Source organism: Myotis nattereri, assembly GCF_964212035.1.
Source record: "Myotis nattereri genome assembly, chromosome: 8".
Classification (NCBI taxonomy): Eukaryota; Metazoa; Chordata; class Mammalia; order Chiroptera; family Vespertilionidae; genus Myotis; species Myotis nattereri.
In genome coordinates, this window is record NC_138083.1 from 68,993,471 (window position 1) to 69,136,635 (window position 143,165).

A 143,165-nucleotide genomic window follows, 5' to 3' on the forward strand; every position below is an offset into this window, starting at 1 on the left:
TCCTGCCTCCTTCCCTCCAAGGTAGCCCCAGGTCCCCCGGCACTCTGCTTATCTCATCACCCCTCCTTCACACCACCCCAGGCAACCCATCTGGAAGTCTATCATTTATTTATTGTTTATTCAAGCATTTAATGAGCACGCACTCTATGGGCTCTGTGCGGGACACCAGGAAAGCAGTTGAGTATTGGACCTAGTTGCCACCTACAGTCTACTGGGGGAGACAGAGAAATTGACAAGTAGGCAAATACTTAACAACAATGATTTCAGAGTCATCTAAGAAATAGCCACTGAGCAACCAATTATATGCCGAGCACATAAGACAAGCCCCTACACATAGAGCTTCCCTTGAAGGGCAAGGAGGCAGTCATGATAAGGAAGTTTATGATGTATCAGACAGGGATGAGTTCTACGGGGAAGGAGTGAGAGGGTCGGGGGGACTGGCAGATGCAGGAGCTGTTCTATCTCAGGTGGTCAGGGAAAGCCTCACGGGCTCAGTCCTCCAAGGGAAGGGAGAGAGGGAGCCAGGCAGATAACAGGGGCAAGAGGACCAGCAGATGCAAAGGCCCTGAGGTGGGAACATGCTGTTATATTTAGAGAAGAGCTAGAAGCCAGTGTGGCTGGAAGGAGGGGAAGGGGAGGGAGGTAGGAAGAGGTCAGAGAAGTAATGAGAGGCCGGCCATATTGGGTCTTACGAGCCATTTTACTCTAAGTAAGACGAGAAGCTGAAGGAGTTTTGAGAGGAAGCATGTTATGATCTGATTTATGTTTTAGCACCACAACTGAGAACATTCTGTAGGGGGCAAAGGCAGAAGCCGGGAGACCCGTGAGGAGGCTGCTGCAATAACCCAGGTGAGATGACAGTGGCTCGGACCAGGTTGTTAACAATAAAGGTGGTGAGAATGGTCTGGATCTATTTTAAGTCGGGGCTGGCATGATTTGCTGATGGATATGACGTGGGGTGTGAGATAAAGTCAAGAGCGTTTCCAAAGCTTCTGGCAGAAGCAGTTGGGCTAATGGAGTTGCCAGTTACTGAAATGGAGGAAGTGGAAAGAGGAGCAGTTTCAACTTTATTTTATCTCATTGTTATTTGTGTGTGTTGGGAGGGATGCAGAAGTCAGGAGTTCGGTTTGGGACATGATGAGATTGAAGTGCATTTCAGACATCCACGTGGAGATGCTGACAGGCCAGTGGATATAGCCGCTGGGTTGCAGGGAGCGAGCTGAGTTGGACTTACACTCTGAGTGGAATCAGCAAGTGGGTGGGATTGCACGTGGTCACCTAGCGAGTGGGTGTAGACAGAAAAGAGGAGTGACCTGTGACGAGGCTCTGGGACCCTCCGACATACGGAAGGAGCTGAGGTGGAAACAGCAGAGGAGACTGAAGGAGCCGCGAGGTCAGTGAAGTGCGGGTGCTGGGAGGGGCATGGGAAGTTCCCTTGCTCCTGTGTGCGTGTGTGTGCTTTGCAGTCTTTATCATACCTTTTAATAAGTCATGAGTTGATACAGAGAAGTAGATACAGAGAAGAGGGAGAGCCCCGATCTGGGCTCGCCAAGGCAGGCTTCCTATACTGGAGGTGACATTGGAGCCTGGCTTTGAGTGATTAATAAAGGCCCCATCATGCAAGGTCAGGAAGGACATTCCAGGGAGAAGGAACAGCACATACAGAGACTCAGAGCCCTATGACCACGAGGGCATGCAAACTGAGTTCATGGTCTCAGACCCTCTAAATCTGCTACTCCCCCTCTGTTCCCCACATCACCACCTTGGCATCCCCCTCAACAGGTCCCTCTTTCTCACCTCCCCATAGCACTCCACTGTGCCCCAAGGATTCTACCTTCTGCATATCTCTAGGGACAGCCCTCTCCTTCCACCCTCATGCCCCTACCCAGGTCCGGGCCACACTTATCACTCACCTGGACAACAGCCTCTTCTCCCATCTCCTGTTTCTTTCTCAGCCTCCCTCTGGGGGCCCTAGCATAACGAGGGGATCTGTCTGCCTCACACCTACAGTGGCCTGGGTTTAAATATAAAATCAGGTTCATGCCACTCCTCTGCTTCAGAAGCTTGCAACAGCTTCCCATAGCTTTCAGGACAAAATTCAAAATTTAACAAGGCCCACAGGGCCCTGCGTGTGGCCCCCTGCCTGCTCCTCCGGTCTCAGTCCCCCTTCACCTTCACTTCTGACCACCAGCCTCCTGCTACCTTTCAGGTTTCTCAGCTCTGCAACCCATCCAGCCTCGGGGCCTTTACCCATGCTGTTCCCTCCACTTGACATGCTCTTCCCTCCCCCTCCAATTCCGTTAGCGCCCACTCATCCCTCCAGTCTGAGAAAATTGGACTTCCTCAGGGAACCCTTCCCAGAGCCCCAGGTTGGGCCAGTTCAATACTCCCCTGGCTCCCTGGTCCTTTTTTTGTGGTCATTATCATACGTTTTAATGAAGTCATGAGTTAATGATAATAATAGCTAATAGTTATTGACTATTTCATGCTCAATAGTAAGTGAAATAAGTATATTATGTGTTTTTATATATTTTTAGCCATTTAATTCCTCACACAACCCTATGCGCTAGAGACTATTAATATTCCCATTTTACAGAGGAGGAAACTGAGGCCCAGAAGAGGTTAGACCTTGCACACAAGGTTGCACAGATGAAGAGCAAGCTGGGATGTGGACCCGGGCAGCCTGGGTCAGAACCATACTCATCTGTCTTTTCTAGTTGATGTGAAACCCCCATGGAACTAGGGAGTACGTCTGTCTTGTTCACAGCTTCATCCCTGCATCCTTCAGAGGGCTCAGTAAAGAATGAATGAATGAATTGGAGTCTGAGCAGTACAGAGTTGGTGGTGTGGGGGTGCAAGCAAGGAGGCTGGAGCAATAGGATGAGACATGAAGGGCCCTGAATGGCACCAGATGAGTCCAGACTTGGCCCTGGGCCACAGGAACCACAGGGCTTTCTTGAGCAGAGGAGGGTGGAGCTCAGATAAGTGTGTTAGAAAGCTCTGGCTGCTGGCTGCGGTGGAGGAGGGCCAGAGGTGGGCTCCTTCCCTGCCCAGCAGCCAGGCAAGACTGGCACCAGCCCCCTCCCACTTGGCCCTATTAGCATTCCACATGTGACTTGGGCTCCACAATTAACACAAAGGTACAGTCATTCATTCTGACTGGTGGACTCGGGGGATCAGCCTATCGGGGCTGGCTTCGCGGGGCTTCTGCTGGGAAGGCATGTCACAGCACAGCGGCCACCGAAATGAAAAGCTATTAATAATGATCCTGGAACTTCACTCCCATCAGCTGTTTGTTTAAAGGTGTTCCGTACTCGGAGCCGCCTGATTTATGTGGGCAATAATGTGCCCTGGTCGGTCTGCACTTTTTAAAGTAGCGCTAATGGGGTGAGACCAAGACCCCAGGGGATGCTGGGGAATAAGGCATGAAAGCCAGACCTGGTCAGGCTCAGACCTCAACTCCCTTAAAAGGCCCTAGAGACGGCAAAAGGAGGAAGCAGAAAGAGCCAGGGGAGCTGGGTCCATATCCCCGCAGCTCCACTTGACCAACTGAAGCATGTCTCTCCTCATCTGCACTCGGAGTAAAAGCGCACCTGCATTGCAGGTTAATGGGAGGATCCGTGAGGAGTAAATGCTCAGTACGGTCTTAGTTTTCTTCCCTTCTCTTTTCTCAGTGGACAGTCATTCCCACCACCTGCCCAGCCCTCTCCAAAAGAAGCATCCACACCACTCAAATGTTATTGAGGATCTGCAGTTGTAGTTAACATTTACATTTTTCAAGGCCTCACAACAACATGGAGAGAGACATAGTATTGGGCCCATTTGAGAGATGAGAAAACTGAGGCTTGGAGAGAGAGAAAGACAAGTCTGAGGTGACCTAGCTCAAAGTCCACTACACTGAGTTGCAAACGGTCAGAAATTGTGTCTGTTTTGTCCGCTACTGTGTACCCAGCACCTTGCTCCATACCTGGCACATGAGAGGAGCACAATACATGTTTGTTGAATTAAAAACAAAATGTGTCAGAACCTAGAGTCTTGACTTGGAGGCCTAATGCCCTTTTCACTGTTTAGTGCCAAGGGTAGGCACAGTCAGAAGTTAGATAAGTTAAATGGGGACGTTGGATCAAATGACTCCAGGGAGATGACAGTGGCACTACTGACATCTTGGGTTGGATAATTCTCTGTTGGGGGGCCATCCTGAGCACAGTAGGATATTTAGTAGTGTCCCTGGCCTCCACCCACTAGATGCCCAGTTGTGACAAGTAGAAAATATCAAATGTGCTGTGGGGGTAGCAGAATCGCCGCTGGTTGGGAACCACTGTCCTGGGGGCTCTCTCCAAATGTCGCACAAATTCTGCAGCAGAGGTTTCTGTTGTGGTTGGAGGTATGGGGGCATTCAAAACTTGAATGAATGACCTGGCCTGTGACCCCAGGGGAAATGTCATATTGACATTTTCACAAAGTCCCATTTTCCTGCTTGGCTGTTAGAGAGCAGTTCTTCTCCTTGCCAGAGCCAATCACCTGGCAGCTTCTGCTGATGACACTGGCACAGAAGGTCACTGGATATGCAAGGTTAGGATTCCCAGAATGCACTGCATCTAAAAGCAGGGACCACGGGGTCCCTACTGAGTTCAGAGGTGAGAGATCAGAGACTCTTTGGGGTGAAGGCCAGGGCTGAGCAGGGCTGAGCAGGGCTGAGCTCTAGGGATGCTCTGGAGAATTTGAAAAGGAAAGAGAAAGCAAGAGGCAGGTCTGGGGCTGGTGCCACCAGTGCAAAGATGGGGAGGCAGGAGTGGGGGGGAAATGACCTGTGCCTGTTCCAGAAGGACAGCCTCCCATGTTCCCACCTGGGCAGACCCCTTCAGCAGGGGACACAGTTTCTTCCGGCTCCCAGCCATTCCCTTTAAGCCCCCTGCCCTCAGGGACTCATGACACAGAGGCAGCTGGAGGGGCAGAAGTGGTGTATGTTCTGGTGTGGGACGCCATGGGCTCCAGTGCACACTGGAGCTTACGGCCCTGTGGCCTTAGCCGATGCTCAAAATAGTTACCAACCGGCACAGCACAGGCACTGATGGGGCAGAAGAGACGACACCTGAGAACAGCCAGTAGGGCTGGCTGAGCCCGGAGCAGCCCTGCCACCGAGCCTTCATCTCCACGTCTATAAAAGTGGCCACACTCAAATCCACCCCGTAGGGCAAGGGGGTGAAATGGCAGTGAGGTACCCAACACACACCTTGCATACTGCAGGCAACCAACGAACGCTCCTTAACTTCCCCAGAGTGTGCAGAAGGTGCTCAGGTCTGAATTACCTGCAGTGGACCCCGGATCTCAGAAAAGACCTCTCTTTCCAGACGTTGAGGAAAGTTGTCTAACAAGCAGCCTCCCTCTGGCCAGCCTCGAGGAGCACAGAGGCTGATAGAGGTGCACTGGACCCAAATACATCAACTGCACCCCACGTGCATTGAGGAACTACTCTGCAGAGGCCGCCGCCGAGCTCTGGGCCCTGGAGCCTTGCCCCCAGGGGTCGTTGTCCTGCCCAGGGGCCTGAAACTGCCACCCATTCCGGGAGGCCCTGGGTCTGTCCCTCCATCCTGGCTCAGCCAGGCCCCTCTCGGTGTGTTTAGGCATCTTGTCGGTACAAAATCTGTTTTCTTATCTCCTACTATATCTATTGTTCTAATTCTTACTTAACGTGCTCCCCTGAAAATAAGAAAATCATTGGAACAATTTCCCTAAGTGTGGAAGATTAGTCTGAAATCGGCATTAAGGGGACTAATTACCTTCATTCTCCCACCTTTCCGACAGCCGTTTGTTAGCTGAGAGGACTCATTCATCTGCGGCTCAGGAAAGTCAGTTGGCACCAGGCTGCGGTGGATTCCCCGCTCCTGCTTCCACTCACAGGCTGTGTGTGTGTGTGTGTGTGTGTGTGTGTGTGTGTGTGTGTGTGTGTGTGTAGGGATCCAATTCAGAGCCGGGGCCGGGTTGTGCTGGCGTGAGCTTCACTGCACTGACTCACAGAATGACTTTGAGGAGGTCACGTTGTCTCTTTGGGCCTCAGTTTCCCCGTCGGTAAAATGAGGGTGGTTTTTCTTTTTTTTAAAATTTTTTTTTTAATATATTTTATTGATTTTTCACAGAGAGGAAGGGAGAGAGATAGAGAGTTAGAAACATCGATGAAAGAGAAACATCAATCAGCTGCCTCCTGCACATCTCCCACTGGGGATGTGCCTGCAACCCAGGTACATGCCCTTGACCGGAATCGAACCTGGGACCCTTCAGTCCGCAGGTTGACGCTCCATCCACTGAGCCAAACCGGTCTCGGCAGAGGGTGGTTTTTCTAAGTTCTTGTTACTGTGTGCAGTGATGCCTGCTCCCGGGGAGCCCAGGTCCTGCACAGCCGACCCCACCCACTCCTCATCCGCACAGTGGCCCCGAGGGTAGCTATTACCGTTAGCACCGTGTACACAGCAGAAAGCGGAGGATCAGAGAGGTTAGGCGATGTGCTTCCATCACGCAGACAGCGAGTGCCCCAGGATGGCTCTCCCAGTGAACATGGAGTCTGCAGACCTGGGCTCCAACCCCAATTCGAACTCATGCCAGTGGTGTGACTAGAGGCACATCCCAGTATCTCTCTGAGCCTCAATTTTCTCCTCTGTAAATTGGGGACAGTTATCATGCTTCCTGCTATGGGCGGGTGTGGAGAGGCCCACATGTTGGAATGCGTCCTGAACTCGACCTGAAGTGAGGTGGCAAAGAAAGGGTGGCGACGTTGAAGCTCATGTGAGGGAGGAGGACCAGGGAGGGGCAAAGACTTGCACAGAGCATGCTCGGAGTCTGTGGAAGCAGGGACAAGAACCCAGGTATCTGGACCCCCAGCTCCTCTGTACCTGGCTAGCTGTCCCCACTCCCATCCTCAGCACTGAGGGCCTCCTTCCTGAACCAGGCCTTGGGAGGCATGAAGGCTTGTAACAAAGGAGCAAGTTGACAAATAGTGACACCCAGAGTGAGGCCAGGATTACTGGCTCCAGAGCCCAGGCCTGTGAACCTGATGTGGGGGAGGGGCCGTCACCCACCCCCTCCTGGGGGAGAACTCATTGAGGGAGGCGGATAAGCTCCGAGAACATCTTCCATTTTCCATTTAACCACCCAGTATTGAATTATAAATAATTCATACACCTGCCAAACATTTGATTAAAAGAACCCAATTCGCACTGCATTTGTCAAGGGGTAAGAATTGCATTTGGTGTTTTTTATTTTAATCTGTCCTTTAACTCTTTTACGAATATTTATTTATACTTGGCTGTCAGGTTTTATTCTATTTGCCCTGATTTTACTCTGGCTGTAGCTGGCATTTTTTCCTTTCCCTTTTTATTTTGTCACTTCTGCCGGGTAGTCTTGCATCTGAGAGCCCAGAGGTAATAAATAAGGAAGGAAGACTCCGTCTTGGCTCTCTCTCTGTACACTCGTGCCCCACCCCCTTCTCCGCCCACTGTTTATAGACCCCTCACTCCCCAGGCTGCTCCCTACCCACCCAGGCTAGGCTACTCTGGATCTAATCTGCTGAGTCCAGGGTCTCCTGGGCGCACACATCTCTGCCTCCCGACCTCTGCACCTGCTTTTCCCCTTCCATCCTTCTTGTTGCCAACCATAGAGTATGCACTCAGCAATGATCTTGTGAATGAATAAATGAAGAAGCATCATTAAAATCATCAGTGTCAGTGTCTTTGGGGACAAAAGGGAAGTATTGGCATTCATCAAGTCTGGCGATGAGAATAGGTTGTCACAGTGGACCTGAGAGCTAGACAAGCCCTAAGCCCCAGCTCTGCCACTTAGCAGCTGTGTGGATTTGGGTAAGCTACTTCAGCTCCCTAGGTGCGCATTCCCTCGTCTGTAAAAGGCATCTATAAAAACAGCACCCTCGTCAGAGATTAATATAAGAATGAGTGCACGTGCCCAGCACGCAGTAAGTATTCAAAAAATGGCAGCTGTGATTTTTAAGATAAAAACCCCTCTTTCACGCTGCTCAGATTCCCACCTGCCCCTCCTGCTTCTCCCTTGAGTCTGAAGTTTGGGGCACATGGGATAGGATCTTGAATGCCAGGTGTAGGTCAACAGATGGGTCTCTGACCGACCAGAAAAGGAAGAGCTGCCCCCTCCCTTGCGCTGGCTACCTGCTTTCCCAATAATGCCCCGTGTTTGTCAGAGGGCTCACGCGGGTCGGTCTGTGAGTTGACATGAAAACTTGTTTCTGCCAAGTGATTCAGGGAGCTGGGAATTAACTTGAGACCCGTGTCAATCAGTGCTCTCTGCATACAAAGGGGCAGGCAGGGGTGTTGTTGCCCACGAAAAATGTGTATGCGATTTTTTTTTTTTTAGTTTACCCAACACATTATTATATGCCTTGTGTGTTTTATGTCAATCTCCTATAAAATCCTAGCATCTTTCAAAATCCAATCCAGTTTCCTCCAGTTCCCCGGGCATCTCACTAAATTAGAAGAGACCTCAGGGCCCCATGTGCCACCTGAGCTATCCACCACAGCCTCATCACAGGTCTCCCTGCCTCCCTTTCAAAGCCACACTTCACGCAGCATCTTCTGTAGGAGACCTATCTAACCATGTCACTCTCTTGATTAAACCTTCAGTGGCTCCCCACTGCCCTAGAGGTCACGGTCAAGATGGCCCTAGTGAACTAACACATGGGATCAAGAGGACCCTGGCTTGTGAGTGGGGTCTGCCACCCCAGCTAGATTGTGGTGACTTTTCCTGCTCTTATTGATAATTGAACTCCATGGATCATTTAAGCCAAGCCACAGACTTTCCTGGGCACCTACTTTATGTTGGGCACTGTGTCTGGCACAGGTTCTGGGTTGAGTCTGGCCCCTGCTTAGAGTAAAAAAAGCTGTGGGATGAGGAACAAACAGGAACCAACGTTCATGGAGTGGTTACTGTGTACACTTTGCCCACAGCAGCCTGCAAACTAGGTATTATTTTGTAAAACAAGGAAGTGGCTTGCTCAAGGTCACCAGCTGGTATCCAAGGTCTATCCTTAGCAACATACTGCCTCCCAGAAACGAGTGAGTGAGGGTCTCTAGAGAAAGGACAGCCTCCAGACCACGTGGCCGAGGTCTTCAGGGCCAGCCCAAGTGGGGCTGTGGGACGCCTGGCTGGAGACTGAGGGCACCCCCTGCGGAGAGCTCGGAGGCAGGGTGGAGCCCCTAATGACAGCAGTGGCTGGGAAATGGTTTAAAGGAGCCGAAGCAGGAGAAAGAGAGGCCTGGGCTACTGAACCAGACAGGCCCAAGTCTGACTCCCAGCTCTGTGGCCACACACCACATGTGTGACCTGGGAAAAATCGCTTCATGTCTCTGCACCCATTTTCCTTCTCAAATGAACAGAAAATAAAACCCATCCCTCAAAGTCTCATTGAAAGGATGGAGTAAGGTCACGTGGGCAAAAAATGCTGTCAACTAGAAAATGAATTACACATTCTCCATGCACATACTAGTATAATTCAGTCCTCCAAACCAGCAAGGCAGGAATTTTTTAAAGTTGATTTCGTTTAAGAAATTAATTTTAGTTTTGTAAGAAATACATGAATCGGGACACTTTTCAACGAAGCTTGAGCCCCTTTTACCACCCTCTCCAAGCTGGTCTCTTCCCCCTTCTTCAGCAGTCACGTGGCCATGAGCTTCGGTGTGCATGATTGCGTACCATTTTTATACTTGAGCATACATTATATGTACCCACCGAAAATAAAGCAGCATTGTTGTTTTTTAAAAATGTAAATGGATTCATACTAGATGTTTCATCACTCTGCAACTTGCTTTTTTCTCTCCAACAATGTTTTTGAAAGCTATCATGTTGATATATATAGCTCTGGTTCATTCATTTAAGTGCCGTATTCCATCGTATGAGCATACTCCATTTTTATGTGTCCGGTCCCTTCCTAGCAGATGCGGACACTGTTTCCCCTTCCCCCTTAGTGCCAGCAGTGCCGTGGTGATTGCACACATATCTCCTGGGACGCAGGCCGAAGCTTCTCTAGCAGAGATTTCCAGGGCAGGTAATAGATCAGGGTGGGGCTTATTAATGATGATAATAGTTATCATATGCCGAGCTTTGCCCATGTTCTAGTAACATCATCTCATTCAAAGCTCGCAGTAAGACCACGTGGGAGCAGTGATCATGTCCAGTTTTCAGATGAGAAGGCTAAGGCCCAGGGACAGGCAGGACTCACTTGGAGCCACACGGCAGGGTTGGACAGAGTCTGGACCAGGACCTGGCTTTTCTCAGCCCAGCTCACCCCCTGCCCCAACAGCCATCTCTCCCTCTGCTCATGGGGGTTTAGGGCAAGAATATCTGGAAAAACTAACTGGACCATTCTGGACCTAGAGTCCAGAACCCATAACATTCCAAATGGCTTGTGTCTTCTGGGGATAGGAGAGGTGTCCATGTCATCTCCGGGCCAGGGGACTCATCTTGTCAGCTGGGAGGACCACCTCTCTTGAGTTTTTCTTGAGGCAGACATCAGGGGCTGAGGCAGCAGAGGCGGGGACTGGCAGGGGCATTGAACCATGGAATCTTAGGATCCTGAGCTGGCCCACCTACGAGGAGAAACTGAGGCCCAGAGGTAGGGTGGGCGTTGGGAGGCTGTACGGTCAGCCAGGGGATGAGCAGGGTTGGGAGGCTGCCTTGCCCCTGTCCAGGATCCCGAGCAGTTGAGCAAAGGAGCCTGGAAGCCTGGTCCAGAGTTAGTGGCCAACACAAGAAGCAAAGCCAGACACTGCCCCAGAAGGCCACAGCCAGATGGGAAAGGGAAGGAGGGGTGTATCCGGGACCTTCAGCCATCCCCCTGTCCTCACCACCGGTTTTGGCAGAGGAGCCATCCTGGTCCCCTTTCTACCTGGGCTCTAGACCCCTGCTCTCCACTTCGTCACCATGTTCCTGCCGTGCCGGCTCCTCCCCATCAGCACTGAACACAGTCTTCTCTCCTTTAAACAGTCCCTCCCTCACCCCCACATTCCTCTCCAGTAGGCCCCCTCCCCCCTTCCCTTCTCAGCCCAACTTATCAGCTTGTCTCCTTTCATTCCCTCCCACTCACTCCTCAGCCCGCTCCAATCTGGTGTCCACCCCCTTCCCCATTACAACTCTCACAGGCCCCACCATGGCCTGCACTACACCACGATGCTTCTGTTCCTCAACTCTGATCCCTGCATTCTCAGGTCACCACCTTTGGTCTCTTCCAACATCAGAAACCCAGGGGTCACACCATCCTCCAGATCCCTCCTCGCTGATCTCCCTGACCCCTCCCCCGTCTCCTGCTTCCCTTCTGCCTCCCTGATCCGCTCATTCTCCATCGCAGTTGCCATCTCCCCCTCCACCTGTTTAATTTGTTTAAAAACACATTATTAAGTTAAAAAAATACAAAGAGGTATTGAGAGAAAAATAAACACAAATGACTTTCAATTTCACCAACCAGTTATTCCCCCTCTGATATTCTTTAAGAAACAGATGTGGCACGTGTCCCACGTGTGCTCTGGGTACAGAGCCTCCCCGGACCCCCACCCTGCCAGCTGCTCTCCAGAGGTAAACCCTGTTTGTGATTTCCCATAATTCCTTCCAGAATATGTTTTGCTCCTACTCCAGCACATGTGTGTGTGTGTTCTTTTATTTACCCTGAAGGAATCACGCTAACAGCCTTTCTGTAGTCCCCATTCTTGTCTCAAGCCATGGGGTGTTTTTGTGGGCATAACGCCCAAGTCACTGGTTGCCAGCTTGCATTTCTCCTTCGGGTTCCAGACCTACATATTCAACTGCCCGGTTGGCATCTCCACTTGGGTGGCTTCCAGAGCCTCACACTTTTGGGGGGTCTAGTATCTTCCCTCACAAACCGGCTCCATCTCTTACTTCTCCCGGCTCCGCCCACCCCTGTCTCCCCAAAAGGCTCTACCATTCACCCAAGCTAGCAGCCTGAGAGTCACCCCTGAAAGCCTGACGTCACCTGTAGTCTGTCTGAGTCCAGGATGTGCTCCTTAGGTCACAGAGCCCCTGTGCTTCAGATTCCTGGGGAGTTCTTGTGAAGTGATAGTTCCTGCTGGTGGTCAGAGCCCTTTCTGGACATAGTATCTTCTCAGCAAATGCTGGTGTGATTATTATTGTTACCCATGACCCCTCCCTTGCCCAACAACCTATATTCAATCAGTCACCCACAACTGTCCATTCTCTCAGCCTTCTGCCCAGCCTCCCCAATCTCACCAGCCCCTCCGTTCTGTTCTGCTCTTGGTATCTGGCATGATCCTAAATCCACGCTGTCACTCCCCTGACTCAGGGCACAGCAGAGATCCAGCAGGAATGTCCCAGCTCTTTATGACCAGTGTCTTTTCTGATTGGTTAGTGCCCTGCTGAACTGACAGGTCATATTTTTGACGGGCCCAAGGTTCTGTGCAGTCCGCCACCAGCCTCCTCACCAACCCCATCTCTCTTTGGTCCCCTTATGGTTCATGTTTCAACTGGAGCCAACATCTTACATGTCTCCAAACAGGACACACTTTCTCTCTAACCCCTGGGCTTTCACACATACTCTTCCCTGGGCCTGAGGCTCTTCCTTCCCTCCTCCCCACCTGGCTAATTCCTACTTACCTACCCATCAGGTCATGCTCTGAAAAGACCCTTGCTCATCCTGCTCCCATAACAGCCTCTTGTAAAGCTGATCATACTCGCAATTTCTTGGCGAGGGTTTCTCTCCATTTCTGACTTAAAATTCATTCTTGCCTATGGTTTTCCTACCACTCAAATGCAAGCCATCCAGGGGCTAGAGGCCTTTCACCCAGTTTACTGCTGTGTGCTCAGCTCTGGTCCAGAGGAGGGCATGCAGAAAACATTTGTTGATTCACTTACTAATTCAGCCACTCAACAAATACCTGTCAATCACCTTTCTGCGCCAGGTACATCAGTGAATCAAACCATCGTGAATCCTATCCCTGTGAAGCATATATGCAAGCGAACAGAGAGACCAACAATAAGCACACTAAATAAGAAAACTGTGTGTTAGAGAGTGATAAACGCTATGAAAAATCAGGAGATGAGAAGAGGGGGTTGGCGGAGCCTTGGAGAGGGGCTGCAATTTTAGATGGAGTGAGATTTGAACAAAGATATTAAAATGGGCAGGGAGGGAGCTCTGCAGATGCCTAGGGAAGCACATTCCAGGCAGAGGGAACAGCCAAGGCAAAGACTGTCAGGCAGGAGCATGTGGGCTGTGTTCAAGGAAAACCCAAAAGGCCAGTGGGCTGGAGCAGATAGAGGGAGGGGGGGAGTAGGGGGAAGGATGAGGCCACAGAGGCCGGGGGCACAGATCATGTAAGGCCTTGTAGAAATGCTGGCTTTTATTCTCAGAGAAATGAGAGCCATTTCTTTTGACAGCTTTACTGAGATATAATTTACATACTATGAAATTCACTTGTTGTAAGCATACAATTCAATGATTTTTAGTAAATTACAGAGTGGTGCAGCCACCATCACTATCCAGCTTTAATGTTTATTTTACCCCAGAAAGATCTTTTATGCCCATCCACAGTCCGTCTCCATTCCCACTGCCAGCCCCAGCCAACCACTAATCGGTTTTCTATATATATGGTTTTGCCTTTTCTCGACATTTTACATAAACAAAGTCATATAATATGTGCTGTTTTTTTTTCATCTAGCTTTTTTCATTGAGTATAATGGTTTTTGAGATGTGTTCATATTATAGCATATATCAGCAGTGTGTTCCTTTTTATTGCTTAATAGTATTCCGTTGTGTGGACATATGTTTTCATTTCTCTTTGGGAGATACCTAGGAGTGGAATTGCTGGGTCATATGGTAAATTTATGTTTCACTTTTAAAGAACCTACCAAACTGTTTTTCAAATGGGCTGCCATGTGGAGAATAGTCTACAGTGGAGCAGGAATGGAAGCTGAGAGACCAGTTGTTTAATTAACATAATTAATTAAATAAACCCATTGGGCTCAAAGAGAAAGGAGTTGTTAGGATTGTCACCAGGTTGGCACCAAAGACCCTCATGGGGAACCCAGGCCAAGGAACCCCTGCTTGCAAACCCACCCTTCCTAGCTCCCGAAGGCTCGGAAGGCCTGTCTCACCCCCACCTCGCCCTCCGCACCACCCAACCCCCAGACAGCTGCCACGCAGCCGAAGCGTGAAAATCCCCAGTTTGGAGAAGAATCAGCATCAAGCATGACTGTTCGAAGCTACTGAGCCCTCTCCCCTCAGGGAGATGACAAAATTTTCTTTGCAATTAAAATTCCTTTGAAACTGGGACCCAGGAAAATGCAGAGGAGAAAGCTTTTTAAACCAGGGGAAATACTCTTCTTAGCAATTACCATATGTGCATTTCAACAAAAGCAGTTCTCCTCCCCCCTCCTTGGAAACTGCCCCTGCCTGGGTTCTGCCTTTTCATTCACAGAGGGCCCAGGGGCCTCCCTTGGCTTTCAAAACTTTTCCCTGGCCAGTCCTGGCTTCTCTGTCCACTCTTAGCTCTTATATTCGTCATACATTCCAGCCTTCACTTCAGGCGTTTACTTACAATGTGACTTCTTGTGAGTCCTCCCTTCCCAACCCAATGGCTCTTCTGCTAAGATGCAAGTCCATCATTGTGCTCACTCTAGTCCTCTCCACTACCTCTGGCCATTGTCTCTCCCCACCTCACAGGGATCTTTCTGTCCTCTGAGCTCACAGCCCAACCTCTCTGCACAGCTCACTGAACTCTGACCACAGTGCTTTGTTAGAATCTTGGCCTGGGAATCTGATGTTCAATGCATTAGGAAGAGCAGGGATGTTGGAGACCTGGGTTCACTTCATTCATTCAATCAACAAATATTCATTGGGCCATGCATTTGCTAAACCCTAGGGATTAGCAATTTCTATGCTTAGAAATAGGAGGCTAGGTTTTTTGGACCAACACTTCAGTTGAAAAGAGCTAAGACTGCTGGATAAAATAGAAAAAGCATCTTATTAAAGCATCAAAGAGCTGACAAGTAGGCTCTTTGTAAGGAATTACCAGGAATTATTAGGTCAAAACTGAAGGGAAAACAGAAACCCAGAGAAGTTAAAGAACATGGAATCTGCTTTTGTCCTGAGGGTGTTTGCTGATCTTGGAAATTTTGAATTTGTTTTTGATGATCTCACAGAAAAAAGGGAATTAAAATCAAAGTCCATGACCTGAAGAAGGTGTGCAGTCAAGTAGGAGACCCTCAATGAAAGAAGCTGGGACTCCAGAGGGCTTCACCCTTAGGGTAAGGGTGAACCAAAGGTAACCCAGTCTTGAATCATGGATTGGCAGCCTCTTCCACACTACTTGAGTATGTCGGGAAACCTCAAGCTTTGAATTTCTTTTTTCATCTTCAAACTTGAATTTTGTCCAAAACAGTAACCCCACAGCCAAGTGCAAATCCTTGTTAGGAAAAAATACCTTCATCCTGGGCTTGAAATTCTTCCTAAATAAATAAATAAATAAATAATCCAAGAACAATGGCCAACACACAATCAAAGATAACCAGACATTCCAGAAAACAATGAGCTAAGCACTAGAGCTATATTGTAAGCAAACAAATTACATCCCTTGCTTCATGGGGCTTCATGGACCTTGTATCGAGGCCACTAAGAATCCCTGCATTACCCAGCGGAGTCACTTCTCTGCCATTAGTTTACTTGCCTCCCAGCAACTTACAACATGCTGACCTCTAGTTCCGCTCTTGGTTTCCATGACACCACCGTCTCTTGGATGGCCTCCAACTTCTCTGGCAGTTTCCTCTGTCTTTCTGCTCCCTTCTCCTCTATTTCATCTCTGACGTTGGAATGCCCCAAGGATCACTTCTGGGCCTGCCCTCTATCTCTCCCCAAGTGATCTCATTCATTTCCTCGGCATTAAATATCACCTACATGCTGATGAACCTCAGATTTATATCCCTTCTCCTTGGGATTCCAGACTATGGCATCCAACTGCCTGCTACACATCTCTGCTTTCATGTCTTGTGAATGTCTGAGACGTAACATACCTGAAAAGGTATTGTTTCTTCCCCCAACCTTTCCTCCCATAATTCACTCCATAATGGTGTCACACCATCCAGTGTCAAGCCAAAAATCTGAGTCATCCTGAATCCCTGATTTGAATTTGTGTAGTGATAGACATGATGCAGAGTAGTCAACGTAGAGAGTTATTTAAGAATTAAAGTGAACTAGACTTAATAGACTGTCCATTGTGGGGTGTAGGGTTGAGAGCTGTCAAGCATGACTTCCAGCCTCTGGTTGGATCATCTGACAGATATGGTCACTGAGATGGGCACCCTAGAGAACAGGCATGTTTTGAGGAAGAAGAGTATATGTTGGACTTTGGATATGTTGGGTTGGAGGTTTCCCAGAGGCATCTAAGTGGGGGTGTTGAGGGGATAACACCTGAGCTCCAGAAGGGAGGTTGAGACTAAGTTTGGGAGTTATCATAGTATTGATAGTCATTGAAGCCATTGGCATGGCTGAGATTGCCCAGGAAAAGATTGAGGAGTTTGGAGGTAGGATAGGGGAGGATGAGCCTACAAAAGAGCTGCAGAAGGCATTATTACAGCAGTAGAGAAAAAACAACAACAGTTGTCTAGTTGTGTGTTCCAAATGCTGCTGAGAGGTTGAGGAAAAGGAAGAGTGGAGAACATCCATTGAGTGTAGTAAGATGGGGTCATCGGTGACCTCTGTGAGCCATCTTGATGCTGTGTTGGGGATGACAGCCAGGTGGCAGTGGGTGGAGGAGAGAGTGAGTGCAGTCAGTCTTCGGAGAAGTTCTGCTGTGAAGGGAAGGGGCTGGGAGCTGCCAGGAAGGATGTGCTTCTTTTCTGTTTTGTTTTGTGTTTTTAAGACGGAGTCTACTTGAGCACATGCAAATTCTGATGCTCAGGAGCCCATTAGAGAGAGGTGAAGTTCACGCAGAAGGAACAATCTACAGTGTGAGTTATCTCAGATGCCAGAAGGTGTCAGCGGGCTCCTGAGTGCAGATAGGGGACTGACCTCAGACAAGAGGAGGGCCATTTTCTCTGTTGCAAAGGGCGAGAATGGAGGGCGGACACAGATGTGTTTCCTCATCTATAAAATGGGGATAACAGTGCGTGCTTCAGGCGGGGTAGGGATTTGATGAATGGATGCTGATAATGGACTCAGCCCAGGGTGATAATCACAGGTGGTAAAAGCTCTGTAAACATCAGCTGCTGTTATTATCTTTCATTCTCACAGCTCTGATCCACTCTCACTTGTGGGTAATAATAATCAAGCCTCACCTGGTTACAGCACTTGATTCTCTCCAGAGGATTCCTTTCACTTCCGTCGTCTACCGGCGTCTCACAGTAAACCTGGGAAGATTTATTTTCCCCGTTTTATGGACGAGAACACAGGCTCAGAGAGGGCAGCACCTTGACCAAGGTCGCACAGCTGGTAGCAGGAGCGTCGCGGGTCCAGTCCAGGTCCCACTCCCAGGCCCACGCTCTCCCGTGCCTTCTCCATAGAGATGGGTGCAGATTGCAGCCTCCCACCACTGTGCGGCCCCTGCAGTACAGCCCGGTATGTGAACTCCGTTTTCCTCAATAGTTGCAGTGCCCCGTGGATAAAGGGATGCAGAGATCCAAGACTAGAAGCTATAGCTTTAAATTCAGGAAGGAGGGGATGAAGGTTTGCACAAGGTGCTTGCCTTCTTGTTCCAGCCTGAGGCGGGAGATTAGGGAAGAAGATGCCCTACCTGCCAGCTCCATTGCTTGACAGGAGAGAGAATAAAGACCTGCCAGCAGTTGCTGCCTATCTGTCACCCAGACAGGGCCCTGCTCCGTCTTGGGGTACAATTTGGCCAAAGGAGTTTACAGTCTGCATCCCCAGCTGTTCTGACCTAGGGATGTAAGACCCGTGAGAAATATTCTCTCCCTCCATCCTCCTATCTATTCAGGCAAAACTAGGTCATAATGAGTGCTCCCACCTCCAAGTAAGACCTAGCTCCTCCCCAGGGTGCTCAACGTGGCCACGTTACTTTCTACCCTCTCCCCATCTCCCTTGCCCTCCTCACTGCAACCACCTGCACTCTGAATATTTCTTCCTCCAAAACTTAGCTCAAGCAGTTCCCTCAACCTGGCATTCCCTTCCCCCTTCCCTCTATGTGGTGAGCCCCAACGTACTCTTCAAGGAGCAGTTCAAATGGTACCTGCTGCAGGAAGCCCTACTGACTCCCTGAGAGAAAACCAGGCCTTTACTGAGCACCTACTCTGTGTTGGTCCATGGGCTAGGCTCTGGGCATAGATATGCATCAGATCCTGGCCCTGACTCCAGAGGTTCAGGATTGCAATCCAGGAGGAAGAAGTGACAAAGCTGGAGGCCCCTTGGGGATGTGGATGGGAAGCTGCAGACGAAGTGGGTTGTGATAACTCCTGGTGGGCAGGCTTGGGCAGGGCAAGCGCTGACCTCAGGCCCCAGACCCAAAAACACAAGTGGCAGGCAGTTTTCCTGATCACCCTCGTGTCTCCCTAGTATGTGAATGTGTCTTGAGTGTCTTCTGTCTGCGCATCTAAACAAGACGCGTGGGCTGGAGGGAGGCAGCGTGGAGCAGGGGGAGCACTGAGTTAGGAGCATGGCTGTGGTTAATAACAATCAAGCTCCCCGGTTACAGCACTCGATTCTATCCAGGTTGCCTGTGTGACGTTGGGCAAGGCACCTGACCTCTCTGTACCTTATCTCCTCCACAGAATGTTACTAGAACTAAGACCTGCCTCATGTGGGTTGCTCATAAATTAAGTGGACTACACATGTGAGATGCTCAGAATGGTGGTATCAAGCATTCAATAGATGTTAGCTATTTTATTACTATGTATTAATTTACTTGGCAGAAGATTTGGGCCCATTATCAGCTCCCCTGTTCACTAGGAAAATTCATCCCCTCTCAGAGCCTGTCTCCATCAGAAAATGAGGCAAGTAGTAGATTTCCAGCTCTGATATTCAGGGACATGAATGACTGGGGGTGGGCAGTTGTAAGGGGAGGGAGGGATGATATAAGAAAGAACCAATTGGCAAGGATGTGGAGAAAGGGCACCCTGGTGCACGGCTGGTGGGAATGCAGACTGGTATCGCCACTGTGGAAAACAGTATGGAGGTTCTTCAAAAAGTTAAAAATGGGACTGTCGTTTGAACCAGTGATCCCCCTTCTGGGAATATATCCTAAGAAATCAGAAACACCAATTAGAAAGAATATATGCACCCCTACGTTCATTGCAGTGTAATTAATGATAACTAAGATCTGGAAACAATCCAAGTGCCCATCAGTAGATGAGTGGATAAAAAAGCTGTGGTACATTACACAATGGAATACTATGGGGCTGTGAAAAAGAAGGGGCTCTTATCCTTTGAGACAGCATGGAGAGTGTTATGCTAAGTGAAATAAGCCAGTCAGAGAAAGACATGCTCTCACTTATATGTGGAATCTAATGAACAAAATAAAATGACAAACAAAATAGGTCCAGAGGTATGGATGCATGGGACAGAAGAACAGACCTTGGGTGGGGGGACAGGAAGAGATTAACCAAAGAACATATATGCATATATGCATAACCCATGGACACAGACAACAGTATAGGGAAGGCCTGGGGTGGGGCGGGGGTTGGCTGGAGGGGGACAAATAAAGAGAAAATGGGAGACATCTGTAATACTGTCAACAATAAAAAAAAAAAGGGAGGAAGGAAAGAAAGATAGAAAAGAAGAGGGAAGAGACCCAGGGCAGAGCTGGGCATGGAGCCCAGAGGAGACCTCCAAGCAGCCTACAGTGTCCATGAACCTCAAAAGGTCGGTTTGTAGAAAGGACTTAGCAGCTGCATCGTGGAGGACCTTAAATGACAAAACAGTGCTTCTAAGGGATGACAGGGCTTGATCAATTATTTACAGATTGTGTCCAATCATTAGAGAGATAATGGGCCCCTCTGCAGAGGCAGTGATCTCCCCATCACTGGAGGAATTCAAGCAGAGGCTGCGGCCCAAGAGAAAATTCAGACATCAGATGGGTGGGCCAAGGCCTGAAGTGGTTCTCAACCTTCCTAATGCCATGACCCTTTAATACAGTTCCTCATGTGGTGACCCCCAACCATAAAATTATTTTTGTTGCTACTTCATAACTGTAATTTTGCTACTGTTATGAATTGTAATGTAAATATCTGATATGCAGGATGTATTTTCAGGGGTCGCGACCCACAGGTTGAGAACCACTGCGGGGGTCTGAAAGCCTCTAAGAGACTCTAAAACCCTCCAAAAGCAGCAGTTGGGGAGGAAGATGCAGTGGCTTAAGTGGGACTTAAGCGCTCCAGCCCTGAAATCAGCTGCTTCCTCTGTGTGTGACCTTGGTGGTTGACCTTGGCCCCAGTTTGCCCATCTACAACATAGGGCTGATGACAGTGTCTGCTTCATGTTGAGTGTGAGGAATAGATGTGACAGCATCAGCACGCTTGTTCTTGCTGGGGTTACTGTTACCTCTCTGCCTTGGCCTCCGGAAACCCCTCCCACTGTCTTGGCCTCTCCTCTCCCCCATCCTTGGAGGAAGTGGACACACTAGAGTCTGGGGCTCAGGAGGCTTCAGCTCAAAGCCTCCCTAAGGAGCTTGCCATGGTTACCAGCCGCCTGAAAGGAGAGGCCATAAATCCTGAGCCTGGGTGGCGGGAGGGAGCGAACCCGTCTGAGGGGCGGGAAGTGGGGCAGCTAAGTGGAATTGAATCTTATTTAAGGAGGAGGCCCACGCCTTCCCGGGGTCTGTAATTTACTGCGAGGTTGACAATATGAAAGCAGAATTTTCAGTGGCATAATCGCTTGGACCTCAGGGAACCGTGGGAGATGAGCTGCGAGGCAGGCGGTGGCAGCCAGGCTTTCAGCGAGATCCAGGAGCTGATCCCTCTGTGATCACAGCAGGTGGCAGCCAGGGGCACAGGGCTCAGAGCGGGGCCAGGGCCTGGCTGGCTAAGCCCAGGGCTCAGGCCTCGGCTTGTCTGCTGTCGTCTCCAGGGCCAAGGTCAGGCCCGGATTTTTCCAGCAGATTTTATGTAGTGGAACATGCCTCCCAAGACGGCTGTGACAGTGGCTGCTGACAGCCCTCAGCCGACCCCTTCTCAGGGATTGCACTCAGCCAGCGTGAGCTGTCTCACTCAGGCCACGCCCCCTGGATGGGGGGTGGCGGGTAACCTGGTTGGGGAGGGGTCTGGAAGCTGCAGGATTCAAAGGCTGGGCCCCTTGCCTCAAACATGGGGCCTGGAAGCCACAGAGCGCCCCATGGGACCAGCTGAGGCCTCACAGCTCAGCTTCTCCCTCTGCACGGCCCTGTCTCCCTCGCCCCTTCCATGGTGTGGCCCAGACTCTTCTCAGAGGACCTGCGGGAGGCGGATCTCTGTCCAGGAACCTTTTCCAGGGAGCCAGATCAAAGGCCTTCCATCACCAGGAAGCTTTTGTTTTTGTTGTTGTTGTTGTTAATCCTCACTGGAGGATATTTTTCCATTTTTATTTTTTTTAAGAGAGAGTGAATGAGGGAGAGACATACACAGAGAGGAACATCAATGTGAGAGAGACACATTGATTGGTTGCCTCCCTCACGTGCCTGACCAGGGCTGGGGATCGAACCTGCAACTGAGGTACATGCCCTTGACTGGAATCGAACCTGGGACCCTTCCGTCTGCAGCCAATGCTCTATCCACTGAGCCAAGCCGGCTAGGGCAAGAGGCCTGTTTTAAAGCAGCATCTGCGTGTCATGCTGGGTTAGGGTCACAAAGCCTTCTTCCCTGATGGGGAGATTGAGGCCCAGAGAAGGAAGACCCTTATCCAGGAGCTCCTGATATTAGGGGCAGAAGCAGGGATGTCAGACTCCGGCCCACTAGTCCAGCTCCTCCATTTTGCAGATGGGAAGACCAGGCCCAGAGGGTTGGGGAGGGGTATGATTCACCATCTATGACAGGCGCAGGGCAGAGTAGGTAGTGAAGGCAGTGTGCTGGGGTAAAAGCTCACAGCTTTGGAGTTGGGTGCCAGCCACGTGGCCTCGGGTCTCTGTTTTTCATCAGTCACTGGAGAGATTTCCAGTAAAGCCCGTCTCAGGAGGATGGGGTGAGGGCTGCCTAAAATAATGACAATAAGACCTCTCACTGGCTGTGTGTGGAAGGAGCGCTTCACGTACATCTTGATGAATCACCATGAAGACGTATCGCTCATAGCAGGTGCCCAGTGCTTGATCTCCGTTTTACAGCCACCCGGTCTAGGGGCTCCCCGGCCAGCATGGGAGTCTGCGAGGGAGCTCCTCCAGACTTGGGGCCGGCTCCGGGTCAGACTTTCCTAGTTTGAGTCCTGGATTCCCACTTCCTGGCGGTAACGTTGGTTAGTTACTGTACCTCTCTGTGCCCCAGTTTCTTCATCTGTAAAATAAGAATAATAAAACAGACTGTGACACAGACAAAACCTGGTAACTCATGTAAAGTGCTTAGTGCTGTGGTTAATAAGCACAGCCTCTTATTTTGAGCTCATCAAATGCATGAGTCTTGACACAAAGAAGCACCTATAAATGTGCCGATTAGTAGTATCATTGCTACTGAATCAGATGCTCCGGGGACCTGGGGACATGCGTTCTGAACAAGTCCCCCTTGCAATGCTGCCAGCATAACCCCAGTCCTCCGACAAGCCTCAGGAACCACAGTTTGACCTCCCATTGTACAGAAGCCCAGCGAGGGAGGGGTCTTGCCCAAGGTCACCCAGCACGGCTGGATCAGAGCCAAGCTTCAGCCTGTCTCCTTTCCCTCCAGCCTAGAGAGCTTTCTCCTGTACCGCAGAGGGACAGATTCCTAATGTCCTCTGCTCAGGTTTCAATAAAAATTAACTACCCTGAATATGAGCATCATCAACGCAGCTCCAAGAGAAGGGACTAAGGGAGACAAATGAAATGTGTCACACATGCTCCTGGGGTAGCCACACAGGCTCTCGAATGACTCTTTGGAGGGCCCCACCCTCTTAGGACCCCCACCAGCCTGCTGGTGTCCTCTGCTGGGGCCTGGGTGAGACCTGATGCTCAAGATGGGTGCTCCACCAGACTCTGAGCGAGCAGGGCTGAGGGTGGGGCTTGGCCCTTGTCCAGCCCAAGTTCCTGTTTCCCCTCCCCACTCATTTGTGCATCTAACAGGTGGCTGCAGGACCACTGGAATGTTGTGTTTTACTCTCTGGGGTAAGGGTGAGAGGTGAGGCCTTCTCCCCAAGGTTTCTAGGGGCAAAGGGCTCTGCTGATGACCCCCAATCTCTGTCCCCAGGGATCCTCTGCACAGATGAGCTTTAATAGACTCAAGCCTGGGGGACCCTCCCTCTGGTGGGAGCTGTGTATTCCAGGGGCCGGATCAGGGAGGAAGCGACCCAGAGGCGGCATCCAAGAGCTGGAAGTGTGTGTGTGTGTGTGTGTGTGTGTGTGTGTGTGTGTGTGTGTGATGTGAGCAGATGCAGCAGACAGAACAATGGGAGACAGACAACCAAGGAGTCAGAACAGGGGAGAAGAAGATGGAAGGAAAGGAAAAGATTGACTAGAAGGAAAAGCAGGAGACGGGAAAGGAGAGGAAAAAGGAGAACGGATACAATAGATACATAAATTTGGGCACAGTCATGCAATGGAATACAACACAGCAGTGAAAAGGAATGCATGCAAGAACAAATCCGCATCTCAAAAGCATAATGCAAACAAAATGCAACAGAATGTGTGCAATATGGTTCTAGCTGTGTCAAACTCTAACACAGCATGGCTATATTAAAACTGTAGGAATGCATAATCAGGTAGTAAACTATAAAGAAAGGCAGGCAATGGGTAGCATCAAAGCCAGGATGGAGGGAAGCAGTGGGTTATGGTCAAGAAGGGACGTAGTGGGGCGCTTCTGAAGAGGAGCTGATCTTCAGTGTTTTGATCAAAGGGTGAATCCGTGGGGTTCATCTTGTAATTATTTGTTAAACTCTGCATTTATGATTTATGCACTTTTCATTATGAATGTTGAATTTTACCATTTTAACTGATTACAAAAAAAGTCCAGAAAGAGGAGGAAGGGGAGGGGAGGGAGCCGTGAGAGGGAGAAGGGCCTCCTGGGGCTCTGCTTGGCTGGCAACACAGCAGGCCCTGCCCCCCATTCGGCCACGTTTGTAAAATGGAATAAATATTGACACGGCCAGGATGGTATTCAATTTGTCCTGATCACTGGGCTGCGGTGAGTTCTGACAGGGCGCGGTGTAAAACAGCAGCTCGGGATGTAATTTCTACTGTCAACATGATGTACAGCGGGCTCTGCCTGCGGCAACAGCAGGCGGGCAGGGCGGGGGCAGGGCAGGGAGACAGGTACAGGCTGGGGGCACCTGGGGTGCAGGGTGCCAGGCAGGCCACCTCTGGGCAGGTGAGCAGTGGCAGCCAAGGGGTGTGTGTGTGTGTGTGTGTGTGCACGTGCATGCATACGTGTGTGTGTTCATAACTTGTGTGGGAGGTCAGGCCCTGAGGTCAGGCCCAGGAGCAGTGTCAAGAGGTGTTGCAGGAGGGACATGGTTCATGCTCAGAGCCAAGTGCAGGCCGTTCCTTCCCAGCAGCCACTAAGCACCTCTCTGCTTATCCTCATTGCCCTCCTCCTGCCACAGCCTGTGTGAATGTCAGATCCACACCAACTAGCTGTGTGACCTTGGGCAAGTCCTGCAACCTCTCTGAGCCACTGTCCCTCCTTCTGTAACAGAAATTTGAAAAAGAGCTGTCATGAGAATTCAATCAGACCTTTGATATAAAGCGCCTGCATGGAACTAAGTGTTACCTCTTATTATGAGCTAATTGGATGGCACCATGCCTGGCACACGGTAAAGGCTCTATAAATGTTATCTATCTCGCTGACTCAGAATCGGCTCAGTATACGCACCTTGCCTCCCTTTCCTCCTCCTCTATTCCTTTGATCTGCCAAGGCTATTCCCCAAAGGAACAAAGCTCGGGACAGACCCCACTGTGTCCCGTTGCCCCAGCATTCTTAGTTAAGTGAAATGGAGTTGTGACGGGGTGATACTCAATGTACCTTATGGGGCTATAATTGTGAGGCGTAAGCAAGGTAAGGCACAGAGAGTGCTTGAACAGTGCCTGGCTCTGAGTAGGTGATCAGTACATGTCGGCTAAGACCAAAACCCAAACAAGGAGTCATTCTCGATGTCACTCCCCCTCATTCCCTACATCTGATTCATCGCCAAGCCCTGTCCATTTTGCTTCCTAAATATATCAAACCTGTCACCTTTTCTCCTTCCCATGGCTGCCTTCCTGATCTGCGCCTCCACCACTCTCTCCCCCAGACACCGCCCCCACCTCCTCACTGGCCCCTGCTTCCAGTCCTGCGAGTGGCGCCTGTTCTCTAAGCGGCAAGCACAGGTGTGCTCCTTAAAAACACAAATCTGATCACACGTCACTGAAAAACCTTTGCTAAAAAACCCCTCGATGCCTTCCTCCTGTTCTGAAGCCAAAATCTAAATCTCTAAGCCTCTTTGTATCAGCCGCTCCCCCTCACACTCGGAGCTCTGGCCCTCGAACTTTCAGTCCCTTGAGTGTGGCTTTGCACATTCATTACCTGTGTCTCGCATCCCTTTTCTCATGACATTGCCCTCACTGACCACACCCATCCCTCCCCCTGGTACTTTCTCTTTGTGGAACTTGGCTAGTTGGTAATTGTACATTCACTTGTGATATTATTGCATTAATAAATGTATCCCCCCTTGCGTGTGAGTGCATGCACGCGTGTGCACACACACACACACAGAATGGAAGGCCTTGGGGGCAGGGTCTGCTACATCCTCAGCCTCTAGCACAGTGCCGGCATATACCAGTAGTAGGTGTTCAATAAATATTTGATGAATCAATAAATGGAGCAAGCAGGAGGAAGTGATACCAAAGAAAGACATTACAGTTGCAGTAACCAAGCAACTCCATCACCTGTCCTCCATCCATCCATTCACCCATCCTTTGTCCGTTACTCACACATTCAGTAGCACCCACTCTGAGCACGGACGTATGAGCTGAAGGCCGAGAGCAGCATGGAGGTGCTCACAGCCAGCACCTCCACGGTGGGTGCTGAGACCAAGCCCAGGGAGAGCGTGGTTCTGAGCCATGGCTCATGAGTGAGCTCACTGGGGTCACGGGGAGGAGGCAGGGAGACTAATGGAGGAGAGGGCAGTTGGCCTGGGCCCTGAGAGGAGGGTCAGGGTTGGAAGTGGGGCAACAAGGGAGAAGGACATTCATGGCAGAGGGACGAGCAGGAGCAGAGGCCCAGAGGCATGAGAGTAGTAAACAGTCTGTGGTCCCATCTGCCCGGAGAGATGGATACATGAGAAGATGGGGGTGACAATAAGCACAGTGGGCAGGCCCACATCTTGCAGGGCCTTGAGCAGCTGTGTGGGTAGTCGCTAAAAGTACAGGCTTTGGAACTCCACAGCCCAGGATTCAAATCCTGGCTCCACAACATACAACTCGTGTGACCTTGGGCAAGTCACATGAACTCTTTGTGCCTCAGTTTCCTCATCTGAAAAATGAGGGCAAATAACAGTACCCACTCAAAGGACTGTATGTGGAGTCATTGAGCATGAAAAACCCTGTGCTGCTCTGAATGGTAACTAAGGAATGCCAGGTCCAAATCTGGACTCTATCTTGAAGCTGAAAGGGAGTCGGGGAGATTTTAAACAGGAGAACATTACAGATCAAGCTGGGCTTTGTGAAGGCACACCTGGCAGCAGGCTCAGCATAGACGGGGGCAAGACTGGGAGCCTCGGACCAGCCTTTGCAGATGGGATAACCATGTATATGGGGTGTGTATGGCCCCAGGCTGCACATCCCCTCTCCCCTGACCTCCCACCTTTGCCTCCCTGGGTAGTGGTTCGGCTACCAAGCTCATAAGCTTTGGCAGATACATCCTGACCCCACACTCAAACACACTCAGAGATGTAAAGCCCGTATGGAACAGGGCCCCAAGCAGATACTCTACACTTACTGAGCACCTACTGTGTGTAGGGAGTTGTTCTAGGTACTGGGATACAGCACATGTGTGCTTCCCCTAAACACATCTCTAGTGATGCAAATGCACACGTGCTCAGGCGCACACATGCTTGTGCATGTTGAGGCATGCCCAGCTAGTAACTGGGGGCAGGGCAGTGAGAGGAGAGCAGAGACGGGTGCCTCTGCCCAGCATCCCTCCATAGCTCAACAGATCCCGCACTGCACGGGTCCATTCTGGCCTGGAGGGAGAGAGCATTTCCCCAGGGAGAAGGCAGCAGCCAGTGTAGTGAACTCTGGGCTCAGGATCCAGCGGGCACAGTGCCCTTGGGACTCAGATGGGGCAGACAGGAGCCAGACTGGCAGACCTGGGAGCCAGGTGAGCATGGAGACATGACATGCTAGTATGTGTCAAGCTAGTGTGCAGGGAGGGAGTGAATGAACAAATGAATGAACAAATGAATGAACTGCCTCTTCCTGCATCGCCCTCCCCTAAGACATCAGCTCAGCACCAGAGCAGGAGGCAACCACAGGGTAAGCCCTGTACAAGTCTTCACTCTTGCTGGGATGAGGTGCACTCATGGGCCTCATAGCAGCTGTTAAATAAATACATGACTGAATAAATGCATGACTGAGTAGACAAATATCTGTGAACCCCTTTCACCTGGTCAAAATACTTTGCACATAGTATCCAGTAATATTTGGGATCAGAAATAATAATAATACCAAGAATCATTATTATTCCAGCAGCTAACGTTTATTGCCAAAGACCCCTTCACATGCATCATCTCCTTTAGTTCTCACATTGGCCCTAGGAGATGAGCACTATTATTCCCATTTTTCAGGTGAGAAAATTGAGGCTCAGAGAAATGGAGCCAATTACCAAGCTCACACATACAGTCAAACAGTGGAATTTTGACTCAAACCCTGGTCTGACGTTGGACCCCATCCCATGGTCTGAGGTCCCCTGAATGTTAAATTCTGCCCCAGAGACACGGCTACGAAGATTATCAGGAAGTTCGCAGGAGGCAGGGATGAGAAGCTCCAGGCTCCCCATAAAGTCTCTCCTGCCTGGGGGTTCCCGTGCCCAACCCCTCTTCTTGGCCTTGGCAGAGAGAGAGCTGGGAAACCAATGTGGAATGGCTAGGATAAGAAGCCCTTCCTTTGTCCCCAGGGAGACAGCCAGATGACAAAGGGGGGCCTGGAGCCACTGAGCTGGCAGTCGGACAGCCTTGGCAGCAGTGGTACCAAGGCACCAAGAAATCAAGAAAGGACATGCTGGCTATCCAGCCGAGACTCTGGAAGGACACAGTGTGGGCAGTGGCGGTGATGCCCAGAGCCTTGGCGAGGCCACAGCAAATCGGCAAGGTTGGCAGCTTCTCGGTGACAGGGAAGACATGTTGCCCAAGCAGCTCCCCAAATCTGCTGGAGGCAGGACTGTCCTGAGTCCCTCACAGGCCCCAGCTCTGCCAGGTCTGTGCGGGAAGGAGTGGGGAGAGAGGGAAGAAGGAAGAGGCATGGTCTCTGTCCTCCACAAGCTTCTCATCACAGATGACAGGGCTGCCAGAGGAAGACCCAGCCAGGTGGGAGGCCGTTCAGAAGAAAGAGAGGAAGAGTCTGTAGGAAGTGGGGCCTGGGATTCAGTGGTCCAATAGCATCTTCAAGGACACAGATGGTTCCATCTTTGCTTGGTAGGTTCCTTCGGCCTCTTGGAATGGCTCCCTTCACTGTCCCCAAATGGCTGCTGTAGCTCCAGCTGTCACCTCCTCACACATGAGCAAAAACAAAAACAAAAATGTTTCTTCTCAAGACATCTCTTTAAAAAGTAAAAAACTTTCCCAGAAGCTTCCCAACAATTATCTCTTTATATTTTATTGGCCAGAACTGTCACATGATACTTTCTAATCCAATCACTAGTGAGGAGAGGGGAATGGCTCTTATTGGCTTAGATTAATCATTGTTTGCAAGGGAGGGGCTGAGCACATGACCAAGCTTAGGTAGGATGAACTGAAACTAGAAAGGATAGGGGGATGAATTGGCTGTTTGCCAATCTTTTATATTTCCCATCACTCTCTTTTACACACCATGAAAGTCAGGCTGCACTATTCAGTGCTTCTGTTCGTGCCCTGAGGTTTCCTTTGCTCACGCTCCGCTTTCTTCATGTACTTCCCTACCTCATCTCCCCATGTCCAATCCTCCTCACCTTTTAAGAATCACCTCCTGTGCCCCTCTTCCAGGCAGCCCGCCATGTTTACCCAGCTAGACACGAGCTCCTCTGAGTCTTTGTTCATTGTTTTCCTATACTTCCCATGTTTTCATGCTTTATTTTGGTTCGTTTGTTTTTATATATTAGTTTTCCTATTCATCTGTGAGTATGTGCATTTAATTCACAGGGCCTGGCACACAGTAGGTCTTCACTAGATGTTGGTCCACTGGGTAAATGGGTGACTTCAGAGATTTCTCTCATTAGAATCTGGTGACTTTGCCATAGGCCTGTTAAGAACAGGGCAGCAACCTTGGCTTATTAGAACACCAAACCTCCCCACGGCCCAGCACAAGGTTTGGCACACAGTAGGAGCTCAATAAATGTTAATTGAATAGATAAATGAGTAAATGGCACACACCAGGTGTGTAGTAAATCCCAAATGAATGTTGCCACTATCAGGGGTGGGGAACGTCCCAAGAAATCATTTGGTCTGGCCCTGCCAGGGCACTAGGGGTGAGTTAATTAGATGTTTGACCAAATATAGCAGGCTAATTTTTAAGTTGATAATTTTGTATGGCCCGAAAATGATGCTATAAATATCCAAATGGCCCTTGGCAGAAAAAGGGTTCCCCATCCCTGCTGGATGGTGAGCTCCTGGAGGGAGAAATGATGTCTTTCCATCTCTGTCACCCCCAGAGTATCTAACTCTGTGTCTGGCCCAGAGTGGATGCCCTGTAAGGGTTTGTGAAATGAATGCATGTCTCTACCCTAGGCTGTGAGCACCTTGAGAGCAGGGATCACATCTGGCCTGCTTCCGGGCTGTTGAGCAGCACTTATCCGTGGCGCTGCTGCCATGCATACAGAAATATGACATCACTAGCTGCTAAGTAGTTGCCACCCCAATTACCTGAAGTCCATCCAACCCTGGTCATCCTAGGCCAGTAATGGCGAACCTTTTGAGCTCGGCGTGTCAGCATTTTGAAAAACCCTAACTTAACTCTGGTGCCGTGTCACATATAGAAATTTTTTGATATTTGCAACCATAGTAAAACAAAGACTTATATTTTTGGTATTTACTTTATATATTTAAATGCCATTTAACAAAGAAAAATCAACCAAAAAAATGAGTTCGCGTGTCACCTCTGACACGCGTGTCATAGGTTCACCATCACTGTCCTATACCCTGCTGCAGGGACCCCTGGTGGTCCCCAGGTTCCAGCGCCCAAGGGGGTAATCCCTGGCTCAGCAGGGAGCCTCTTAAACCTGCTTCTGCAGCCACGTGGTTGGTGTCCATGCTGTACCGAGTTGTTATATTTCCCATATTGTCCCTGCACACTGTGTACCCACCAGAGCAACATCCTCAGTGGGACCCAGAGCACAGCAGGTAATGGAGCACTTCCTGAAGGCTGACGCTGTAGGAAATTCTCCCTCGGGCTGTGTGGGAGCTGGGCGGCAGGTGAGCACAGCCAAGGTGGGAACTGGGGCTGAGCCCTTCTTCTCAGATCCACTAGCAAAACTCGTAGCTTCAGGCAGCAGCACAGCAGAGCCTCACCTGTTCTTCCTGGGGGCTCAGGGTCCAGTGGTCCTTGGAGGATGGCAGCCCCTGTCACAGCTCCAAGGCAGGAGCGATGAGGAAGGTGGAGGAAGGGGTTCCAAGGTGGTGTCTGCCTGACTCATCCGATGCAGCTGGTAGCATTCCTTGGACACCGATGCATGTCCTGAGCCTCTGTCCTGAGCCCTCCCTGCTGGGTAGGGGTGGGAGCCAGGGAAGCAGGCAAAACAAACCTTGACAAATCCCTAGAGGGCCTGTCACCCACCCACACATAGGTCTCCACCCACTTTCCTCCCAGTCTCTCTTGATCACACTGCAGTCAAAATGGCACACCCACCACTCCACCAAAATAGCTTTCATCAAGGCCACTAACGACCTCTGTGTTGCTAATGCGATGGCCAGTTCAAAGTCCGCATCCGACTTGATGTCTCGGGAGGGTGACCGTATAATTTATCATCCAAGCTGGGACTAAAAGGGGGTGGGACATTCTTAATAGTTATGCCAGGACAACAGATGCAAAGTAGAACCATCACAGGCAAAGCTGGACACCCAGTCCCCCACCTCACAGAGCACTCAGCACAGCTGCTGACGTCCTTCCAGGATAGCTCCTCTCTGCTCCCTCCCCGCCCCTCCTCTCCTATCATTTTCCGTTTCCTTCCCCCTTTCCTCCTCACCTCCCCGATGTCTATAAGCTGAGGTGCTGGGCCTCTTCTTCATCCACGCTCACTCTGTGGTGAGCTCAGCCAGTCTCAGCTCCAGATACCACCCAAATCCCCGAATTCATATCTGCAGCCAGGACCTCCCCTTGAGCTCCTGACGGTCGGTTCCATGGCCTGCTTGGCATCTCCAGTGGGTGTCTAACTGGCATTTGAATGTGGCATGTCCAAAACTTGATTGTAACATGACCAAACGAGTCCCTGGTCTCCTCACATCTGCTCTGCCCACCGTTGTCTTCCGCTGGGCAAAAGGAAACCCTGTCATTCCCATTGCTCAGGCTGCAGGTACGGTCACTTCTGACCCATTAACATTACTTCGGCTCAGCCTCGCTTCCCAGCACGTGCACTGATCCCACTTGGAGCAAGCCACCATTACTTCTCACCTGAATTATTGAAATAACCCCTCACCCCGATCCAGCTCCAGCCTCCCTGTTTTGAACACAATAGCCAGCCAGAGTGATCTTTTGCAACAGAAATCAGATCATGTCACTTCTTTGCTCAAACCCTCTTAGGGGTCCTATGTCACTTGCAGAAAAAAACCAAAGGAGACCCTGCAGGCCCTGATGCCCACCTCCATCTCTCTAACCTCCTCTGCTGCCCCCCTGCACTCACTCCACTTCAGCAGCACTGTGCTCCTTGCCTCCTGCACGCCAAGCATGTGCTGACCTCAGGGCCTTTGCACTTGCGGTTCCCTCAGCTGGGAATGTGCACAGCTCCCTTCTCCCCTCCCTCCAGATCTCTGCTCAAATGTCATCTTAACCATGATGCCTTCCCTGACCACCTTATATAAATCATCACTCACGATAGATGACTGAGAAAGAAAATCCCCCCATGTCAGCATTTCCTGTGCCCCTTACCCGGCTTTGTTCTTCTCCGTATCTCTTAGCATCTACTGACATGTTATTCATTTATTTGTTTGTTGTCTGTGTCCCCCTCTAGACTTGCAAGGTCAAGGACTCTTCCTGTTTCTTTCCACTGTGCCTAGAACAGCACAGAGTAGAAACTCACAAATATCTGTGGAATGAGTGAATGTGCACCAGGCACACACACATGTGCGCGCACACACACACACACACACACACACGCTGACATCGTGATTGCAGGCACACACCAGCATGCACATAGGAACCACATGCAGATACATGGACCTGAGGGCACATGGATTATAGGAGGTGAGGCTGCAGAGTGAGTGGGCAGGGCAAAACCAGCGTTTACTGGTTTGGGCTGGAACTCGGTTTGTAATCCCATTTGGGATTAAACAACAATGTGGTCGGTTGAGACCTGAGGCCCAGAGAAGGCCACCAACATGCCCAGATCTCATGGTGAGGCCCAGCAGAACCAAAAGCAGCCGCAGAGCTCCACAGCTGCGTCCCCTGAACGACCCTGAGCGTCAGGACTGGGTCCTGTCATTGACACACACTCAGGAAAAGCAGCTGGAGCAGGAAAGGGAGGAAGGGAAGGAGAGAGGAGGCCGAAGTGTCTGCGGCAGAGCTGTGCAAAGCGGTGAAGAGTTGGCAAACGGCCAGGAAACCTGGCCAACACGCCCGAGGGAGGACCTGGTGGGCTGCGGCAGGAAAGCCTGAGTGGGAAGGAGAGATGGGGGCTGTGAGGGCCCCGCCCCTCAGACCATAGTGCAGGGTGTTCCCTGTGTAAGGATGCCTGGCCAAGGGGGCAGGTGGGGCTGAGATGCAGTCCCTGTATCCTGCCAAGCGTATCCCCTGGCACTGGGCTGCATTCCCTCCAGAGGGCATCTTTTCCCATTCCCCAAAGGTTCCCTACACCACGGGGAACCCAGGTCCTGGGTTCGAAGTTTTGCTCCATCACCAAGTATGCCATGCAACCTTGGACAACACTCTCGGACTTGACTCCTTTCTAACGTGGGATTTGACCGCAAGCCTTTGCCCCAGGCAGCCCTTCCGCAGAGCACTCCCTCTCCTCCCCAGCACCCCAAATTCCACATGTCCAAATCCTTCCTGTGCCTCCACTTCAAGTGCCACCCTCTCTGTGATGCTGTGTGCTCTGCAACCCTCTGTGCTGTGCTTGTCCCTCAGAAGGTCAGGACCCACATCATGAAATGCCCATTTGGCCATGTACCATTTCAGTCTCCTGTGGTTTTGACTGTACAGAATTCCTCCCAGGGCTTCTCTAAACACTCACAAGAAAATGGAACTGCCTTCCCTCCTCCAGGTCCTGCCTGATCTGCCCCAGACCCCGCTCTCCTGCTTCATCATCAGCCACTCCCATGCTCTATACCAGCTACTCGCTATTCCTCAGCTTGTTCCAGCCTCTGGGTCTTTCCCCAGGCTGTTCCCTCTGTGTGTGGAACTATTTTGTGCTCAGCTCCTTCTCATCCTTTCGGATCTGCTAAATGTCACCTCCTCTGAGAGGCCCTCCCTGATGTCCTATAACATCACACCCACCCCAGCCCTTTCATCATTCTCCTCCTTCCTTTCCCCTGCTTTATGTTCCTTCTTAATACTTATTACTCTGAGAAATTATGTTGTAGATTTCTTTCCTTTATTACCAGAAAAGCAGCTCCATGAGGGCCAGGACTTTATTGTGTTTATTGCTTTGTCCCCAGTGCCCAGCACAGTGGCTGGCATTAGGGAGGTGCTGGTAAATATTTGTAGAAAGAGTAAATGAATAACAAAAGAAATGCATCTCTCTCCTGATGTAAAGCTGATTGCATCTTGCTGTCTTTCACAGAGAAATTATTTTTAAAGTTGAATAAATGAATGAAATGCATTTCTGTCTCCCCAGTTGTAGAATATGATAGTGTTTGATGAATGAATGAATGAATGAATGATTGAGTCTTAGTGTAGTACGTACCCCCTCCCCCTTGTAAAAGGTGTCACCAAGATAAAAGAAAAGAAGGAAGAGAGGGAAGAAGAGAGAACAGCAATGGGTGCCTGCAAACACTGGGAGGTCTCCTCTGGTTTTCACCTCCTGGGCGCCCCCCACCCCACCCCCCGCAGCCCCCTTCCCATCAGCCCCTCCCCTCTGCATCTCTGCAGGGCTGTGATGAGCCCTGGAACTGCCTGACAGAGTCAGGGGAACAGTTCCTGCTGCACGCAGGGAAGTCATAAGCTCCAGGAAATGAAGGCTCCGGAGCAGTGCCTCCTCCTCACCCATAACTCCAGCCTCATTACGGCCAGCCCAGGCCATAATGTGGAGAATCAAAGCCGGATCCCCGGAGGCCCCAGCACAGCCCCCAGGACTGCGACAGGGGCCACCAAGGTGGGGGAGGGTTCGCCAGCATCCCTTGGTTCTGTCATCTCACCCAGTCCCCTCAGAGTTGGCAAAGGGGGGCGGGGGGGGGGGGACAGGGGTGATGGGGATGCTTACAGGAGGGTCTCAGGTGGTCCTGACCTCCATTAGTTCAGGGGCCTGGAGGGAGGAGGGAACAGGCTGCTCAGGACTCCTCCCCTCATCCTTCCCCACGGACTAGACTGTTGGTGTTTTCTCATCATCATTGCCCTGAAATGCAGGTTTAACCCCTGACTTCCAGCAGAACCCCTTCCGTATAGAAAGTCTGGAGCCACTACTGGGAAAGAGCACTGAGTGGTCACACATCCACAAAATGGGTACAAGGCACCACCTCTCAGCTCTGGCTCACATGAGTCAGTGAGTTAAGGTCAAGAGAATTGCCCACGGTGGCGTCCAGTCAAAGGAGGGGATCTGAGTTTCTTCTGTCCCCCCCCCCCCACTTCCTGTGTCCACGGGAGGACCTGGCTGGGGCCAGGTCATTTCCTCCACATCCTCTGCCCAGCCGCACACCTCATAGGCCCAATGTAACTAACTCCTCAAACTAGCCGCACTGCTGCACACCCCTTTGCTGATGCCCATGCCTTTCTTTCCATCTGCTCAGGTGCCCCCTCCTCAAGAGGCAGTCCCGATCCCCTCCCACCCACCTGCCCCTTCCGGACACCTGTGCCCACTCTCTCCCTGAGCCCTGTAAGTCTCAGGTTGCACCCCCTTTGATAGCCCTAATCACTCGCCTCCTGGCATCTAGATTGTTACTGGGGGTCTTGTCTCCCACCCCACTGAGCCGAGCTTCTGTATCTCTGTCCTAGCATCCTGCCCAGATCGGCCACAGTCAAAACTCAAAGGAACTGAGTTGTTGAACTGGCGTGGGGAGAGGAGCTGAACTGGCGTGGGGAGAGGAGCTGAACTGGCGTGGGGAGAGGACGAGGGGAATTGAGCCCCTCACCTCCACTCACTCTTCTCAGTGCCTGAAACTCCTCCGTTAAAGCAGCGTTGCTGTCCCCTGTAAACACCCACATTAAGCTATTATTCATCATTATTGCTTGAGTAGGAGTGAGTCCCTCAGATCCTTTCTTGCCGAAAGCAGGATCTGATGGAGGGAGGGGAGGGGAGAGATGGATTGATCTGGGGCCTGCGTGCTGGTCCGGGAGAGGGGAGGAGGGATTCTGAGGCTCTGGGAAAGGAAGGGTTTCTGGGAGAATGTGGAGACACCAAAGGCAAGTTCAGAGGGGCTGTGACCCCCAAAGTCGCATGAGGTGCCTCGCCCCTGAAGGTGTGCGGAGGGACTGGCATGAGATCCGAGGCTGCCCTGGGCTGTTTTGGAAGGAATGACCTCTCTGTGCTGCCGTGGCGGGGGGGGGGGGGGGGGGCACAGTGGAGGGTGGCAGGCTGTGAGCCGGACTCTCTGCACCCAGGAGCCCGGTCCGGGAGCTCCTGAGGACCCCTGCTAGAAGGGCCTGCTCCTTCTCGGGGTGAGGGTCTTAGGGGTGTGGGCTGGGCCGGAGAGGCTCATAAGGTCCCTGCTCCTGTGGGCCTGGGGCTGGTGGGGGACCCCTGAGAAGGAGCTGGCAGGGGGCTGGAGGAAAGGGTGGGGCTGGGAGCTGGGAGAGGGAGGGGAGGGGAGAGGTGTGTGATGGGAGCTGAAAGGAAGCGTTGGGGCTGGGGTGGGGGAGGAGCAGGACTACCTCAGTGTGGTCCCAAGAAGGCAGGACCCATTATGGGTCTCTGCTGTGCAGTGCTTGTCCCCCCTGGGCAGTGCCAGGCACACAGTAGGTGTGTAATTAGTACCTGCGGACAAAATGTAGGCTCAACCTGCCCTGCCCTCACAGAGAACCTCCTCTGATGGTCTCGTTTCTCTTGTAGGCTCTTGAACCCGAAGGCCTCTCGTCCTCTAAGGATCCTCGGATCTGTGGGCCCCAGCCAGCACCCCTCTGCGCAAGGAGCATGGCGCACCCCAGACTCGCTGCCTGGTGACCCCACCTCAGAGGCTCCAGGGGGGCGCGGGCGGGACCCTGGGGACCGTCCATGCCCAGGGTGCGGCCGCGCCCCCTCCCCCTCCAGCCAGGCGCCCCGCTGCTGGGTGGCGTTCAGGGGTGCCGGCCAGTCCGGGTGCCTCGCTGAGGCCACCATGTGATGTGGGCCCGCTTGGTGGTGCCACCCGAGCTGCGTGCCTCTGGTCGTCCATGCTCCTGGGCCCCCACGCAGGCCAAGCATGAGGCCGCGTCCCGATCGGGCACTGGCGGGAGCTGCGCCGTCGCCCGCGCTGCTGCTGTTGCTGCTCCTGCTGCCACCGCCGCCACCGCTGCTGGGACGCCTGTGGGCGGCGGGCACGCCAACGCCAGCGCCAGCCGCGCCTGGGGCTCCGCAGGAAGGTGCACTGGGCACTGGCCGCGTGAAGCGCGGCTGGGTTTGGAACCAGTTCTTCGTGGTGGAGGAGTACACGGGCACGGAGCCCCTCTATGTGGGCAAGGTAAAGTGGGACCCTGCACTGCTCTCTGGGGCCCAGGACCCTGGAGACACCTACTGGTAGATGCAAGGGACCCCAGTTCCCCTATCCGCTAACTGCCTGGTCTCAACTGCCTTATGGGCGGGGCGGGGGGGCGGGGCGTGGGACGACGACATGGGAAGGAGGGAGTGAGGGGGGGAGACGACGACGTGGGAAGGAGGGAGTGAAGGGGGGGGGGACGACGACGTGGGAAGGAGGGAGTGAAAGGGGGGGGCGGGGAGGCAGACAGCAGGGTCCCGCACTCTCCCTTTTCTTCTCCGCCCCACGCCCTTCTCTAGTCCCTCTTCCTTGGGGTCTTGGAGCACAGAGTGCTAGGAGGTAAGCCAGTCCATCTTGTAGCTAGATGCATCTAGATTGTAGAAACACGTTTGCCAATCTGAACATCTCACACATACTCTCCCAACTCCGCTTAAAATGCTTCAAGAGCTTCCCATGCACTTGGGGACAAACCCAAATCCCACCCCACTGCCTACAAAGGTCGGCTCCCCTCTCTGAGATTCAGCCCAGGGCCCTGGGGCCCCAAGCACTCCTGACACCCCCACCCCATTCCTGGGTTGCCTCCCCTGAACTGCACCCCCTGCTGCTCCTATGATTACTGTGTACTCACACTCAGCTCTCCGCTCAATGGCCACTTCCTCAGAGAGGCCGCCCCTCCCACACCAGCGAGGAGAGGTCCCTGTATGTGACCATCCCTCTCTGTGCCGTGCCCTCCCACGTGAAGTACCTTTCCTTCATGACACTTCATTATGCAAGTGTTTGTTTGATTGTGCATTTACTGTGTGTCGCTCCTCTTAGACTGTGTTTGTTCTGCTCCCCATGAAATCCCCAGTGCTTAATGCAGACATTGCTCACAAACTGTTGAATGAATGAATGAATGAATGAATGAATGAAAGCTATTTTCTCAAACTCTGATGGTTAATGTGGCTGAAGATCTGTGCCCAAGGAGTATAAGGAGCTCAGGTCTTTGTTCACCTGTTCAATGCCTAAGCCTCTCATACTTGTGATGCTGGAGAGGCAGAGGCAGGTACTAGTAAGATCCCGCCTCTGCCATCTGGGGGCTCCCCAGAGTGGCAGAGACAGCCTGGTGCATAAAAACTTCACAGGGCAGCACCTGGCACTGAGTAGGCATTCAATAAATAGTATCTGTTGGCTGGCTTTCTAGAGGAGAAAGCACCTGAGCTGGGTTTTGATGTGAGGCAGGAGTTCATCAGCCCGGGAAAGAGGCCATAACCTATGCAAAGCCTTGGAGTCCTGCAGGAGCCCAGCTTATTAGTCCTCTCAGGTGTTAAGGTGGAGGGTGCTTATAGGGCATGAAAAGCAGAGTGGTACCCAGGGAGAGTTCTCTGGCCTCTGCTAAGGCCAATCAGCTTTCCAGGAAGTTTTGATCAGCAGAGATGGGGGAGACCAACTCTGAAGTTTCCTGTGTGTTGAGATATGGGTCTGAGAATTGGGAGACTGACCAGGCCACTCAGTTTGGGGCTCAGGGATCAGGACCCTAGACAAGGACGGGAGGAAAGCCTTGATAGTAATCTTTCCATTTGCCGGGCAGGAGACCCAGGTTTTCTCTCATCTTGACAGTCATCCCTGGTCCTTGGTTACTTTCCCCCTCCATACATGTGGCTGGAGTTGATCCGCGCAACTCAGCAAATGAGGATTTGACAGATAGAGCTCGGAGAGGCTCATGTCCTTGCTCAAGCCAACTAGTGGCAGAACCAACAGCTCCTGACTCCTAGCCAGGGCAGTGACATGGTGGGTCTGGTAGAATGGGGTGAAGGGATGGGGAAAGAGGAACCGGTGCCAGCTAGACAGTCGCTGATGGTGAGGCAGCCAAGAATACGGGCTTTGGAGCAGACACGCCTGGCTCCGAGGCCTGGCTCTGCCAACCCATGAACCACATTACCTTAATCAAGTCACTTCACTTCCTGGACCTCAGCCTCTTCATCTCTAAGAGGGGCTAAGAGACCTGGCTTCCTAGGCTTGTTGAAAGGATTAAAGGACACTGAGGCATAACGTCTGTTGCCTGCAGCCTGGTTGCTTGTTTATTGTTCCTTTATCTTTCCTATCTGAAGCACTTAACTCTTGAACTGCAAGATAGAAGTCACTGTTCCCTTACGTAGGCAAGGAAACCGAGGCTCAGAGAGGGCAGAGTCCTAGAGGGGCCAAGTGGCTCGGCCAGGATTCGAACGTGTGTGGAGAGGCCAGTCCCAGCTGGATTCTCCAACCCTCTCTGAACCCTCCAGGCCTGGGAGAAGGGCTTTGGGGAACCCCAGAGAGAAAGGGGAGGAGTCTGACATATCTGCCTAAATGTCAGTGGGGGTGGTCTCAGGCACCCCAGCCCTGTTGTCTGCCCTGGGGCTCTGAGAAGGCCTCCGCAGCCCAGCTGCCCACAGCCTGAAAAGATCAGAGAAACCGCTGACTCACCGCTGCACCCATCCAGCCATACCATCATCTCAGTGGCATGGGCCAAACCCCACCCATCTCTTGGAACCACAGTCTGTCAGCGATGGGAGGGCCCTAGTCAGTTCCTTCATTATAAGGGGGGGAAACAGGCCAGAGGCAGGGAGTATCATGCCAAGGCCACAGCAACACAGTGACAGAATCAAGCCATTGACCAGATCTCTGACACCAGCTCCCGGCCCCAGGGGGTTTAACTGTTCTGTATGAACGTCTATTAAGATGCAAGCATTGTGCCCAGCCAGGGGTGTTCGTCTCACAGCCACCTCTCCCAGCATCCCCGCTGCTGTCATAACTATTCCATCCAACCCCTTCGTCATCTGCACCCAGAGCCCCTCCTCTCTTGCTTTCAAGGCCACCTCCAGAAAAGCACCCTGTGCAAGGAGGAAAGAGAACGGCCATCTGTTTGCAAACATTTGCCCGAAGCACACTTTCTGTGGAAGGTGGTACAGTGTGTGGTTCCGGGGGCCAGTGGGAGCCAGACTGCCAGAACTCAAACCCATGCTCTCCCGCTCAGAGTCTGACCGTGGGCACGTTGTTTAACATATCTGTGCCTCCGTTTGCTTATCTGTTGAGTGAGGGCCCACCTCCTCAAATGGCTGTGATGAGGGTTCAAGTGAGTCAGCATATGTCAAGATCCTGGCATGTGCTCAGTATGCGCTTTTACTATCAGAGGGCTCACCCGATATTTCCACCACATTGAGAAAACCATCTACACGGACACTATACACCCTGCTCTAAACGCTGAAAGCCTCTTCGCCACCTGATGTTCTGGTTTCTCACCAGAGCGGGGGCAGGTGGTCTCTAGCTCACTCCTCACTCAGGGAATATGAGCTTGGGCTTTTAAAAACCCACCTGTCCCCTTTCTAGTCGAATCCTGTGCTTGTACAAGTGGTTGTGTGCATGCGTGCGCACACACCCTCACACACGCACACACTCACACACACACGTTCACACACACACACACTCACGCTATGCTCTCTTGCTCTTCGGGGAGAAAGGACTTCTCCACAATTTCAGTTAATTCACTGCTTCCAGGTCCCCTGCCCCAGGGAGCCACTGGGAGCATCTGTCCTTGTCGAATTCCAAAGGTAGCTTAGCAACAGCACCATCTCCAGTGAACCCTGGCCCCCACGGTAACCTATTTTACAACCGCCTCCTCCATCACTCACCGCCAGGCTCCTGTCAGCACCCGCAGGAAGCACTGGGCTCCGAGGTTGTCACCAAAGCCCCATGCAGGCAGCTCCCTTCGCTGTCCTGTCCCCTCGGCAGCCTAGCCCACCTCTTCCACTCACCTTCTCACAAGACCCACCCTTAAAGCAACCTCCCAACATTTCCATACAATCTGGGTACGTTGAACTAATCCCTTTCCCAAACTGTAATTTCCCCGGAGGCCTCTGTCAGTTGGATGTGGATTTTGTAGGGTTTTTAATTCTTTTTTTAAAAAGCTAGAATTATGGGGTCAGCCCTTATGACCAGCTCCTGTGGGCAGTGAGATCTATTTTAGATATACAGCAGGATTAAAGTGGGAAAGAGAGCAGATTTAATTAAGTTGCTAATATTTAAAGAAAATTGATGAACTCCTGGTTTACGAGTAGCACAGGCGTGAACAGACCCCTTATTCTGGGAGAGGCTTTTTATTTGATTTGCTTTCCGTTTAAATCCTGGACTCGTTTTATTTGCGTAGCTGCACTGTCCATTTAATTGTCTTTAATAAGGAAAACGTACCTCTGCTCGCATTTAATTTTGATTTAATTAGGAGGAAGTAATTAATGGCCTCGTAAATCCTGCTTTTCAGCCCCCCCGGGTGAGAAGCACTCACTCTTGTGTTTGTGTGTTGTTTATGATCTGAGGCTGGGATTGGGGAGAGGCAGTCTCCTCCTGGGCTCTCCACACTCGATGCAATGGAAAGAACCCAGGATGGGGAGTCGGACAGGCCTTGGGGCTGCCTCTTGTTAGCTGTGACCTTAGGCCCTCTCTGGGCGTCAGTTTGCCAATCTATACAACGGGGAGAGAGTAATCTCTAATTCACAAGATCACTATGAGATATCAATGAGGTCATGGTCAAGGGTCTGGAAGTGTGCCCTGTGACTCCCCTCCCTAGTCCAGCTCGTGTGTACCTGCGATTTAACAGTGATTGGACCTTGCAGAAAGCCTAGAAGACATTGGGGAAATCTAATGACAGCTGTTTATTTCATTATTCATTTATTCAGTGTGTTTGGTGCTGTGCCCTGTGCCGGATGCCGGGGAGCTGGAAACAAAGCCATATGTTTGACCCTCAGGGAGCTCAAAATCTCACTCTCATGTGCATACACACAGACACATTCCACTTTCCCATCTATCTGTATTTTCTCTGCAGGCATTGTCAGGGCACTAGTGTGTGCCAGGCCTGGGGAGTTCAGACAGAGAGTAACCAGTTAGTCCATGCCCCTGAGGCCCATGACAGCTGGGGAGACCGATATGCAGCATTGAGGTGTTACAGAGGAGTGTGCATGGGACAGGGGGACAAGGCAGGGTGAGGGTTCTGCAACCAAATTGGAGGGCATCTGAGAGGACCAACTGAAGGAGGAAACAAGCTGAGTTTAAAAGACTCCAAGCAAATATTGCATGATGGCCCCTATATCTCCAGTGGGTCAGGATTTGAGCGACCCTCAAATCCTCCTGAGACTAGGGTGGGAAAGGGAAAGGAAGTAACTTTGCATTGAGCACCTACTATGTGCCAGGAGCTTCCACATGTGATCTTAGGAATCTTTGAAATCTATGGAAAGATTAAATCAGCCCAGTGTACAGATGGGCAAACGGAGGCTCAGAGAAGGATTGCCTCTTAACCCAGGGTTATGCATCAGGTCAGTGACAAAACTGAAGCTGGCACCCAACAAATCCTGAAGCCAAAGCTTGTCACCTTTCCTGACTTGTGATTCGAAGTCCTTTTCCAAATGATGAAATAGAGGCTCAGACTGAAGAGGCTGCCAATGACTGTGGCCTGCTGAGTACAGGGCAAAAAGACGGGCGTCCGGGCCTCCCCGAAAGCCGTGCAGCCCAGCGACTGCCCTGCAGCCCACTCCCTCCTCCTCTGTCCCTCTTCCTCAGCCAGAAGCATTGTAAGTGGACTCACCAGATCCCCAGAGGCTGCAGGGGAACCAACCTGTGCTTAGGAGTCAAACAGATCAGGGCCCATCTCCGTCTCTTCACCTGGAAAACAGAGTGCATTTATGTACCCCATAAAGTTAAATCCATTACTGCGGAGGCCTGCAACACCAACACATGTCTGACATGTAGCAGGTGATCGATAAATGAGAGCGCGAGCCTCCAGCCTCCACTCACAGCTGGAAGTCTTGAGAAATGTCCTCCTCAGGTGGGGCCACAGGCACTCCCTCCCTCCCCACTGCAGAGCAGGGCCGGGCAAGCAGGGCAGGCAGCCCCAGACCAGCCCGAATCCTCAGCTCCTAGCTCCTGCCCGGGCTGACCAGCCCTGTCTGACTCTGCAGTCCCCAGAGGGTAGCCACTGGGCCCCAGCGTGAACTCTGTGTCATTCTTCATGGAAAAACATTGATGACATCACCCCTGAGTTCCACTGATCCCTGTCCGGGGTCTGAGTGAAAATGTCAAGGGCTGCAGGGACATGAGGAAGACCCAGGAGAAAGAAAGAAAGAAAGAAAGAGAGAGAGAGAGAAAGAGAGAGAGAGAGAGAGAGAGAGAGAGAGAGAGAGAGAGAGAGAGAGAGAGAAGGAAAGAAAGAAAGAAAGAAAACAGCCATTTTTAGTGTTTGGGTCATTACATGTTCTCCTTTAAGCCTCATCACACCTGCACCAGGTAGGGCTGGATCTGATTTCTCAGGGGAGGGCGGAACGGGCTCAGAGAGGTAAAATTAACAAGCCCGTGGTCACAAGTCATGGGATCAGGGGCTGGCTCCCCCTGTCTGTGCCTCAGTTTTTCTATCTGAGAAATGGAAGAATAATAGTGTTCCATGTGGCAGTGATGAAAACGAGTAAGATTATAGCTGTTAAGCATCCCCCCAAATGGTAGGGAACTGTAGGCACGCCTTGTTTTATTGAACTTCGCTTCACAGATGCTGGTGTTGGTGGGTTTGTTGTTGTTGTTGTTGTTGTTTTACAAATTGAAGGCAAGACCCTTCACCAGCAAAAATATATGATTTGCTTTATTGCAATACTCACTTCATTGTGGTGTCTGGAACCGAACCCACAATGTCTCCGAGGTATGCCTGTATTCTGCTCACTGCTCAGGAACGTTTGCTGATGAAGTAAGCAGATGCCAGGTCTGATTGGAAAGTGGGTGCAGGCACTCTAAGATGGAACAGGTCCCCCCTCTCCTGTGGCCATGTCCCCTGGGCAGATGTGGAGGAAAAGCATAAACAGCAACAGGAGAGACAGGTCGCCTCATCCCAGCACTGCCAATGATTCAGGGCCGCCGTTCTGAGATAATTTTATGGGGGGCATTAAACTGAGTTATGAGGTTTTTACAATCCAGCCACTTATGAGAAATCTATTAACAGTAACTGGACAGGAAGAAGGCTTCTTGGTGGAGCCCAGGACAGGCATTAATTGGGGCAATCTATAACAGGATGGGGACCCAGAAAGGTTCCACCCGCCGCCTCCATTTACTCCCCGCAATTTCTGCTGAGAATCAGCAGACTCGCCAAAAAGAGAGAGATGCCCATTAATCGGCTAATGAAATATGAAAATGTTTATGGGCCATTCAATCTTCCAAATGGCACTTCTATAATCCACCTTTCAGACACAAAGTTCCACCAGCAGAATTTATTCCCCAACTCCTCCTGAATGGCCAGGGCTGGGCTTTCGTCCCCCTTGGTGATGACTTCATTTGGCACCTGTTATCCCACTGAGTGGGCTGAGGGGCACGGGGTCCTGGCCAGACAAGGGACTTGGGGGTTCTCTCCTTCACCCCCCCATCTCTGTGGAAGCTCAGTGAGGAGTGGAGACCACCCAAGGTCACCCGCTTCATTGGATGCATTTGCCTCTGCTCAGAGCTGCCTCGGGGATTGGAGCATTAGAGGATAAGGACTTCGGTGTTTCTCTTTAGGAGAACAGTCTGCTGGCTGGTTGCTTGCCCACAAGATCTCTGTGCAGAGGAAAGAGGCCGGGATCTGGAGCCTAAGAGGGCCTGGACTAAATCCCAGTTATATATGGCCAACATTTTGTAATAACATAATAATACGATAGCGACCATTTACTGGACACTTATTATGTCTCAGTCAGGGCTGATTTTCAGTTCGCACATGCCCGTGTGGTTGTGCCGGCTGTTGAGATAGTGACAAAGCTCCCTGCCTGCGACAAACAGCCTCTCTCCTCTCCCTCGCCCCAGCTCCCTCGGCCCCTTGAACCTCTCTGTGATCTAGCAACCTCACGGCTCCTGCCTGGCCCCGCAGGGCCCTCCTGTGGTACCACTCCTTGGACAGTGTCCCTGCCATGCTGGCTGTTAAATACTGTGTCATGTGGTGCCAGGCAGGTGCTAAGGGCCTTGTGTGATTTCAACTCAACTATCCCCCAACACCTCTAGGAGAGGGGTGCTATTAGATCCCATGTTACAGAGGAGGCACCTGAGACCCAGAGAGGGGCAGTGGCCACACAGGGAGCTGCTGCTGCAGCCAAGGCCAGGCTGTAATGCCGCTTCCCCCGCCCGGGCTCCTCCCTGGGGGCTTGAGGACGGAGTGAGGCCAGGCTGTGGACCAGTCCGGTTCCTCCAAGGAGCAGATCATCCCATTTCTTCAATTCTCCATGGGAAACTACAAAAAATAAGAAAATAAAATCTATAATATCTGTAGCAAAACCTACTCAAGTACTATTTTTTTCTATAAAGAACCCTGAACTAGATAAATATGTAAATTGCTTAGCATGGTGCCTGGCACATAGTAAGTGCTCCTTCAGTTTGCATCCCCTTTTTTCCCTCTCTCCCTTCATGCCCTGTCCCGCTCATGTGCCACGCCCTGAGGCTGGCTTTCCAGATGTGAGCAAGAGGAGTAAGATACCAGCCCTGACCTCTGGGGGCTCAGAGCCTCAGGAGATTGGACAGCAGCTTGGAATCCTATTAGAAATGCTAACTGAGGCCCCACTCCCAGACCTACTAAGTCAGAATCTGCATTTTAACAAGATCCTCAGGTGATTTGCATGCACATGAGGCTGGAGAAACACTGGCTACAGCCATCCCACAAGCTGAACATGATAATGATGGCTGATGTACTGAACTGCAGAGGTCGTGGAGGGAATGGGGACGGGGATCCAGAAAAGCTTGGGGAAGAGGCGGCATTGAACGGAGCTGCGGGAGGAGCAGAGTTTAAGTAAGCAGAGAAGTGAGGACAAAGTGCTCAAAGAGGAGCCCGTTGGTGTGGAAGTGGCTCTGGGCTGCTTTGTAAAGGCAACGGGGAGCCATGGGAGAGCTACAAGCAGGGAAGGGAGTGTTCAGATCTGCCTCCAAGGCTGAGCTGTCCAGCTGCAGAGCAAAAGGTAGATTATGGGAGCAGGGCTGGAGCAGGGAGAGCTGTGGAGGGCTGGTGAGGCCCAGGCAGGGGTGAGGCATGGCTCCCCAGGCCTGTGTTTTTATTGAAGGATGGGTGTGTTAAGGAAGGGACATGCTTAGGAACAGGCCTCTGTGGGATTCCCAGGGGGAGGCCGAGAGGAGCTTCCTCCCCCACCTCCACCCTGTCTTCCTCCCTGCCTCTCCAGATCCACTCGGACTCCGACGAGGGTGACGGGGCCATCAAGTACACCATCTCGGGTGAGGGCGCAGGCACCATCTTCCTGATCGATGAGCTGACAGGTGACATCCATGCCATGGAGCGGTTGGACCGTGAGCAGAAAACCTTCTATACGCTGCGGGCCCAGGCTCGGGACCGCGCCACCAACCGCCTGCTGGAGCCCGAGTCGGAGTTCATCATCAAGGTGCAGGACATCAACGACAGCGAGCCCCGCTTCCTGCATGGCCCCTACATTGGCAGTGTGGCCGAGCTGTCCCCGACAGGTGGGCTGCGGGACCTTGGGGGGCCGGGGTAGGGCAGGGTGAGGGGGAAGGGGAGCTGCCAGGTTCTGGGTGGGAGCCCGCCGTGGGGGGAGTGGCTGATACTGTGGGGAGGGGCAGGAGTGACAGGATCTGCTACCCCAGGGCAAAGGGTGCTGGTGTGAGCCAGGTGACCACAGGCTCGGGCATAGACCTGGACACAGTCACAGAGGCATGCATGTGACCTCAGGCACATACATGGACATAGTCCCCACATGAACATAGATCGCCATGTGGACTCAGACACACACTCGGACATGGTCTTACACCCACACATAGACCCAGCCTCACATACCAGCTCAGCTGTCCACCGTACCCAGTCCTTCACCAGAGTTGAACTCCACACACACCGTACAGCCCTTGGTCACAATCCCACCCAGACGCAGGTACAGCAGGACACAGGTACACCTACAGCCAAAGACAACCAGAGTGGGACACAGCCAAAACGGTCCAAGCACACAACCAGACACAGCCAAACACCCAACATAGCCACATACAACCCCACCCAGGAAACAGCCCTTTGCACAGATGGAGCTTATGCACAGACACAGTCACCTACACAAACACAAGAAATAGCCACACTGAGTGTTACCATCCTGGGCCCACTGCGCCTGAGGATGGCCGTGGACAGGCCCGGGCACAGCCAGGTGCAGCAGCATTCAGACGGCTCCCTTCACTGCCCTCAGGAGGCCCCAGCGCACCAACATGCAGCCCCCTGGGGACACAGTTCACAGAGACGCTGAGCCCCCAACACAGGCTCAGGTGCATGTGCCTGGCTGGCTGCAAACACCCAGGGCACTGGGTACATGTGGAAAAGGGAGCACACACATCACAAGTCCCATCTGCAAGAAGACCTCAGACTTGGCCACACCAAAAACACTTTTGCCCAGCAGGGAGCACTGAAGCTAAAGGTTGGATGGATCTGCCCTCTCCTTCCATGGGGCCCACATGCAGGTGGCTGACCACCAAGGCTCCACTTGTCCTAGGGCTCCTCGTAAAGCCAGTAGCTGCCATCTATGCCCCCCCCCACACACACACACCCCGTGTTAACCTAAGCACCTGCCAGCCAGGCCGGACCTGGAACAGCGACCCTGGTCCTAGACCATGCTCCATCACTGAGCACTGTGGGCTCCATGCTGCTGCTCTCTGGGCCTTCCAGCTCCACGGCTGCATGTCAGATGCCAGGGGTATTTGAGTTCTTGGAGGAAAGTGCAGTCAACCCCAGCTTCCCCAGATGGAGCTAAACTGGCAGATTGGCAGATAATGAGCAGGCAGGCAGGAACTGAAGAGGAGGAAGTGAACCAGAGAAATTGATGGGCACAAAGGGGTGGTGGAAGAACAGGGAACAGTGAGGGTGTGAATGTGGGTGCCAGCAGGGATGCACACACACAGTAGGTCCACATGTGTGCCTGATGTGCACATCCATGGCTGGTCAAATGGCACTTTAAGGCCTGTGCATCCATGTGACATGCTGTGTGTCTATTTGGGTGTCTCCTTTCATTCATTTAAGAAATATGTGTGAGGATCTACTATGTGCCAGGCATTGGGGACACAGCAATGAAAAGGCAGTCAAGCCTCCCTGCTCTCAGTAAGCAAATAAGCCAGTAAACAAACAGATCTCTGATCTGGGAAGGCATCTCTGAGGAGATGACATTGAGGCAGAGACCTGATGGATGTGAAAGCCTGGGCCCTGGGGGAAGAGCATTCCAGGCAGAGGGGACTGTACATGCAAAATCCCCGAGGAGAAGTGGAGCGGCAGCCAGGTCTTGCAGCCATGTAGACCATAGCCAGGGCTTTGCCTTTATGCTGAACAAGCTGAGAAGTCAGCAGATGGGCTTGTTCAGAAGAGTGACATGATCCCAGTTTTAATAGGATCCCCTGGCTGTTCTGTGATGCTTAGGTGGTGGGGGCGAGGGGGGGGCGGGCAGAGGCAGAGTGCCCATTGAGGAGAATATTGCAATTACCTAGACAGGAAATGATGGTGGCATGGAACAAGGTGGTACCAGTGAGGGTATTGAAAAGAGGTCGACTTATGGATAGATTTTGAAAGTAGAGCTGAAAGCATTTGCTAATGGATCGGATGTGGGGTGTGAGAGAAAGAAAATTCAAGGATGTCTACTGAGATTTTGACCTGGGCAATTAAATAGATGGCATTTCCACTTACCGAGATGGAAGGGGCAGATTTGGAGGGTGGAGGGAAGTCGGGAGTTTGGTTTCAGACGTGCAAAATTGGAAGTATTCATTAGCTAACCAAGTGGAGATCTTGGAAAAGGCAGTTCAATATACAGGCTCAGTGAGAGGTCTGGGCTGCAGAGATAAATTTGGAAGTTGTCAGTAGCAAAGACCCCCCTGGACTGTCAGAGCCCAATGAGTACTTAGAAATCAATTTTGCAAATGGGGGAAACTGAGGCTCCGAGGGGCAGTAACGTGTCCAAGGTCATACAGCAAGTCACAGGTGGCTCAAGCCCCTGACTTCCCAGGTCCAGCAGCTCCTACTACTGGATTCAAACTCTGGCCTAAGAAGATATGGCCCTGTCTCTCTTCACCCAGAACTGACCTGCTCGTTCCCACATGGACAAGACCATAGAGGAGGCTGGAGAAGGAAGCAGGAGCCATATCCCAGGACCTGAGGGAAGCACGGAGCCTGGGAAGGCTTAAGCAAGGAAGGAGCATGAGCAGACTTGCATTCTAGACAGCTCCCCAGCTGCCGTATGGAGAATGGATGGGGATGGTGGGGTGGGGGCTCCGGAGGGAGGCCCAGCCCCATATCCACCCCATATCCACCGGGATGGCTTGTCTGTCATTACGTCACTCTCTCTTCAACTCAAAGAGGTGGCAGGACTGGTGGTAGCATCCCCATCAAACAAATTGGAACTCCGAGGCTCAGAGAGGAGAAAATGTGCTCACTGGCACATAGCAAGGCAGTGACCGAGCAAGTCGCTGAGCCTGGCTCCCAGACCGTTGGGAGTGGCCAGGGTCCTTGTGTCACACGTGGGGAAACTGAGACCTAGAGAAGGGCAAGGACTCGTTCAAGGTCGCCCAGCCAGTAGGAGGCAGAGCCAGCCCCCAGCTTCACAAGCAGCACCCTAAGGAGCCCCAGCCCTGCCTCACCTCCCTCTCCCAGCCCCCTCACTCTGACATTCCACTCAGGAAAAAGTCAGGCAGGGGACTCAGCAAGCCAGGAAGCCCAGGAGGGGGAGGGAAGAGGCAGAAATTAAATGCGTTTATTTCATTTGAGCAACTTTTTGAAGGAGAAGCGAATTCGACACCGGGTGCGTGCGGAAACTCCAGGCAGCTTTGAAAATCAGTCACAATTACTGAGCCTCGTGTTCTGGGCCAACGGGGGCGGGGCGGACACGCGGCACTGGGTCTGGGCAGCTTCGGAGATCAGAAGGAGCAGGGACGCAGCTTGGGACATGAAAGGCAGCAGAGCTCGCAAATTAAACCGCTCCCAGCTTAAAAGGGAAGGAAAGTGAGCCGGGGGCCTCCCACAAGCCGCCACGCTTCCGCTTCTGAGGAGAGGCACGCCAGCCAAGCTGAGCCCCCGAAACAGGTCCTGCAGCTGAGTCAGGAGGCCTGGCTTCCCTCAAGACCTTGGCCAAGTCCCTGCCCCTCTCTGGGCCCCATGTTTTCTTCTGAGCATTCAGGGATTTCATTCATGCAACAGATATTTATTGAGTGCCTGCTATGTGCCAGGCACTGTTCCAGGCACTGGAGACTCTTAGGAAACCTGTGTATAGAGCAGGAAGAGAGACAGGAAATAAATAAACAAGCCAATATATTATATACCCAGTGGTGTAAGTGCTGTAAAGAATAGGGGATTGGGAATTACACAGGGTGGGACAAAAGTAGATTTAATTAATACATGAGAAAACAAGAATAAATTCTGTGTCTCAAGTACTCACAACTGTAACCCTACTTGTGCCCCACTCTGATTTGAGAGAGTGCTATTTTAGAGAGAGGAGTTAGGGAAGGCCTTTATATCTATATCGATATAGATTTAGATATAGATATAGATATAGATATTTCAAAGAAGAAGGAAGAGGGAGAGATAGAAACATCAATGATGAGAGAGAATCATTGATCGGCTGCCTCCTGCATGTCCCACACTGGGGATCGAGCCTGCAACCAGGGCATGTGCCTTGGACCGGAATTGAACCCAGGACCCTTCAGTCCGCAGGCCGACACTCTATCCACTGATCCAAACTGACTAAGGCAGCCCTTCTTTTTATAAGATGACATTTGAACAAAGATCTGAAGGAACCAAGGGAGTGAGCCAAGGAGCCATGTGAAACAGTAGTTTTCATACTATATTGTGCATCTATATTGCCTGAAGGACAAAACACAGATGGCTGCCTTCCCCCAGGCTTTCTGATTCAGTAGGACTGAGCTGCTAGGAATGTTCCCATTTTTTAAAACAAATTCCAAGGTGATGCTGATGCTGCTGGTTTAGAGACCACACTTAGAGAAACACTACACTGGAGGAAGAATGTTCCAGACAGTGAACAGCAAGTGCAAAGGTCCTGAGGCATAGTGTGTTTGTCATGTTTGAGGAATAGCAAAAAGGTCAGTGTGGGTGAAGAGGAATAAGTGAGGTCAGAAAAGGTACCAGGGCAGGGTCTCTTAGGACTTTGCAGCCATTGAAAGGTTTTCAGTTGCACTCTGAGAGAGCTAGGGAGTAGAGCAGTGACATGACCCAACTTATATATTTAAACTATGAGTGTTGCCCACCATGTTGAAAATAGACTGTAGGGAGCAAGGTTGGAAGTAGGAAGATTAGGGAGGGGGTAATCGCAGTCCTGTGGGCAAGAGGTGATGGTGACTTGGACCAGTGTAGGTGGTGAGAAGATACGGGTTTATGGATGGATGTTGAAGGTAGAGCCAACAGGGTTTATGAGGGATTAGATGTGGGGAGTGAGAGATGAGACAAGGATGATGCTAACGTTTTTGGTCTGGAGTCTCTGGATGGATGCAGCTGCTTTGCTGGGATTGGGAATGATCCAGGAAAGAGCAAGTTTCCATCACAAAATTAAGAACTTGTTATTGAACAGGTTAGGATGGAGACGCTTACTAGGAATCCGAGCGGAGTTGTCAAGGGGACAGTTGGATCTCTGAGTCTGAAGGTCAGGAGCGAGATCGGGGCTAGAGATATGATGTTGGAAGTCATCCACACACAGAGGAAATGTAAGGCTTCAGGCTGGATGAGATCAACAAGTATGTCTGATGAGAAGAGTTGGACAGATAATCTCTTGATATAGGGACACCAGACCCCTTCCCCTGGGTGTCAGACCTGACCAGTGGGCAGCAAGAATCAGTCGCGGGAGCCCAGTTCAACTCCACCCACTTATTCATGCCAACTATGCATAAGACAATATACTTGGCACTGTTGAGGATGCAGAAATGGGAAGTTCAATCCAACACACATCTATTAGCTACTACTTTATTCTGGGCACTGCGGGGGATGTAAAGATAAGTAATTGAATTAAGTCCACAAATGTGTATTAGCACCCATTATATACAAGGACCCCCATGTACTTGGCCCTATAGGGGTTGCAAATATGAGTCACCCAACTTACCAAACATTTATTAGCACCTATTTTATATATGGCCCCAAGGGGATAAAAAATAAGCGGTTGCTTTCAATTCAATAAACACAGATCCGTGCCTATTACGTGGGGATGCAAAGATAAGCGCGATATGGCTCCTGACCTCGAAGTGGTAGCAGATCAGTTTTATTTCTGGTAACAACTCTGATCAATTGGTAGTGACTTTAGGGCTGTGCTAAGAAGGAGTCTGTCTGCAGCTTCATTCAGGCTCAGCAGAAAAAAAAGCCGCAACTGATTAGCGATATCTGCTATGAGCAAAGGCAGGAGAATGTGGTGGCTTACATGCCATCGGCTTGACATTGCTGGGCCGTGGAACTGGGGCTCAACAGACTGGAGGTGGGCAGGGGCTCTGCCACAGCCACTTTCCCATCTGTTCCAAGTCCTCTCTGTGCAGCACCTTTAATGGATGGAAAAAGACTGTTTTGTAGTAGAGTTTGCACTGGGATATTCACTAAATAATAGCTATCAGCCAATACTGCTTTCGCGGAGCAATTTTCCTTTATTCTCACAATCCTGGAGAACAAACAAGGCAGATATTATTGTCCTCATTTTACCAATGAGGAGATAAATTCAGAGAGAGATAAAGTAACTTGCCTGAGGTTCCAGAGGAAGAACTAGAGCCAGACTCAGACCCAGACCCTGAAACCAGAATCGGAGCTACTTCCCTTGGCCTGCCTCGCCAACAGCCAAAACTGTTTCTTTAGCCTATGCAAGACTTTGCAGCTTGCAAAGCACTTTCCCATCCCTCATCGCATTTCACCCTCCCAGGAACTCTCTTGGGTTAAGTGTTGACACCCCCATTTTACAGCTGAGGAAACTGAGGTTCACGAGAGGAAGAGAAATAAAATTGGGATCGCGTACTGATTGCTAAATCCAGTGCTGGGGGCATCGGGGCAGAGAGGACAGGAGGCGGGCAGGAGGCAGAGCATTCCCGAGGGCCCCATTGGGGAGGGCAGCAGCAGGCTGGGAGCTTCTGAGTGTCCCATCTGCAGCCGAGAGAGTGTAGCTCAGCAGCCCTCAGGCCCAAGCCAGGAATCAATCGCTGGCCTCTGCAGAGACAACTTCTAAAGATGTTTTTAATTAAAGTCCAGGAAGATCTATATGTGCAATATCTCCTTGCCTAGCAACGGCACTGGCTCTCTCCACCCAGATGGGGATGGGCATGGGGGACAGGGCAGGAGGTTTCTGGTGGGAAGAGGTGGCAGAGAGGAGCAGAGGCCCTGGCCCTCAGGAGCACCCCACAGCCCAGGTGATCTGGACAGGAAGGAGTGAGTGTACCAGTGTCTTTCTTTGTCTTTTCCATCAGCAAATCACTCAACAAACATGAGCACATTTTCTATGCCAGGCCCTGTGCCCACTGTGGCAGGGGGTACAAAGGTGATAGAGCCACCATCCTGCCCTCAAGGATCCAGCATAAAGGGTGCTCTATGGATGTTGGGGGACTGAATGGAACTGAATTATAAGCAAAGATAAATGTTGGCTTTCTGCAACTGGCAGAGGGATGCTCCTGCAGAAACTTAGAATGTCACTGGCCCAAACGAACAAGGTGACCAGACAACTTAACAGAGCACCTCATTTAAATGTGGAGAGACCGCTCTCTCAGGGGGCGGCTTGGACACACACACACACACGCACACACACACACACGCACACACACACACACCAGTTGCCTGCATGGGTGAGTCCATCACTGGGACCCAGGGGCAGCGAAAGAGTAAGGGGACAGTGTTCCAGCGTCCCCTGGAGACTCTGGAGAAATGTTTGTGACATGCAGGGGGGCAGGGGCTCACCCCATCAAGCCAAAATCTCCATCCTCCTTATCCCCTTCCCACTCTCTCCTACTCTCCTCCTGCTTCGTATGTATCTCCGTCTGTCTCTGCTTCTATATGACTTCACTTTCCAACTTTATCTCTGTATTTCTACCTCTTTCTGTCACACGGTCTCTGTCCCACTTCTGTCTCTGCCTCTCCAAACCTCATCTCTCTGTCTCTGTCCTCATTTCTCCCTCTGTGTTTGGGTATCTCTGTCTTCCCACTTTTTCTCTGTCCATCTCTCTGAATCTTTGTCCTTCTGTCCCTTGTCTCTCTGTCTCTGACCCACTTTCTTGTCCCATCTCTTTGTGCCACTTTCTCTGTCAGTGGTCACTGGGCCTGCCTCCTCCCCGTCCCTCCTGTGACCTCCCCCTCCTGTGCAGTCACTTCCCTGCATCTCCAGGGCATCATTCATCTGCATTAGGCTGCCCTGACTGGGCAGCGGAAGTGGGGTGGGGGCCAGCCCAGCAAGTGCATTATAAGTGATGATCAAAGGTGGAGTTGGGGGGGTTGGGGGGGAGTTTGAGAAAGGCCTTGTTTCCTGTGTAATCTGAGCATTCCCAGGGACTCGACAAGTGGTTTTTAATTTTTAATAGAAAGCATTCCGAGCAGTTCTGGCAGCAGCAGGGGGTGGGACTCATTTTTTATAAATGTTTGAGAAGCTAAATGCGAGCTGAGGGTTTCCCAGGCCCAGCAGGGCAGTGCAGGGAGGGAGGAGGAGGCAGGATACTCGTAATTACAAACATCTTCATAATAATGACACTCGGTCATCTCGATGGAGTACTCTGTTCTTTTCCAAAGTGTTTCATCTCTTTCATCTCATTAAGGCATCTCCCTCATCCAGTGAGGCAGGAAGGATAAAGCCTTATCTCTATCTCCCAGAAGGGGAACTGAGGCCCACTCAGGTCAGGTCAGACGGTTTTCCCATAACCGAGGACAGGGCTGGAATGAGAGTTTGTGTCTTCAATCCCTGAGCTCCACCCCCCATAGCACTACCTCCTCCCTCCTCCCTGAGCCAACTGGGGCTTCTCCTGGGGGTCCTGGAGCACAAGTTTGGGTCTCTGTTGGACCTCACAGATAGCAAGGGTTAAGGGACAAGAAAGGAAATAATTCTGGCCTGGGAGCCAAGACAGGGGTTGCAATTCTGACTCCATGCGGAGCTATGTCAGAACCACCCAGGTAAACCAGAGATGAGGGGTGGGCAAGCCCCCTCCCTCCTGAAACTGGTGCTCTGGGATATCCTACTCATGGCCAAGGACATGGCCCCAGAGACCTTGGGTGAAAGGAATAACTCTGATTGAGCACCTACTACATGCCTGGCTTCCCCAGCACTTGAATCCATCACTCTACTCCTCAGAGCATCTCTGCACATTTCAGGCAAGGAAACAGGTCAAACAGAAGGAAAGACTTGACGAAGGCACAGAGTGAAGAAGTGGTGGGATTTGAACCCAGGGCTCTCTGATGCCAAAGCCCATGCTGTTTCTGTGGAGGTGTGGGGGGCATCTCCTCCCAGGATGTCCGACTTCTGCCGATTTTGCCTGGGAGGAACACAGCATCATCCTTGCTGCTTCCTCCTGGGTGTCAGTCTCAGCACAGGCACAGTGAGTCCTGGAGGGGACATGCCAGCTACACAGAGCAGGTTTGCATATTTCCCTTCCACATACTAAGATGTAACCTGGGGAAAGGCATTCAGCCTCTTTGTGACTCAGTTTCCTCACCAGTTCAATTGGGGATTGTGTCTAGGGCATCAGTTCTTAGCCTTGGGTGCTCTTTAGAATCACTGTGGGAGCTTTTTAAAGTACCTTTGCCTATGCTCCACCCCGAGAGAGTCCTATTGAATTGGTCTGGGTGGGGCTCAGCGCCGGGTTTATTTTACGGCTCCTAAGAGGTTCAGTGTGCAGCCAGGCTGCGAACCACTGGTTTCTGTGCTCTCCCAGGACCAGCCTTTCTAATGTAACATTCCACTTGGAGCCCTGGGCGCTGGTTTGCTGTTTGTCCAAGAATCACTTTGGCAACTCTTCCTATGCCAGACTAGACTTAGGCTCTCCAGCTCAGGTAGCAGAAGGGCTGGCTGGCAGCACCATGGACAGCAGACATTTCATCCTGGTTTCTGGAAGTCTGGGCTTGAATTAAACTAACTATTGGGGACGGAGAATGCTCAATACAAATCCCTTCTCTGTCCTCCCCTTCCTTTCTCTCACTCTTCCCTCTCTCTCGCTGTCTGTATAGTTCTACTCTCATTGACCCCCCCGCCTTATCCTACCTTATAAGGTAGGATACATGTGGGTTTTGACATCAGATCGACCTGGGTTTGAATCCTACCTTCCGTATTTCCTTGCCAGGTGAGTTTAGCCACGCACTGTCCTTGGTTCTGAAAATAGAAATCCACGTTCTCCGAACAATCCTGAGAGCTTGGTAGTACTATCACCCTCATTTCACCAATGAAGAAATTAAGGCAGGGTGTTTCACTGCTTTATTTGGCCTCCACTTCCTCATATGTAAAGTGGAAATTTTAATAGAGCTTACTTCAAGGCTTTATTATATAAATCCTGTAAGATAATATACACAAAGGGTTTACCAATATCCAATGCAAAGCAGTCATTCAATAAGCACAATATATCATTATCATCAAATAATGATATATAAGGATGGATTTCATTTTTACTCATTATTAATTTGACATTTTCACTCTTCACTATGCATAGCAGTTTTCTCATCTGTAAAATGGGAATAATGCAGGATTTTACTGGATCATCTTGTATCAGGCCACCATCCCCAGAGTCACTGTGCCTTCCTCAGCTCATAAGAGCTAAGTATTTCTCTTCAGGAGTTTTGTGAGCCTTTTGATATCGCATTGGTAGCTTGAAATTGGCCATGGCGGGAGTATTTACACCATGAAAATCAGCAAACGCTACAAAGTAGGGCATTCCTTCCTGCCCCTCCACCCCCTGGAGCTGATGGTTAAACATGAACCAGCACACCACTGCATCACATCACAGAGGGCATGAGGACTGAAGGAGGGAGTGGACGTGATGGTGCATTGTAAACTGCAAGCTGCTGAACCTAGGGGGGATGACCTGAAGATGGTCCCCCAGCAACTACAGGCCTGGCACCCTCTGTCAGTTCTGGGGAGCTGCTGACTTGCAAAGAAGGTGGGAGGGGTGTGGATCCTGGGGAACCAGTTGTGAATCACTGACCCTTCACCATCCCCACATGTTGGCATTAACTGTAATGGCTGCAATAAAGAATCCCAGATTGGGGAAATGATTCTATCATCCCTGCGGGAATCCCTGGGATGCAGCCAGGGAGAGGGAGAGGAGAGAGGGAGAGGGAGAGGGAGAGAGAGAGGGAGAGAGAGAGAGAGAGAGAGAGAGAGAGAGAGAGAGAGAGAGAGAGAAATCAGCCATATCCATGGGGAATCACTTGCCGAGGGGAGGGACAAGGGGACCCTCTCTGATAACAGTTACAATAGCCAGTGTTTACTGAGCACCCACCATGAGCCTGATGCTTTATGCATCTTCTTCCATTTCAGTATGTCTGCGAGGGGGCATAATTGTGCCATTGTGTACTGGCTGCAGTGCCTCCTGACTCGGCAACAACCTGCATTTATTGAGTCCTTAGCATGGGCCAGACACTGTCCTCCGTGCTGAAAAATTGAAATCTATTTCAAATCGCAAACCGATCCCAAGAGTTTGGTAGTACTGTCACCCTAATTTCACAAATAAGAAAATTGAGGTACAAATGGTTTTGTGCTATACCCAAGGTCAAACTGGTAGTAAGTGGCAGAGTCGTACGGATTGTGGTTCAGTACATCAGGCCACCATCCTCAGAGTCACTGTGCCTGTGCTGACTCTGACAACCAGAAGGTCTTTGGCCTCTGAGAATCCTGAGTTCAAATATCACTCCTTCCTCAGTCTGTACCTTCAGTCAAGTCTTTTCTGTTCTTTTACCCGTCTCCTCACCTGTAATTATGAGGGGCCCATTCTGCCTCTCAGAGATGCTATGAGAATTAGAGATGATGAATGTAAGTGGCTGGTGAAGCCAGGCATGTAATAGGTACTCAATAGTTTATTCCTCTCTCCTCTCTCTGTAGAATGGGGTGGAGGCACCTGGGGCCATGCTCTTGGCCCTGAGCAGGAAACCCCTGAGCGCCAAGCATCAAGAGGGAGGGGGCTTGCCCGAACACCTCTTGCCCAGCTTCTCCTGGGAACTCTGACATGGTTGACGTGGAGCTGGAGCCACCAAAGAAAGAGGCGCATTGCAGAGCAGGCTTAGGAGGCTTGTGGGAGGGAGGACAGGAGAGGGAAATGAGAAATGCAAAAGAGTGAAAAATAAATACACGTGTCTGTCTGGAATGATCGAGGGCCCCAGGCTGGAGGCGGAGAGGCCGGGCTTAGCAGAATTGCTGCAGTAGCATTTCCCAAGCCTCACTCATTAGCCAGGCAGTGAGCTGGCCTCCCCTCCCAGCACACTGCCCTACTGGCCCAGAGAGCCGAACCCAGGCCCAGGAGGACCCTGCTCAGAACCCCAGGAGGCCTGGGCCCCTTCCCCTCACCAGCATGGCACTCAGAAGAGGGCATCTCCTTGCAGTGAGGTCTGAGTCTTATCCCCCTTCGGTCATGTCCTGGGCCCCCTAGCCTCCCTCTTAGGTCTTTCATCTCACCCCTCCTTCCTGAAAAGGTTCAGGTAGACCAGATGGCTTTTCTGTCCCCCCCTTAAACCCTCTCCCCACTCTGACCCTCACCCCATCCTGTCCAGCCTCACGTCCCAAGCCCTGCTTTTGTCAAATTGAACATGATGTCAAATTAGAGCCATCTCTGGGACAGGCCGAGAGGAGCTCCCAGTTTAATGAGGCAGCGTCGAAAATCAATAACTTAATTGCCACTATTTGATGGACTTTTATCCAATTTATACTCTCCCCAGCAGCCTACGTGCGGAGCATGAGGAGAAGTGTGTATGTGTGTCTGGGGGTGGGGACCATCTGCACGGAGGGCGGGGGGGAGGGGTTGGGGAGGGGCCAGGAAGGCACCAGGGCCCACAGCCAACTATTTCCCAAAGGGGAAGCTGGGCACTGCCATTCTCCTTCCACAGGGACCAAGAGACAGACACTGGCCTCTGAGTCCCAATGAACTTGGCTGTCCTGAGCTGCCCCCTCATCCTGCCACAGATGGGGGATGAGGGAAGTGGGGGGTGAGGGCATGGGGAGGAAGGAGGCAGAATTCCCTTAAGAAGTGCCGAGTGTGTAAGAAGACCCCTGCTTTGGGAATCAGGTGCCTGGTTTCCAGTCCGAGCTCTGACTCTGACTGCCATGACCTTCCCTGGTGACAATGACCAGGACCACCACCCACTGAGAGACATGTCTGCTCAGAGCTGTTCTGCACTGGGAGTTTAGAACGCATTCCCTCATGAACCAACGACTAGAATTTCCCCATTTTGCTGGAGAGGAAACAGATTCAGAGGGGCTGCCTTCTGTCGCCAAAGTCCCACAGCTGGGAACCAGGGAAGGGAGGTCTGAACTGAAATCTGACTCCGGGTTCCTGCTTGTGTCAGTCACTAGGGAGGCCCTTGGTCAGGAAGCAGGTTGGGACTCAGTGGGGGGACAGGGCCTGGCTTCAATGTTCCCCAGCCTGGGTCTCCTCTCCCAGCTTCCTTCGGGGTGGGAAAAGGCGGGGAGGATGAGTTCAGCGGCCCCAGGTGACCCCTGTATCGCTTGGTCCCCCGGGCCCAGGCACATCGGTGATGCAGGTGATGGCCTCGGATGCGGATGACCCGACGTATGGCAGCAGCGCTCGGCTGGTGTACAGCGTGCTGGATGGCGAGCACCACTTCACGGTGGACCCCAAGACCGGTGAGGGGCGGGACCGGGCCAAAGGGGCGGGGCCTGGCGGGACCAGAGGAGTGACGCGAAGGGCGGGGCCCGCGGGGTGGGCCTGGGCCGAGGACCACACGGGTTTGTGTGCTCACCCTTCCAACCACAGGGCGCTGAGGGTAGGATGGAGGACCCAGAAGCATTTTGCCCGTTCCAGGAGACCCAAGGGAGGGGGAAGGGGCAGCCGGACAGGAAGAGGGAAGGACTGAGAAATAAAGAATGGAGCGGAGGGCACCTGCAAGACTGGCAGAAAAACAAAGGCAGGGGGCGGCCACTGTGGGCGCCTGAAAGGACTTGGGAGGTCTGAGCAAGGAAGCAGCCCCTTGTCCTTGGAGCTAAACTGAGGCAGGCGTGTCATAGTGAATGTCGTCTTGGGGAGGTGGGCTGGTGAAGGCGCCTTTTCAGCAGTTAGGAGAGCTCTGTTCATAGGGCAGTCATTAAGGATCCGACGGAAAAACAGAAACCCACTGTTAAGAAAAGGTTCTCTGCCATCTACCCTCCTCCAACCACGCCCGACGATGCCCCACTTCACTAGGAGGTTAGAGCCTGGTTCCTGCCCCGAGGGGCCTGGCAAGAGTGGCACGGAGGGTGGGGGGCAGAAGGGGAGGGTGGGGGGCAGAAGGAGGAGACTGCCGCCAGAGGTGAGGTGGCTCTGGCTCGGTGGCTCTCTGGAGGTCGCACAGCTGGGAGTGGCTGTCAGTTCCAGGATTGGGGCTGTCACTGTCCCTGGGGTAGGAGGGGACAAAAGCTATCGTGGGGCTTATAGTCAGGTTGGGGCAGGGGCACAGGCATATGCATGGGCAATTAAGATTTAAGAGACAAAGTTCTTGGAAGCGGTAGCAGCATCTCCAAAGGATAAGAAGGTCTTGGCCAGACGGAAATTCAGAGAAGGGCATTCCAGGCAGAGGGCATGGTGCAGGCAAGACTGGGAGGAGGAGAACAGCCTGAGGCATGAGAGGAATTGTAAGCAACTTTGGATTGGAGAAGCGGGCTCCGTTGAGAAGTGATGTGAGAGGCTGGCAGGGACCTGATGGCCCAGTGTAAGCAGGTTGGAGAGCTTGGATTTTATTCTCAGGGCAATGGAAAAGAGAGGGGTATTTGACGGATTTGCATTTTGGGTTTTTGTTTGTGTTTGTGTTTTGTTGTGTGTAAAGAGAGGTTGAGTAGTCCAGTCTGTGAGCACAGTTATAATTGTATTTTCTTACACATAACATCCTTATTATTTTTCCTCCTTGCCAAGCTAATACATTGTAGAGAACATTCAAACATTATGGAAATGTTTTAAAAAAGAAAGTGCGTCCTACCCCCATCCCCAGTAATTGCAGCCCCAAAGGACGCCCCTCAGTGAGCATACCCTACAAGATCCTGGACTCATTCTTTTGAAAACGAAGCTATTTTTTAAATAGAAAATATATGTCAAGGTTCAAAATTCAAAAAGTCCAAATGGATATTTAGTGGAAATTCTTTACCCCTTCAGTCCCCCAGCTACCCAGTCTGTGTCTCCAAGGCAACCAATGTAATTTTCTTGTGTATCCTTCCAGAGCTATTCTATACATGTACAAGAAAATAAGTACATGGATTTGTTTTATTTTTTTTACACAAATGGTAGCTATAACACACTACACACACTGCTTGCCTTTTTTGCTTACCAATACATCTTAAAGATTATTCCGTATCAGTACATAAAGAGCTTTCCCATTCTTTTATTTAACAGCTGTTGTGGATACACAAAAATTTGTTTCACCAGTCCCCTCTTGATGGACACTTACGCTCTTTCCAATCTTTTGCTACAACGAATAATGCTACAGTGAATAACCCCATATATATATCATTCGGGGGGTGGGAGTATCTGCAGGATAATTTTCGGGAAGGGGAAAAGCTGGGTCAAGGAGCACATGAATGTATTTGGGGTCTGGCTAGATAATGCTAGCATGTACCAGATTTCACTCCTGAGAGCCACATGCAAGGGAACTCGGTTCCCCTCCTCCTCACCAACACTGTGGGTTCATTGATGACTTTGAAGCAGGGAAGTGACATGCCCAGGTTTTCATTTTAACAAGATCCCTCGGGCTTCTGCTGTATAGCATGGCTCAGAAACAGCGATTGAATTCAGGGAGACCCAGGAGCGTGGGGTGCCCAGCAGAGAGCCCCGAAGCACAAAACCCAAAGCCTGCACCCCTTCTCGGCATTCACCCAGACTCTGTAACCTGCTTCATCTAGTTATGGGGCCAGAGATGATGTAGGATTGGTTGTGAGGGTTAGTTGAGGTGCTGAGAAGGGAGTCTGAGGGCCGAGAGTGAGATCCTGAGAAGGGCAAACCTTGGGGCCTAGAGATTATAAGGGACTAGATTGAGGGGGAAATCCAGGGGTTCCTAACTTTGGAGCCTGAGACGGGAAGGGACACAGAGGGAGGAATGTGGAGTAAGAGAACTATCTAGAAGCTGAGGAATTCGTGGATGGGCACTGTGATCCGGTACAGAGCTCATTAATTCCGTTTTAACCATATTGGCTTTAAGAGGAGAAAAGAAACATCTAGAACCTCTAGCAGGTTGTCTGAAATATGGACTTGAAGATCCAAAATGGTTGGGGTTCTGTAAACTTTGATTTCCCCATGTCCACAAGAGGGATAATAATACCCATCTCACATGATGTGAGGATTCAATGGAGGAGTTCATTCATTCATTCAGCAACTCTTTATAGAGTGCCTACTGTATGCCCGGCTCTGTTCTAGGCTCTGGGAACACAGCAGTAGGCCTACCCTCATGGAGCATTTATTCACGTTGGGAATAAACATACAACATAATGTAAACATACAACATAATGCCAAGGAGCAATGAGTGCTAGCAGGGTAAGGGGAGAGACTTAGCTGAAGAAATCAGGACAGGGCTTTCTAGGGAATGACCTTGGGCGGAGGCCTGAATGAAGTGAGGGTGGGAGCCACTCAGTATCCAGGAGAGAGCTTGCAGGCCACGGGAGCAGTGAGTGCATGAAGAGCTCGACGCAATACTTGGTACATAAATGGAAACTAGGGGGATGAAGAAGACGACGACGATGATGATGACGATGATAAAATAAAACCTGAGGAGGTGGAGCCCTTAGAATGTATCAGCTGTTTTCAGGGAGGAGAGGAAGACACAAACAGAGGAATAGGGAAGGGCCAGGACTGAGTCTGAGGGGTGGCAGGGTGGGCAGATGAAGAGTCAGACTCCAAGAGACGGGAGGACGGCCCGGTTCCAAGGAAGAGCATCCCCCGCTGCAGAGGGTCTGGAGGATGGGGCACGTGGGGAGCCATGGAGCCTGGAAGGGCAGGAGAGCTAGTCCCCAAGAAGCCAGAGAGTGGGCACCCGGCAAGGCAGGCGAAGGTGCCAATGGGTCCTTGTTCTATCTAGGGTCCCTCAACTTGCTCAGCCTGAAAGGGTCTTTGTGGACATTTCCTAGACCCGTATTTGCCCTCCCCTTTCCTTAGCCCCACTGCAGGAGCCGCGCGGTGTCTTTCCCAGCCCAGCTCCATTTCCCCAGCCAGGAATATTCCGCCGATGCGGGTCTATATTTAGCAGCTGCTGTGAGGTACAGTCTGTTCTCGCTGTGCAGATAGCAGGGAGCAGAGCCTGAACGGGCCTGAGAGGAAGGTGTGAGGGACGGGAGGGGGCGGGGTGCCACAAGGCCCAGTGCCAGAGGAGAAATTAATGTGTGTTTTAAAGGCCAGATCTGCCATCAAGCCCCCCACAGGGGCAACGGGGATGGCATTTGCAGTCTAATGAGGCATCACTTGGGTTCCAGGGCCCCTTCTGTAGCATTTGGAGGGGACAACAGGGTAGAGAGAACAACAGCTGGAACTGGGGTGAGCAGAAGGCTGCAGGGAGCCTTGGCCAGGTTCTAATTACCAGCCCCACCCGTCACAGCCCCAGCAAGAATAGAAGGACTTGCTTAGAGACTTCAAGATATCTCTGAAAATTCTCAGGTGGGCCAGAGAGGTCCGTTTTCCTGGGAAGGAATGACACTAACCTTTGTTGAGCAATTCCAAGTGCCAGATCCTGGGTCAGGCTGATGAACCAGATCTAGTTTCCACCCTCATGGGGCTTTTGTTCCAACAGAGAAGCCAGAAACAAATAGACAGCTACACCCAGGCGCCATGAGGTGGGACCGAGAGTCTACGGGAGTAAGTCGGGCAGTCAGAATTGTATTGAACACCTACTATATGCCAGACCCTAAAGATAAGATGGTGAAGAAGGCCAGTATGGATTTCTGCCCAGGATGGAAGTTATTTATGGGACACCCAACCCAGGACCAGAGGAGGGGATCAGTGAGACATCCCCAAAATGTGAGACATGCTGCTGGAAGCTTCATCTCATTTAATCCTTCCAACAGCCCTATCAACTGGATATCCCCATTTTACAGAATAGGAAACTGAGGCTCAGAGAGACTCAAGAGCTTGTCCAAGGTCAGATAGCAGATGGAAAGAAGTCTTGAACCATATCTATCTGACCCTGTAGCCCCTGCACATAGTAGGCCCTCAATAAGGGTTTAATAAATGAGTGAATGAATTTGCAGAGTCAGAGGTTCCAAGAACAGCTTCATGGACTGATTTGGGAGTTTTACCCCAGGCTCCCCAGAAGTGCACCAGCCTCCAGGAGGCTTCTCCCAGCATCAGGAGGCATATGGAGTAGATAGAAAACGATGTTGTCAACTCCTCCCGTCCCTACACTGGCCTCAGAGTGAGTGACTTTGCCATTCCTCCCACACCTTAACTCTGGGTGGGTTTTGGCCAATAGAATGTAGCAGAAGTGATGTTTATAAATTCCCAGAGTGGGCTTTAAGAGACATGAAGCTTTCACTCTCTCTCCTGGAACATGGTCCTGAGGCCCCCATAAAAGGAAGCCAGCCAGCCTGCTGGGGCATGGAGAAGGTCGCGCTACAGCCAGCGTCAGCTGCCAGGCATGTGCATGAGGCCATCTTGGGCCTTCCAGCGGCTGACCCCCAGTTAAATGCATGAGCCAGGGAACTCAATTTCTCTGTCAGCTATCTCCTGCCATATAACAAACTGCCCCAAAATGTTGTGGCTTAAAGCAGCCATGGTTTATTATTTGTCATAATTCTGTGGGTTTGCTGGGGTCACTCAGGGTGGTGAGCCCCTGGTGGTCACCCCACTGTCAATCTGGCCATCTGCCCTCTCTTTTCCTCCCTCCCCCCACCTTTCCTCACTGCTTCCTGTCCCTCTGTTTCTCGTTGTCTGGTGGTCTCAGAGTTCCAAGAGGACAGGCCCCAGCACACAGGCCTGATCAAGCCTCTGCTTTTGTCACACTTGCTGATGTCCTATTGGCCACAGCAAGTCAGGTGGCCCAGGCCAGAGTCCGTGTGGGAGGGGATGATCCATGGCATGGATTCCAGGAAGTATGGTTCATTGGGAGCTGTTACCATAGCAACCTACCACTGAGGGTAACCCTGAGGCAGGGCCCAGAGGCACCATGGGTACCCACCTCCCAGTCACTCAGAGATGGCACCTGATCATACACTCAAGGCTTCATCATCAGTTTCCAAAAGAGAAGAGTTCAGTATCCTCATTCCTTCTGGAGCTGGAAGTGGCAAGGCCAGCAAGGAGGCCAGCCTCATGCCCGTGGCTCCTCACCCACAGGTGGGACCTCAGCCAGACCCCTGCTCCAAGCCCCTGGCTGAGCTTTTTGTAAACAAGCTCATGGAGTGAGATCCCAGAGGTAAAGTGACACGCCCAAAGCTTAGCACACAGTGAGTGCTCAGCTGGTCAGCTCCCCTCCCTGCCTTTACACCTGGTTCACTCAGGCCCCCCCTGTGTCTGGCCGGGTGGCCCCTCCACTGTCAGTCTGTCCATCTGCCCTCTCTTTTCCTCCCTGCCCCCACCTTTTTCACCGCTTCCTGTCCCTCTGCCTCTCTCTTGTCTGTTTCACTGTCTCTATTTTTTTTTCTCCCACTGTCTCCTCCTGGGTGTGATTTCTCTCTGGCTCCACTGCTCCCCTCTGTTTCTATCTCAGAGGTCCTTCACCTCCCCTTTCTCTGCCTGTCTCCATGTGGGTGTCCCTTCCCTCTTGTCTCTTTCCCTCCTGCCTCTCACCAGGTTTCTGTCCATCTCTTTCCCCAGGTTCCCTTTTCTTCTCTCTTTCTTACACTTTCCTTCTCTATCTCTATCTCTATCTCTATCTCTATCTCTATCTCTATCTCTATCTCTATCTTTATCTCTATCTCTATCTCTATCATCTCCTTCCCTCTCTGTCTTCATCCTTTATCTTCTCCTCTATTGTCCCTTCTGCTCTTTGCCTCCTTCCACCACCTCCCAGAGGCAGAGGACACAACAGCCCCTCATGATCACAGTGCTGAGGAGCAGGAATAGGAGGGGAAGGGGTAGGTCAAGAAGGACCTGCTGCATGACTGGAAAAAACAGCTTGCCTGGTTGGGACCGAGAAGAGCAAGAATGTTCCAGGGGCTTACACAGGACCACCCAAACGGCACCCCTCTGTCAGAGGCCTGGGCTCTACCCTTGTGCCATGTGCTGGGTGGGGTGGCGATGCAAGGCAGGCTGGGTAGGGACCCTCCTTCCTTACTCCGTGCCAGCAGAGCAGGTCAGAGCATGGACGCGGGCCCCGGAGTTCCTGCTTGAATCCTGGCTGTGCGCCTTCTACATGTGAGACCTGGTCAAGTTCTTGGCCTCTCCCTGATTCCATCCCCCCTTCTGTAAAACAGGGGTAATCACAGCACCGCCCTCATAGGCTGCTGAGAGGATTAGTGGGACAGTTCCCTTCAGGCACTCAGTGCAGAGCCAGGCACAGGGTGCACGCTCATCGACAGTAGGGACTGTCATTGTCACCTGGGATTCTCATGAGATGAAACTCCACACCGTGGTTCTCAACTGACTGTCCCCAGGGCCATTTGACAATGTCGGGAGACATTTTTGGCCCTGGGTTTGGTGGGGAGGGTGTGCTGCTGGCGTCCAGTAGGTGGAATTATCCTGCCAAAATGTCCATAGTGCCGAGAGGGAGAAACCCTGTTCCTTGGAGAGGCTGTCCCACTTTACAGATGCAGAAACTGAGTTTCAGAGCGGTGCAGGGTTTGCTCAGGTCACACGGCCCAAAAATGGCAGATCGGGGGTCGATCCCAAGCTCATCTGCTTCCAAGACCTGCCTCTCCTCGGAGACGTGTCTGACAGGGGTCGGGAGGGGGCCTCCTGAGACGCCTCGGGGCCATATATAAAGGGTCTGTGTGACCTTTGTTAGAGAGGGTACACAGACCACTCCTCCATGTGGTCCCACAAAAGCAGGGCAACCCCCAGGTACCCCCCCCCCCCGGTTCCCCCAGCCACACGCGCAAACACACGGACACACACTGCAGCCTCTTCTCCCGTCCCATTGCCTTTATTGGAGTCTGGAGGCTGCTTGGGGACATCAGGACTGGAGATTGGGTTTTATGGGGCACATCATGGGGCTGCTGGTGCATGACTCCACCTGGCGCTCAGGCCCTGGGCACCACCTGTCACCACCTGGTGCTGGGCAGGTTGGAGTGAGTCATGGGGGGAGGCTCTGAATGCCTCATCGACTCCCCGCTCCACCCTCGTCTCCACTGGCAGAGACAAGAAACTCAGCCTTCCCCTCCGCAGCATCCATCTTGCAGTCACCCGCTCCTGCGCCCCTCTACCCCCGCATCCATTAGCAGCTTGAAGAATTGTCTGTTCCGCCATTAGCTGGTGCCTGGACAGAGAATCTGCGGCCAGGCTGGGGGCCAGGGGCTGGGGCTCTGAGGGCACCGGATGACGTCGTCATGGAGGTGTGTGTGACAACGAGTGTGTGTTAGTGTGCATGAGTGTATGTGACCACGCATGTGTGCTTATGTATGCAGCACATGAGTGGAGGAGACATACCTAGCGTGTGACTCCACAGTGAGTGCACCGAGTGTGGGGGCGAGTCCAGTTCACTTCGTTAAACACTCGCCAAGCTGTTGCTCCGTGCCTGGCTCTGGGCTGAGTGCCACCCACAGAGAGGCGATCAGCACAGGCCAGGCTCACTCAGGGAATATCAGGGTTCACCCTCACATGGGGACCTGAGGTCCCGGGAGGGGGGCACACAGTGGCAGGTTAGTCCCTGTGCCTCTTTTTAGTAAACCAAAGTGTCCATTCTGTTGCTTCTGTGTTGTGTGCGCGTGTGTCATTCTGTATGTGTATGCTTATCTGTGTGAGTGTGTTTTTGAAACTATGTGTGTATGAGTGTGTGTTTGAAAGTAGGTGTGTGAGTATGTCTGTATATAAGTGTGTGTGTGTGTGTATGTATTTGAAAGTATGTATGAATCTGAGCTGTGTGTATGTGTGACAGTCTTGTGTGTGAGTGTATGAAGTACAGAGTGTGAGTTCACTGTGTGAGCTTGTAAGCATATCTGTCTGAGCGTGTGTGTGTGTGTGTGTGTGTGTGTGTGTGTGTGTGAGTATGTGTGGTGGCTGTTGTGCTTGCACCTGGACTGTGGTCAGGACTGTGTCTTCTGCACGCCCTGCTGAACGTGAGTGCGCCAGCCTCTGCCTGTGGAGGGGTCTCCATCAGCTGATGAGGGCATCCTGGGCCTCACCCTACCGCGTCCACAGGCGTGATCCGGACTGCGGTGCCTGACCTCGACCGCGAGAGCCAGGAGCGCTACGAGGTGGTGATCCAGGCCACAGACATGGCAGGCCAGCTGGGCGGCCTCTCGGGCTCCACCACCGTCACCATCGTGGTCACCGACGTTAATGACAACCCGCCCCGTTTCCCGCAGAGTAAGTAAGGCCTTCCCAGAAGGAGGCAATATCTGTGCATCTGTCTGTTAGCTCATCCAAGCCACCCACTGACCCCAAGTTCCCTTTGGCTTCCCACCAAGAGAGGGACTCCCATCCAGCTGTCTGTCTACCCCCCCAAGCCAGCCACTTGCCCCAGACGCCTTCTGATCATGCTTTTTGCAGAGGAGGGCCCCAAAGTTGTCTGATTTTCCATCCATCCGGTAACATGGTGACCTCCTCACCCCTCACCTTGGTTCCTGCCGGCGGGGCGTTCCCATCTGTCCACCCACCCAACCCCTCACGGCCCTCACACACACCCTATCACGATCATTGCATGTGATCTGCCACTGGCCCAGGCTTGCACAGGAGTGGGGCAGACACAGGGATACGGAAAGAGGCTGCAGCCATACCCAGGCCACGGGACTTAGTTGTGCCTGGAGACCCTGAGGTCTGAGTGGCAGGTCTTCCCTCCTCTTCTGAGCCTGGAGGGCAGGATTCTGTGCTTCTGAATTATGAGGCCTTCTCGCTCCCTGCCTCTCCTGGCACAGTCTCCCACCCACCCATCAGCCCGCTAGCCCCTCTGTCCCAGGCTCAGGCGAAGAGCTATGCCGGGGAAGCCTGAGGCTGGCAGAGACTAAATGCCGCGGGGAGCTGGGCTGATTCCTATCTGGCGAGTCATTACTCAAGGTCTGCTGCTCTCACATTAGGCCCCGCCACAGGGGACTGACCCCCAGGAGATAAGGGAATCCAATCCCTTTGCCGAGAGTGTGGCAGCGTCATCTCGGCCTCTCGCCTCAGCCCAGACATGGAGCGGGGTGGGCACAGAACCCAGCCCCACCCTCTGTGGGGAAGCTTCGAAGCACTGGGTAGAGGAGGGGGAGTCACCCAGTCTTCTGCCCAGTTGTGCCTGGCTCTGTGCCAGCGCTGAGCTGGAAGGGGTGGGGCAGAGAAAAGAAAAGGCGCCAGGGCCCCAGGAAAACTCCTGTTTATTCATTCCTTTATTCATTCTTTATCTACCTCTGGCATTTCTTTATTGGGAAATAGAGCACACAAACAGAAGGACGTAACGTATCAGTGTAAAGCGGACACTCCTGGAACACCAAGCAGGACCCGAAGCCCCCGCATGCCCTCCCCCCATCATAATTCTCCCCACTCTTCCTCCAGAACCAACCAGAACCTGTCTGCTCGTGGTCTCCACCTCCTGGCCTTTCCTTAGGTCAGTGCACCTACTGTGCACCCCCTAACATCAGTTTCATTTCACCTGCTTTTAACCTTATATAAATGGGATCACATAGTACAAAGTGTGTGTCATGCTATTTTGCCTCTCAAAATTACATTTATGGAACCATCTGTTGTTACTTACAGCTGTCCTTCGTTCATTTTCATTGCTGTAGTGTAGTCCGGAGTTTCGCTGTTCTGCTGTTGATGGACATTTGGGATGTTTCCCGTTTGAGGCTGTTATGGAGGATGCTGCTTGGAACATGGTTGCACAGCTCATAATGCTGTTTAGCACACATGTCTCAGTGAATATACAGAGGAGCAGAATAGCTGGCTCATGAGATATGCTCATCTTCAACTCTACTAAATAAAGCCAAACTCTGTTCCCCACGAAGAAATGCGCATGTGGCCCTCGCTGCTTTGGCTCAGTGGATAGAGCGTTGGCCTACAGACTAAAGGGTCCCGGGTTTGATTCCAGTCAAGGGCACATGTCTGGGTTTCAGGCTCGATCCCCAGTGGAGGGTGTACAGGAGTCAGCCAATCACTGATTCTCTCTCATCACTGATGTTCCTAACTCTCTCTCCCTCTCCCTTCCTCTCTGAAATCACTAAAAATATATTTTTTAAAAAAAGAAAAGAAACGCATGTGTCCATTGTACCACATCCTTGCTAGCCCTTTGTACTATCAGATTATTTCATTTGTGTTAATCTGGGGAGGATATACCAGTAACTCACACTGCTTTTCATTCATTCACTCACTAGTCACTCACACATTTCTTTTATGCGACAGTCTGGTGTTCTGCCAGGTACTGAGAATGCCTGATGAATAAGAGATGTGGTCCCTGCCTTCTGAGAGAGAGAAAAAAGAGAGAAAATATGAGAATAAACAGAGAGTAATAAGTAATAGGGAAATGCAGTAATCCTCACACTGGGATAAGCTTGGAGGCCCTGGGCACACAGGAGCAGAACCTGGAGGTCTGGGAATGTTCCCTGGAGGAGGTAACATTCTGTGAGACTAAAGGAAGAGTGGGAATTGAGGAGGCAAAGGCAGGGAGGAGAATACAGAGCAGAATGCCCGGAAGTGAGGCAGAGCAAGTCATATTTAAGGAATTACAAGGACTGCCGCCTGGCTGAAGCTAGATTTGGGGTGGGGCAGCAGGGGGATGAGGCTGCAGGTGTCAGCAGGAGCCAGCCAAGGGACTTATACAACTGCATCCCGAGGCAGTAGGGAGCTATGTGAGGGATTAAAGCAGGGAAGTGGCATGATCAGCTGTGTCTTAGAGACAGAGCCCCCTCTCCCCCAGCTACTGCGTGAGACTTAGAGGCACCCAGTTTACATAAGCGGTATCCAGACCTGTGTGGGGACCTCAAGAGATAGCACTCACCTCCACAGCCCCTGCTTCATCTGCACTGGCCCATCATTTAGCAGATCACCCTCACCTCAACCTCAGCTCAGGGTGCGGTCTGCGCTCCATCTGACCGCATTCCTTCTGGTTTTCCATCTGCTTTGCCCCTGTGGCCACAATGGTCATCTTGCTATTCTTCAAGCATCCCAGGCATTGCACCCACCTCAGGGCCTTTGCACCTTCTGCTTCCTCTGTCTGGAATGCTCTTTCCCAGATATCTCCTTGGCTTGGTCTTCTGCAAAAATGTCACCTTCTCAGTGAAGCCTTTCTTGATCACCCTGTTTAAACGTACACACACACCCTCATCAGCCCTCCATCCCCTCCCACTGCTTCATTCTTCTCCTACATACCCATCACCATCTGACACATGCCTGTCTTACTGATGTGTTTAGTGTCTTTCTCTTTCCATTAAGGGGAAGGCACTATGAGAACGGGGATGTTGGTCTATGTTATTTGTTGCTGTAACCCCAGTGCCTAAAACTGCATCTGGGACATCATAGCTGCTCAATAAATAAGCAGAAATCAATGTCAACAGAAAAGTCAGCATAAAGCCTCACTGTTTTAATATAATTTGTCCCATTTATTGAGTAGCTACCATGTGCTAGGCAGTGCAGTGTGCATTTTGCAGGCATTGCCATCTAAGTTAATCGTGATAACAATGCTGTTAGGAAGACACTGTTATTCTCATTCTATAGAAGAGGGATTCAAGGTTCAGGATTACAAAGCCAGGACTGACTCCAGAACTTTAGCCTTGACCATGGTTCTCTTCTCTCACCTGCGCTGGGCAGATGGGGAAGCTGAGGCCCAAAGAACTGCAGGCACACTCCCAAACTAATCAGCAAATAAACCCAGGGTCCGATTTAGGGCCCTCCTCTTCGCACTGTCTCCTGCATTTCTGCAGAGGACATGCCTCTCCCAGCACCTTCCTGACCAACCTGGGAGCCCCTTGCAGACATTGCCCTCCCTGGAGCCCCTCAGGGCCCCCCTGCTCTCTCCTAGAGCTGGTGGAAGCTGCCCCCATCCCTGCTCACAGCCATATCCCCTACAGAGATGTACCAGTTCAGCATTAAGGAGTCGGCCCCCATCGGCACAGCTGTGGGACGCGTGAAGGCCGAGGACTCGGACGTGGGTGAGAACACGGACATGACTTACCATCTCAAAGAGGAGAGTGGCACCGGTGGCCATGTGTTCAAGGTCACCACGGACAGCGACACTCAGGAGGCCATCATCGTAGTGCAGAAGGTACAGCTGCCCGAGGAGGGATGGGGGAGGCAGGCTCTAGGGCAGGGGTGGGGAGTATCCAGCCTGCGGGCTGTATAAGGCCCGAGAAATCATTTGGTCTGGCCCTGACAGGGCATTAGGGTGAGTTAATTAAATGTTTGACTAAATAGAGCAAGCTAGTTTTTTTGAGTTGATAATTTTGTATGGCCAGAGAATGATGTTATAAATATCCAAATGGCCCTTGGCAGATAAAAAGGTTTCCCCACCCCTGCTCTAGGGGATGGAGTCAGGGAGGCCGCTGACAGCCAAATACTCCCTCCCGACTCCACTCCACGGATCAGGTCTTTACAGAGACCCAGGGCCACTCTGGGAAAATGCTGATGGTTTCCTCCCCATTTTACAAATGAGAAAATAAGGCACAGCAAGGTTAAGTGATTTGTCCAAGGTTGCACAGCTAGTTGTCAGGGCCAGGGTTCAATCCAGATTTGAATCAGTGCTTTTAATCACTACTAAGTGCTACTTCAAGTTCATACCAGGACCTTTACCTGCATCATTTCCTTTAATCCTGGCCTTTCTCTCTGAAGGAGACATCATTAATGTGCAATTTCACAAGTGATAAAACAGGCTTAGAGGGGTAAAGGGGCTTGTCCAAGGCCCCACCTATAAGGGGTAGAGCTGGGATTTGAACCCAGGTCTTGTGACTCCAAGCTCTCTCTTTCCTGAGTCTAACAGTCTTCCTCACTCATTGCCTTGTCCAGAAACCAGAAGTCAAAAGTACAAACTCAGTGAGTCCTGGAGGAAGAAGATGAAGGTCAAATAGAGAAGCAAAATCCATTTTCCAAGACATGGTCATGGGCATGGCAACTCAGGCTGTGCAGGCCTTTGAGACTGTCCACTCCAACCCTGCTCTCCCGCAGGAGGTCAAATCCCCTGCACTGGCTCTTGGATGGGGGTAGACCTTTGTACACGTTCAGGGACAGGATGCTCACTCCCTGTCATTGTCCAGCTCTTCCTCCTCCTATTAGCCAGAACCTCTCTCCCTAAATCCATTCCTATCAGCCTGGGCTTTGCCTTCTGGGACCACAGAAACATCTGCCCCTGACAACCCTTCATTCACTCAATAAGTGCATTCAGACCCACTCTCTAGCTGACCTTGAGCATAGAGAAAACTGCCAATTTCTTCAACTACTTCCCAGAGAATTATAATATGATAGCGGGTATCCTATATAATAAAAGGATAACATGCAAATTGACCCTAATGGCGGAACAACCAGTTGCTATGATGCGCACTGACCACCAGGGGGCAGACACTCAGTGCAGGAGCTGCCCCCTGGTGGTCAGTGCACTCCCACAGAGGGAGCTCTGCTCAGCCACAAGCCGGGCTGAGGGCTGCGAGTGCAGGTGCGGTGGCAGGAGCCTCTCCCGCCTCCTCAGCAGCACTAAGGCTATCCCAGGCTGCCAGAGGGATGTCTGACTGCCAGGCTCCCTGGGGGATCGGGCCTAAGCCAGCAGGTGGACATCCCCCAAGGGGTCCCGGACTGCAAGAGGGCACAGGCTAGGCTGAGGGACCCACCCACCCCGAGTGCATGAATTTTCATGCACTGGGCCTCTAGTTTATAATAAAGTGTTTACAATGTGCCAGGCACCCTTCACCTGCTTTCCATGTATGAATTCATTCCATCCCTACATCGTCTCTTTGAGGTACTGTCATTGTCCGTTTCATAGGCCCCAAGGAGTTCCATCCTGTGCATCCAAGGTCATGCATCTTGCAGAGCAGAGTAGGGATGTGGGTCCAGGCAGTCTGGCTCCAGAATCCACCCTTTTAAACACTATGCGGTTTTCAGTCTTCTGATCTCACTGTACAGTGAGTATCTGCACTGTAAGATGAGCCCATTCACAGGTGGGGAATTGGAGGCCCAGAGAGGCACAGTATCACAGAGCAGTAGAATCAGGCTCTATCCCCAGCCATGGGGCTTCAGCATAGCACTTGCTTGCTCTCACCCCCAGTGCTGCCCCCACCCCCCAACTCAGGGCCCCTCCCTCCAGCTCCAGCACTGGCGCCTAAGGTGTCTCTGTGGAGTCAGTGCTGGCTCAGGGAGCAGAGCCCTGCCTGATTGATGACCTGGCTCCAGAACCCATCGCTCATTCTCAGGCCAGGCCACTGCCTGCCTCCCTGCATCCTGATTTCCCAGGCAACAGGAAGGAGGGAGGAAGGAGGTGGCAGTTTTTGCTGCTGGAGAAGGTGGGGGGTGGGAGGTTCTGAAAGGAAAGGCGGGTCCCTACACACCAGGCTAATCTCTAGGAAGGTCACCCTTGTACTCAGAGAGCTCCCCCACCACACAACTGAGGTGCCTGCTGCCCCACCATGGCAATTTCTCTTTGCTGTCAGGCGGCGATTTTCAGCCTTTTTCATCTCATGGCACATATAAACTAATTACTAAAATTCTGCGGTGTACCAAACAACATACTATAATTTTTGCCGATCTGACGAAAAGATAGGTATGATCTTGATTCGTTCACACCAGATGGCTATTGTTGTGTGGCTGTTGTCATTTTTTTCTTTGACAATCTAAGGGGAAAGAGGTCAGTGCCCCTGACTAAATGGTCAGGTATTGCCGGTGTCAAAAACTCCTGCGGCACAGCGGCTGAAAACCGCTACTGTGAGGCACTGTCTTTAGAAGGCCAGAGCCAACACAGCCCCGGAGCACATTCATCAGAGGGTCACCCCCCAGCACTCCCGATGAGAAGCAGGGCTCAGTGCGGGCTTAGCCAGCTCTCTGGGAAAGCTCTAAGGCAGCCTGGCTTAGCCGGCTCAACTCGCATTAGCTGCTGCCGCCTATGTACCAGGGAATATGGCCTCTAATCCTCCCACCTGGGGCCCAGAGTGGCCAAGTAGATGCCCACAAACACACAGCTGGGCAGCAGCAGAGCCACCACCCTTTCCTCTTGTGGGGTAAGGACTTGGGAGCCGCACTGCCTGGGTTTGAATCCAGCCTCCGCCAGTGACTGCCTAAGTGATCTTGGGCAAGTTACAGGTTTCTAGACCTCAATTTCTTCATGTGTGAAATGAGATAACAATACAGGCCTCGAGGGGTGTTGTAAAATTAGATAAGATAATATGTTTAAAGCACTGGCACACAGTAGGTGATTTGTAAATTAAGAAATGAAATGTCCCAACATACCGTGCTGAGTAGTGAAAGTCAGGATGTTAGTACAGTTTAGCCCAGAGTGTCTGTGTCCCTAGGCAAGAGGGTCCTGCAGGGACCTGTAACCAGAGAGCGGTGGGTCCGCACATGGCCTGGGGCCAGCCCTCCCTCTGGGTCCACCTCGGGACTGGGGGTGGGGGAGGTTAGTCAGGGCCCCAGGGGACCCTGCCCGCTCACTGGCCCACTGCTTCCTCCTCCAGCGCCTGGACTTCGAGTCCCAGCCGGTGCACACGGTGGTCCTGGAGGCCCTCAACAAGTTCGTGGACCCCCGCTTCGCTGACCTGGGCACATTCCGCGACCAGGCGATCGTGCGCGTGACGGTGACCGATGTGGACGAGCCCCCCGAGTTCCGGCCGCCCTCCGGCCTCCTGGAGGTGCAGGAGGACGCGCAGGTGGGCTCCCTGGTCGGCGTGGTGACTGCGCGGGACCCCGACGCTGCCAACCGGCCCGTCCGGTGAGACCCCCGCCCGGGGCCACGCCTGCTGCCTGCTCTCCAGCCACCGCCCCTGCACTCGTGTGGGCCAAGCGGGAGGGGGCTGGGTCGGGAGGGAAGGAGGAGACGCTGGTTGGGGGGAGGGGGGAGAGAGAGAGAGGGCACAGCTGGAGTTCTGAGACAAAGGAAGCCCGTGTGAGGTCGGTCACAGATAGGCCAGGGACTCAGGGCCAAGTGGAGGTGCCCTTGACTCCCAGCTCCACTGTCTTGCCCCACCTCTCCCTCTCCACTGCTCCCTGGATCACCCCTAGACACCTCAGACTCCCGTTTGGAACTGAGCTCTCAACTGCTCCTGGAAAAACAAACAAACAACAAAAAACCCACTCCTTTCTTCCAGTTCCATCAAAAATGTTGGCGACATTCTCAACTCCCGTCTTTCTCATCGCCCTCCAAGCCATCAGCCGACTCTGTCATCTCCACTTTAAACACATCCAGAATCTGACTACTACTCACCCCCTCCCGCCGCCTGTGAGCCTGGCACCTCTTTCTCTCGCCAGGGTTGTCACAGTTGCCCACGGGTCTCCCTGCTCCTGCCCTCGCCCCTCTGGAATCTAGAATGGGCACAGGGCCAGGTTGAAATAGCTCAAATGTAAATCAGAGCATGGCCCTCCTCTGCCCCACGCCCTCACCTCTCTGGCTCAGAATAAGAACAAGCCCTGACAGTGACCTCCAGACCCTGTGAGATGTGGCCTCGCAGTAAACCTCTCAGGCACCCCCACACACAGCCCTCCTTCCCCGCTCGCTGGCCTCCTCAGGGCTCGTACACCAAGCTCACCTCTGCCTCAGGGCCTTTGCCACTGCTGATCCCCCGCCCGAATGTTTTCACCCGAACACGGCCAGGACTTGTCCTCTCACTTCCTCCAGGTCTTTGCTCAAGAGCGAGGCCTCCTCAGTGAGGCCTCCCTGACACCCTTTTTACAGTTTCAGCCCCACCTCCGTCCCCAGCCCCAACCCTTCAGATCGCCTTTCCTCTTTCCCATGGTCCTTGCTCGCCTTCTTCACCATCTAACACACTGCCTGTTCTCTAATTATTTTGTTTGTCTCTCCCATGAAAAGATAAGCTCCATGAGGGTGAGGCCTTAGCCTGTGTGTTCACCACTGTATCCTCAGGGCTTGGCCCGATGCCCAGCACTCAGTGGACACACACTGAATGTGTGGTGAGAGGGTGAAATGTAAAAACAGACAGACTGAGGAAAGAGACAGTGAGAGAGAGACACTCATGGAGATGTGGGAAGGCAAACAATGAGAGGAAGAGAGGTGAGAGACAGGAGAGCCAGTAGAACGAGGACAAGAGTAGCTAAGAGAGACATGGACCTCCCTGGCAAGATAGAAACAGACACAGGCAGAGAGTGGGGCAGAGCCGGGATGGAGACAGGAGGGTAGAGGGGAGGGGAGACGGGGTTGGGGAGCCCCTGACTGTGGCTTTGGTTGGAAGAAGGTCGGATAGAATAGAAAGGGGAAAGGGTTGTAGAAGAACCTGACCCAGTGGGGGAGGTCAAGGGTGGAGGGAATGGCTACCATTGCACAGATGAGAAGGAGTTTCTGGAGCCCCCTGCGTCCCCGCTACAGCCCCTGTACATAGTCAGTGAATGACCTCTGAGCCCACCATATGCCCCACTCTGTGCTGAGCACTGGAGAGAGTGGGGAGGGAAGTTAGTCTGACACGAATCCAGACGGGTAACAAGCCCTCTCATCTGTGTGACAGCTGTCTTGGAGAGGGACAATGCACACGCAACCTGTGCAACCTTATGTGGCAGCCCCAGGTGAGGACACAGACACCATCTTACTAACTGCCCAGGGGCTCCCAGACCCGGCGATACCCTCTGGGCTCAGGAACCAAGTCCTAGAGGCGACAGGAATGGAGCTGGGCTGAGTACCTGATCTGATCAGATGTAAACATGAGGGGATGAGCATTCCAGGCAGAGGAACGGCATGTGCAGATGTATGGAGGCAGAGGAGTGGTTGTGTGCCTAGGGAAGAGCGGGCTGTGATAGCTACAGTGGACTGAGGAGTGAGCAGCGAAGGTAAAATCTGACGGGCCTCCAGGGCAGGCTGAGGAGCTCAGACACTGTCCCTGGGCTGGCTGTACCCTTCTTGTGGCCACAACTGTCCTGCCTTTGAACTCCTCCAACGCCCTTCCACCCAGGCTGTTGGCACAGTCTTTCAACCTCCCCTTCAGCCTCTGGCTGGGCCCCAGACCTTGGGGCAGGTGGGAGGGCATTATCACCATTTGCCAGGAAACTGAGGCCCAGAGAGAAGAGGAGGCTTCCCTGGGCTCTCACAGTGAGTTAAGAGCCAGGAGTAGGAGCCGACTCCTTGCCTCCCAGATCAGTGCTCCCACCCACCTGCTCCCCTCCTCTCCAATATCGCTCTCTGTACCCCTTCAGTCATCTCCCTCCTCCCGCCCCTCCCTTCCCGCCTGCTTTTATCAGCACTGAAAGGGCCAACTTTGAAACCTTCTTTCATCTCTCCTTCTGGCCCCTTCCCTGGGGCTCCTCAGATGTGGAGGCGGTGAGAACCTTGAGACAGGTCCAATTTAACACCACAAACATTTACCCAACTCCTCCTCCATGCCAGGCCCTGAGCCAGGCCTGGGGACACCACCGAGATGACTCAGCCAAGGGCAGAGCTGGAGAAGGGTGCCCAGTCTATAGAGACAAACAGAAAAGGAAGCCAGTGAGAGGCTGGGGAGACAGAGACAGGTCCTCAGAGGCCACACGTGCTACCGAGGGCCTGGCTTATATCCCAGCTCCCTAGTTCCTAGGGTCATGGGTTCAGCCAACACCTATGAATTGAGTCGTGTCCAGCATTATTCCAGGAAATGCAGAAATGGTGATGACCCTATCCCTGACCACATGGGCTTTGCCTTCTCCTGGGGGAGACAGTCAACAAGTGATACATGGGATCATCTACATATATAAAAGCCTAACCGACTGTTACAACCGGTCGATCAGTAGCTATGATGATGCACTGACCACCAGGGGACAGACAGTCAACACAGGAGCTGCCCCCTGATAGTCAGTGAGCTCCCACAGCCAACCTCTCCTGCTTCCCCCCCCCCCCCCCCCGCCTCGGCAGGCCCCAATAGGCCCCAATCGCTGGCCAGGCCGAGGGACCTCACCCGTGCACAAATTCATGCACTGGGCCTCTAGTTGCTTATAAGAGCTATGAAGGAAATAGAGTCGTAGGATAGGGGGTTTGCACGCCACAGGGAGCTATTTGGATTGAGCTGTCAAGGAGTTGATAAATGAGCTGAGATCATACGGTAAAAGAGAGCCAACCATGCAAAGATGTGGGGGAGTGCAGGTGCAAAGGTCCTGAGGCAGGAACAAGCATCGTGTGTTCCTGGAAATGAAGGCATGAAGTGGTATCCTGGGAGGTTTGGCCTCGCACAGTAGGCGCCTGGGAAATACAGAACTGCATGTACAGGATGGTTTCTCTGAGTCCCGGAGCAAGGGAGAGTGGAAGATGCCACATAGGGTTGCATCTGTGCTTCAGAGTCTATTTTATTCGTTTTACAGCTGAAGAAACTGAAGGTCAGAGAGGAGAAGTGACTCATCCAGTGTCACTCATCCTGAAAGGGAAAGGAATGGGCTTTAACCCGTGATTGTCCCTTCTTGAGTCCATCCTCCTGCCGTTTCGCCCCTGCTGTTACTCTCTCCGTGGTTAACGCAGTGACCAAACTTGTGCCGTGCTTCCCCAGTGCATGAGGCACAGAGATGAGTCAGACATGGGTCAACGGGAAGACTAGGCTGCCACATATATGAGTCTGGTGACAGATCTAAGTCTGAGTGGGTTTGGGCTGAGACAGGGGCGTGAGGACTAAAGAGCTCCAGGAAGGGGCGAGTTCTCTCTCATCAAGGAGAGACGTGAACACAGGCTTCCCCCAGGTGGCCCCAATGGGCCAAAAAGGATGAAGTGGAATAGGAAGGGGGCACCCCGGGGTGGAGTGATGGTGAGGGCCAGGGGGTAGGAGCAGAATCATGGAGCCAGGAGGTTACATTCAGGAGCAGGAAGATCAGCTAGATGAGCTCACGTGAGGAGTTGGGGGATGAGGACAGGGACAGGCTGTGAAGGACCTTGATGTCAGGTGAGGGAGTGGGGCTTTATCCCTCGTCAGTGGGCAGCCTTGGATAAAGCTCTCGAGGGAGGAAGGAAAGTGTTCCGATGGGCCCAATTCTGGAAGAGGCAGCTGTGTGAGTCTCCTTTGAACACCAGAAACAGGAAAGCCCACCCCGGACCCGAGGGAGAGAACCCCAATGCGCTCCCAGCACTCCACAGTGGGTGCGGCAGAACGGGCGTGGGCTTTGGGATCACGAAGATCTGGTCTGAATCCCAGTTCAGTTGTAGAATCATGGGGGCAATACCTGCCCCACTCCCAGCCTGTTTTCCCATCTCTAAGACGGGCATCGTGATCACACCTGCCTCGTTCACTTACTCAAAGAATGGGCATGTAGTGTCTACTAGGCTCCAGATTCTGTGCTTGGTGCTCCCAGGGCCGGAGGGAGGATTACATGTTTGGATATTACCATTTTCCTTGGTGGTCTGGACACTGTTTCTCCCCTTCGTTCTGCAACCAGTACTAACCACATACAAATGTCTAGGCATCTTGTATAGGCTTTGAAGTGTGCCTTAAGGGTGATGGGGGAAGAGGGAAAGAGTCACAGGCAGGAGGGAGTGAGCAGAGAGAAATCCCTGGATTTGGAGAGGCAGCCCTTTCATAGCTAAAGGGTGCCCCCCGCTTGTAGCCAGCCTGTGAAGTGGGTACCATCATCATTATCACCATCTCCATTTTTAAGAGGAGCAGACTGAAGAAGAGAGAGATTAAATGACTTGCCCAAGGTCACACAGCTGCTTCAAACCCAGGCAGGTGGGCACCAGATCTGCACTCCTGCCCACCCCCCACCCCCCAGGCCTCCCTTGCACACGTGTGGGCATGCGCTCACTAGCTGACATGCCACATTCTCTCACCGCACTCCCCCACGCCCGCCTGCTCTGGTCCCCTTCCTGCTTTCCAGGTCCTGGCTGACCAACGAGAAGCAGGATAGTGAGATTTGAACAGAATCTTCTAGACCAGTGGTCGGCAAACTGCGGCCCCTTGAGTGTGGCTCTTCCACAAAATACCACGTGCGGGCACACATACAGTGCGATTGAAACTTCGTGGCCACACTCAAGGGGCCAAAGAGCCGCATGTGGCTTGCGAGCCGCAGTTTGCTGACCACTGTTCTAGACCCAAGGGAGCCTCCTATCTTCTCAGGCCACTTGGCAATTCTCCAACGTCCATACATGGCGCCTCCCACTCCAAAGCACGCAGACCTCACACTGGTTGGAGGGACTTCTGTGTACCCCTCGCCAGGCATTTCTGAATAAAAATTAGAATAACAATAATTCTCACTCTCGAAGTAATTTTCCTGGAACTCCAGCTCGACATTTAATCCTCCCAACTGGCCAGGTAGGATTATCATCTCTATTTTGCTGAAAATTAGGCTCAAAGAAGGAAGTGACTTACCTGGGTCAACCTGGGCCTGGATCCAGACTCAGGGCTGAGCAGCTGCCTCTTAAACCTTTGCTCTGCTGACTGTAACGCAGTATCTCACACACACAGACACGCACACCACTGACCTAGTCAAGTCACACACACTTTCCACCCACCACGCAGGCCAGACACACAACTCATGCCCCTGCACGTGTGGCACACACGCCTCTGCCCACCCCACGTTGCCCCCACGCTTGTCAGGCCACACTCCTTGCCACGTGCTGTGCCCATCCCCCTACCCTCCCACTCACTGGCTGGCTCCCTGAGCTGGAACAAAAACACCTGGGCTCAGCCAGCCACAGTGACCTGCAGCCCCAAGTCTTTAGCTGGTTAATAGCGGCCCCTCCCCCTTGGCCTTGGGAACAGCTGCCTCCACTTAGATTCCAGGCCCCCCTTCCTCTCTGGGAAGGAACAAAAGAGAAAAGCTGGGGGGAGGAAGATCGGAGGAGGGAAAGGAGAGGAGCGAGTGAGCAGAAACGAGGGGCGAGGAGAAGCAAGGAGGAGGCAGTGGGCATCCTCCCACAAGCCCTGCCTCATGCCCAACCCTGACCCCCTCATCAGGAGCCCCAGGTTGTGTCATTCCCCTGGACTCCATTCTCCTGCCTGAAAATTCAGGAGGAGGTCTCCATAGTCCCTTCCAGCTGAGCTGACACTCAGAGGCTGCTTCTACCTTCTTTGGATGCAAACATCTGACAGGGCCGGGCTGGGGGCAAAGGGGACCTGAGGCTCCACGGCTGCCGCTGTGGATGGGTCAACAGCTAGAAAGAACTCTGGTCTAGAGTCCCACATGCAGGTACGAATCCCAATTCTGTGACAGTCCCTGTGCAACCTTGGACAGGGTCATCACTGGCCCATATGGCACTCTTGAGAAGATGCTCCCTGGGCGAGGACACACGACTTGGCAAGCAGGACACTGGCTGGACTTCACCCCCTCGTCCCCCTTCAGCCTGGCACCTTTGTCAGGACACAACCTTCATAACCATACTGGCGGTCTTACGCTTGGCAGGTGTCCTCTCTGAGCCTCAGTGTCTTCATCTGCAAAACAGGGAGATCCTATCAGCCCTACGGGATGCCAGGCACAACCTCATTTGTCTCATTTGCCCCTTTATCCCCAGGGCCTAGCACAGAGCAGCACAGAGAAGGCACTCCGTTAATGGCTGGGCGTAAAGGAATGAATGGAGGGATGGCTAGAGGAAAAGCAAGCTGCAAACTATTTGAGCCTTCCCACACACAATCACCCACGAGGACCGAGGCTGGTCAGGGGCAAGGCCGGTGTTGGCTCAGCAGTTTAGGGTTAGGGAAAGGCACCAAGTGGGACTCAGGAGACTGGCTGCACTGCCTACTATGGCCATGTGCACAGCCCTTCGCCGTTTCCCACAGCCCTCAGCTCCACGACCACAGTAACTATGAAAAGAAGAGCGCTGGCCGGTGTGGCTTCGTTGGTTGGAGCATCGTCACATATACGTGATGAAAGGTTGCTGGTTCGACTCCCAGTCAGGACATGTACCTAGGTTGCAGGTTCACCCCCTGGTTGGGGCACAGTACAGAAAGCAACTAATCTATGTGTCTCCTCTCTCTCTCTCTCTCTCTCTCTCTCTCTCTCTCTCTCTCCCCCCCCCCCTTCCCTCCGTCCCTCCCTACCCCTCTCTCTAAAAATTAAGCATATCCTCAGGTGAGGATTAACTAATTTTTTTAATAAGAAGGGCTGTCACCTATGCCCAGATCTGTGAATCCCCTCCTCCAGTCCACACCAGTGGCAGGCATTAGTCACACCCTTTCCCAGGTAAGCACACAGAGCCCATGGAGGCCCAGCGACCTGTCCAGGGTCACACAGACAGAATAAGTAGCAGTGGACTCCTCTCAGACCTGTGCAGTCCCACTGGGTGTCTGTCATCATCCCCATTCAGCAGATGAGGAAACTGAGGCCCATAGAAGTTTGGTAATGCAGCCAAGGCCCCATTGAAGGGTCATGTCAGGGCTTTGGTGGCCTCGCCTCCCTGGGCCTTGGTTTCCCCTCTGGGAGGTGGGGAAAGGTCCCCTCTTCTCCTGCGGGGGGAGGGGGGGGGGACAGGGGCAGAGCCTCGGGCTGAACCCTGCCCACCAGGCGGCTTTGTCCTACCGCACAAAGAGCCCTTGCTTGGCATTCGAGGCCTTTGTGGGCTACGCAGCCTGGCGGCACCCGCCTGCGTTATCAGCTCAGGAAGCGTCAGCCAGCGCTGGCGGGGCCTCTCTGGGCTGCCGCCCGAGACATGTGCTGGACACGGGCCTTTCAGGCCTGGAGCCGCCACACAAAGGCCCGGGAAGATGGCAGAACAAAGGGCTTTTTCACTGGGCAGCTGAAAGCCGCAGATTAGTTCCTGCATGCTGTGCAGGCAGGGCGGGAGTGGGCAGCCAGCGGCTCCTCCCCCAGACCCACTAGATGCAGCATCACTCGCCCAAGTCCCTGATTGGGGGGGCGGGGGCCTTCCACGCCCAGGCAGCCAGAGAGCCTCATGACCCAGAGCCCACCCCTTTTCCCTGCTCAGAATTTCTCCTGCCTCCCCCCCCCCCCCCCCCCCCCCGTCCCTGTCCAACCTCTGAATCCTGTGCCCTGCCTGTCCTGGTGCCTAACTCTCCCCTTCCCAGTTCTAACCATTTTGCATCATTTTCCCTTTCCTGAATAATTCTCACCACCTACCTTTGCACCTTCTGTTCCCCCTGCCCCATAAACAGCTTCCCCCTTCTCAGGCCCAATTCCAGGGTCACTGCTTACAGAAACATAAGAATCGTATACCCAGCGAGTGTTAACTCCCTTCAGTGACTCTGCCTACTTCCAGCCCTCGCAACAACCGTTAGCCCAGTTACCCAGTGAAGAGGCTGAGGCTCAGAAACGCTGAGGCTGCCAGTGGGCACACAGCAGGCACCCAGTGCAGCTGAGATGCAAACCCAGAACCTTTCTACCCTCCTCTGGTGGAAAGGCTTGCTCTGCTCCTTGTGCCTCCCAAGCAGGTGTCCTTCTTGGCGATAGGGCAGGGTGGGGCGAGGGACATGGTGTGGGTTCCATCTGGTGCCGGGGCACCTCAGTCAGCCCCGCCCTGCCTCCATCAGGTATGCCATTGACCGAGAATCGGATTTGGACCAGATCTTCGACATCGATGCGGACACAGGTGCCATCGTGACGGGCAAGGGACTGGACCGTGAGACCGCCGGCTGGCACAATATCACAGTGCTGGCCATGGAGGCAGGTAAGCTGGGGCGAGGGGGCAGGATGGAGAGAAGGGTGAAGGCTGGGGGGCAGGGTGAGGCGGGGCAAAGAGGAAGAACCCTGCAAAGATGGCAGGGTGGGAGGAAAGCAAAAGTCAATGGGCAGGCCCAGCCACTGTGGCTCAGTGGTTGAGTGTTGACGTATGAACCAGGAGGTCATGGTTTGATTCTCAGTCAGGTCACATGCTCCAGTTGCAGGCTCAATCCCCAGTAGGGGGCGTGCAGGAGGTAACAATGAATGGCTCTCATCATTGATGTTTCTCTCTCTCTCCCTTTCCTTTCCTCTCTGAAATCAATAAAAATATATATTTTTAAAAGTCAATGGGCAGGAACAGAGAAATGTGGGAAGGATCCAGGCCAAAATAGCAGGGCCAGTCTTGAGGCTGGTTTCTTCCCTCAGCATTTATTGAGCACCCACTGCATATCAAGCCCTGTGTTAGAGGCTGAGGATACAGCCCTGAACAAGACAGACAAGGCTTCTGTCTTCCTGGGGGAAGCGAGCCTGTGAACAAATGGAGAGAAAAGGTGGACATCGAGTCAAGGGAGAGAAGAGAGCAGGGAAAGGCAGGGGCTTGGGGGGGTTGTTTCTCTTAAGAGAAGGCCTCTCTGGGAAAGAGGCATTTCAACAGAGACCTCAGTAAACTGAGGAGTCATGCTGATATCTAAGGGAAGAGTGTTCCGGCAGGAGGAACAGCCAGTGCAAATGCTCTGAGGTGGCAGTTTGCTTGGCCTGTTGGAGGGTCAGCAAGGAAGCCAGTGTGTAGTGAGGGCAGAGTGGTCAGTCATTGTAGGGTCTTCGGCCTTTACTCCAAGTGAGGTGGGGAGAGTTGAGCAGAGAAGGGACGAAGTCTAACAGGGTGCCTCTGGCTGCTACATTGAGAATGGAAAGCAGGGATCCGCTAGCCAAATGCCAGGGTGCAAGGAGGACACGCCAGTGTCCTGGCCCAGGGCAGGAGCTATGGAGGAGGGAAGAAGTGATCAGCTTTCAGAGACAGGATGAAGGGAGAGCCAGCAGGACCTGCCACAGGATGGTGTAGAACTAAGAGATGGAGAGAAGTCAAAGAGGGCTCCCAGGTGCTTGGCCTGAGTTTCCAGAAGAGGAAAGAGTGTGAGAGTGTGTGTGTGTGTGTGTGTGTGTGTGTCACAGGCACACTTTGGTGCCTCTGGGAAGGAGTGTGAACTGGGAGAGAAAGGCGGGGAGTCCTGAGCCATGGGGTCCAGATAAGTAAGGCCGTTGAGGTGAGGAGCTAAGAGCAGAGGGATTCACGGAGCCGCAGGAGAGGGGAGAGGGCAGCTGCAGGCCTCCGCCATAGCCCCACGAGGCTGCCCCGACCTGCTCTCCAAGCTCCCACACCCTGGCAGCTGTCAAGGTCTCAGAAGCCAGCAGAGCCGCCAGTCAGCAATCATGACAACAGGAGTCCTCGGTCTCTGAGCCTCAGGCAGCCAATTTTCAAACTCCCCTCCTCACCTCCTAGGCCCCAAGCCCCTCCTGGCCCTGTGAGCCTCCTGCCTTCTCCTCCTTCCGCAGCTGCCCTCCCACTTTGCAGGCCCCACCAGCCATCCCAGGGCTGGGGCCGAGGAAGTCCCTAGGCTGAAGTTCCCTTCGTCTCTTTCAACTTCAGTTTAAAAGAAAATACAAAGCTGGCTCAAACCTCAGTGCCTGCTGCTCCCAAGCCTTTGAATCCACTCTGCCACCACATGAAAGGCCGATAACAAAGGTGGCTGGAGAGGAAGTGGCGGCCGGGCTGGGGGGAAGACAGCTCCCCCTTTGCCTCCCTGAACCTGCTCCCTGGGCAGCCAGGGGGACTGGCCAGGCTGCTGGACAGAGATGCCTCCTCTCCCTCCCACAAACATCTCCTCCAGCAGCCGTCACACCACCTGATGGCCCACCACAGCACAGCCGCTCCTGGGGGAAGTGGGTCCCTGTCAGAGAGCAGCTAGAGTAGCATAGAAAGGCCGCATCGCTGCCGTGCCACCAGAGGAAGAGTGTGAGGGACTCTCCCCCATAAACATTTTACAGTGTTTACCTAATACACATTCAGGACTGGTCGCTTTCTAGCAATTACTTTTCTCGAATCATAATCAGTAACAGATCAGCACCCATTTTACTTTGGGAAAATTGAGGCTCCGAAAGTTAGGAGACGTGCCCACGGATGTGCAGTGACAGAGCTGGGATTTGGACCAAGTCTACCCGGCTCCCAACATAGTGTTGCTGTGTGGGCCCCCTTCCCCTGGTACTCGCTGCTTTCTGTGCCCACCCCTGTCCCACCCACCAGTCCCCAACTACTGACCATGGGGAAGGGCAAGACTGGTCACTGGGCTAGAGACACCCCCACCTCTGAGCTGCATTCCGTAACCCCTGCCCAGCCCTCACCAGGATACTCATCAGTGGGGGAAGGAATGGCTCCCACTGCACAGTGCTGGTGGGGGATTAAGTAGGAAAATGCAAGGAGAGAGCTTAGCCCAGGGCTTACTAAGTGCTCAGTTAGTGGGACCTATCGATCTTGACTACGCACGTCACTTACGCACCGACTCTGTGCCAGGCACTGTACAGTGACGTGCTCACTGAATATTCCCACTAAGAGGTGTCGCGCCTGCTGTATCCCCAGTATGTGGACGGGGACACTGAGGCTCAGAGAGGTGAAGCCATTGGTCCAAATCTCCAGCCCCAGCCTGTCTGACTCCAGAGCCCAGCTCTCACCCATTGCCCCTCAAGTCATAATTCCTTGGTGCCTGGCAGAGGTTCCGGGGGGAACAGCGATGGCCCCAAGGTCACAGAGTGAGTCCATGTGCGGCCAGGGCTCCCCCCCAGGCCTGTGCTGGCAGCTGCGGGAGCCCCCGTGCAGTGCCGAGGGTCCTACCCTCCTGCGCCTCGGGCTGAAGCATCCATTTGACTTCCACAGAAGCAGGGGATGCTCAGGGGTCACCATGCCCGCCTGCTCTGGGTGCAACAAACGTAAGGTGACAAGCATCAGAGGGGAAATATTTATACACAGCGGCCGAGCTGCGCGAGCCCCTCGGAGAGCAGCGTGGGAGGTGGGAGCGCCGCCTGTCACACTGGATTACCTCCAGACTCCCAGGCCACTTAGTATGCTGTCTCCCCTCTCCATTCCGCCTATGCCGACGCTCCTTCCCTGACATTATCTTTAACGTTTTGTAATCATGAAATATTAATGACCGATATTGAATTTAAAGTACAATTTGTGTCTGAATCCTTCGGTGGAAAGGGCAGTTGTAAAGGGACAGCCTTCAAAGAGAGGGGGGTGGGGTGCCGGGGCCTGCATCCGGCTCCCTCCTCCGGGGTCGGCAGGCCCTAGGCTGGTCTGGAGGGCAGGCATCCGTGCCCAGGAGAGCCAAGCCTTCAGCATTAGCCAGACGCTTCCCCATCCCAGTCACCCCAAGCCAAGTCGCGTCTTACAGCACCCCGGTTTCCCTTTACCCCAGAGCGTGTGTTGTGATTTCTAATGTGCTCTCGGGAGTATTCAGTCAGTCTCTCTTCCCCAGGAAACAATGCCTTCTCCCAGGGCAGGGTCTCGTCTGTGTCTGCAGCAGTCACACCGGGCCAGGCAGGTAGTAGGCGAGTGTAAATGTTTAATGAATGAATGGCTAAATGGGCGCGCCCACCAGTTAGGACATGATGGAGAGGAATGGGCTCTGCTGCTTGCTTCCAGCTGTGTGAGTTTGGGCAGGTCACACCCCTCTCGTTGCCTTCGTTTTCTCATCTGTAAAATGGTACCGCATTGGATAACTATCAGCGATAGCCGTTTCTATTTATTTGAGGCTTACGATATGCCAGACGGCATGCTGTAAGCTTTATCATGCCGAGTGCTTTATATAAAACATCTCGTGTTGTGTGCATTAGAATTCACGCACGGAAGGCGCCTAGCACAGTTCCTGACACACAGCAGGTGCTTTCACGGCCAGAGAACGAGTCTGAGGGGAGAGGGATGTCGGAGATGATGGTTTCCAGCCTCCTCACCCCCAGCCCATTTCATTGCTGGGGAGACTGAGCCCAGGGAAGGGAAGCAACTTGCCCAAATCCACCGATGAGGTGGCTTTCTGACTCCCAGGCCTGTGCTCCTTAGGAGGACAAGATAGGGGTGCCTGCGGGGCTGGAGGAAGGACCAGGGATGGGGTGAGGGGTTGCAGTGGTTTGAGGGGCAGAGAGCACTTTTCCTCCAGGGAGAACCCTCGCACACCATGTCTCCCTCAACCAGCGTTCTCTCGGGGCCCCTCACCCGCCTGCCCAGGGCTGGGCACGGAGACCTGGGGGTACACAGAGCCACTGACCTTGGGAGCTCACAGTGGGCAGGGGAGAGACATGTCAACAGTGAGTGGAATCAGGGGGCAGTGGGCACTCGGGAGGAGCGGGGAGGGTGCCCAGCCAGAGGGAGAGAGGCAGGAAAGCTTTCGCAGAGGAGCGGACATCTGAGCTGGGTCTCCAAAGCCAAAAAAGCCTTTCTGAGCGGCAAGGGGGGCCGGGTGCTCCCAACACAGAGGCTCCTGTGTGCACAGGCCTGGAGGCCTGCTGAGAAGGAGCACACGGGGCGGCCGAGGCTGGGCTGGGAGAGGCTGGCGCAGGCGGGGCGAGGGAGCACGCAGAAGTCACCGATGTCCTGTGAGCTGGGCGGCTCCTGGAGACGGCAGGAATCGGTGAGCAGAAGACTGACCTAGTCAGATGTGCGGTCCCCAACATTCGCTCGGGTTCAGAGGGGAGGGCAGACAGGAGGGGACGCGCCTGGAGCAGGAGAAAGATGGGGCTGCGAGGAAGACCCGGCTTAGATTCGTGTGGGCACGCCGGCCGGCCGGGCGGGCAGGGCCAGGACGGGTGGAAGAAGTGCCAGGGAGGCCGAGAGTGGAGAAGAGGTTTGGCTCAGCCCTGCATGGAGGGGCCACTTTGGGAGGCAGTGACCTCCCCATCACCAGGGGGTGCAAATCGGGCCTGGGCTCCTCTTGGGCTAGGGAACCCCTGGGATCCTCTGCCACCTCAGCCGCCTGACATGCCACCTGGAACAAGGGTTTCGTGATGCCCATAGAGTCTCCACAGGACCGCCCAGAACGTTAGGACCACTCAGCCCTAGGGAGGAAAACCTCCCCACAGCCCCGATTCTAGGGCCCCCACTGCACCCAGACATCCTCCCCTACCCTCGGGAGGACTGAACCGCCCCCCAACAAGATCAAAGCCTCCAGGCTCCTTGGGGAAGCCAAACAGATCATCAAAGTCCCGGAGAGACAGAGAAGGGCACCTGACCTCCCACTTCCACTGGAGATGAGTGGGGACAGGGCAGGGCGTGCGCGGAGTCCCCTCGTGACAGCCCTGAAGCCCCTCCCCTGAGCACCCCCACCTGCTCACCCAGCCCCCCTCACCGTCCCGCCTGCTTGTCTTGGCCGGCTGGTAATTGGGATGATAAATCTTCCTGCCCAGCTGGCCAGCTCTAATCAGAGCTGGTGTTTTTCGATGCAATTTAATTCCTTTGGGAGGGGGAGGGGCTGATAGATGGTGCAGAAGAGGGTCCAGCTCTGCTCCTGCCCCCACCACAGCCAGTGAGCGGGAAGGAGGTACCTCGGAGCTGCCCCTCCCTCCCTCTCCCACTCTCATCTCCTCTCTCCCACTCTTGCAGCCTCGATCTCTCTTTCTCTCTGGGCTTCTGTTTCTCTCACAGCCACGGAGAACTTCCAAGTCCAACTCCATTTGTTTTACTGATGAGAAAACCTTGGTCCGGCGATAGAGGCAGGAACAGGGTCCCGCAGCACATGGGTGCTGGGGTTACAGCAGTAAACACAACAGACAAAAATTCTGCTGGCTTCCTAGCGGGGGAGGTGGGCAATGGGCAAGGCAGGCAGGTAGAAACATGGGGTGTTGATGTGTGCTGTGGGGAGAAATACAGCCGGGAGGGGTGTCAGGTGGGAGAGTAAGAGGCCAGTTTAAATAAGGTCATCAGGACTTCACCTGATTGGTTTAACAGTGTGTTTCACATTACTTCCTGGTTAGATCTCAACCTAAAGGTCACTTACTCCAGAGAACACATCCCTGTACACTCCCCCCAAGGGCGGGGCCCCCTGCTCCATGCTCTCACAGCTCCTGAACTTTATCCCTCAGCTCTTTTCAGGGTCTGGAGTAATGTCTGTCCCTGCCACTAGACTGAGAGACCATGTTGGTCTTGCTCACTGTTGTGTCCTTGGTACACAGAAGGTGCTCAATCCGTAATTGTCAGCAAAAACCAGAGGTCTCAGCTCCAAATTGCTCAGTCCATTCCTCCATCTGTTATGCATAAGGGACCCGGGGTGCAAAGTGTAAGAGGCCCACCCACACTGCACAGCCATTCTCTGCCCCAAGTCTGGTCTCTTCCTGAAGCACCCACTGAACTGCTGGGCCCCTCAGCCCCTCGGCCCCCCAGGGCGTCACCTGCCGCCTCCCAGATTAATGGGGAGCCAGCACAGGGAAGAACCACCAGGCCGAAGCACGTTTAATTTTAATTTAGGAATCGCTAAGGCTGCAGGCCTGCTCAGCTCTGGGCTGTCAATCAGCCTTCCTCAAGGCTGCATCAATTAGTTTAAAAATATTGAATGTAATTTTGCCTGACACAACATATTGCAGCTACTGCAAAATATAATTTATTTTAGAAGAAGAAATAATTAAACTAATTTGCATGTCAGTCAGCTGAACTGAGATGCCAAAGGCGGGGGGGAGGCCCAGGGGGGATCTGGCCCCTGGAGAGGGCACCTGCTGCTGGGCATTGGGTGGGGTCACTGTGGGCCTGGGTCTGAGCAGTAGGTGCCTCTGGATGGACAAATATCCAGGCAGCTAGAGAGCCCACTGGCATTGTACCTAGACCAAGCACTGGACTTGGAGTCAGGAGACTTAGAACCCAACCCAGCTCTGCCGCTGACTCGCCTGGGGCTTTGGATAAAGCCCTGCCCTTTCTGGGCCTCAATTTTCTCATCTACAAAATGGGTTTAACAAGACCTCCTTAACAGGTTGTTTCGAGAATGAAATGAGGTCATAGATAAGAAAGTTTGTTATAAATTGGGAAGTCCTGCACAGAGGTGAAGATTAATGCATGGGTGGGTTCCTTGTTTTATACCAGAAATATTTAAGGTGGTAAACGTGTGAATTATTATTATCAATTTTTACAAATGATGTTAACCTGGGAAGAAGGCAGTCAGAGGTGAGACATCAGGCTGGACTCCCCCACCTGCCAGTCACTCCAGGGCGGTGGTTGGCAGCCCTTGCTACACACTGGGCTCCTGGAGCTGTTAAAAAAATGGCAGTGCTGCCCTGACCGGTTTGGCTCAGTGGATGGAGCGTCGGCCTGCGGACTGAAGGGTCCCAGGTTCGGTTCCGGTCAAGGGCATGTACCTTGGTTGTGGGCACATCCCCAGTGGGGGGTGTGCAGGAGGCAGCTGATCGATGTTTCTCTCTCATCGATGGTTCTAGCTCTCTATCCCTCTCCCTTCCTCTCTGTGAAGAATCAATAAAATATATATTTTTTAAAAAACAACAAAAAATGGCAGTGGCCAAGCCTTGGACATCTGTGTGTTTTAAAGGCTTCCCAGGTGACTAATTGCAGCCGGCTGGAGACTGCTGTGATGTCAGGGGCACTGGTTCTTGATTTCAGGGTGGCCCACAAGCTCTGGGGGTTCCAGGCCAGCCCCCAATTTCAGGGTCCCTGGGATAAGCTTTGCAGGTGGCGATGTTGGCAGAGTAGAGGCTCCCCTCCTCCAGTTGATTCAGCTGCCCTGCCCCTTAGATCTGAGACCCTCACTCATGCCCAAGGGCTCAGGGCTTTCTTAGGAGGTGACCTGTGACATTTTAAAAGGGAAGGCGGAACAGCACCAGAATGGTAATTACGCGGGGCGGGAAGGAGGCCGTGTTAACTAACCGTGTCGTGTAAACATTTCACAATCTATACATGTATCAGGTCCTCACACATTGTACACCTTCAGCTCACACCACATTAATGACAATGATATCACAACAAAGCACGAACGTGTCAAAAAGAAGAGGGAGGAGATACCAGCAGGACCTAAAGAAGCGGTGCCATAGGGGCCTCTCCAGCTGTGGCCAGTCCTCCCGCAGGGTGGCTGCCCACGGACGGGGAGCTTGTCCTGAGGGCTCCTTTCTGCGTGCCCACAGGACTCTGTCTCTTCTCTGGTCCCTGTGCCGCCCCCACTGCAGGGGAGGGTGCCCCCCTACCCTCCCTCTGCCTCCGCGGTTAGAGAGGTGCCTGTTCCTGGCACAGCCTCACCCTCCCCGACTCCAGAAAGCACCACCATCTGTTTGTCTAAGTTCTCCAACACCGCGCTCTTAAAAATAACGGCTCTCCCGGCATTCCCAGTCACGACTCCTATCTCTCACCCCTGGAAAAAACCCCCTAATCGCCGAAGCAGCAGGTCTGAGTGAGCTGAGAGGATAAGGTGCCCCCGGCTAAGGGGAGCTCCAGAGAGGGGTCAGGGTCTGAGTTAATTAAAGACTCACCCGCTTCCTTTGAGGTGGCTGCACCTGCCTCCCCGTCTCCCTTCCTCTCTATCAACACACAGGCAGCTGCAGTCCACATCCAGCGGCCCGGGGTTCGGAGGAAGAGGCAGCCAACCAGTTCCACTCCCCCCAAAACTCCCGGGGCTCCTGGCTGCCTGGAAGCTTCCAGGTTGCCCCCAGAATAGTTCCCTGCCAGGCAGGCCAAAGACCCAGCCCTCGAATCCCTGCTTGAACGGGGGTAGTTTCCTGTCCCAGAGGATGTCCTTGAAGAGGAATGAACTCACGGCTAAGATAGCGGAGGACCGGGCACCAGTGAGCACTCAGAGGTCTGGGTGCAGCTAGGAAGGGCCAACATTCTGGGTGTTGCTCAGAGAGGACAGGCTGGGTGAGGGGTCCCAACATCCTAGTCACCTGATGTCACTGCTGAACAGCCCTGCGAGTGTTTGCTTATGCAACAGATCCCTATGCAGCACCTGCTGTGTTACATGCACAGTTTCAAGGGCTTTACAGATAGTAACTCAGTCTGTCCCCTTAGCCAGCCCATAGCTACTAACCCCCTCTTGCTGGTGAGAGAACTGAGGCACAGAGAAGACAAGTCACGTCTCATGGATCACACAGCGGCTAAATGACGGTGTTGGGCCCTAGCTGGTTTGGCTCAGTGGATAGAGCATCGGCCTGCAGGCCAGAGGTCCCAGGTTCGATTCCAGTCAAGGGCACGTACCTTGGTTGCAGGCTCCTTCCTGGCCTGGGCCCTGGACCGGGCACATGCAGGAGGCAACCAATCAATGTGTTTCTCTCACATTGATGTTTCTCTCTGCCTTTCCCTCTCTCTTCTACTATCTCTAAAATCAAAGGAAAAATATCCTGGGATGAGGATTAACAACAACAAAGTGATGGTGTTGGGATCAGAACCAGGAGGCTCCAGAGTTCTAGACCTTAATCACTATGCTCCCTTCGTTCTCTGGTGTGGAAACTCGTATCAGAGAGGAAAGGTCTTACCCAAGATCAAGCACAGGGTCAAGGACCGAGCCCTGCCGGGAACTCAAACCTCTTTCCATCTGACTCCTTCCGGGTTTCATTCATTTGTTCAACAAATGTATTAGGACCTACTCTGCGTCGTGTCCCACAAAGTTGAAGTCATACTACAGAAGCCTTGACCTCAAAGGCATCACAGTGGGAGGAGTGGGGACTTGATGGTTTTGCTGAGGACCCAGGCCGAGACCGGAGGTGGACTTGTCACACCCTCTCAGGGTCAGGTCTTGAAAGACAGAGATTTGGGGCTCAGTTGCCAGCTGACCACATCTTTAAACTTTTCCATGTTGGAGTTTCTCTTTGGCACCATGGGGATATAATTGTACCAAACCACAGGGTTTCTACAAGGATGCCTGAAATAATGGGCATGACTGCTCCAGGTGTGTTCTGTCCACTCCATGGTGATGGACAGAGCTGGCGACAGTGCTGGTAGTGTTGCTGGAGGCGGGAGTGGGGTGGTGGTGTGATGGTGATGATGGTGGGGCTGATGATGTGGTGGGGGTGAGGTGGTGATAGTGACGGCCTTCGTGTTTGTGATGACGGTAGAGATAATGAAGGTGGTGGTGGTGGTGGTGGTGGTGGTAATTCTAATGGTGACGGTAGAGCTGGTGGTGATCTAATAGTGATGGTAATAGAGCTGTGGTGATGGCACTGACGAGGGTAACAGTGATGAGGGTGGAGATGGTGATGGTGTTGGTGATGGCCTGGGTGGTATTGGTGGTTACCGTGGTGAAGGCTGTGGTGCCAATGCTAATGGCACTGGTGGTGATGGTGACAGTGACAGTAATGGTGATGGCTACAGTGATCACCTAATGGTGGTGATGGTGATGGCAATGGTGATGTGACAGTGACAGTGGTGATAACCCACTTGTGCCAGATGTCCTCAGTCCTGATCCTGGTACCAGCTTGATCACCCCACAAGTCTCTCTCAGTGTGACTCCACTGCCTGACCTTGTCCAGCAGCAGGTGGGGGCCTGTCTAGGTCCCATATTGGATACCTGTCACCCTCCTCCTGCGCTCTTGCTACAGACAATCATGCCCAGCTCTCCCGGGCATCCCTAAGGATCCGAATCCTGGACGTGAACGACAATCCCCCAGAACTGGCCACTCCCTACGAGGCAGCTGTGTGTGAGGACGCCAAGCCAGGCCAGGTAACGCCCAGGGGCTGGGGACTGCAGGTTGCTGCCGGGACTGGCCAGGGGCTCCTCTATCCAAGCCCCGAGGGGGCTCGGCCTCACGTCAGCCCCCTGCCCCTCCTCACCTTTAGCTCATCCAGACCATCAGCGTGGTGGACAGAGACGAGCCCCAGGGTGGGCACCGCTTCTATTTCCGCCTGGTGCCTGAAGCCCCCAGCAACCCTCACTTCTCTCTGCTCGACATTCAAGGTGAGTTACTTCTGAACCCCCAAATCCTAGGGTGCATGGAGGGAGGAGCCTAACTTAACTGCCTTCCTTCCACATTATTGATGGAGAGACTGACACCCCCAGAGGGTCAGCGTTGGGCCCAAGGTCACACAGAAAGTCCGGGCCAAGCTGGAGCTGTTGTTACCCAGGCCGCTGGTCAAACCCTGCAGAACAAGCAGCGGGTGGGTGGCCCAGTGGAGAGGGGGCATCTCAAGGGTAGAGAGTGAGAGATGGAAATACACAGAGAGGCACTCCATGAGGAGGGGGTGGGTCTGAAGCCAGGGCATAAAGAGCCCCTAAGTGAAGGTTGATTAAGCCATATGCACACACACACACCCTTCAGCTGAGAAAGCGCTTTATGTCACTTGCATTGCTCTTTGCATCCTCACAGCCACCCTACGGTGGTTTCCTTAGCCCACCTCCATTTTGCAGGTGATGAAACTGAGATTCTAAGAGGATCAAGGACCCGCCCAGGGCCCTGTAGGAGTCGGTGGGGAGGCTGGGACTTGAACTCATGCTTGTCTCAGATCCAGTGTACTTCCTGCCTTAGCTCACTACCTTGAAAGGAAACTGCCCGCCCAGCCTGAGCTGATCCCATTATGAGACGTGCCCCAGCAAGTTCCCCAAGAATTTGAAGTTTGAACCTTTGAGAAACAGACTGGGTGATCAATGGGCTGGGAGTGAGGAACCTGGGTTCCTCCCAGGCTCAGCTGGTAACTCTATGCAACTCTGACAAGGTTGGCACATCTGTAAGCCTGAGTTTTCATCATCTGTGAAATGGGGCTGACCATGCCTGCCACCTCAGGTGGCTAGGTGCCCCCAGGGAGATGAGGGCTGCTGAGGTGTATTGTGAGTACCTAGAACATGTTAGCTCCTTCATCAGTAACTATTTATTGAGCATTTGTGTCAGGCACTGTTCTAGGCTCTGGAAATACATGGCAAACAAGATAAAAATCCCTGCCCTCTGGAGTCTACATTCTAGTGAAGGGAAATGAATCAAATAAATAATATGTTGGGGATGTAAGTGGCCGTGGGAGTGGGAGGAATAATGTAATAGCCATAAGAGTCTAGACTTCATTTTGTTCAGTGCTGGCTCCTAAGTGCCTACAGCAGTGCCTGGCACATAGTAGGTGTTCAATAAAAGGTATTAAACAAAACAGGGGGGAATAAAACAGGGTAAGAGTGCAAGCTAATTCAAATAAGATGGTCTGGGAAGGCCACCTGAAGGAATCAGTAGTGAGTAGGGATCTAAAGGAAATGAGGGAGTGAGCCATGCAGATAACTGGACAAAGAATGATCCAGGTGGACAGAGCAGCAAGTGCAAAGTCCCTGAGGTGGAAATAGGCCTGGGATGCTCCAGGAACAGGAGGCCTGCCTGGTTGGCGTGAGTGAGTAACAGGACCAGGAGGAGATGTCCACAGAGAGGTGCCAGGGTCCCGACCATGTTGGTTCCTCTGACCCCGGAATAAGCCTGGACCATCCCCAATACCTTTACACCCCTTCCCTACAAAGGGAAAGACCTCAGGGGGCTCTGTAGCCAGACCCATCCATATTTCTAGGAGTCATGTTAAAAACATTTTACACCTAGTGCGCCCCAGAAAGGACACTGACCGTAAGTCACCTGGAGCAGGAGCCTGGAGCCCTGGCTGGGCCAGGCTTGAACCCCCTGGTGGCTTTGGTTGTGTCACCGTAGGGAGTGCCTGGGGGGAAGGCTGAGGCTTCAGGGAAGGACTTGAGGGGCTCAGAGTTGTGGCTCTTTAAACCTTTGTAGAAGTATTTCCATATTTTAACAACCGGCATAGCCCTGCCTTCTCATCATTCCAGCGGTGTCCTGAGCAGGCCTCGGGAGACACAAATACCCTGGCTTGACCTTTCCAAATGCATGAGTCTTTCCAACCAAGGGGCCTGGGGTTCTCCCCCAAATGCCTTTCTTTGCCTGGAGGCCACCAGAGCTTCTACCTGGGGGGACCCCTGGTAGGAACAAGGAAAGGTCTCCTCCTCCTGTCCCCCATCCTTCCCGCGGTGTGCCACGCCCCCTCCTCCTCACCGTATAAATATCCAGGGTGACAAACGGCTACCCCAAACCATCTGTTTCTTTGTACAAATTTGTAGCCAGTTTGGAAACGTGATTTATAAATATTGCTTTTGCAGCCAGGGACTGACACTGATAGATGTCAGGCCAGATGGATGCATGCGGTGCTGGGCGCAGATTCCACCTAGAAGTTTGGGGTAGGGGTCTGGGCTGGCCAGCGGCTTCCCCAGCTGAAACCAGCCACAGCCCGGGAGGCAGCTCAGGGGTTCAGGGACAATGCTCAGGGAGTCCCTCTTTATGGGTGAAGGAGTGGCAGGGACCAAAGCTCTCAAAACATATGTCTCCGTGGCCAAGACAGCAACCCTGGGAAACAAATGTCCCTCTCCTCTCCTCTGTTCTTGCTTGGAAATTTGAAGCTGAGCCAGAGCCAGCCACTCATTTTTCAAATCTGTCTGATTCTCGGTGCCTCCACCACCGCTATTATCTCACACCTGAAACACACAATAGCTTCCCAACTGGTCTTCTACATCCACTCTTGTATTTTACATTAGAAACTTCCTTGTCTGGAATATAGGCTCAGCAAGGGCAGGGACCATGTCTGTGTTGTTCATTACTGTATCCTCAGGGGCTAGAATAGTCCTGACATGTAGAGGGTGCTCAATTAGTATCTACTGTTGAATGAATAAATGACATGTCACTAGATCACTTAAAACCCACCAATCCATGGCCTCCCATTGCTTTTAAGAAATTAACCCAAATTCCTTACCATGGCCTCTAATACTTTCCACGGCGGGTCCCTGCCTCCCCTTCCAGCCTCAATCTTGACTCACTTTAGCCATCACCTTCATCCCTCCAGCCACAACGAACTGCTTTTGGCTCCTTGAGTGTATTATGTTTCTTCCAACCTCAGGGCCTTTGCATGGCTATTCCCTCCTTGAACTCATCATTCAGGGCTCAGCAGTAATATCACTTCTTCCAAGAAGACCTACCTCCCTGACCTTCCAGACTGAGCCCAGTCCTCTGTTAGTGCCCTTCCTATACTTTTCCTCATTAGCCCTCACCGTGGTCTGTGGTTTGTCTATTTGATTAATATTTGTGTCTCACATTAGAATTTAAACTCAGATCCAGTACTATTGGTTTAGCTCTCCATTATCTTTCCCCTTCCCCCGTAATAGCATGGTGCCTAGCACATAGTAGTTACTCTATAATAAAGAGTTATTGGATGGGTGGATGGATGGATGGATGAATGTGTGGATGGATGATGGATGGATGGATGATGGAAGGATGGATGGAGCAGTGGATGAATGTATGATGGATGGATGGATGGACGGACGGATACGTGGATGAATGGGTAATTTGGGGTGAATGGAAAAGGTAGCTATGCCAACAATTTCACTGGATAAATTCAGATAAGTCACCAACTTCCACATATATAAAATGGGGATCATGTCAACTCTTGGTTGTAAGGATTAAACATTACTATGTGTTTAAAGTATCCACTCAGTCCTTGATGCATAGAAAGCATTCGGTACATGCAAAGGAGTCCCACCCCATTCCCTCTTTTCCCCATCTTGCTCTTGAGCCTCCTTTCTTCCCCAGGGAAGGACCGATGTTTTCACAGCTGGGGTTAACTACACCTTTGACAGGAGGGCTAGAGTGCAAGCCAGAGCTTGAGGAACTAACCAGGGACCACAAAAGTTACCCCGAAAGTTGTGGTTTATTCAAGCATCGCTGTTCAAGTCTGGCTCGGTGCCAGGAAAGAGACAGGCACACACCGCGGTACCACAGTGTGACAAGTGCTGAACAGAAGTGTGCATGGCACCTGCGTAGTCAGAGCAGAGAGAGGGGAGTCATAAATCCTTCCTTCCCAGGGAAGCGGAGAAAGGAGGCCACAGAAAGGAGGTGACATTTAGCTGGAGCATGACGGATGAGGAATTTGCCCAGGAAAGGAGGTGGAGAGGGTGTTGCAAATAGCAGGGACTTGGTGAGTGAAGGACAGAGCAGCCTAGACAGAGCGCAGCACTCCGTGCGGCCCCAGGAACATCGGGGTGGGGCGCGAAGAAAAGAACCACAGCATCTATTGTGAGTTTCTGTGTGCTGGGAACTATTCTAAGGGTTATGCATGCATTTTACCATTTAATCCTCACACCCACGTGATTCTATTTTCCTCAGCTACAGATTAGGAAACTGATGTCCAGAGAAGCTAAGTTTCCCAAGCTAGTAAATTGTCAACTTGGCATTATTTTTAACATCTTTGTGGAAATTTTCAAATGGGTGTAAAAGTGGATAGAATCATATCACAAACTCTCATGTGCCTATCACATGAGCTTCAGCCGGAACCAATCTTATTTCAGCTGGATCTCTCGTCCACTTCCTAGATGTGCTCAAGGTCACACACGGCCCTCCAAAGGCGTTTTCCTGCCTTGTACCCATTATGGGGAAGGCCAGGACGGGGCCCTGAATTGGGGGCTGCAGAGAGGCTGGGTTAACTGAGGCCACAAAGGCCGGGAGAAGGACCCAGGCTGCCAAAGTCAGAGGTCAGTGAGACCAGCAGCAAGACTTGGCGGGCAGGGCCCCCTCTTGTGGAGTTGGCTGTGAAGTGTGGGGAGTGGCCAGCTGGGCTCTCAGTACTTCTGTACCACCATATTGGCAGCGATCAAAGTGATGAAGGCTCAGGGATGGCCTGACCCATCCAGGAGAGGTGCAGAGGAGGCAGAAAGGCCAGGGGAAGTGGGTACCACATGTGAGCCCTTGTTCCAAGACCAGACACCCACCCCCAGGCCTGCTGGCATTCCTAGCAACAGGCTACCATGAGGTAATGAGTACGTGCGTTAGTTCACCGTCCTCTCTGGCCACATGTGTTTAAAAAAGGAAGGAGGTGGTTGAGGGAGCTTTGGCATGAGCAGGCCCTCTTACCAGGCCCTGGGGGCCACGCCCCAGCCCTCCAGGCTCAGTCAGACTCCGGACAGAACGCTTCTGCAGCCAAAGGCAGCTCCTAGCCAGTGTCCCCGGTCTTTTCTGATGGCCCAGGACTTGTCAGGGCCCAGCAAGCCACAACCCAAGGGCCACAGTTCCCCAGGGTCAGGATGCATTGGACAACTGTGGTGGGATCCGGAACAAAAACAGGCTGTTGAGACAAATGGGGGGGCGGGGGGGAAACACCATAGCCAGGGACAGGACCTTGGCCCAGCTGGGGACAGAATCTTGGAATAGCTTGAATAAGAAAAGAATCTTGAGATGGCTGGGAATAGAATGTTGGGACAGCTAAGGACAGAGGTGCGGGCTATATGGCTGGGAACAGGATCTTCGGGCAGCTGGGGACAGAATTTGGGGACAGCTGGGAACAGAATTTTAGAAGATCGGGGAATAGACCCACAGGTCAGCTGGGAGGCTGTAGCCTGGAGCATAGGGAGGCACATCTGGAGGTGAAATCAAGAGGTGCCCGGGACAGGGGAAGCTGAGCCTGGACCTCAGGTCACGCGCCTCTCCCTTTTTCTGGCGCAGACAACACGGCCGCAGTGCACACGCAGCACCTGGGCTTCAACCGGCAGGAGCAGGACGTGTTCTTCCTGCCCATCCTGGTGGTGGACAGCGGGCCGCCCACGCTCAGCAGCACGGGCACGCTCACCATCCGCATCTGCGGCTGCGACAGCTCCGGCGCCATCCAGTCCTGCAACACCACGGCCTTCGTCATGGCCGCCTCCCTCAGCCCTGGTGCCCTCATCGCCCTGCTGGTCTGTGTCCTCATTCTAGTCGGTGAGTCCACTGAGAGCCACTCCCCCCCCCCCAGTGGCCCCATCCTGGGCACTGGATTTCCTTCCCTGGTAGTGGGGCCTCAGTTTCCCTCTCCATACAGGGAAGGGCTGGCTTGAATGGTGTCCACGCTCTAACATGAAGTTCCCATGAACAGTCTTCTCAGTGCGGAGCAGCTGGCGGTGCCACCCCCCACCTGAGACTAAGCCGTGCGGCCCCACCCTCTACTCGGGCCAAACGTTCCCTAATTTTGAAAAACCAAGCATGTTTTTAAAGATTCTCTCATCCGTTGTCCTATTTTATTCTCTATGTAGTAAAGGGCTCTTGTGAGCCTCACACCACTCAGCCAGGTGTATTATCCCCATTTTTCAGATGAGGAAACTGAGGCTCAGAGAGGTTTACTGGCTTGCGTAGGATGCACAGTTAGTCCGCTGACTTGAAATCACGTCTTCGCACCCTGTGTTCCCTGCTCCTCTACCCCACCTGCTATGAATCTAAACTGGGGCCAAAACCTTGGGGCAGCTGGGGCAAAATCTTAAGAATTTGGGGTCAAAATTTACTCTGGTGTCAGTTCCACTGGCAGCCCATTGAACCCCAACTATGTTCCCAGTGAAGAGGTCAAGCTCCAGGAGCTAAACTGATTCAAGTGGCCATAATGCCGCCTTCCACCCTGGTAGCAAAAGGCCCCATCTCAGCCCTGACTACTGGGCTTCACGGGACAGTGAGAGCTAGAGGGACTCAAGGGAGGTCCATGTTGCAGATACCGGCTTTGCTCAGTTCCCTGGGAGATGTCAGCTGCCCCCACCCCTCATTGCCTACCACTCGTATGGCCACTGCCCACCCCTCTGAGGACCAGCCTGTGGCCAAGCTGCACCCCCTCAGGTCCCTGCAGAGGCCCTGGGCAGGCTTCTCCTAGCTGGGAGGCCCCAGCCCCCCTCTCTCCCCTCCCCAGCCCATGGCTCAGAAACCCTTTTCCAGAGGGTGCACTTTACAGCGGTCTCATTTTCTGAGGCAGTGCAAACAAATTTCTGCCTAATTGCCCACAAACGAAGAAAGTGCACATCAGTGCTCTAAAGGTGACGGCGGAATCACTGATCGGGCCTGGCACATCTGTCGCCTGCCGCCTGCGCTCCCCACCATCTGCTCTCACGGGCATCCCCCTCTGCAGCTTCCAGCCTCCAGCTCCAAAAGCCATCCATCCATCTTCCCCACTTCCCTCCTGACACCTCCCCTCCCTCCGGACCTCTCCTTGGCCCCATCCCCTTCCCTGTCATGAGCCACCTTGTTAGGCCATGAGCCAGCACCCTGCTTCATGGCCCCAACCGCTGACTCTGGCCACTGGCCCTGCTGGAGCTGTTTGGAGCAGCAAGAACAATCCAGGGCCTGGCATAGTACCCAGGGCATCTGTCCATCCATCCACCCACCTATCCATTTAATTCTCCCCTTCATTCATCAGTTTCTTATTTACCCACCCGGCGAGGTCCCCCTCTGTGCTGAACTGTTCTAGGCACTGAACTCATCAGTGAGCAGAAGAGACCAAAAGCCCCGAGTAACTGGGAGGTCGGGAAGGAGACTGAGGGTGAGGAAGGCGGAAAGAGTGTTAGCTCACGTGTGGGCAGTTAAATGTGAGATTCTCTTGGTCAACCCAGAGGACTGGCTAAATAGGAAACAGGACATGCAATCTAGATGTCAGGGGAGAGGTCCAGGCTGGAGTTTGCAGCACAGGATTTGCCAGCCTCTAATGGAGCTTTTATAAAGCCATGAGGCTGAAGGAGAGCGCCAAGAGGGACTGCGGATGGAGGTCCAGGGACTGAGTCCTGCGGCATCTGAGGTTAGGAAGTCGGAGGGGAGACGCCTGCTCTGATGGTTGAGCAGACATGGCACCAGACATGGGAGGAGGCAGAGAACAAGGAGGGCGGGAAGTAAGTGAAGAGAGCCAAGAAGGGCTGATTCATTCACTCTTCCTTTCACTCACCCAGGTTTCCATCCTCATTCAGTCATTCATTCAACAAGCACGCTCCACGTGCTCACTGCACGCCAGGCAGCAGGTTGGGGGGACATTGGCAGGTCCTCCAGGGGAGCGGAGGTGTGTACTTGGGGAGTTAGCCCCGCAGGGCCGGCGGTGTGATGGAGCCGTGGCTCTCACACTGGTAGACCTGGATGGGACCGGAGCGTTCCCATTTCTAACGAGCTCCCAGGAGAGGCTGGCTGCCGCTGGTCCCGGGACCGAGGTTTGAGAGCCAGTGACGGATGGCGGAGCTCCTCACCAAGGGAGCTGGGAGGTGATGGCCTGGAGCTCTTCCGGAAGGGCTCCCGCAGGAGGCGCCTTGGCCTGAGACTCCGGAGGCTCGGAGACGCTCAGGACTCCGGCGTGGGCAGAGGAGGGCGAGGGTGAAAGAGCGGTCAGGGCCAAGGACATTCCTCCAGCCCTCAGCTGCTCCCTTCCACACCCCGGCACCTGGAGGCCTGGGTGTGTCTCTTCATGGAGCTGAGGATGAAGACCCCAGAGATTGGGTCCAGCCCCCAACACCCATGAAATTCCCACACTGCCCTCGGTGCCCCGCGGACTGGTGGTCTGGCCCCAGTGCGCACACCCCGAGAGGGAGAGAGCCCCCCGCTTATCCAGGCAGCCTTAGGCCGGCTCCCCGGGTGGGAGGGGCCCCGCGCGGCCCTCACGCCCCTTCTGTCCCCCACGCAGTGCTGGTGCTGCTGATCCTCACCCTCAGGCGCCACCACAAGAGCCACCTGAGCTCCGAGGAGGACGAGGACATGCGGGACAATGTCATCAAATACAACGACGAGGGCGGCGGCGAGCAGGACACCGAGGCCTACGACATGTCGGCGCTGCGGAGCCTGTACGACTTTGGCGAGCTCAAGGGCGGCGGCGACGGGGGCGGCGGCCCGAGCGGGGGCAGCCCCGCGCCCGGCCTGCCCTCCGAGCGCCACCCGCTCCCGCAGGAGCCGCCGAGCCCGCCGCCGGACTTCTCGGTGTTCAGGGACTTCATCAGCCGCAAGGTGGCGCTGGCGGACGGGGACCTGTCGGTGCCGCCCTACGACGCCTTCCAGACCTACGCCTTCGAGGGCGCGGACTCGCCCGCCGGCTCGCTCAGCTCGCTGCACAGCGGCTCGTCGGGCTCCGAGCAGGACTTCGCCTATCTCCGCAGCTGGGGCCCGCGCTTCCGGCCCCTGGCGGCGCTCTACGCCGGCCACCGCGCGGACGACCAGGCCCCGGCCTCCTAGCCCCTTCCACCTTCCGCGGCCGCGGCTGCGTGCCCCGCCCAGGACCCCGCTGGGCCCGAGGACACAGCAATTCCCTTCCTCACCCTCTTCCCCAACCCTCCCACCCTCCCAGGGCGGCCCGACGGAGGGGGCTTGTTGGGGGCTGATTCCCAAAGCCCCGGCAAGGGGCGTCGGGGTGCAGCTTTCGGCCCAGAGGTGCGAGAATTATGATCAACGTTATTAAAACTGCCGCGAGACCAGGCACTGCGTGGATCTGGGGTTAGGAAGGGAGATCGGGGTGTCATTGCTGCGAGAAGGGGCGGGTTACTCACTCCTGGCTTGGGGGAAAACCCTGGGGGGAGGACGCTGCCAGGTGCCCCCCAAAGGTTTCCCCCATAAGAGTTAAAAGGGAAGAAGGGCTGTTCATTTACTAAGCGCCTACTGTGTGCTGGGATACTGGAGAGTCTATCTTAGTCGTCACAGAAACCATGAGGTGGGACCCGCGGGGAACAGCTGGAGAAGCCACCCAGCACAGTGGCAGTGAGCTGTCCAAAGACACCCGGTCCGTGAACAGTGGGGCCCTAGGTACTTGCCAGCTGCCTGGCCTCAGCAAGTGGCCCCGCTTCTCTGGACCACAGTTTCTCAACTGTCAACTGAGGCTAATAACAGAACCTACCCAGAAGAGTTGTGAAGATAAAAGGGTTCAGAAGTCAAGGGGTTAGGACAGTGCCTGGCACATAGTAGGTGTTCAATAAATGTTAGCCTTTGATACTATTACTATCGTTGTCGTTATTAGAAGCCCAGCATGTCTGCCTCCCAGGTCTGAGCTCACTCCCTCACCCCAGTGGCCCTCCCCCTTTTCCCAACATCCAAGGGAGGAGGAACAGGTCCCAAATGCCTGTCATGCTCCTGCCCTGACTGGGGAATAGGGATGTTCCAGGGACTGCAGAGACTTCCGGAGCCGCAGGCAACACTGGGATAGGGCACCTGCCAGGGGTGCCGAGAGAGGACAAGCTGGGTGGCTCTAGGACTTGGATGAGGTGGGAGGGTTGGTGTAAGATGAAGGGATCAGAAGCCACTGAGTACAATGGGGACCTTATCTGTCTGGTCCTTGGACCCATCAGTCTCCCCATTCATGGACCCCCAAGTTAAGAACCGAAGGGGCTAAGTCATCTCTAAGCCTACAGCTCTAAAACCATTGATTATAAGATACAGGCTATTTGTCTTTCCACCCTACTCCCAAGTGATTCATTCATTCCACACTGATCTGCTGTTAGTGCCACCTCCTGGTACCTGGGCATCCTTCATCGTGGTCCTCAACTCCTGAAGCCCCGGTTTCCTCACCTATAAAGCAGGGCTGATGACAGCACCTCCCTTAAGGGATTGTTAAGAGGCTTAAAAGAGATCATAAATGTTAAGCTCTAATCTCAGTGCCTTCTTGACACATTATTGAATGTGATCAATAAGTACTCATTAGCTTTATTTTTTCACCCTCCCATCGAGCATTCATTCATTCCCTCTACTGTGACAGATCCAGAGATGGCCATTATGTCCTGAGTGCCTTATCTGTATTATTTCATCTAAGTAGATACTGTCAGCCCCGGTTCACAGGTGAGGTAACTGAGGCTCAGAGAGTAGTGACTCACCCAAGTTACACAGATCTTGTCATTCCTGCCTTCCAGTAACTCAAGGAGGCAGTGGGCAGAAGTAGCCAATAATAATGCATTTGGTAAGAGTTATAGCAGAATTAACAGAACAAGGTCCTGGAAACACTGAAAAAACAGTTAAATGATTTCTGGAGTGCTTCCCAGAGGAGGTGACTCCACCTGGATCTTAAAGAATGAGTACAAGATGTATGGTTGACCCAGCAAGCAAAAGCATGCCAAGCAGAAAGAAGAGTATCTGCATAGGTGGGAGGGGCGGGGGTAAGAGGCAAGAAGCATGTGATGGCTTTAGGTCCCAGGGGCTGGATCACTGCGTGGAGTGGTGAGATGTGAGACAGGGAAGGCCGGTTGGAGGGAGGTTAGGGAAAGAACTTGAAGGCCAGGCCAAGAAAAACTTGATGCTTTGCTCAAGTTGAACCTGTCTCCTAAAGTCCACAGAGGGTGGCTAATGGCAGGGATATGGGGTTTGTGTGGTAGGCCCAAGTCCGGATATTGGGACCTCCTGGTTCCTATAGCGTGTGCTATAAATGGGTACGGTGAGTTAAGGACCGATGGGGAGATGTGCGATCTCTCCCACCCATTTGTGCCCAACTCTCACATATGAATCCCAACACCGATTCGCAGGTTGGTTACAACATCTCCATTTTAGAGGGGAGATCGGGACCCAGAGGAGTGAAGTGACTGGCACCCATGGAACAGGCCTGGGACAACACAGGACTCCTGCTTCTAGACTGTTCCCTCCACACCTGCCGGTTCCTTGACAGATTCTGACTCTGCCAAGAAGCAGGTTACAGGCAGGTTAGGTGTCCGGCACATATAAACATGGAGTCACAGGACGTGCTGTCCAAGTCCCACACACGGAGAATGGCTTTCCCAAGGCCACTCGGAGTTAAAGATCTTGCCAGAAATAAAGAACAGTATTCATCCGATTCATCCTCTGAGCCTCTGGCTCTGCCGTTTTCCAGCTGTGACTTCGGACAAGTGACTGTGGACCCTCCCTGTCTTCACTTCCTTGTGCATGAAGTGCACACGCTCAGAACACCTCCGCGGGGCGGCGGTGAGGATACAGTGCGGTGAACCACCGACACTTACTGGGCATTTCCCGCGTGCCAGGCACTGCTCTAAGCACTTCCCATGAATTACTCATTTACTCCCCCACGACCCAATGAAGTGGCCCTCGTTTTAGAGGTGAGGAAACTGAAGCCCCAGCCAGTTTTGCTCAGTGGCTAGAGCGTCGGCCCTCAGACTGAGGGATCTCAAGTTTAATTCCAGTCAAGGGCATGTACCTCAGTTGCAGGCTCGATCCCCACCCCGGTCGGGTCCGTGTGGGAGGCAACCAATCAATGTGTTTCTCTCACACTGATGTTTCTCTCTGTGTGTCTCTCCCCCGCCCTTCCACTCTTTCTAAAATTCAATGGGGAAAAAATACCCTCCGGTGAGGATTAACAAACAAAATGGTGAGAAAACGGAAGCACAAAGAGGTTAGTAACTTGTCCAGGATCAAACAGCTAATAAGTGGAAAGGCCGAGATTTAACCAGGGCGCTCTGGCCCCCAAACGCACGCTGTGAGCAGCACACACGGGGCCTGGCACACAGTCAGCACTGAGCTAGTGGCCTGGGCGTGTCTGATGTCGCTGTCACTGTCTGCGCCTGGGAGAGCTCGCTGCTCGCCTCACCGACCTGTGGGGGTCCTCAGGGCTCTCCGTGGTTTCTGCCAATTTCGGGGGGGGGGGGTGTGGAGGGAAAGGCAGTCCCCTTTGTTCCAGCTCCTGCCCTCGCCATGTCCATTGGGTCCTCGCCAACCCGGCAGCGCAGTCCACTGAGTCCAGCCCCTTCGCTGAGTTCTATAAGGTGCCCGCTGATGCCAAGCACTGTGTGAGCTTTGTACGCTTTTCTGATAGTTTGGGGTCACAGAGAAGGGTCTTGTGGAGGACACAGCCTTTGGCCACCTGTCTGCTTGGTTCGCGTCAAATTCCCCAAACTCCAAGTCCCCTCCCTGTGCTCTGCAGAGAGCTGGGCACCCCAACTCCATCAAGGAGCTCAGAGAACACAATGTCTGCCCCCCTTACAAGGCACCTGGATGACAAAAAGAAAACATTTTCCTCACCGTTATATGGGATAGATTATCCAGGTCATGAGCCAGAATTAATGTATCATTGGCCCAAAGTTTAGAACCAGCGGTATGAATGACAATGACATCGTGGTAGTGATGCGGACAGCACAGCGACAGAGGGCTTGCTGTGTGCGTGTGGGGTGCAGTTCTAAGCACGGTACGTCACTCCTACTCATTCGGCCAAAACCATGGCAAGTAGGCTGGGTGTTTACTGTGTGTAGCGCTTTACATAAGTTGCCTTGTTTCATTTTCAGCAGGAAAATCACTTGCCCTGTTTTGTAGATGAGGGACCCAGTGCTCACCGATGAGGAGGACTTGCTCAGAGGCATAAGAAAGCTTGTAAGGGTCTCACCCCACAGGAGTCTGCACAGGACCAAGATGACTACCTATCTATTGATTGATTTGAGAGAGAGGCAGAGAGAGGGAGAAAGAGACACTTCGATGTGAGAGAAACATCTATCCGTTGCCCCAACCAAACCCACAACCCAGGTATGTGCCCTGACTGGGAATCACATTGGCAACCTCTCAGTGCACTGAACAACGTTCGACCAACTGAGCCACTCTGGCCGGGCGACGTTTCCGAGCGGAGTTTCTGGGCGAGTGTGGGGAGGCAGGAGAAGCAGCTGGTGAGAAGGGGAGGCACTCCAGACAGATGGCAGAGCTGCAGAGCAAGGTGGAGGTGGGGCCCGGGCCTCTGTCCAAGCCGGGGTCTGCGTGTCTGCTGTGTCCCCATATGATGCGCCTGCACATGGCTGTGGGCACCCACCGGGAAGTGGGAAGTCGGTGCGGAGCACACAGGTCAACAACTAACCCCCCACGTCCTGCTTCAGGCAGCTGAGAGAGCCGGCTGCTGTCACAGGGGGCGGCCACGCTCCGGCGTCCGTCAGCCAGCCATCACCGCTGCCCACCCCCGGGTCACGAATCAGCAGCGCCACTTACCTCCTGCCAGCAAGCACTCAGGCCAGCTCCATCACTGGTCGCTGAGCCTTTGGAAAATGTAACCCTGTCAGCCCTCACTGTGAGACAAGAGGGCTCACGCTTCAGTGCACGCACAGCGGTGCACAGCACGCCCACATACTCATGATGCATGCACATGTGTCCCCTCAGACACGTTCCCGCCTCGTGCACAGCGCAGACACATCCGTGCTCACAGCCATGCGCCCAGAGCATATCCCTGCAGGCCTGCAAATGTGCTCACACGTCTGCACACCATGCCTATACTAGAGGCAGGCCCTCCTGTGTGTACTCATATTTGTACACAAAGCATATACATGCTGCCCATAGATGTCTTCTCTTACATGCATGTACGTGTGCCTCCAGTGATGCGCTTCCATGAGCCAACACATTTCCCAGCCACGCATGCACTTGTGACCGTGTGGGTTCCAGACACTCCCATGCAGGCACACAGTACGTGTGTGTGTATCCCCTCAGATGTGCTTATGCACATGAACTCATAGCTCCATGCACACATGCGTAACGTATACACACCCTCATGCACAGGAAAGCATGTGTAGCCTTAGGAACAGTCAGCTACAAACTCTGATTCCAAGTGCATGATGCCCACAGCTGTGTTTGCACAGGGGAGCACATGGGAGGTCTGTGTATGATATACATGAGGGCTTGGCACAGCCAACAAGCACCTCCAAGAAGCACCCACACACACGTACTGACACACACCCTCATGCATCTGCCTGTCTGTGTACTTCCCCTTCCACACCACGTGTCCTCAAGCACCTCACCACCTCTGTCCACGTGCTCCTCCGGCCGGCCCACCATGATTCACCCACAGCCCTGTCACGTGTGCTAACGCCACACAAATGTGCACGCAAACAGACACATGCCCCTGAAGCTTGTCTCCCGCACGTGTGTGGGGTCAGAGCTCTGGCACGGGGGTGTGCACACGCCCCCAGGGTGCAGCCTGCCCCAGCCCCCGATGGTCAGGTGTGCTGGGGACAGCAGGAATGGTGCCCACACGCAGAAATCGCCACTCGTGCAGAATTGCATCTGCGGCAAACTTCTCATTTGCTGTGCAAATGATGATTAAATGTTATTGTGCAAGAGAAAACAGCAAGGAAGACTCATTAGCTTTATTGTCAGGGAGGACTCATGGGCTCCAGCTCCCCGCTCCAAGGCCGGCTTAACCCCCTGTGTGCTGGGGGTGCCATGCTCAGCTGTGGGCTGTGGATAATCAGGGCCAGGGAGAGAGATCCCAGCCCTGGGACCATGTGAGCGAGCCGGGGTGCAGAGGGCACTGGGGAGGGAGTCAGGAGTCCAGGGGCCCCTCCAACCTCGCCCCTTGTTTGCTGAGCTGTATGGACTTGTCATTTCGTTCATCAGGTCCCCTCTCACCCCTATTGTGTCACGGGAATATAGAGGTCATGGTCCCTCCTGATACATGTGGCTTTCAGATGGGGAAGGGCGCCCCAGGCTGCTGAGACAGCTCCAGGGCCACAGTAGCAGCGGGGCTTGTCCAGGAAGACAGGTTCTCAAGGGCCCAGAAGGCCCTTCCAAAGAACTTGGACCTTTTCCCAAGAAAATGAGGAACTCTGAAAGGTGTATGGATAGAGCTGACAGATAAAATACAGGGCGCCCAGTTAAATGTGAATTTCAGATAAATAACGAATAATGGCTCTAGCATTAGTATCTCCTAAATATTGCCCAGACATACTTATACTAAAACACATAGCCATTATTTATCCGAAATTCACATTTAACGGAGAATCCTGTATTTTTATTTGTCACATCTGGCAACGGTATGTATGGATTTGCATTTTAGAAAGATCGCCCTGGCTGCTGAGTCCGGGGTAGATTAGAGCGGGAGAGGAGGGAGAGAGCCCGGCACAGAGGTAAGGAATTCATATCCTCGCCTTTTTAAATCAGAGAACCCCTCAGTTTTTAGCAGGGCACATGCCATCTATTACAAGGACCACACTTTCCAACCTCTCTCACAACTCGGTGTTACCGGGACCGAGCCCCAGCCCGTGCGAGCGAAGCAGAGTTGTCACGTGGCAGCTTCTAGGAATCCCCTTAAAAGACGGCTGGCCCAGGCCTTCTGCTTCTTTTCCTGCTCCTTTCTCCTTTCTGCTGATCGGCCACAGCTGAGACGGCTGGAGTCAAACAGCCCCCTTACACCGCGAGGACAAAGACTGGACCATACGGATGGTCAAACAGTGAACTCGAAATAGTCTTGGTTCCGTGACTTATGGAACCTTTCCATCTCATGGAGTCACCGTGCCGGACCTGAACGGCCCACACCCACACTTGTTATACACGAGAGAGAAAGAAACTTCCAACTGTTGAAACCACTGTTATTTTGGTTTTCTTCCCCAAGCAGCCAAGCCTAATGGTAAGCTGATATGAGAATCTGAGACAGGAACCTCAGAGAGAGATGCTCAGGCTTAAAAAACTGGGTCAGCAGCAGTGGATTTGAGAAATGTTTAAGACACAGGAGGAGTCAGCAATGGACTGGATCTGGGGATGGTGGGTTGAGAATGTCAAAGGCTTTCAGGCTTGAGTGACAAGGACGGCGAAGCTGGTAATGAGCCGGGAAACCCAGAAGACACCTCAAATCTGGGATCACGGGATGTCAGTTTGATTGGGGGCATGTTGAGTCTGAGAGGCCTGCAAGCATGTGCACAAGACGTGGGAATTCGGGACTGGAGCTCACCTACCGGGTAGCTAAGGTCATTAAGAGCCAGGGAGGCCGGAGGAGAGGGGAGGCTGAGGGGGTCCCAGGGGTAAGGGCGAGCTCTGAGGAAGCATCAGGCGCAGGTGGCGGGAGAAGAGCCGACTGGACCTCCATTTCTCCAGCTGTAACATGGGGACCGGGGGAGGGGTGACCTAACTGATCCCTAAAGTTCCTTCCTGATCTAACATTCAAGAATGCCAAGGTGTGACCTTAGAGCACTTATTTCTCCTCCCTGTGACTCAGTTTCCCCTTTGGAAAACGGGGTAAAAACAGTACCTACCTCATGGGGTGGTTTGCAGGACCAAGTGACCCAGACTAGCTTTTCGCTTAGACCGGCATAGTCGGAGCAGAATAAGGGACAGCTGTCAGGTCCTGGCTGGGGGAGCTTGGCATGCGTGAAGGAGGGGTGGGGTGAGTCCCTTCCCCTCTCCAAGCCCAGAAGGAGGCTGAAAGCCGGGGTCCCTCAGAGACCTTCCGTGGGCCCCTGCCGTGTGCAGAACAGAGTCAGCTGGGGAAAGGGAAACACGGGGAGAAGAAAAGGTGCTTCCTCTTGAAATGGTGAGAAAGCCCAGCCTTGTCAGGAGAGTTTGGAGAGAGTTACAACTCAGGGACCGGAGAGGGGCTGGAAAGGGGGCAACGGTGGGAATGTCTAACCCATGGAGGGGCTGACGGATTCAGGTCGTGAGGGCAGAGTGCTCTGAGCTGGAGGGAGCCGAGTGGATGCCTCGGGGCAGAGCGAAGGGGGGCAGCCTGCTGATGGCAGCCCAGGCGTCTGTGAAATGGGTCTTCTGGGAGCAGAAGGAGCTAGAAGGGCTTTAACACTCCACCTTCCAGCACCAGTTTGCTCAGGCTGCCATAACACAGCCCCAGAAGCTGGGTGGTTTACACAACGGAAATGTATTCTCTCTCAGCCCCGGCGGCTAGAAGTCTGCACTCCAGGTGTCAGCAGGCTTGTGTGATTGTGGGAGGGCTGTGAGGGCAGGATCCGTTCCAGGCCTCTCTCCTTGGCTTGTCCGTGGCCGTCTCCTCCCTGTGTCTCTTCATGTTGCCTTCCCCCTGTGTGTCTGTGTCTCTGCCCAATGTCCCCTTTCTAGGACACCCGTCGTATTGGACTAGGGCCCTACCCAACTCCACTGTGCCCTCATCTTCACTAATTACACTTGCAATGACCCTATTTCCAAATGAGGAGGTATTGTGGGTTAGGGCTTCAACGTGGATTTTAGGAGGACGCAGCTCGGCCCATAACATCCCCTGTTTTAGTCCCAGCACCAGCTGTCACCGCAGAACCTCGCCAGGCTCCCTTGGGTGGAAGCCTACACAGTCTGAGGGAGGAGGCCTTGGGGTCCTGATCACCAGCTGGGGTGGGGTGAGGACGGGCATAGCTTCCTCCCTCCTTTTTCTTCACACCCATTGGTTCACTTAGACCAGTGGTTCTCAACCTTGGCTGCACATTAGAGTCACCTGGGAATCTTTTTATTTTTAAAAAATATATTTTATTGATTTTTCACAGAGAGGAAGGGAGAGGGATAGAGTGTCAGAAACATCGATGAGAGAGAAACATCGATCAGCTGCCTCCTGCACATCCCCTACTGGGGATGTGCCCGCAATCAAGGCACATGCCCTTGACTGTAATCAAACCTGGGACCCTCGAGTCTGCAGGCTGACGCTCCATCCACTGAGCCAAACCAGCCAGGGCGCCTGGGAATCTTTTTAAAATCCTGATTTCTGGGTCTCATCCTCCAGAAATTCTGTTTCTTTGTTACTAATGTTGTGGCCCCACCCCATAACAAAGAAACAGAATTTCCGGAGGATGAGGCCCAGAAATTAGGATTTTAAAAAGATTCCCAGGTGATTCTAAGGTGCAGCCGAGGTTGAGAACCACTGACTTAGACCCTCACAGTTAGCCATACACAGACACACACACACACACACACACACACACAGAGACACACACTCACACACAGACACACACACACACAGACACACACAGACACACACAGATACACACACACACAGAGAGAGACACACAGAGACACACACACACAGACACACACAGAGAGACACACACAGACACACACACACATACACACACACACACATACTCTATTCAGAAAAAAGCCCAGTGACCCGCACATATACATGAAGGCAGCACACCAAGACGCCCATGCAGAATCCTCACACACAAAGATACATGCTTACACATATATGCACATGCTCACAGTCATGAGGACACGCACTGATACAGAACACAACTCACACACACACAGATGCATGCTAGCACACTCACACCGGCACAATGGCAGCCCCATCAGTAGACACACAGACACATCTATAATCCCACAATCACACACGCTACATGTGCATTATCATAGGCCCACAGACCCACACACAAAGATACAAAATCCAGGGACACAGGCATTCACGTGCACACACCCAGACAGACACAGGGGCCATCTGCAGACACGGGACTTTTTAATCCCGTTGTGGTTGGCAGATCCTGGCAGGCACACACCATCCCGCTGGCCTCACAGCTCACCATTCACTCCCTGGTGATTGGAGGCAATTTAATCCCCATCCCGCCCAGCCAATCACAGGCTCCACAGAACAGGCAGCCATCACATCCCCCCATCAGGAGGCAGCGAAGCAGAGGCCCCCTTCCCACCCCAGTGTCCCCTTCTACTTTCATAGTTGAGATAGATTTACAAACACAGACACACATACACTGAAGTCCTGAGGTTGCATATACACACGCAGCCATATGTACACAGAAACCCACACTATACACATGCACACACAGCTACACACAGAGGCACAGGACGACAGCATAACACAGATAGAAAAGGCATGGTGAGATAGATGGCGTCTATAGCTACACAGATACACATAGGCTCATGGCTGGGTAATGCCACTGTGTGTACATCACTCCAGGAGTTCTACTAATGTGTGTGGACACACAGACATATGGTGACACGTGGAGATGGAGGGCACATATACACGGATCTCAACCTGTGCTCACTGACACCTTCCCAGAGTGTCTGAGCACGCACCCACCAGCACAGTGACAATGGAAAGGTGTACAGGCACAGAAACACGAGAGCACACAAAACGCACAGGGCCCGCTCTGGCCCATTGTGTGTCCCCCACAGAGGCCCACAGTCCCAGCCCACTGACCCCAGGGTTGGCCCAGTTCCCTCCCCAGCCAGGATGATTTCCCAGGAGAGGGGCGCCGAGGTGCCACCTGCCAACCTGCTGTTCGTAGCTCTACCACGGCCGGTGCGCTGACATTCAGAGCCTGGCACAGGATGATCGCTTTCGCCGTAATGTACCACAGATTGCACTGACATTTGGAAAATATTCCACCTCGGGACCCATTCAACTTCAACTTTTTTCTGGAAGAGGAGAGAAATGGCAGAGAGGGCAGCGAGGGCCTGCAATGTTCTGAAAAGGAACTGTTTCCCAGCACACACCCCCGCAGCTGAGCCCTCGGGCCTCTCGGCCGCTCCTCCCAGAGACCAGGGAGCACTGGCTGCCTCATCGCCTCCCTCAGGACAGGAGGCTGGGAGGAGGACTGGACGGCTCAGAGCAGGTTCCAGAGCACACAGCCAGCCTTCACAGAGGGTCGGCTGGGAGCCCCTTCATCAAGTCGGGGAGCCGGCGATAGCTACCTGCTTATTAGACCACCTACTAAGCGCCAGGCCCTATTTTAAAGATGTTGCATACGTGAGCTCATTTGTAATCATAACAACCTTGTGAGGTAGGAATGGTTATCGCCTCCATTTGAATGATGCGGGTCTGAAGCTCAGAGAGGTGAAGTGACTTGCCCAAGGTCACACAGCCAGGGAAGGCTGGAACTGAGATTTAAACCCAAGTCTGTCTGGCTCAGAACCTGCCCTTTGGCCACCTACACACGGTGAACTTGTAAGATGTGTCATGGAGTCAGGCAGATGCTGAATCCTCTCCAGGCCTCTCACTGCCTTTTCCCTTCTCTGCTTTTCCATCTCTTTCCCTTACTCTCTCTGGCTTCCTCTCTCTCCTCTTTCCTCCCCTTCTCTCCGCCTCTCTAAGCGGAACCAATGTTCCCAGGATGATGGCACCGTTTGGGACGGCTTCCTGGAAGGGAGGAGGAGGCCTGGGCTGCACCTGGGAACTCAGCGTGGATGGGCGGAACGACATCTGCAGAACCAATGTGCAAGCCTCGCAGAAAAGCCTGTGGAAGCCACTGACTCTCAATGAATGGAGTGGTTGGACCCTTCCTATGCGACAGCTGCAGAGAGCAGGGCTTGGATGGGGGAGACTTGCTCGGGGTGGCCCAGCCCTCGCTGAGGCTGTGCCCAGATTGGGATGTGAGCGGTGAAACCATCCGGGTAAACGAATGGCGGCCAGAGATGTGCCCACACATCTCCAAAGGGGACCCTGCAGAGGGCCCTGCTTAACTGAAATGCCAGTAACGGTGGGAAAGCAGGGAAACAGATGTTTGGGAGGCCGGGTAGGAATGACATGGTCCCAGCTAGTCCACAAAGAGGAGAGATCAGAAGCCTGTCTGGTTCTCTCATGAGCTGATTAATCTCCTAAATAACCTGGAGTCCAACTTCCCAAAAGGCAACAGAAAGTTAGGTTAATCTGCTCTAAATGATTCCTGAGCTTCTCCGGGTGGCAATCAATACACACACACACACACTCGCTCTCTCTCCATAAGTAATTCTCAGTAATTGTAAGAAAGAGGTTTTTGTGGAAAATGACATTCTAGCCACAGAGAGAATCCTGGGCAAAGGGATCAATTGGGCTCCAGCTGGGGAGCCAGTCCTACTAGCGGGGGGAGTGGGTGGGAGAGCCACCATCACATCACGTTCTGGGCTGCAGGGTCATCCCAGGGCCTGTCTGCCTGCAGGAGCTTTTATTGACTGGGGGAAGGGAGACTGACTGGGGAGGGTGCACTGAGATTTTCAGCAAATGCAAAGAATGGCCCCTCCCAGTGCCCATCACTGATGCCATTGAGAGCACCACTACTGCTCAGCACCAGTGCCCATCCTGATGCCCTGGGAACACCAGCAATGGTCATTGCCAATGTCCTTGGGAGCATATCAGTGCTTAGCACCAATACCCTGAGGACACCAGCAATGCTCATCAGTGATGAGTTTGGGGGCACCACCAATGCTCATCACCAGTGCTCTGGAAGGTTCACCACCTATATTCTCAGGAGTGCACCCCAGTGTCCTCCCCCAAAGTCCCCAGTTGGCATCCTTACAGATGCCCTTTGAGCTTAGGGACTGTATGTCCTCTAGTCATGGTGCCTGGTGCATAATAGGAGCACAGTAAACACCTTTGGGATAGATGAATGAGTGAGTGGATGCTCCTGGGAAGGACACACCAGCCTACCAGCCTATCCTCAGGACCTCACCCAGTGCCGGGCAAGGAGAATGCTCCATGACTATCTGTTGACAGGTGAGTGAGTAGGTGGATAGATGGATGGATAAGTGGATGCATGGATAGGTGGGTGGATGGATGGATGGATGGATGGTGATAAGTGGATGGATGGATGGATGGATGGTGATAAGTGGGTGGTGGGTGGATAGTGGATGGATGGATGGTTGGATGGATGGATTGTTGCATGGATGGATGCATGGATGGATGCATGGATGGATGCATGGATGGATGGATGGATGGATGGATGGATGGATGGATGGTGATAAGTGGGTGGTGGGTGGATAGTGGATGGATGGTTGGATGGATGGATGGTTGCATGGATGGATGGTTGCATGGATGGATGCATGGATGGATGGATGGTGATAAGTGGACGGTGGATGCATACATGCATGATGAATATATGGAAGGAAGAAAGGGTGACCTTGAGAGCACAGTTGATGCCATCTGTAATTCCAGGCAATCAGCCTCCAAGACCAGAGTTCAGCACATTGTAATCCCAAGAGGGAAGAGGAGCCTGTCTGCTGCCTCACCCCTAGTAGTTCTGGATCCCCATGTGGCCTGATGGCTTCACCTGATTCTCTCCTTTAAAGTGGGGATGGGGTGGGGGATAGAGGTGGGCAGAGGCAGGGACAGCCTTTCTCCTACTGGTCCTACTTCCCCCTCCCACTTTCCAACCCAAATACAATTTTCTCGACTGTCTGAAGGTCCTGAGGGAAAGCTCATTACCTGTGATTCACTTGTAAAAATGTCCGTAGCTGCCTGCTGTTTGGAGAGCCAGTTGCCATCAACTCAGCCTGGCAGCGGGTGGGCAGGTAGGCCAAGGTAAGAGTGCGGGCTGTGGGAGCCAGCCCCGCCTCTGTAGACACCAGCATTGGGTGGATGCAGCCATGACCTGCGGCAGAGCTGACCACCCAACACCTCCTAGAGGGCCACCCCAGGGTAGGGAATGCTCAGTCCAGCTGCCATTGATTTCACACCCACCGTGTGCCACTCACTCCCCTGAGCCACCTCATCTTCACCCTCAGGACGACCCTGGGAGTCAGGTTTAATCTCAAAAGAGCCCCATTTCACAGCTGAGGGAACTGAGGCTCTGAGAGGTGAGGGAAGTTACCTAACGTCACATTGCAAGACTGGCAGAATCAGCACCTGAACCCAGGCCAGTCTGCCTGCAGGGCCTGCTTGGTTCCTGTGGATGGTAGTTGGCAGCCCCCAAGCCCAGGTCACCCAAAACCATCAAGTTCAGCATTGCCACGCAACTGCTTGGCATGGGAGCAGCCTCACTCAGGGGGGAGGACCACATGGTAACAGGGAGTACCCGCCAGCTCAGCAGCATCTAACCTCTGACCTCGGCCAGTCACCTGGCTGTCTCCAAGCTGTCCCAGCCCCATGGGATTTGTATCTGCCAGAAGAAAGAGGCAATGGGACCTTCCGGGGCGCCTGCCAGCCCATAGCACACCTTCATGTGAATTAGAAAACGCCGTGCCTTCATCCAGGTGAGGGCCAGCCGACCCCGTGCAGTGGCCAGCCTGCACCGCCGTGCATGGCAGCCCTCGCCTTGTTTTGAGATGAGTCCGCTCTTAAATCACAGAACCTTGGGACTTCAGTGCTGAAGTATGATTGAATCAATCAGTGTTCTCCCAGTTTCAGCCACTGAGATGCCATATTCACGATTTCCACTGTATCCAAGCACCGGCGCACTATTACTTACAGAGTGCTTTTCTTCCAATAACCCCCTCTTTATACTTAATTTTATTTTTAAAACAAAACTTACATCAGCACATTAAGTGGAAAAACAGTAACCCAGGACATAGATGGTGACCTGAAAAATGCACCCTCAAGTAAAACAGTGGTGTTAATGCGTGCTCTCATAGCGTTGCCTGCTGAGGGCTTCCCTCTATTACAAAGGAGGACTGCTAAGTCTGAGAGATGCTAAAGCCTCACTGGCACCAAACCCACCCTTTCTCACTGACACAGAAGAATGAAAGAGAGCCGAGTAGGAGTCACCTTTCTTTTTTCTTTTTTAAATATATTTTTATTGATATCAGAGAGGAAGGGAGAGGGAGAGATAGCAACATCAATGATGAGAGAGAATCATTGATTGGCTGCCTCCTGCACACCCCCCACTGGGGATCGAGCTTGCAACCCGGGCATGTGCCCTTGACCAGAATCGAACCCTGGACCCTTCAGTCTGCAGACCAACACTCTATCCACTGAGCCAAACCGGTTAGGGCAGGAGTCACCTTTCTAACCAAATGACAGCTCGCCATCATTTAATGCTATTTATGGGTCCTTGCGGCCATGCAAACCGCAAGTTTGGAAGCACCAGGCTTGATGCTAACTCTCAGGGTTTCCTAGCGTTGACCCGCCTGGCCTCTCCGACCGCCCACGGCAAGTGCTGATGATTCTCGCCTTGATTCTTTCACCATTTGCTGGGTGTCTTTGGGCAAGTGCCTTCCACTCTCCATGTTTCTGTCAGACAAATATATATATATATATATATATCTCCTCTACGGATGCTTTCAGCTCAGATATGACAGAATTCTGAGATCTAAATGAGGACAATTCTATTGTCTGGGATAAGGGTCGGCAAACTTTCTGTAAAGGGATAGATAGTAAATACTTTTGTCTTTGTAAATGAGTGGGCATGGCGTGTTCCAAAAGAAGTTTATTGACACAAACAGAGGGGTTAGTTTCCAGCCTCCTGGTCTAGGTCTAAAAGTATGAAAGAGGCCCCAGCGTCAAGGACAATGGCCACTAGTTCCAGGTCTGAGATGGGTCAGGTGTTGGTCCTCGGTGAGGCCCCAGCCTCCCCTCCAGGAAGCGACTCCACCCCCAGTGCCTCCAGGCAGCCATGATCCACCTGCTCTCTCCCCTCCCCTTTCAAAACACACTCATAGGAAAAGATCTGTCAGTCTCTGCGGTGAAAATTGGGGACCACCCCCCACCCCCGAGCTGGAAGGGCCTTTGAGGTCCATCCTCCCAGTTGAGTCTGGTGGAACCCAGACACACACAAGTTCCGGGAGACGAACAGATCTGCACTTGAAATCTCACTCTGCCTCCTGCACCAGGGTCTTCACCTAAAGAATCAAGGACTTCGGGGCCAGGGTCATCCACTGGGGACTAGCTTTAGCTCCTCAGGCCTCAGCTCCTCTCCTTGGGGCTGCCCTGGGCTCTTAGGGGCTAGGCTCCAACCTTCGGGACTTGGCTCCATCCTTCTGGGCTAAGTTGGGCTCTTCAGGGCTGGGCTGGGCTCTTTGAGGTTAGCTCAGCTCTTGGGGGCTACGCTCGGCTCTTTGGCACTAGGCCCAGCTCTTAAAAGTCGAGCCTACCTCTCTATTCCTAATTGCAAAGATTAAACAGTTCATCATTGCAAAGCACCCGGCAAGTACCTATTGCAGAACAAGCCCTGAATACGGTACCTGTCATTATTATGAAGAGCAGCATTGACAACTCAGGGTGGGCACCCTTGCTCAGGGCACCTCCTGGCCCACCTCCCACCAGGGAGCCCAGCCCGCTGTCTGCCAGGGCTTCCCCCACAGCACATCCGCTGCACAAATCGCTGCCATTGATTTCTTGCAAGGCAGCTTTAGGGTTTTTGTGATTTTCTTTTAAGCTTGATTTTGAACCCTGATTTATTCTTAGCGCCTTAAAAGAGGAGGTGGAGGTTTGAAGGCAGGTTGACTTCCTGACTCTTGATCTTCTTGCTCTTCGCCCCAAACCCAGCCCACCTCTACTACCTTGAGTAACTTGTCTCTTCCCCAAAGAGGGGCACCAGGACCTCTGTTCACCCAGGGGGGGGGGGGGGTCGGATGGAGACAGTGACTTGCAGCCCAGGCACTGTCCCCTGTTCTCCTTGTCACTGCCCAACCCGAGCCTTAATCAGGATATTTCTGGGCCTCCCCTTCCTACCCACCCTCCAGGCTTGACCCCAGATCCTTGGGCACGTTACTAGAAACCTCAAGAAGTCTATTGTTTCCTCTGCAAAATGGGTGTAGAGGTGTCACCTCCCAGGACTGTGGGAGGACCCATGAGTTAGCCAAGGTGTGGGGGCTTTGTGAGTGCCCGATGCATGAGGGGTCTTGGTGGTCAGTGCCTCGCTGGGAGACGGTCTGCTTGCCTCCCAGGGGCCCCTGGTTCCGGGTGGAGAAACGGAGAGAGGCCCTTCCAGATGTGTGTTTCAAGCTCAGTCTCTGGAAATGTTGCAGCTGCCACTCTTCTACGACCCAGCTGGGACCCACTGACAGCATCTTAATTTCAGCCCAAGCTCTTTTCCAGACAGGCTGCTAATTAGGGCTAATGGGCAGCTCTCCCAGCTGGCTCCCGCTGCCTCCTCCTCCTCCTCTGCTGAAGAAGCCACTGAGCAGGGTCGCTGGGCTGATGCCCCAGGTCCCCGTTTGTGAGCCAGTCCTCTGGGTTAAGCACCGCTCTCCAAAGTCACTGGCAGGTGTGAGGTCTTCTGATGCTTTTGCACCTGACAAATGGGAGGTAGGGAAGAGGCAACATTCATCCAGCCAGGCAGGCATTCAATGACCACTTCCTACTTCAGCCAGGTCCCTGGAAGGCACTGAGGACATACAAATAAGCTAAACCAGAAGCCAAACGCTCCTGGATTCAAATCCTAGTTTAATCTAGTTCTGGCTGAGTGCTCTTAGGCAAGTTACTTAACCTCTCTGAACCCAGGTCTCTATCATAATAATAAAAGTCTAATATGCAAATGGTCATCACACCATGACACCGTAACAACTGATCAGCAGGGACCTGAGGCCGCACCCTCTGCCCTGGCACCGGGGCTGAGGACCTGAAGCCACACGCCCCGCCTGCACCCCCTGCCCAGAGGGGCTTGACAGGGGTGGGGCCAGCCGGGTCTGGGTCTCACCCAATGGGGTTGGGGCCAGCTGAGTCTGGATCTCACATGATTTTGAGGCACACGCGGGTGGGTGGGGACTTGACTCTGGGTCCCACAGCACGCCCCAGACTCTGACAGGAGGGATATTTTCATATACATTTTACTAATTTTCTTTCATCTCTGACACTTCTATTATAGAGAAAGGGCAAATAGCAATATTAAAATATTTCCTCTAATTAATTCCCTTTTAATGTGCACAAATTTCGTGCACTGGGCCACTAGTATTTATAAAAATAATCCCTACCTCACGGGGATGTTATAAGACTGAAATGAGATGTGGTGGGCTAAACAGCACCGCAGCTATGGAGCGGGCAGAAGTCGGAGGGATCATAAGGGCCTTGAGAAGCTGAAACTTCATACCCAGAGAACAATAAACAGTAACTATTATTTTTACCATGATTACTGCTGTTCAGCGCTGGTTAAGCACCCCAAAGTGCTGAGAATATGATAATAGCTACAGTTACATAGCACTTACTGTGTGCCAAGCACTGTTCTAAGTACTAACTCATTTATTCCCCACAATAAACCTACAAGACAGGTGCAATTGTTATCCCCATTTTACAGATATGGAAACTGAGGCACAAAAAGGTTCAATCACTTGCCCATGATCACCCGCTATTCATTTTCTACTGCTGCGTAACAAATTGACCCCAAATTTAGCAGCTTAAACAATAAGCATATCTCACATTTCTGCAGGTCAGGAATCCAGGCACAGCTCAGCTGGTGCCTCAGGTCCTCACTGTTCTTGGCTGGAAGTCTCAAATCCTTCCATGTGGGCGTCTCCATAGGGCAGGTCTCAACGCAACAGCCGGCTTCCCTCGTAGAGAGCAAGTGTGAGGGGTGCCCATGATGGAAGCCTGCGGCCTGTTATAACCTACTCTCAGAAGTGACATCCCATCACTGCTGCTGGATTGTGTTTGTTAGAAGCAAGTCACTAGGCCCAGCCCACATCAAGAGCAGGTACTACACAAAGGCAGGAGTGCCATCACCTCATTGGGGGCAACCTTAGTGGGTATCTAGCTCAACCAGGAAATAGTGGAGCTGGAGTATATGCCAATGGTCAGACCCCAAAGCCAGAAAGGCTGGCTCCAGAATCCACGTTCTTGATCCAGAATCTGATTAACATCCCAGCTCCATGATTGTAGCCTGGGTGATGAGACATTTGACACCATCCCTGCCTTTCTGAAGCTCTCGGCAGAAAAGTAAAAGCCTGAGGTGAAAGGTGCATCGACAGACTATGCAGGGAGCCGTCCTGGAGGAGGTGCTGCTGATCTGAGAAGCAAAACTCAAGGTGCAGTTGGCCAAGCAAAGGGGGGTGTGGAAGAGAATTTGGTAGCTGGAACACTCCGTGCCCAGGCTCATGTGGAAGACGGCGCTTTGTGTGAAGGCCAACGTGTGTCTGGGAGGAAGAGAGCTGAATGGATAGAGAAGGAGCTGGAGAGGTGAACAGAGGCCAGATCTTAAAAGAGCAAGTAAAGAAACTTGCATATTATTCCAAAGAACTATGGAGCCATGGAAGGTTGTCTATGGTAAGATTTGTGTTTTTATTTTTTTATTATTATTATTTTGTAATATACAAGTATATTTTTATTGATTTCAGAGAGGAAGGGAGAGGGAGAGATCGATAGAAACATCAATGATGAGAGAGAATCATTGATCAGCTGCCTCCTGCATGCTCCCTAGCGGTCCCTAGTGGGGATCGAGCCTGCAACCCCGCATGTGCCCCTGACCGGAATCGAATGCGCGCGCCCCTTCAGTCTGCAGGCCAACGCTCTAGCCACTGAACCAAACTGGCCAGGGCAGATCTGTGTTTTTAAAAGACTATCCTGAATGATGTGGAAAATAGAAGATGGTGGCTGGGCACAAGGGGAGGGGTGAGGAGGCCCTTTTTTTTATTCATTCAGGTGGTGTACATTTAGCAACGGCCAACTCCGGGTGCTAGTCTAGGCACTGGAGGTACAGCAATAAATAAGAAAGGCTGTTCTCTCTTGGAAGTCACATTCTGGTGGGAGAAAGAAACTCATAAAAGTAATAAATGTAAAAAAAAATTATCAAAGTGATTGGTGCTATGAAAAAATATAATTAAGCAGAGTAGCATTCAAGCAAAAGGGACCACATTAGCTACATTGACCTTAAACCTGAATGACAAAAAGGAGCCGGCCAAGGGAACACAGCAATGCGAGCCGAGAACCAGCTGGTGCAAAGGTCCTGAGGTGGAGGAGTTTGGTTGGAGGCCAGTGCAGCTGAGGCCTAGGAGCCAAGAGGGAGAAGGACAGGAAATGGGGCTGAAGAAGGCGACAGAAGCTAGAACAAGAGAGGGTGGCACCTGACACTGAGCCCTGCAGTAGGGAAGAGAGACAGGAATCTGAGCGGTGATGTGAAAAAGGCACAGTCCACTGGCCTTGGGTCAGCAAATCAGAGTCACGGTGCTAGGCCAGGGGCCCAGAGGAGCCATAGTAAATGAGGGAACAGGAGCGGAGAGGCAGGCCCAGCCCCAGTGCACCTCCCAGCAGGTCTCCACCACCCCCCTCCCCGACCCCCCGGGCCCAGCCAGATCAATATCCCCAAGGCAGACCCAGGTGAAGGCAGCAGGTTAGGCAGCATTTGCATATTTGTTTAATAAAAAGTTATGGATGTACGAAGAAGGATAATTAACTACCCTCGGCTCCCCTCCTCCCCGCATTACCACTGTGGCCCTGAGCACCTCTCCTCCAGCTGAGTCAGCAGAATCCAAGGGGGCACACAGGCCCCCAAAATGTGCACTGACTACGTGTATTGTGGCCAGTCAGGCCTGTGCAAACAGCAATCCCGATGGTTCTGCCTGAAGTATTTATGCCAGTAGCTAGGGACACGTTAGCTATTTATTTTCCCAAAGAAATTAAATTAGATAGTTAAATAGCTTTCTGTGTAATTATGAAAGAAATTTACATGAGATGTTTATGAGGAGAAGGGGGATCATTAGGCACCCACACCCCATGGATATCCATTAGTTGGGAGTCCCCTTATTTCCTCCCGGATACTACAAGGGTGTGGGGAGGGGCCCCTCCCAGGGAGAGCCAGAGGGGTGGGAATTCCTATTGCTGGAACACCGGCCCAGAAGTGTGGGAGCTGTCTGTCTGTCTGTCTCGGCAGTGGCTTGGAACATGGTCAATGCTCAGTAAATGCCCAGAATGAAAGAATGGCAGTTCTGCAAAGCAAGGGAGGGGTTCCTCCTCTCAGAACCTTCGTTTCCTTATCTGTAACAAAGCCTCCCTCACCAAGTTATTCTGAGAATTAAAAGACATAATGCAAAAAAAAAGGCCATTTATTGATTCCAAGTACCATATTAGATCTTCGAAACCATCCTTTTAAGGGTCCGTATCCCCATCTAGTGGATGGGAGAATTGAGAGCTGCCCCCAGCAGCTCAGGGCAGGGCCAGGTCTGAAACCTGCTCGGAGCTCTGCAACCACCTAGCTTTCTTTCAGGGCGGCCCGAGCCTCTTTCCCTTGCACTTCAGAGTTAAAAGCCTCGTGCCTCCCCCCACACCTATGTGTAGCCAGGGAAACCCAGACCCAGAGAGGAAGTGTTATGCCAGTACCCCACTGAGCAAGCAGGGTGGAACCCTCCTAGGCAGCCACACGCACCTCCCAGGGGCTGAGCAATTAGCCGGGGCTGATTAGCACTGATTGCAGCCCCCTGCGGGGCGCCCATCTCAGGGCTGGGCCTGCGGGTGAGAGTACAGTGCCCTGGGGGTGCCTCTCATCCTCGGGAGGAGGCGGGCTGCCAGGAGATCTGAGCCCCAGAGGGACATGCAGGAACCTAGGGCCAGAAGACACATACTTGAATCCCAAACTGGGAAACGGAGGCCAAGCTGAGGGGACTTGAGGTCCAGACCCCCTGCATTCTGGTTCTGGCTCTGCCACTGGAATTACCTGTGGCAACTTAACCTTGCCCGCCTCAGTTTCTTCATCCGTGAAATGGGAAGATAATAACAGTCCATTCCTCCCTGGGTTGTCAAGAGAACAAAGTAAGATTCTGTAGGTAACACGTCTGACAGGAAGCGAGCGCTCAGGAAACATCATTGTCACTATTATTCCCCAGTCCCTGAAAGTGGAAGGCAGTGAACGTGGCTTTCACCAGAGGCTGGGTGGTTTGATTGATGGATGCGGAGAAGGCTCTGCCCTCGGGGCAGGCAGGCGGGGTGGGTGGCCTTCTCGCCCCCCCGCCCCCCGGAAGTCCTCCCATCTTGGAGGTGGTCTAAGGAGACACCATGTATTGGTCGTTGGTATGTGCCCAGCGATGTCATTCTGGTGAACCCCACTACCAGATGAGGGCCCGGCTGCCGCCAGCAGGGTGCGTGCACAGATCACCCCTCCAGGGAGCAGAGCTGAAATCCCTACCTGGGCCACCCTGAACCCAAAGCCTCGGGGCAGCGGAGGCACCAGCCTGAAGCCCCTTCTCTGCAGGGCAGTCACCTGGCCCGAGGCGGCCCTGACTGTCCCGGGCTCTGCCGCGGCCAGAAACCTGGCTAAATGGGGCACGACGGATTTAATGGAGGATGCTAATCAGGGAATCCTAGGGAAGACGCCAGACGAGATCCAATTAAAATGCCAGCCTCTACGTTCCCCTTTTTAATTTTCCACAAATTAGCTTAAAAGGGGAAATGGAAATAAAGATATTCGATACATTTTTTTTAGCCAAGAGGGAAAATCCTTTGAGGATTATATTATTTGTTTCTCTTTTAAAAAATAAATAAATAAAATTGCTTTCAGCTGAGGGACCTGTGTTCCTACTCTAACCCCCGTGGAGGCAATTTTCAGAGCCTGCTTGTCAGAGTGTGTGCATGGTAACCCCTTTCTGACATAAAGCTCCATTTCCTGAGCGAGCGCTTCCTGCCCCACAGCCCGAAGGTCAGCGTCCTTGCACCTGTTCACGTGACGGAGGCTCAGAGGGTGAATGATTTGCCTGAGGCCACACAGCTGGGAAGTGGTAGCTCCTGAGTCCCACAAGCGTGGGCTCCCCACCGCAGCCAGGCTCTTGTTCAGCCCCAGGCCCTGGTCCCATAGGAGCCTGCAGAGTTAAGGATGGGGACCCAGGGGGCGTGGCCGGCCTGCCGCCTGGGACAGGGCCGGCCTGAGGTTGTCAGTGTTCCAGAGGCCCTATGGAGCTCCTGGCCTGCAGGCAGGGCAGGCAGCCCGCCCTCCTGGCTTTGCCAGGGTGGCAGTGGTTTCTGACTCACACACAGGAACTGGGTCTCAGTTTGCCCTTTGACACCCCCAAGCTGGGACCCAGCCCATTCATCACTGTCTCCTGGCAAAGGCCAGCTCCTGCCCCCACCCCCAACAGTGACTGGCCCTGGTAACTGGTGCCCTTGATCTCACTGCAGTGTCCTCTACTCCTGTCTCTCTCCCCCGACCCCAACTCCCCTGTCTACTGGAAATACGGTTGTGCCAGTGTGCAAACAATACAAGCTGAGGCTCCATGACTACAGCCCCGCCCCCCGCCCCCCAGTCTCCCACATAGGCAACAGCCCCCTGAGCAGCCCCAAAGCCTGAGGGCACGCCCAAGCTCTCCTCCAGGTCCTGGGCGGGATCCTCACAGAGACAAAGCTCCCACCCTTCTGGGCTGTGCACTGCTGGACAAGTGGCTTCACCTCTCTGGGCCTCCGTTTCCCTCTCTGCAGAATGGGTATAACAAAAATCTAGCTTGAAAGATTGTGATGAGGGTTCGATGAGACCAGTCATGCCAGGCCATGGCACACAGAGGATGCTCAGTAAATGTTCCCCTTCTCCCTCCAAAAACTGGGAGGTGAAGGGCCCCGGTAGGATGAGGATCCCAGAAGGAAGAAGAGGCAGGGAGGCTGAAAAGATGAGACAAGACCGCCCTTGATGAAGTCCCGAGTCCACTGGAAGGGAGGTCAGTGAGGCATTGGAGGGGCCAGTGACGGATGAAAATATCTCGGCTGCCTCCTGACCTGGTAGGAAAGGCCAACCTGACGCGTCCCGGGTCATGGCCAGTGGAGCAGCGTCCCTGCACCTGGGCACTGGGAAAGCCAGAGCCCGCAGTGACCGAGGCTCATTGGAGCTGGTTTGGTGGGATGCCTGAATCAGAGGGTGACCCCTCAGACCTTGGGTGGTAGCCCCAGGCTGGGGGTCCCCAAGCCAGGGGTTACAGTCGCATTTGGAGAGATGCCTGAACCTGGGGCTGTGCCGAATTTGTGTGGAAGCCCAGTTCTGGGGCTGTTGGTACTGGGTGAACTCTGAGCTTGGGGCTGACTCTGGCTGTGAGCTCTGGGTTTGGGAGTCTGCGGACTCACAGTTGGTATTATCCAGACTGAGCTGAACCCCACGTCTGTCTGTGAGCCCAGCCTGGAAGATTTCAGAATTCAAGGTAAGCCCTGCATCTGGAGTATGCTAACAGCGAACCCCAAGGTCTTAGGGTATCTGTGAACACTGCATCTGAGGCGTGGGGTCTGTTTAACAGCGGTCGCCAACCGGTGGTCCACGGGCCACTGGTGGTCCGTCAGGTCCGAAAGGTTGGCGGCGGCTGGTTTAGGAGACCTGTGTGTGAGGGTCTGCACCCTCCCAGGAGGTGTGTTTAAGAAGCAGCCAAGCATCTCAGAGCAGGGAGGAAGGAGTCTTGGAGGGGATCCCTGGGCAGCAAGCAAAGACCCACCCCGTTCCCCGTTCTTATATTCATTCTTTGCCCTTCTTTCCATGCACACAAACCTCGTCTCTTTGGTCTCACCCTTCACCATCAGCCCCACTCCCCCACCGCCGCCTTCACCCTGAATTGCTGACTCTGCGGGAACTGCCGTTCTGAACCTCAAGCCTCAGGCACCTCCACAGTCCTTCCCTGGGGTGAGGTGGATCAAGGGATGAGGGAGAGAGAACCCATCAGCACCTTCTCCCCCAACAGAGCAAATCCTCCCCAAATCACCCCTCAGGGCCCCGGAACGGCAGATCGGATTCTTGGGGAAGCCTGCTGCCTTATCTCTGGAACAAGCATTTTGCATTTACTCCCCCAAATGTGTTGGCGAATGGCGTCCCAGCCCATGGCTTCCAGCCATCTGCAGAGAGAAATCCGGTTAGACCTTGTATATTAAGTCCCTGACAATCTTGCCGAGGATGCTGGTCATAAAAGTCTCCTGGTTTTATCGCCGGTAACAGACACAGAGTGAAATTAAGTTGTCTTATCAAATTTTGATAATATATATATATATATATATCCCTCTGGAGGGTTAGTCTCTGCCTGGGGCTTCCATGGGATGAGCCCAGGATGGGGACGGGGAGTGGGAGCGGGTTCCTGGGGATGCGGCACAGGCTGCGGGCCGTCCTGGGGAGCCTGGCAGGACTGGCCCACAGGAGGGCAGGACTGGCATCGTAAGTTTCAGCGTCAACCAGGCCTGGACTAGAGACCCGCTCTGTCATTTCCATGCTGGGTGAACTGGGACAACGTACTGTACTTCTGAAGGCATCAGCTTCCTCCTCTACAAAGTGGACATGATGATAATAGCGCCCGCTTCCTGGGTCGGAGTGAGATTTCAATGAGATGCTACTTAGCCCCGCGCTCGGCGTCTGGTGAGAGCTCCGTACGTGTCTGTGATCTGGTGACAGGGGAAGGAAACGAGGGCTGGGCGCTGGTATGTCTGGCTCATCCTCTTCCCGTTGCACAGGTGGGGAAACGCAGAGGGAGAGTCAGTGGACAGCGGTCACACACGCAGAATGGGTCCCAAGCCACTCCATCCGTTTAGGATGGAGCCACCCCCGCCACCTCCCACCCCCGCTGGGCCTCCTGAGGAGGCTGGAGGCTGCCACTTTTCTGCCTCTGTCTACAATCCCACCACTCAGCGCCTCGCCCAGGGCATGGACAGCCACGTCAGGATGCCTGGCTGCCCCTTTGCTGGAGGAATAGACTTCCAGGACATTGACCAGTGTTAGGTTTACACAGGTCGCCCAGCTAATCCTGGGAAACGCGTCCCACTGTCCCAGGAGGGGGCTGTCACACTCCAACCAACGCCTGCTGGATGGAATGGCCCGTCTTCCTGCCACTGCTGGGATCCCATGCATGGCCACCTCACACTTGGGCATACCTCTAGTGACCAAGGGCTCATCACCTTACCAGGCGATTGTTTCATCTCCCCAACTTGTCTGACTTCGAGGCTAAGACTCATTCATTCTGGACCCACACCTGCCACCACAACTTTCTTTCAGCACAGCCTGAGTGCCTGTGCGCCTCTGGGTGCTAATGGATTTCTCTATGTGTTTTCCAAATGGTGAGTATTAACGGGAGAGGAACTGAACTGGCACAGCTCTATATTCCCAGAGGCCAGGGCCTGGCATATAAAAGGTGCCCAAAAAATAACAATAGCTGACATTCATTGAGCACTTACTATGAGTCAGGCATGAGTTACATGCATTAGCTCACGTAATCATTCTAATAACCTGGAGACGCTGTTACCATTAATATCTCTAATCTATGGAGAGGTGACATAGCTTGCTCAAGGTCAGACTGGAATGCAGGCACTGACTGCAGAGCCGCTACTCTCACCTCCCAGGTATTCCTGAAGATTATTTGGAATGAAGGAAGGAAAGGGGAAGAGGAAGGGCAGACCCAGGCATGTAAATCCATCTCTTCCAAGGAGTCTATACGCCTGGAGGGCAGGAAATGTATATTACCTCTCTCTCTCCCCCAGCACGGTGCTTGGCAAACAGTAGGTGCTCAATAAATGTTCGCTAAATGACTGCTTACTTCTCATAGGCATATTTTTCTCCCCCACCATGCCAAGGACCTTTGGATGAGGAACTGCACTACGTTCATCTCTGTAGAGCTGTCACTAGCCCATTCTGTGTGGGCACCATCCCAGGACTATGGCTTGGCAGCTAATGGCCCACTGTGCAAGGAAAAGAAAATTCTCCTCCTCTGCCACCAGGGGCTCCAGGTTGGCGCGTGGAGCCCCACTGTCCCAGGGATGTGCCTTTACTCAACACACAGCCTGCAGAACTGTCCGTGGAAACCCTGCTCTGGCTCCCTGGGCCTGGCACTGAGCCTGAACACGCACTAGGCATTGTGAATGTTTGTTGAACGACTATTTGCCAGGACTTGCCTGTCTCCTACCCTTTCTGCCCGTAGCCAGTCTGAGTCCCAGGAGAGCGATCGGTGGAAGAGCCACCAGCTGGGTGTCATGTAGCCGAGGTGTTGATGGGAGAGTGTGCAGACATAAGAGGGACAGACAGGGCCAGGCATAATTGGTAAATATTTGTCTATCTAATCAGAGGGCCTTTTAATTAGCAATTTCATCCACGCAACTGGTTTATTTTTTTTTCTTTCTGCGGGAAGTCAATTAAATGTAACAGATGGAAGAGAACATGGGGTTTTCCTTGTCTCCCACCATCTGTCCTATCCCACCACCACCCCCAGCTGCTCCCACACCTCATTGGTAGAGCTGCCTGCCAGTCGCCAGAGGGGCGAGGCTAGGGGACTGATGAGCAGGAGCAGGGTCTCTGACACCTACAAAGCCCTCCCTGGTGCTTCTGTCTTGCCTGCCACTCACGCCAGGCTGGTCCTGAGGTCTTCCAGGTCCTGAGACCCTTTGCCAGCAGGGCATCTCCCCTTCCTGCCTGCCTGGGAGCCAGTATCGAGGAAGATGTGCTTGTTTTAGCATCCACTGCAGGCCTGGCAGGAGCCCCTGTCCAGAGAAGACTCTTCTTTAGTTCAAAAAACCTCTATTGACTGTCTGCTCTCTGCTGGGCAACGCGCTGACACTGGGGATATAAATCGGGCAGTCCCTGCCCTTCAGGAATTTGTAGCCCTTTGGGGGAGGTATTCATTCATTCATTCACTTATTCTTTAAATATTTATTAAGCAACAAGCTCTGTGCTAGGCCCCGACGACACAATGATTAATGTGTCCTGACTTTAAATGACTCCGTTAAGCAGAGGAGACAGGCACGTAAATTCACGCATTCGATAAGTATTTATTGAGCGTCTAGTGAGCCAGACACTGCTCTGGCTGTTGGGGACACAGCAGTGAACAGCACAAGTTCCGTGTCCTTTCTGGGGGGGGGGGGGGGGGGGAGACAATAAACAGATGGATGTGTAATGACAGGGGTGATGGGTGGTGTGAAGAAGAATAACCATAACGCTGTGTGATGTGGGGTCTAATTGAGCTCTGGACAAATCCAGAGACCTTTGGCCTGGCCTACAAGGGCCCTGATCACCAAACCCAGATTTCTCTCTCAGATCATTCCTCCCCACCCCCACCGCCCAGGCTACATTCCAGCCACATCCACCTTCTGACGATTCCTCCACGACTGTCCCCTCTGCCTGCCACCCACTTCCCCCTAATTTTGCCTGGTTAACTCCCCAGCTGAAATGTTCCCTTATATCCCCTCTGGATCTCACAAGCTGTGTTGTGTTTTTCTGCTATGTTCCTGCAGCCCCAGCACTCCCTGCATTCCAGAATCTTCTTCCAGGTTGGTGGTTGCCAAGTACTCATCTGTCTCCCTTGGCCTGTCTGGGAGCCAGGCCAGGGTCCAACCAGGTGTGTCTTGCTCCTCTGCACTGTCTCACCAGCACCAGGCACGGGGCCTGGCACATGCCTCATCACCTATCAATCCCATCAGCATTGGCTGGACTGGATCGAACCAGTGGACAAGAGGAGAAAGGGCATTCCACTCAGGGGTCAAGATTTGCAAAGACAAGGGAACTTAAAGGGTCCTAAGTGTTTCAGAGATGGGGAGCAGCCTAGTGTGGCCAAATTTAGGAGAAGAGCCGGCACGAAGCTGGAGTTAAGCCTTGACTGCCAAACTAGGATGTCGAGACTTCATCCTGATAAGCCTATAAGCCAACTTCAATCTTTCACATTCTTCTGCCATGATTTTGCCAGAGATTCATGTGTCTCTCTACTGTTTTAGCTTCTTCCTTTAAAGTATCACTTTTTCACGTTATCCTATATAATAAAACCCTAATATGCAAATCGACTGGTCGCTAGACACGCACTGACCACCAGGGGGCAGACGCTCAACGCAGGAGCTGCCCCCTGGTGCTTAGTGCGCTCCCACAGGAGGAGCTCCACTCAGCCAGAAGCCGGGCTCACGGCTGGCCAGCACAGCGGCAGTGGCGGGAGCCTCTCCCACGTCTGTCTCCAAGGCAGTGCTAAGGAGCAGCGAGCCCAGCTTCTGGTTGAGTGGTGCTCCCACAGGGAGACTGCTGCTCAGCCAGAAGCCGGGCTCACAGCTGGTGGCTGGCAAGCGCAGTAGTGGTGGCGGGAGCCTCTTCTGCCTCCGCAGCAGTGCTAAAGATCCCTTGGGGATGTCTGACTGATGGGTTAGGCTCACTCCCCACAGAGCAGGCCTAAGCTGGCAGTTGGACATCCCCTGAGGGGTCCCGGATTGCGAGAGGGCACAGGCCGGGCTGAGGGACTCCCCCCTCCCCCAGTGCAAGAATGTCGTGCACCGGGCCTCTAGTTTTTTTAATAATAGCTTTATAGAGATATAATGCATGTAGTGTAAAATCCACCCTTTTAAATTGTACAATTCAGTGGTTTTTAGCATATTCACAGAGTTGTGCAACCAGCACCACTAATTTTAGAACATTTTCATCGCCCCAAAAGAAAGCCTGTACCTAGTAGCAATCACTTCTCTTTCCCCCTCCCTCCTGCCCCTGGCAACCACTAGCCTATTTTCTGAGGACCTGTAGTATCAAGCGCATACTACAGTAATAGGAAGATAGTGATAGATACAATTGAGGAAGAAATTGTATGCCCAGGAAGAGAAAGGAATCAGGGGAATCCCTGGATGTTTGGCCATCTGCTGAAATGGCAGGCGAGAGGGGAGGTGGGGCTCTCGGGTAACTCGGGCTCCATTCTGAGGCAGAGAGCGCTGTTGGACATCCAAATGGAGATGTCAAGACAGCTGGAAATTTCTCTGAGTCTGGAGAGATGCTTTGGGGAATCACTGGTGGTGTTTAAGGCCACGGGACTGGATAGAGTCCCAGACAAGAAGGGGCCTGCAGCAGGACCCCCTGGCACACCAGCCTCAGAGGGCCAGGTGCAGAGGAAAAGCCACAGAGGAGACGGGGGAGAAGCAGCCGGTGAGGAGGATGCGAACCAGGAAGCATGGCGTTGAGCCGACAGCAGTCGCTGTTTGAGAAGGACAAGAGTGGAGAAATCGAGTTTCCAAACGCCCCAGTGTTACTGAGTTCCAGCAGATCCGGTCGCGTGCTGGTGGCTGGCCTGAGCCTGGTCTCCTTTGTCAAGGACAAACCGCCGCCGAACCTCGATGCCCTCCTTGGCACTGAAGGACTGGAAAATCCCCGGGGACACCCGACCATGTACCACCAGGGTCTTCCCCAACCCTCTGGGCTCTCCTGGCACACTCGGGGGACCACTTCTATGGGCAAAGGGGAGTCACTGAAGGCTATGGGCCTGGGGGTGACATGGTCATATTAATAGGGCGGAGTGTGGGCTGGCGGAGGAGGGACTAGGCAGGAACCGCAGGGGCAAGGGAGGCGTGACCATCCTGGTGAGAGATGCAAGGTCTGGACTGTAGCAGAGGAGACTGAGCCCGGAGATCTATCTTCTGGAGCTCACCTGACCCCCTGTGCAGCCCTTCCCGCCTCAGACTGAGCCCCTGCGTTTCCATCTTGCTTTTTGTTCATGCCTTCGAGGTCTCTCTGACCTCCCACGCCCGCGTATTCCCACTCTGCCCCAGCTAACATAAACGATGGCAGAACTTACCGAGGGCTTACTATGTGTCAGGCATGTTCTAAGCACTTTACATTCAATCCTCACGCCCTTCCATTTTACAGATGAGCAAACTGAAGCGCCGAGATGGCTAGCAAGTTGCCCAAAGTCGCAGAGTGAGGATTTCAACCCAGGGGCTCTGACTCAAGTCCATAGTACAGTGGTAGAGAAAATGGAACCCGACCTCCCATCCTGCAGGAAAGCCCTCCAGCAGTGAGCCCCTCCTTGCTCCTCTAGTGATGGGCACGTCACCACCCCCCAGGCCAGTCTGCTTTGCTGGTCGGGCTTACTCATAAATCCTTCTTTTGCTGTCCCTGCATCCATCTCCCTGTAACTTCTCCCCTGGCGATGCGCCAGGGGGCGGGGGGGCGAGTGGCAGGTGGCATATGGGTTAACAGCGGTGGGACTCTAGCGGACGTGGGTGAGGAGCTGTGCTGCCTTGAGCACGTCTCTCGCCACTTTGGGTTTCTTTTTCCTCAGTTGGGAGCCTGGCCGATGACAGAACTGCCTCTGTGTTGTGAGGATGGTGTGGCAGACGCTTAGCATGTCTCCAGGCCCACTGTGAGCTCTGGGTAGGTGGGAGCTGCCAGGGTGAAGGTGGTGTCTGCCCAGTCCAGGAGGTCCCCTCCTTCCCTGGGAGCCCTCGCTCCTCCCCTCAAGGTCATCACTGCAGGCCCTCAGCCCCAGTCCTGGATGCAGTTTGTCCCTGGCTCATCCCTGGGCTTCACCCTCTCCCCCTCCTCTGCCAGGCCCCCCACAGCTCAGGTGAGCCCAGCTGCACCTGCTTCCTAATCAGGATGCCAAGGGCTCCCCACGGCCCCCCACCCGCCTGCAGGCTCCCAGGAGGCTCCTCGCTAATTCTCTTCCTCAATCAGCCAGTCCTCTTATGGCCTCTCAACTGATTGCCCCTTTGTTCCCTGCCAGGCTGGTGCCACCTCCAGGGCTCAGCTTGCCCCTGACCGCCCCTGCATGCCCTGCCCACCTGGCTCTGACCCTTAGGCTGTGTCTAGGCCTGCAGGCTTCTGAGGAGACTGGGGTGTGACTGGGGCATGTCAACAAAACCATTTGGAGTGGTGATTGTACACAACACACACACACACACACACACACACACACTCTAAAGAGAAATATCAACACACAGGAGCAGGACACAAAGCACTTACAGACACATTCTTTTAAAGGGCATTCACATTCACCAGGAAAATACACATACACTTTTGGAGACAAAAAGACACAAATACAAGCCACCCAGGACCATGCACATGTACGCACACACACACTCCAGCAGGTGCTCTATCCAATTCAGCTCTCCTTGCCCCTGCCCCCCACTTCCAGGCCCTCCCACTTTTTGACTCTTTGGATGGGTTAGTTCATGCCCAAGACCTTGGCCTGAGCGAACACAGATAACAAAGCAAATCTCATTTCCCGAGTGAGTCTGCATCTGGCTGCAGGCCTGGGCTGCATCACACACCAGCCCCAACCCGGCCTGATGGCCTGGCCGCCTGGCCCTTATCATCCCCCAAAGTCACTATGCTCCTTCCTGGGAAGAGGAGGCCCAGGGGGACCCAGGGCAAGACCAGAGCGAGCTGGAGGGCTCCTCCTGCCAGCGACCCAGGAGAGCCCCACCTCTGTTTCCCTGTGGCTGGGGCTGGCCTGGCTCCAGGGGCTGAATGATTGCATCCCAGCAGGTTGGCTGCATCTACTTCCAGCTCAGCGCTCAGGGTGGATGGGGTCCCCTGAGAGCTGGCTGAGGTGGTGAGGGGGAGGCAGGACGGCTGTGGCTCCGTCATTCCTGTGGGCCCTTCAGCACTAGGCCCCTCCCCTGGTTCACCAGCCTAAAGGCCATTAGTCGGACAGGGTCTCTGCGGGAGGGGACCCAGACACTGCTGGCCAAAAGGGATGGAAAGGGACACCAGGGCTTTAGGGACCTGCTGGCCCAAACCCTTGCCCTGCTCCAAGGCTGTGGTTCAGCTGGACACACCAGTCCTGCTATTTTAACCAGGATGTTAAAATACTGAACTATTCCCAAGCATGTTGATACATGGCATTGCCCAAGCTCTCCAAGCAGCCCCAACGCACTGGTCCCTTCCCGGTTTTCTCCTCTTTTCCAGAAATTAAAGAAGCAACACCTGGCTCAACACGGGGCCTCTAAGGTCCCTGCCCTTCTGAGAGCCCATCTGATTGGTTCCTGGCCATGATGACTGGTGGGTAACTAAGATGTAGAGTGTCACCCAGGATGTGGTCCCTGCCTCTGCTGCACCCCCCCCCCCCCACCCACCAACCCTAGACCCATCCCCGACCCTTAATTCCCCTGGTCCAGCTGCCTGTCTCAGTTTGCCCTGCTCTCTCTCTGACTCGGGGAGTCTTCAACATCAATCACAGGCTGCAGGGTCCTGCGTCCAGCTCTTCAGAGAAGAGTCTTGTTGGGCAGGAGGCTGCAGGGAGAGTTGGGGACACAGAGGGGACACAGTGTCCCCGCCGAAGTCCTCCCATGGGGAAAGTCAGAGGAGTCCCCTCTCTGGGCCTCAGCCAGGGGGCAGTGGCAACGGCCCTCCCCCTGAGTCTCAGCTTCCTCTGCCACTCACACCGCCGCAGCCCCATCCGGCCAGTACCTCCATTATCTGTACAGATTTACTTCACGATAATTTCATTTCATCCCTAGCTCCCGAAAGATGGATTGGCCAGCGAGGTGACTGCAGATTCTGCGTTGGGCTCATAAATTTGCTGCCCCTCTGTGAAGCTTCCACGGAGGGGGGCGAGAGTGGCCACCATTCATCTCTCCCTGCCGCCTCCACTGTGGACAGGAGAGGGGGCGGCAGGAAAGCATGGGAAAGGGGAAATCTCCCAGCCCTCGAACTGCTACGGTTCTCTCTCCACCTCTGTTACGAAGAAGGCTACGTGTCACGTGGCTGGCAGGGTGACCTGCCTTCCCCTACCAGGAGGGTGGGCACTGGAGCTGGCTGGGGGGAAGGGAACAAGAAACAGCGGGGGGTGGGGGGGTGAGCCTTCCTCCCTCCCATCACTGGTCATCAGGAGGCTGTGCTGGGCAGGAGAGGGAAGCTTGTCCACAATAGCTCCTTTTACAAGCGCACAAGCACACACACATCGAACAAGCATGCACGCATACGCACACGGAATAGCAGCACGCCCACACTAACACCTGCTAGAGAAGAAATCACAAATGCAATCACAGAATCAGAGCAGCTCGGGAGACGGGAGCACGGGACTTGGAACCCGGGGAAGCTAGAAATTGATACTGGCTGTCCTGTGTTTCCTTGGGCCACTTACTCAACCCTTCCGAGCCTCACCTTGTTCAGCTGCGAGAATAACTAATATTCCACCAAAGGCTTGTTGTCAGGATCAAAAGAGCTAATGTGTGAGAAGCACCTGGCACATAAATGGTAGGCAGAGTCGTGATTACTATATCCGCACGCGTGCACACACATGCGCATGCGCACACACACACCTCTTCACTCTCTCCATAGCTTGATTCTGTTTCTCCCCTCTTTTCATTTCTGCACAGTTCCTAACTGACCTCTCACCTCTGACCTCCAGGAAAGGCCCAGACCTGTGTAGCCCAGAGCCCCCAGGGGCCACATTCAGGTCTTTCCTGGCTCTCCTCCCAGCCTTCCTCCCCAACCCAAGTCACCTCCCTCATCCTGCTCCACACAGTTCCATCTGCCCCCAAACATCACAGTCCTGGATGTCAGGACCCAGGGCACAGGCCAGGCTCGAGCTCGGAGTTCGTCTGGGACGGGGCGGATGAGAGGACAGGGTGAGTGGAGAAAAGGATGTCACGAACGATGTAAAGTAGGAGCAGACACCCAGATAGGGAACGAAGGACTAAACCAGTGGTTTCCAGTCCTGGTTGAATGTTAGAGTCACTGGGAGATTCCAAAAAACAATATGATGCCTGGTCTGCTACCATCACACCCCACGGCACAGACGTCGTATTTAGTCGGTCAGGGGTGGGACCTGGGTCATTGCAGGGGACGGGAACCCAAGCTTATAGCTAGATGGCCTGAGCCCCAGCCTGGCTGTCTGACTTGGATGGGTCGCTTCCCCTCTCCGAGCCTTGTTTCCCTCATCTCCGATAAGAGGCCCGCCAGCCCACGAGGGCTGTGGTGAAGACGTCAGTCTGCAGCACAGGGTCTGGCCTGGTCGTGCTTGGGAGCAGAGGGGACCCTTTGGGGGCCAGTTGAGCCCTGGGCCTCTAGGGGGACTGAGGTTTCTTGTCATCCACCCCCACCTGGCGCATTCCCTCCAGGGCTGCTGCGCCCTCCTGCTTGTCTCCATATTAAACATTAGCCCCCTGCCTTCCTCCAGCCGCAGGCCCAGCCTTTCATTTCCCCGGCGCCCCCACCCTCCACATGAACACTTCCCTGGGGTCCAGGGTGGGATCAGGCCTCCAATTAGATTCACACAAGGACTCATTTCTCCTCCCACTGGGTTCCAGGATCAGAGGGGGACCGATTGGCAACTCTGCCCCTGATTCTATCCAGTCTCACTCCTGCCTAATTAGTATGCCAAGGAGAGCTGCTCCACAGGCCCCAGGATTTGTTTGCCAGCCGGCCAGCTCCCTGTCTCCCCAGTTCAGAGTGAGTAATTCTGTCCCTCCCAGGCCCATTTAAGGGAGTGAATAATTAGTTACATTCAATTAGGCCTCTCACGGCCACGGTGGCTCCTGACTGCCTCACTTGGGGGGACAGGCTCACTAATGAAATGGCACATGTCTGCCACAGGGGAGCTTGCGTTAAACACCGACAGCCCCCCACCCCTTGTGGAGGCGGAGGGCGTAGAGGGAATGGGTTGGGCAGGAGAGGAAAAACAGAGGGTTGGGCACTGGGGATGAAGGCAGGAGAGGAGAGGGGAGCAAGAGGGGTGAAGAGAAAAGGGGAGATGCAAGAGGGGGCGTGGAGAGAAAGAGGAAAATCAGGGGGGACAGGAAGCGGGAAGGGACTCAGGAGGAAAGGGGAGAAGAGAAGCCACCTAAAGTCCATCCCTATGGAGCCCTGACATGAATCAGGCTCCGGCCGTACAATGGACTCCTATGCAGCAATTAAAAAGCATGTTGTCGATCTATATTTATTGGCATGGAGAGACGGCTGCCATATACTGCTAAGCCGAGAAGGCTGCTTACAAAACAGGGTATGTAATAATAGCCCAAGGTTAAAAATATTTTTTGGCACAGAGGGAAGTCTGGACGGACCTGTAACTTGTGGTTAGTAGGCGTGGTGAGAGGCTTGAAGGTGACCTTATTTTCTCGTTTATTGCTTGGATGGGGCGTGCAATGCCAGGCCTGACTTTCATAATTAGCCAAAACAGTAACACTTGGTCGAAAGAGGACAAGGGTGAGATGAATTGCTGGGAGAAGAGAGAGGTAGTTGTCAGGGAGCAAGGCAGAAAGCAGGGTGGGGGTCCTGGAAGGAGGGCACGGCCAGGAGCTAGCTGGGTACCAAGGCCCCGCTGGATGTGCCAGTAGGTAGAGAGAGAGGCCGAGAGCCCCAGGGATAGGGAGAGGGGATCAGAGTAGAGGAGTGATACCCCCTAGCTCCCCACTCACTGGCCCCATCTGTCTGGGCCAAAGCTGCTCACTCACCTTGCTGAGCCCCTCCCAGAGCCAGCCCCCCAGTAACAGTGCTGCATGTCCCAGGGGAGCCCCCCCCCCCCCCGCATGAGCGTCCTCCCTCCCCCAGACTCCAAGACCACAGCATGAGTGTGCTTTTTCTATTTTTATAAATTAAAATTCTATCTCCCCACCCCCGCAGGTAGGTTTGTAATTTTCTGTGCCAGATTCACTCTGGGGGAGAGAAACCCTTCTGGGAAGAGTCTTTAATAACTTCTGCTGCCCAAGGAATTAGCTGCAGGGCCCCGAAGGCTTAAAGGGAGGGTGTGTGCGTGCATGTGTGCACGCCTGGGGAGCGCAGAGATGCAAGGGGGTGTCACTGAATGAAGAGGACATCTACCCCCCAGCCCAGCCTCAGTCCCAAGGCAAGTCCCTCAGTCCAAGAGCTTCGATGCCTTGACCCCATCGACCAGGCTGGCACAGGGGGAGCCTAAGCCCCAGGGTTCTCTCCAGCCTCCTGGCTGGGGTGCAAGGAAGGAGACAGCCTGCTCCTGCCATGTTGCCTAACTGGGCTCTGGACCCTTCCAGGCCCTCAGTGTCCCCACATATAAAACAAAAGGGCCAGGCACAATGATATTCCCAGTCTCTCTCTTTTTTTAAAATATTTTTTTATTGATTTTGAGAGAGTAAGGGAGTGCGCTGGATAGAAACATAGATGGGAGAGGAAGTCACTGATTGGCTGCCTCCTGCATGGCTCCCACTGGGGATAGAGCCCGCAACCCAGGCATGTGCCCTGACCAGGAATCATGTGCCCTGACCGGAATCATGTGCCCTGACCGGAATCATGTGTCCTGACCGGGAATCATGTGCCCTGACCGGGAATCAAACCGGCGACCTCTTGGTTCCTGGGTCGATGCTCAACCGCTGAGCCGTACCAGCCAGGCCCCAGTCTCTTTTAATCCCAAGCCTCTGTGACATGCCTGCTTGGGCTCTCGCCAAGTTTTTTAACTTTTGGAATTGGTGGCATTGAAATACTGGGTGGTTTCTCCTGGAAATCTGGATTCGCAGCAATATATAGCGCTCACTCCTGTAGAGCAGCCATTGGAAGCAGCTGTAGATGCTGCCCCCAAAGAGGGCAGAGCCTCTCCGTTGGGCCACACAGTCTCTGCGGGGCAGACAAGCCCGCCTCACTCTCCAGGCCTGTGTGCGTGAGTTTGCAACCCTGCCCAAAGGTTAGCTGCTCCAGCTCTGGGCTTTCCCTCTGTCCTGGGCAGTCGCGCTGTCTTTTAAAGGCGTGTTAACGTGGACCTGTTTCTCTACACCCTAAATGGGTAAAAACCACAGGCTCTTAGGTCAACCAAGTTGGGTCCAAATCCCAGCTCTCAGTCCTCAGGCCCTGGCAAGTCATTTCGCCTCCGAGCCCTATCTGTGAGATGGGTGACACAAGAGGCTATGCCTCGTGTAGGGCTGTCCTGTGGGTGAAGACAATACAAAGAAAGTTCTGAGCTGTGCCCAGCAGTGATGAACATCAGTCTGTGCACACTCCCAGTGTGCAACTGTGCACAACCCTAGCTCAGGGTGGGACCACAGTGGCAATGCAGTCGATGCTGCTAAAGGAAGGAAGCAGTGACGAGGGCGACCCGGCCTGGGGAACGGACGCAGTTGCAGAGTACAGGCGGCAGCCGGCCAGACCAATGTGTGGAGGGAGGCAAGTCTTCCTCTCCAAGTAAAGGCAGGATGTGGAGTGAGAGCTGGCAAAAGCCAGCCACCAGGGTCTTCAGATGTTACCTTGGCGCCACCCTCTGGATGATGCGTGCCTCACACCTACCCGCCACTCAGCCAGGAGAGGACCCTATAGAGGGTTTATCCTCTGCACTTATTTGTAGAATTGGCAAGACCCTTAGAAAGCCTAGCGCCCCAGGCCTTCATTACACATCTGGAGTGGGAGGTGGGCGACCCAGAACCAAGGAGTAGCTTTCCCAAGGTCACAGAACGTTGGCCGGGTTCCACTTA

The 143,165-nt window shown here is 53.1% G+C and overlaps 1 protein-coding gene across 1 annotated transcript; it reads left to right on the plus strand.

Moving 5' to 3' along the window:
* Positions 1–37,000: 37,000 nt before the first annotated feature.
* On the plus strand, positions 37,001–105,841 carry CDH22 (cadherin 22; the record flags this gene model as incomplete). Its single annotated transcript, XM_081096560.1, has 11 exons — positions 37,001–37,258; positions 46,450–46,744; positions 59,926–60,045; positions 68,660–68,827; positions 72,499–72,692; positions 76,078–76,331; positions 84,994–85,130; positions 95,690–95,811; positions 95,928–96,045; positions 101,600–101,851; positions 104,547–105,841. The coding sequence occupies 11 exons, from the start codon at positions 37,001–37,003 to the stop codon at positions 105,086–105,088; spliced, it is 2,460 nt and encodes an 819-aa protein (XP_080952686.1). The 3' UTR covers positions 105,089–105,841.
* Positions 105,842–143,165: the final 37,324 nt, after the last annotated feature.